At 44.0% G+C, this 144,179-nt stretch overlaps 1 protein-coding gene and 1 pseudogene across 5 annotated transcripts; one reads left to right on the plus strand and one right to left on the minus strand.

Annotated features, from left to right (window-relative positions):
• The first annotated feature begins 18,739 nt into the window (after positions 1–18,739).
• Positions 18,740–72,469, plus strand: SLC26A2 (solute carrier family 26 member 2). 5 transcript variants are annotated; one of them, XM_083182025.1, is made up of 4 exons: positions 18,740–18,886; positions 36,768–36,865; positions 58,890–59,519; positions 68,328–72,469. In XM_083182025.1, exons 3-4 carry the CDS (start codon positions 58,905–58,907, stop codon positions 69,852–69,854), a joined length of 2,142 nt encoding a protein of 713 aa, XP_083038151.1. In that variant the 5' UTR covers positions 18,740–18,886; positions 36,768–36,865; positions 58,890–58,904; the 3' UTR covers positions 69,855–72,469. The 5 variants fall into 5 exon arrangements, with proteins under 5 accessions (XP_083038151.1, XP_083038152.1, XP_083038154.1 ...); XM_083182027.1 differs by lacking the exon at positions 18,740–18,886 and adding an exon at positions 19,158–19,262; XM_083182026.1 differs by lacking the exon at positions 36,768–36,865 and having other exon boundaries at positions 18,764–18,886.
• A 15,890-nt stretch (positions 72,470–88,359) lies between these two features.
• On the minus strand, positions 88,360–88,479 carry LOC146076139 (5S ribosomal RNA; annotated as a pseudogene).
• Between the last annotated feature and the right edge of the window lie 55,700 nt (positions 88,480–144,179).

The following is a 144,179-nucleotide window of genomic DNA, read 5'->3' on the forward strand; positions in this document are numbered from 1 at the left end:
AGGAATCATTTTAACATTGATTCCTATGGAAAAATCGGGTCATCGCATCCGATGGTCGCATGCGATGCGATGCGATGCGATGCGATATCGCATCGCATCGCATCTGATTGTATGCCTTAACTTAAGGCATACAATCAAAAAATCGGGCGTCCAGATAACTCACAAGTACCAAAAAAAAAAATTGAAGGGGTTAAAAAAAAAAAAAAAAAGGTCCTGCGCCAAAAATTGAGCACAGATGTTGGTCAGTAACGTCCGTCACTGAACAGCGCTCAAAGGCAACAGGAATTTGATCAAAAAAAAAAAAAAATAGATCAACCCTGTGCCGAAAAAGCTGATCAGTGATGTACGTCACTGATCAGCGCACAGTGGCCACAGGACACCCACAAAATCACAGTGTGTGTAAAAAAAAAATTAAAAAAAGACCCCACAGCACTCTCAAAAAAAAAAAAGGTGATCAGTGATGCGACACTGATTACCAGTGAGGGGCAGCAGGTGCACAACCTTTGGTGCAACTGACAGTGCAACTGGCAGCAACTGACAGGTATATATAAAAAAAAAAAAACCTGCGCCCCCAAAAAGTTGCTGATCAGCACAGATATACTGATCAGCACAAAAGGGGGGGTAGCAGACACAAAATATACACTCTCTATCACTCTCTGTCACTATCTCTCACTATCTATCACTATCTATCACTATCTATCACTCTAGGACACTGCAGCAGCAGCACTGACAGTTATATGTATAAAAAAAAACCTGCACCCCCAAAAAGGGGGGGTAGCAGACACAAAATATACACTCTCTATCACTCTCTGTCACTATCTCTCTCTATCTCTCTATCTCTCACTATCTATCACTATCTATCACTCTATGACACTGCAGCAGCAGCACTGACAGTTATATATATATAAAAAAAAAACTGCACCCCCAAAAAGGGGGGGTAGCAGACACAAATCTCTCTATCTCTCTATCTCTCACTATCTATCACTATCTATCACTATCTATCACTCTATGACACTGCAGCAGCAGCACTGACAGTTATTTATATATAAAAAAAACCTGCACCCCCAAAAAGGGGGGGTAGCAGACACAAAATATAGCTCTCTCTGTCACTATCTCTCTATCTCTCTCTATCTCTCTCTCTATCTCTCTCTATCTCTCTATCACACTGCAGCAGCAGCAGGAAGTCCCAAGAAGTCAGATCCAGGAAGCGTCCAGCACGCTACAAGCAGTGATCAGGTGATCAGGTAAGGTATTTGCAAGGATCAGGTAAGTATTAGCAAGGATCAGGTCAGTATCACGGCAGATAGGCACGGTGACCGCTCTGCACGCTATTCCAGACCGGAATGGCGTCTGCAGCGCAGTCACCGTTAGTTTAAATGTCGCGCCTTGGCTGTGATTGGCTGTCGGTCCGACGGACCAATCACAGCCTTGGGGGCAGGTGGGGTGAGGGTGGGGTGAGGTGTCATCGTCACCGATGACCCCCTCATGCCCCCTGACGCCCGGCGGTGATTGACACCTGTGTTACCGAGCGTCTGATTCGCTGGTAACACAGGAAACCGCTGTGAATGGCTGTTCACACTGAACAGCCAATCACAGCGATCGCCGACGGGGGGGTGGCATCGCAGCCCCCCCTGGGCATGCAGGGACATGTCTGCTGTCAGGGACAGCAGACATCGTCCCTCTGTCACTGCGTCTCTAGACGCAGTGACAGTTTAAAGTCATGACGTACATTTATGCCATGTGTCGGGAAGTACATCCCGGCCATGACGTAAATGTACGTCAAATGTCGGGAAGGGGTTAACAGAGAATATTAGAACATTCACATCATTCCCTGCCACAGTGGAGCTTACACTCTATATTCCTTACCACATACTGTACACACACATACATTTATTCTAGGGTTATTTTTTGGGGCTGGGAGCCAATTAACCTACCAGTATATTTTTGGAGTGTGGGAGGAAACCGGAGTACCCAGAGGAAACCCACGCAAGCACAGGGGAAATATACAAACTCCGCACAGTTAGGGCCATGTTGGGAATCGAACCCATGACCTCAGTGCTGTGAGGCAGTAATGCTAACCATTACAATATAGGAGATCTTATAAAAGTCTATTTATGCCTTTTTAGACATGGTTATGCTCCTTAAACACAGATATAGAAGCCACAATGACTATCTTACAGAGCAGATGAAAACACAGATTCTGACCTTGATAAATAGTGAATGGTCTGACAAAGATAAAGAACTGAAATCAGATTGTAACAAGGCCAGCTGTCACATGTCATCTGGAGAATAGAATAGCTCTCTTGTCTCAGTAACGGGCATTTAACAATTTACATCAATTACACTTTATTAAATGTAACCTGCACTTTCAAAAGCAGTATATATTCACACATCCCACAGGATGATAATGCCTGTAAGATGATTATCCATAGATTAGGTGACTCATTTAAGCTGCTTTCTCTCTATAATTAGCATGCTCTTGTTTGTGATTTTAATAAAAAACAGTTCTCATTAAGGGAACTACTGCATTTGTCATTTAATACTGTCGCATATCCCCCTGAAAACACCAGTTTTGGGGATATCTGCAAGTAAGGAGGGACTGCAGCAGATATTGGAGATACTGTATCTACTGTGTCTCCTCCGTTTCTGACAGCAGCCAACAACCCCCATACTGTAGGTTTTCTATGGGGTCTGTAAAGCTGCCAGATTGACTAAACTCATGAGTCTGATGGCGTTAGCTGCTGTAGCCTATGGCATACCTTTTACAAATAATACTTCCTTTCAGATCTCCTCCCCCTACATCAATGGGGGATTTTTCACTATGCATGTGAGGCACTTGCCTAGGGTACGCACTGCCTGAGGGGTAACACACCAGGCTGAGGGATAACACACCAGGCTGATGAGACCTGGTGATACATTGTTTTGTCATCACAACTTATTTTTTTTTTTCATATTTTACTTAGGATGTGGAACAATGGGCAGAATATAGTTTTATGGAAGGTGGTGGTGGGATGAGTCTTGAGATGTGGTAGAATGGGGGGGGGGGCATTAATTTGCCTAGGGGTGGCCTGCCCTACATGGGGTTTTAGGGATTTACGCAAATGTAAAATTTTTATTGCCATGAAAAGAATTGTAGGGCCTGAAATCTGATGATTGATACATTTGCCCCTGCCATGACATTTGAATCATTCATAATCACGTAATACATACAGGGGGTTATTCTGGTTGACTCACAAAGCTGCAAATTTCGCAGCTTTGCGTGTCATTTAAACACCGCCCGCATGAATGCCCATCCGATGCAAGCGCCGTGAATCTCCACACATGAATACGAATGGATGTTTTGCATAAACATCCATTTGCAGCTTGCATGCGGGGGCGAAATCATTTGACGGTCGCTGACCATCAAATGATTTCGCCAGCACTCGCAGATCTAATCAGTCTCTGCTGGCCTCAGATCTGGTGCGCCCTGTACGGGAAGAGAGCGGGAAGCTGACATCCGCTTATGTCAGCTGCCCGCCCCCTGCACCTGCGAATCTCCATGGGAATGCTCAGCGTTTTCATGGAACGCCCATGAAATGCTGAGCGTTCCCATGGGCGTGACCACAGCTCGCCGCCCCACGCCCCCCCACCCGCACTGCTGTTGGCGGCTGGTGAATGATCAATTCTCCATGCTCACTTGCACAAAAAGGCTTCACATGCACATAACTGCTTATGCACATGCACAGTCTCTAAAAATCGCTCCCTTGTGCGAACGAGCAGGGGAGCGAATCAGTTAAAATAACTTCCACAGTCCCTCTTCTTCCAAATACAATGCTCTTTCCAGTTTACCTTTGCTCTCAAATGTCTCATTTAAAATAGTACGTGTCATTACTCTATTAAATTCAGTGCAGGTTGAGGATAGGGTGGCCAATCCCAGGATCGGGATCGGTGGGATCCCGGAATTTGGCCCCCAAAAGGCCGGGATTTCAATCCCAGGATTGGAGTTTCCAATCCCGGGATTTCGGGATTAGGCTGCGCATGCGCAGTCTAATGCCAGGCAGCGTCCGAGCACCCGCTCAGACGCTGCCCGGCTTGTCCCGGCACCCGGCAGAGCATACTGTGCAGCATGACCTCTCAGCGTGACGAGGTCACGCTGCGCAGGCAGATCACTCACGTCACGCCCGGCAGTATGAAGAAGCCACATCGCGCTGCTCGCCCGCCCGCCCGCCCAACTAGCCAGCCAGCAGCAGCATTAACCACCCGTCCCCCAACCCGGCTCCTTAAGATGACCGCCCATTCACCCACCCACCTGGCAACCCATCCATCCACCCATTCGGGAACCCAGTTGCACCTGCATGTAAGTAAATGTGGGGCAGCTAGGGAGTTTTTCTATTAGAAAAGCCAATCCTGGGATCCTGGGAATGCCAGGATTGAGCATTTTTCAATCCCGGGATTGAAAAAATGCCCCGGGATTGGCTTCCCAAGTTGAGGACTAGCAGAATATTGGGTCTCTTGATGTTGGGCTGCAACTTATATTTTTTTAAGCAAATATGACTAAATTCCCTATGTATTATTGACTACATAAACACATACTGTATGTGCAGTATATTATTGTTAGCGCTGATAGCAAATGCCTTTCTGTTGTGTATACATATATGGCATCAATATTGCCCGGCAGCCAGTACCATGTGAATTACAGTAGTATGGGTGCACCTGAGTCTGGAAAATTCCTTTTCTGTTTTGTGTCAAAATATTTTGCCTAGTGCTATCGTGGCATGTTACAATTAAGACTATAAAAGGCCTAGTTGGGTGTGGCTTCCACACCAGCCCTGTATAGATGTTCCCCTCTGTAGCTGGAAGGTGAGTACATTTAACTGCAATGTAATAGTGTGCTGGGCATCTTTGCTAGGTCAGGGACTTGCAGAATATTGGGGTTCTTGAGCTGAATGCTTAATTGTTTTGATCAGAATGTTTAATAAGAATAATTTGCATCTTGAATACAAAGGATAAAAAAACATTAATTATTTTGGCATTCAGAGTAATTAATACTGGCTGCTTTTTCATGTTCAATAACCCACAAATGGTGGACAGCTTTATTGTTACAGCTACAACACATCCCTGCCAATTATAAATCTCACTATACTGTACATCTTAAATTAGCTTTTGCTACAAACTCTGGAACAGCCATAAACATCCTAGCATCTTACGTGTGACCCCTAACATGTATACATTTCACATTTCTTGCTTATATAACTAAACCTGAAATAACGACTCGGAGACATAGGTTTGGCAGAAATTGTTAGCTGATTTATTCAAAACGGTTAAGCTAGATTCATTTGTTAATAATTAATTAATGGGGGCCAAGAAAGAACCGCAATTAACTAAGCTCCACCCCACCAACTGCATACGTAATAAATCCTACCCTGTCAAGCGGTATTCACACAACCTGCTGCATTGACTACCCACCTGTCCGGATGGGGTCGCTGTCCCCGAGCGGGTGATCCAGTGAAGGCCTAAGTCAATGAGAAGCGAGTGCACCGAAAACAAACCATCTAGTACGTTGCATCATTATTCAAGAATAACTAAATCCATTAACCTGCCATTCTTTCCCGTCTATCAGCCAACGCACTTAACACCCACCCAAGCACCCACTAACCAAGGGGAGGGAGGGCGGTAAAATCCTCAGGAAAGATAGGAAGACTCCTCCCTTTCCTGTGACCATATTCCCAGCTAACACTGCCATTCCCCTCTCCTTATTGGGTCACCGAGTCACATGCTTTCCAAAGTACACACACAGCTTGGGATGTGTAACCCACTACACGCCGATTGCAGGCATTACATTAATCTAAAAGCTGCAGTTTTGGGGGCTCATGTAAAGATGGGTGTAAGCCTCCAACAAATGCACATAACATCAAAATGAAAAACTGAACTAAGCAGTAATATATATATATATATATATATAGAGAGAGAGAGAGAGAGAGAGAGAGAGAGAGAGAGAGAGAGAGAGCACCCTTCATTCTTGCAGGGGCTGGCTGTAGATTCGCCAGCCCCCGCCAGCTGCTGGAATACAGAGCCCCCCGCCAGTCCCCCCGCTTCGCTGCTGGTATCCACCACCCGATCCCACCTCCCCGCTCCAACCCCTAACCCTACCCATCTCACTGAAGCGGAGACGGGCAGGGTACGCGTCCCCCGCCGCCAGATAACTGGGACACACATACATGTGGGACGCTCACGTGTCCGAGTCAGATGGAGCGCTGGCTCGCCAGTGTGGTCATTCTGGCGAACCGCAGCGCTGGCTGAGAGGTGCTCCATCTGTGTATATATACAGTACATATATAAAGGGCTAATTACTCTTTCCATCTATGAGATGAAGTACTGTCCCTGACCACAAGAGGCGACTCAGCAGACAAAATTACTCCTTTATGTGCTAAGCAATGTCATAACAGAAAGTGAAAGCAATTTTCGCAGGGACACTGATCTGTTACAAACTTGCTAGATATGGAGAGAGGGAGCTGTGAAGAACAGATAGCGACTGGAGTGGGGTAGAGAGTTTGTGGGCTAAAAACAGTCACAGCTCAAAGTGAAAATACATTACAGAAGCCATCATTTTGACAGGCTTTTAACTAGTAAGATCAGTGGTGTAAGTTCATCGCAGTTGCCCGGAGGCAAGATATATATTGGTGCCCCCCACGCACACACACACAACCTCATATAATATGTGTCTGTTCTGAAATATATGTGTTTTGTATACACACACACACTCACATACATATATATAGAGAGAGTGAGAGAACACCTATATATTTCAGAACTCAGCTACAGAAGGGATATTGATGGCTTTCAATTAACTAATTTAAACTAGCAGGGGAGGAGAGGTGCCCCCTTGGGAGCAGGAGCCCGGAGGCAAATGACTCCATTGCCTCCCAGACTTCTGCCCCTGAGCAAGATATAAAATCACTCCTACCTCTCAAGCTCGCTGCCTAGGTGTTATCCTTGACTCTGAACTTTCCTTTGTACCCCACATCCAATCTGTCTCAAAATCATGCAAGACACTGCAAAAACTCCTTACACTACCTTACACAAGACACTGCAAAAACTCTAATCCATGCTCTCATCGTCTCACGCATCGATTATTGCAATAGTCTCCTTATGGGCCTTCCCCAATACAGACTCTCACCACTACAATCCATCATTAATGCTGCTGCAAGGCGAATCTTCCTAGCCAGACGTTCATCGTCTGCAAAGCTATTCTGTCACTCACTTCATTGGTTACCTGTATTCTACCATACTCAATACAAAATTCTTGTACTTACACACAAAGCCATAAACCAAACTACAGTAAACCAACATACATATCTTCTCTTATCTCAAATTATCTTCCAACACAACCTCTATGCTCCTCTCAAGATCTGCGTCTCTCATCCACACTCATTACTCGCTCCCATTCCCGACTGCAGGACTTTCTTCGGGCTACACCCACTCTGTGGAATGCCCTCCCAAGCACAATAAGACTCTCCTCCAGTCTCCAATCCTATAATCGTTCTCTAAAAACTCATCTCTTCAGGCAAGCTTATAAAATTCCAGAACCAGTCACAGAACCTTGCATTCTGGTGGAGTTGATGCAATAAAGAATACAGTATCTATCCTTGTGTATCAATGCCTATTTCCCTATAGATTGTAAGCTTGCGAGCAGGACCCTCCTACCTTTTGACTGTCTGTAAATACACCTGTTTTGCTTGCGCTCTCTAGTTTGACTATTTTTCTTGTGCAAGTGTAGAGATTTTAAGGAATCAGGGAGCCTTAATTGGGAGCAGCAGGCTACACATTTATTGAATTTTTGTTGATTTTTATATCAAATATAGTAGATTGGTGCGCCCGATTGTCCGGCTTTCCTTTCTCCTTCTCGGCTTTCCCCGACACCATGTGTTTAAACATATCACACGTTGCCAGAGGTTTGCCGTGTTGGGAGCGAGAGTGAGCCGGGCTTAAATACTGTTGTTTCTGTCTGTAAATACCCTGTTTGTTGTATCACTGTCTCCTTTGTAAAGCACAGTGGAAAATGCTGCGCTATATAAGAAACTGTTAATAAATAAATAATAAATTGGTAAGGAGCAATGCAATCAAAAACATTATTACCCAGAATGCTTCTAGATATAGCTTGGTGTAAAAAATGAAGTTTATTAGCTACAGATAAGTTGCATAAATTCCATCTAAAACTTACATTATATATGGTTATATTTCCTATGGTTGTATCCTAGTTACACATAAGTGAGCAAATGCAATTTCAGTTTGGTGTGGCAGAAAATCGGAAAACAAGAAAGTATTGATTAATGTGTAGCACAGATATTGGCAACTTCCACTAAGTATACCATAAAATTGATTGCCAATAATTTGTGAACTTGTAGACCAGTAGATAGTTAAGTGATGCTTTATATTCATAATAGATACAAAATTGGCAGTGTGCAGAAAATTGTGTTGGCAAATCTCACTTTTCTGGCAATTGCCAATTTAGTGATTTCTATTTCACTGCTCTAAAATTGCCAAAAGTCTGTCAATATACTCCCCCCAATCTAGAACATAGAATGTGTTCAGGTTATAGATTCTTGCTATCTAATAGTATGAAGTGTATCTTTATCTGTAATATTACTGCAGGTCGGGATTAAGGTCTGTGGGGGCCCTGGACAACAAACTTGTGGGGGCCCCTATCAATAAAAGTGATATGATAACTGTTTTGTTGGAACAAAATAGGGGGGGGGGGGGTTCATTGTCCAGATAAGACACTATACTATTGGATATGATGGAGGCAACACTGGGTGAATGGCATGTGCCAGCTGGCTGGGCATAGGGGCAGTGTTACCTGCCCCTATGCTGGTTACCTGGCTGATGGTGGTTGTTGTTCAGGCTCCGGCCTATGCAGGGCGTTGAGGTTGTGGCAGGCAGTGTGGGGCGAGGCCGACTGCTGCTACTGGGGGCCCACGCCCACGTCATCCCAGTGTGCTGGCTCCTGGTATATCTTGCGCGACTCTCCGCTGGAGCTGGCGCAGGGCTGCGCGATCCCAGGCTGGCTCCTGGGCTATCTCGCGAGGCTCGCTGAGTTGCCCGGCCTGGGCAGGCACAGAGCTGCGCGGCCGCGGGCACTGGACATACATGCAGCAGCTAGCTGCGTACTGGAGTGTGGGGCCCCTGATGTGTGGGGCCCCGGGGTGACCGCCCCTATCACCCCATGCTGGATCCACCACTGTATTACTGGCCTTTTTCAACATTCAGCAACTGCATATAGAACACTGCAACAGCTGCAACACATATGCTCCAATGGAAGTAAGGCTCTAGTAACGGTGCGATTCACACTCCATGCATCAGTAACCTGAGGAACACAACAGTGACAGGTCAACAGCTGCACAGCAATCCATATGCATAGACAGTAGGAACAGGTTACCTTTCTCCACCTACTAATACTTTTGAAACAGCAACAAGTGAAGCAAGATCAGACATCCCCAATTATGTACTGTGGCTTCCTAAGCAATGTGTGTTTCCTATTTAATCTATGATCACTGGCCATTGCCATCCCCTTCAGTACTATGATACAAGGACTTCTGTCTTTGTCACCATCTTCCTGTCACCCGATGTTTTTCCCTATCACGCTTTGCCTCCCCCTGCCACAGTTTTCCTCTCCCTGTCCCCCATTGCCATGTTGCATATTGTGAACATGAGTTGGAGTAGAGAAGGGGGGCCCAAATTATATTTTTGCACCTGGGCTCACCACCCACAAGTTCCACCACTGTGCCCAGATGTATATTTTTTTTTAATAAACTGCAGTTCTACTATCTGAGGAAAGTATTTCCAGCTGTTTTATTTGCACCCAATTCCCACCCTACCCATCTTCTTGTAGTACTAATAAATGCTTATCCCAATTATATCTTTTATACTAATGTTGCCATACTATCGATTCTAGCTATAGCTGCTTTCTTCATACATTTCATTTACCATCTGCTCATATTATATATTTAAGGGACAACCTCCATTTGTCCCTTAAAGAGGATTTTCACAATGGAAAATTGTTAAAATCCCCTTTAAGCATGTATGTAACTAAACCTGATAACCAGTGCTATTTTTCAGCAGGAACCAGCAGGAACTCAGTTTCGGAACCTCTAATTAAATATGGCATCATCAGGAACTGGGTTCCTGAACCTGTTCTTAGCCAAATGTACTTTCCATAAGATAATTTTGACTGTGAGTGCCTTAGTTTCATACAATACAGTACATACCTTTCTCTCTCTCTCTCTCTTGCTATATATTTGTATTTAATTGATCCACCCCCAGACCTGGAGTTCCTGGACCTATTTTTCCAGAAAAGTAGTACTGAAGATAACTGTCCCTTGATCAGTTAGGCGATTCTTGTCTCCTGTAAGCTTGGGACAATTGACAAGGTGGCCTTGCCTCCCCATAATACAGTTAAAGCTTGTTCCAGAAACTCCTTTCTGGCTCCTCGGGAGAGAGACTTGATTTGCATGGACTCTTTGGATGTCACAAAAGGTACTGAGAACTGGAATGTTTCCTTTCCTGAGCACTTCCCCTACGGCAAAATCCACTTAGATACAGAGGACGACTGCAACACTTTGGATGCTAATTGGTCCTTGAGGTTTTTTAGATTACCTCTACCAGAAGGTTGTGACAAAGGCCTTGTTAGTTCAGTCGAGCTCAGAAATGTCCGCTGATGGAATCCGCTGATGTGTATATACAGGTGGAGAAACGCGTTTTGGGATCTTTATAGCCCAGTCACAGCTTACCACTTGAAATACCGCTGAGTCCACAGCTATCTGGCGGTTCCTATAATTCCATTGTGGTTACAGATATACCCCTCTCCAGTATCCGGAGCGCATCTATGGTAACAGAGGGAGGATTTTTACCTGGACAGCACCTACACCGAAAAAAGACCCAGGATAAAACAACAGTATATAGCCACTGGAGAGATTACATTTAATTTCATTTGCGGTACTGGCAATTACAAGGATCATTGCCTCGAATACATTGAAAGTTTGATGCCTTAATAATTTGAGCCAATTCCAGCCTCTCACTAGCAATTATATATGCAAGTTATTCATGTTATATGCTGTTTGTCTTGTAATGTCTGATTAATGTATGAATTATTATGAAGTGCACTTCAAATGATAGTTATGGAGGCTGCAGATATCACTCATCCAGGCTCTTCGAAAAACTTTTTAAAGGCAACCAGAAAGTTCACACTATTGTGCATCAGAGGATCAAGTGAGAACAAAATAACCAAGGTTATTCTCAGGCGCTGCTGGTTTCTACAGAGGGTATAGGGTGTAGTCAATTCCCAATAGAAAATACAGATAACAAGAGAAATACAAGCAGCGCGCGAGAGAGTCCCAAACCCAGACGTTCCCCGACAGCAAAGAGATTATATATTTCACCTTTGTTCTTTCGGTAGTTATATGTTAGTTGGGCGCCCACTATAGTTAGTACGCTCATACCCCCACTATCCATGTCGGCGCAGAGTTGATTTTATACAATGTGGCGAGCGCAGTGAGCCACCGTGCCCCGCAAGAGTATGCAGAAAACTAAGTAAATAGCTTAGTGGGCGCCCAACTAACATATAAGTACCGTTCTTTCCAGTGAGTTAGTGACAACATGTATTTTAAATTGTAATAAACACTTGTTCATAAAACCCTGATGACATTTGGGGCACTTTCAAACTTTACCAGGGTTTAGTACTGTATCTACAAGTGAGATGAGGCTCCTACAGGATTTGGTGCAAGTTGCGTCTGAAGAAGCTGGACTGTATCAATCTGCTACACAAGGGTCTGTAGATACTTTTGGAGAGGAATTACCAGCAGCATCCATATATGGATCAGAGTATACTGTCAAACTCTTGCTGATGTGGTATATATTGTATATATGCTGAAAGTACAGTTAGGATTGATGTAGACTCAGTGCAGGGGCACAGAGTCTAATGAATTGCTGGCCCACAATTAGGTTTTGCCAATATGCAGGTTACAGCTCTGAGGTGTAAGAGCCAGGTTTTGGGCATTTATTTAATAAGATGGGAGTTCTATTGAAGATGGGATGTTGTTACAGGCAACCAATCAGATTATATCTATTATCTGCTAGAAGGTGCTAAATAAATAAGTAGATTCCGATTGGTGTGCTGTGCGAGCCAGCATGGAACACAGGGCCTGATGCAGATGTAGTTGGAGGAACTATCGCTGCTGCTTTCATGATAGCTTTAATGTAGTACTGCAGCAGGAGATGTGCATCTTATCATTGCAACACCATTGGCCCGTTGTGACCCATGGGGTCATGCAGGCCAGCCGCCGCGTCCACAACAAAGAGGCCGCATTCCTCCCCAATAACAGCAGTGGCACGCCTCCGTTTTGTGGAAATGGAAGCCATCGCCACTCATGGGCGTCATAATGTTGATCGCAGTCTGATGCCATACTGCATCCTATGTCATTTACTGCAGATGCACAGTGCAGGTCTGATGCATGTGTAAATGACCAAACCTGGGTACTGTGTGGCATGCGTCGCTAATGATAAGGCCCACTGATACAACACCATTCAGTGCTAATCATAAATGCGGTCACCAGCATGATATGTCAGTCTAACAAAAAATAATTAGCTTCAGTGAGTGTGTATAATAAAGATGAAGAAAAAAAGTTGAAATCTAATTTTAATCTCCGTTATATGAGAACCATAAGAGTCAGCTCTCATCCATCTTTTCTATGTATGGATTACATACTGTATATATAATATTTTAAACTATAAAAATATAAAAAGGTCACATGCTAATACCAAATGCTTAATCTGAACCCAACCTTGTTTTAAGGTCATCTTGAAAGTCAGATGTGTGATACAAGTATAGACTGCTTGGAAAGAAAGTGAACATAAATAACAATTATTCTAGGGAAGGTCTTTCTCTTCCCAAGGCCACAGCAGGTAACGTGGCAGCAATTTTTATGTCAGCAGTTACCTTCTTGTGTGAGATCGATGCATTAGCACAATGCTTAGTCCATGAACTGATTATTAAGTCAAATTGTATATATATATGTTATGAAACTGTAATCACACCATAACATATGTCATAGGGAATAATTTTCATTAAATAACATCCCTTTGACTGTAATTCCATTGTCCCAACCCACAACAGTGGTACTAACTGACGTTGTCTAGTGAGAAGGAATATGGAAAAGTAAAAGGAAGAGGGAAAAAAAAAAGACCAATGAGTGAAAGAGACTTGTGTACACTCTACATTCACTGTTCAATGCGCCTTATCATTCGACTGTGGAAAACGACATCACTGGGGCCCATTGCAAAATTGATGAGGGAGCTCATCTACTAGACCAGGGATTCCCAAACTGGGTAGACTTGTGTTTGTGGACAATCACCATATCAAATTATTCATGTACAATGGGATCTCCAAAACCAGTGCTGGTGGCTGCTCATTATAAATGATGTGAACGCACAGAAGCACAACACTGTTGAAGGAAGTCCTAGGGGCAACTACCAAGAGGCGTTATGCGACTTGTGGCATATTGCTGTGGGAGGTGAGGCCAGGGTGATGCATTTCACAGTAAGTTGTGTCATTACAGCCTCGTCCAGACCATTTACATATAGATGGAAAAATGAGTGAGGGTTGTCTACTATCCTGTGATCCCTGTTCTGATTTTTTTTAAATAATGTAATCTTAATGACTGCATGTGTACATGCATGCCAATGTGCGAATGCATCATGGCAAACTAGTCGCACTCGCTCCTAGTTGCAGACAGGATGAGCATGGCTATATGTTGGTATGTTCTGAATATGTGTATGCCTACCAGCTAACAGTAACATAATGCCCAACATTTCCTGGACTGCAAAGTAACAGGCTTCCTCTGTAACACTTTGCACATAGCAGCGCCAATATGCAATGCCCCTGTCATTTAGCGCACACCGGCTTTTTCTTACATGAGGGAAAAGTGGTATTATTGCACATAATGTGCACTGACACCTTTATCCCTCATAGCGCACTTTCATACATGAGGGAGAAGTGGTAGTATTGCACATAACGTGCACTGACACCTTTCTCCCTCATAGCGCACTTTCATACATTTGACACTGTCTTTACATTTACAGTTGACTTGTGTGTAACTATGAACTGGCCCCATTGTGTATAGTTTATAGCATGCTTACAGTATATAATTACACTAGTGAGAATCATATCCAATGCTGAAAATATATTTTTTTTAAATCCACGGGCATGTGCCCTAGATTAGTATTCTAGTTAATTGGTTGGTGAAATGAGTGCTACTATTCATTGGGTACAATGCCTTGGAATGTGCATAAGCTGTGCCCTGACCTACGAAGCATGGTGACATACACAAATGTGTATAAACACACATGGGTCAGGGTTATAAAAAGGGAAAGCAGGATGCAATAATTGTAGGAAACAGAGAAAAAAGGACAATACACCAAGCACATTATCCCAGACTCATATGACAGGAAGCCACATAGCTGCCGGAACAGATGCAATTCCAACAGAAAATAATATCAGCTGTGTAAAAAGAGCATAAAGAAACACTCATTATCTCATTAAAGGAAGAGGATATTTGCATTACATATTTTGTAAATCTTTGATACAACTTTATAGACACCAATGTGTGCACACTGTCAATACAGTGTGCATTTCCAGCTACATGACCTCGAACAAAACATGTTGAATACAAAACAAACTCTGCTGCCTTCCCTACACTCATGGTATGAGGGGTGTTTAACAGCAGGCGTCACTTTGGTCGAATGTAATGGGGGTTTACACACATAGCGAGGTGCTGAGCATTCTGAGCGATGCTAGCTCACTCAGAACGCTCAGTAAGATCGCTCAGCACCACAAAGGGCTGCACAGCGATGTGTCAGCGATGTGTGTTGAGCGATCTGTCAGGACCAATGTTCTCTTGGTGTGACCACTGGCCCTGACACCAGCTATTAAGTGATTAATATCCAGCTATCGCTATACCCCTACACACGGAGCGATGTACTGTAGGGGCATTTTCTAAGCAATCTAGTGAGATCAATTAAAAAACGCTCCTAAATCGCTATGTGTGTAGGCCCCATAACAGTACAGGTTTGCTACTATGTGATTGGCTATAAAAAGGATTGCATTTCTTGGCAGGTTGAGGGACAGGACATGTCGGAAGAAAAAAATGATATTGTCTCCCTAAGTGTAACCTGAGAGAAAGCACTGCAGAGTCAGGTGACCCACAGTTGTGCTGCAATCTGCTGCAACATTGCAACAAGCAGGGACAGAGGGGGATGTTCTGGTTGATTTGCAAGGCTGCAAGTCCACCAAACCCTGCCGCTGAATCTCGGGTCGCCCCCCCCTCGCAGCATGTGTTCCCACGCACAAGCTACGAATGGATGTTTAACATAAACATCCATTCGCATGCTGCGGGGAACATCCACATCATTTGATGGTCAGAGACCACTCAGATTTTACGAGTGGGTTAATGCCATTCAGTCTCCTTTTGAAGTCAACCACCATCTCAACCATTTTGAGGGGGTTGAGGTCAGTGTTGTTTCTGTCACACCATTGAGTTATCCGGTCCACTTCCCTTCTGTATGCAGACTCGTCTCTGTCCTTGATTGGGTGATGACAGTTGTGTCATCTGCAAATTTTATGATTCTTACTGACTGATCTGCCAAGGTGCAGTCGTTTGTGTATAGGTAGAAGAGCAGGGGGAGAGGACACATCCTTGAGGAGCACCGGTGCTGATCGTGCGCGTGTTTGATGTGAATGCACCTGCTTTCACCGCCTGTTTCCTTTCAGTCAGGAAATCAGTGATCCAGGACCATGTAGGTTCTGGGACTCCTAATGAACGGAGTTTATGCTCCAGGATGCGGGGGACAATTGTGTTGAATGCTGAGCTGAAGTCCATGAATAGGACCCTTGCATAGGTACCTGGACTGTCCAGGTGCTGTAGAATGTGCTGCAGCCCGAGGTTGACTGCATCCTCAATACTTCTGTTCACTCGGTAGGCAAACTGCAGCAGGTCAAGATGAGTGTTGTCGCAACTTTCAGGTGGTTCAGCACCAGCCATTCAAAAGCTTTCAGGGCCACTGATGATTGTGAAATCGGCCTGTAGTCATTTAGGTCTTTCGCAGTTGAGTTATTGGGAACCGGAACGATACATGAGACTTTGCAGCAGGAGGGGACCTTGCACATTTCCAGTGAGGTGTTAAAAATCCTGGTAAAGATAGGGGCGAGCTCTCTTGGTTTTTTATTTAACTTTATTACTCCTTTAAGGGTTCTATGTACTAAGCCTTGGAGAGAGATACAATGGACATACATTAAGTATCAGCCAAAAAGCTTCTAACTGACATTGCAAAATATAGTCCTTCAAATCGGGAGAGCAGCACCCACAATACATTGTAGGTGATAAAAAAGTAAACATGTAACATTTTACTTGGCTAGTCTTCCAGAACGTCCAGTAAAGTGAATTGAATTATAATTATAAATTTGTACACAATCACAATAAATAATAAAGTGCAAATCAGTAAACTGTAACTCAATTAGGAGGAGTGTGCAATACATTTTGGGATGTGTAGCGCTCCTTTTAAACTGCACACAACCAAGGAATCCATATAAAACAGATGAAACTCAATTTAACAGTTAAAAATCGAATTTTTTTGTGTCATTTTGAACAATTTTCAAATCCCCAGTTTTATTTAAACAATACCACATAAAATGTGCTGCCAAACTGACAACTATCTCGCTCACTATTCACAATGAGCTGCATTTGTGTAAAGATAGCCTTACTGTACTGCCTATGATATGAGACCCCTTCCCTCCCATTTCTTCAAGTGCAATCAAATGTCAGAACTGCACAAATCTGCATAAGCACATGCAGTGTGCTTGCTTTCTGAGCATGCACACAAGAAAATCATAAAATATATATACTACACAGTCAGACATAGTACTTATTAGTTTTTATCAGCCTCATTGTTCACAGTACAGAGTTCCATGTAATATTGGCAACTATGTACTGGGGCCAAGGACTAGCCCTGGCATCCTATGTGCAGCAGGGCTACCATCTGGGGGATTGCTGGTACTCCAGTACCGCGCTCTGACAGAAACTGGGCCCTGGATAGGAGTCTATCAAGTTTTATTTGTCCTAGTTTCTCTTGAAGCAATGTAGCAAACGAGTAGTGTGGCCAGTGCTGTGAACACTGGACGTCCCACCAGGCACGCTGGGGGGTTCGAAAAGGGGGTCCATGCCTATTTTGTCATGGACCCACATTTTCTGATGGCAGCTCTGCCTATATGCATGCACTATGGGTTCTGCCTAGGGATGCCAAGGCCGGAGCATTTTTTCAATCCTGGAATTTGGGATTGAAAGATGGAATCCCGGGATTGGCTTCCCTAATAAAAATAAATAAAAATGCCCCGCATATTTACCTTTATGGTGTGGGTGGGAGCAGCTGGGAAGCTGTGCGGGTGTGCAGCTTCGAGCCCGGCACTGGGGAGCTGAGAGTCTGGCTGGGTAGCTGTTCTGCTGGATGTACAGCCGGGAGCCAGGGAGCTCAGCACCGGGTAACTGGAGGTGCGTCTGGGAGCCAGGCTGGGGAGCAAAGGAGTGGGCCTCTGGGTGGGCAAAGTGGCTGTTCGGCATCAGGAACAGCGGGGCAGCGTCTGAGCGAGTGCTCAGACGCTGCCCGGGAAGTCTACACCCCAAATCCCGGGATTGGAAACTCGTTTTTGTGGCAAAATCCCAGGATCCCGTAGATCCCGGAATTGGCCACCCTACTTCTGCCTTCATGTGACAGGGGTATAGCACTACATAGGCCTACATGCTGCACAAACTACATATTAGTGGGTAAAATAATACAAGGTTTTCCCCCATGCTTTGTAGATAGGCCTGACTATTTAGCATGAAACAATTCAGAAACTCATAACAACCAAAAGGACTATATTGTAGGTACTCAATGTACCGAGTCGTGTAATTGTACCTGTTTTCTTCTGTATAATGTTTTTCTGCTAACTAGTTCCAGAAACAGGAGCCCGTGAAACTATTACATAAATTAATAATTAAAAAGTGATTGCAGAATATAAACCTGTACAACATATGGAAGCTGCTATAAACCTTCTATCCTGTGTAGGTGTTACTGAGTATGGATAACTTTTCTGAGTAGCAGAACTTTATGTCATTGAAAAAAGCTCTGGTGTTCCTGAAAGCGAAGTGGTCTGGTTGCTATGGCTTCTTCACATAGTCATTGTCTCACATAACAAAAGACAGCTAGAGTATAATCATTTCTAATTTATAGTGACACCCATATGTGAAAGGAGTAACAGCCAGACAGGGTGTTTAGCAAATTATTTAAGTAAAATGTGAATTGTCAGAACCTAAACGTTTTTCACATTGCTAAAGACATGATCATTTTTTTTATAGGATCCACATAAAATAGATCCCCGCAGACACTAACCACAGCTCCTTCTCAGCCTGTGTAAGCACTGTGTGTAAGCTGACAAGTTATAATTAAATGACAGAAGAGAGTTATGACGCCGGATCCTACCCACCCCTGTGCCCCTGCCGGCACTCAGCTGTGTGGGACAGTGTTGGGGAAGCAGCACAGAGGGCCCCTGTTCTGCATTTGGCCTGAACACACTGTCAGCAGCACAAGCAGGCACCAGCAGCGCACACGTACACAGCTCCTGCCCCAGCTCCGAGCACACTGACTGAGCTGAGCGGCGCTGCTGTGTGACAGCGCCTCCCCTGAGTGGGTGTTGCTGCAGCACATCACTTGTTGAGCCTCCGCCCCCTGAGTGCGGGATATCCCCGTGACAGCTGCTGCTGCCCCTCTCACCGGGGCCCCAGCAGCACCCCGCTCTGATCATCACTGCACGGCGGGGAGCCCGGTGAGTACCAGGAGATGCGCTGCACTTTTACAATGCGCCGTATGCTGGCTGGGCAATGTGCTCTGCAACTTCTACTCACTGCTGCCCAGTGTTTGCTGCTCGTGTGCCCAACAGATGGGCAGGGAGATAATAAGTTGCCAACTGCTCCTCCTACTGCTCTGCGCTGTGCAGCGCTCACCAGGGGGCTCTGTGTTTGCTGCACCCGCTGACTGTGCCACTTCCCTGGTCTCATTTGCTGTGTAACTGACTTATGGGGGTGAGGAGGAGGAGGGGGGTGAGGGGGTATGATGCATCATGCTACAACTGTCAGTGTACTTCCCAAGCGGCAGAACATACCAGCCCAGCTGCATACAGGTGGCAGTCACTGTGCCCCGAGGTAATGACAGCTTCATCTATTTGCCCTACAGTATCAGAGTGTGTACCTCTCATACATACAGTATATTATTATTACACAGGTTCAATTTATTAGATGCTTTACAGGCAGCTACAATGTGAGTATGTACTGTAGGTGTAGATACTTGTATTTAGATTTATAAAGATACTATAATGGCTAAATATTACTAATACTATGTTGCATTGTTTACATGTTTATTATTTCTATTACAATAATACATCTTTATTTATGCAGTGTGAGGGGGTATTACTTGCTTCTACAGTAAGTATCCATCCTACACCTTGCCCTCACTTTTTTTTTGTATTGTGGTAATCCTTTGTATTTTTGCAAAATGTATGCTATATTGGTTTGATTGGATGGTTCCAGAGACACCTAGTGGCGCCTTATTATTATTATTATTATTATAATAATATTAATAATAATAAAAATTGCTGTAGTTTATGCCCCTTTCCCACTGCATCTAAAAAACGGTAAATTGCCGATTTTCAGAGCAATTTACCGTTTTAAGGCTGCAGTGGGAAAGTGCCAGAGTTGAAATACCGTTTAAAGCTAAATGGTATTTCAACCCGTTTTTAAAGCAGAGTCCTATGCTGCTTTCCCACTGCCTACACAGGTAATGACCCGTTTTTTTTAAACGGGTCTTTAAACGGGTAAGAGCCATAAAGACCCTTTCCCACTGCAGCTTTTAAATGGTAAATTACCTTTAAAAAGCTGTTTTTGTCACATTCACACTTACCCGTTTAAAAACCCGTTTAAGCAGTGTAAAGATGGGGGGGGGATTTAAAATAAAAATGGCGTGGGGTCCCCCCCACTGCCGTAACCAGCACCAGACTGAAAGAGCCGGGGCTGGTAATAAAAAATCAGGAAACCCGGCAAATAGGGGTTCCCTGATTTTTTAAAACCAGCCCCAGGTTCCAGGTCAGGGGCTGGTTCCCAAAATACGGGGGACAAAATTAGTAGGGGTCCCCCGTATTTTAAGAACCAGCCCCAGGCCAAACCAGCCAGCAGGGTAATGCCACAGCCGGGGGACACTTATTATATAAGTTCCCGCGGCCAAAGCATTAACCCTACCGACCAGTCAGCCTGGCCAGGGGCCCTGGGGGAGTGGGGACCCCCCAATGAAGGGGTCCCCCCCCTCCAGGACTTACCTGACCAGGCAGAACCCTGGTGCTGTCCACGATGCCCCTGTGCGGTGGGCATCGGGCTGATGGAATGGTGTAAAAAAATAGAATAAAAACTATTGTCTTTTACTGTGGAACTATGAGTCCCAGCAAGCCTCCCCCGCAAGCTGGGACTTGGAGAACCACAAGTCCCAGCCTGCGGGGCATTAAAGGGCCCCACTGGAACTTGTAGTTCCACAGTAAAAGAAATAGTACAATAAACACACTGACACACGTGAAAAATAAAAGTTTAATACATCCACAGCCCATACATACTGATACTTACCTATCTTGAGCCTGTAGGTAGCCCTGGTCCTGATTGGCCACTAGGCCGCAAGGCGACCAATAGCGGCATTCGGGAGGCGGAGCCGCACGATGTAAACAAACACCGTGCGGCTCTCAGCTGTTCGCTTGGTTCGCGTGTCGGTTTTTTATTTTGCAAAGACCCCTTCCCTGGACTACGTCGCCCTGGGACAGGTGAGTATGGTTTCCTTCCATAGGTTCCCACATGGATTTCGTCGGACTCCGGACACCGACAGGGATGCCGACATGGATACTGACGCCGACACAGACCAGGACATCAGGACCAGGGCTACCTACGGGCTCAAGATAGGTAAGTATCAGTATGTATGGGCTGTGGATGTATTAAACTTTTATTATTCACGTGTGTCAGTGTGTGTTTATTGTACTATTTCTTTTACTGTGGAACTACAAGTTCCAGCGGGCCCTTTAATGCCCCGCAGGCTGGGACTTGTGGTTCTCCAAGTCCCAGCTTGCGGGGGAGGCTTGCTGGGACTCATAGTTCCACAGTAAAAGACAATAGTTTTTATTCTATTTTTTTTACACCATTCCATCAGCCCGGTGACCACAGCCCAGGGTCACCGGGGACAGCACCAGGCTTCAGCCTGGTCAGGTAAGTCCTGGAGGGGGGGACCCCTTCATTGGGGGGGTCCCCACTCCCCCAGGGCACCTGGGCAGGCTGACTGGTCAGTAGGGATGAATGCTTTGGCCACGGGAACTTATATAATAAGTGTCCCCCAGCTGTGGCATTACCCTGCTGGCTGGTTTGGCCTGGGGCTGGTTCTTAAAATACGGGGGACCCCTACTCATTTTGTCCCCCGTATTTTGGGAACCTGCTCCGGGCCTGGAGCCTGGGGCTGGTTGTAAAAAATCAGGGAACCCCTATTTGTCGGGTTTCCTGATTTTTTTTAATACCAGCCCCGGCTCCTTCAGCCTGGTGCTGGTTACGGCAGTGGAGGGGGGGGACCCCATGCCGTTTTTTTATTAACGGGTAAAAGGGCTACCCCTTTCCCACTGCCGAAAAAACGGCTTTTAAGCGGGTAAAACACTGCTTTTTACCCGTTTAAAAAAACACAGTATTTTTAAACGGGTACAGCAACCTGGAGCATTCCCACTGCAGCTGTACCCGTTTAAAAGGCCTAAAAAAACGGCAAATTACCGTGTAAAGGCTGCAGTGTGAAAGGGGTACTACACGTTAAAATAACGTTTAAGAGGCAGTGGGAATGCCTCTTAAACGTTATTTAGCCTCCAGGCAGTCCCAGTGCCAGATGAGACCTAGTAGTTCTCACTTTGTGCATGTGTAATGAGTGCACGTGCATAATAAAGAGCCACTCATTACATATGCGAATATGTAATGAGCGGCGCATTATTATGCACGTGCACTCATTACATATGCGCAAAGTGAGAACTACTAGTTCTCATCAGGCACTGGGACTGCCTGTACCCTGCATGGACCCCCACTGCCCTGCATCCCCGTGCAGGTAAGTACAAGGGGAGGGGAGGTGGGGGCACAGGGCAGGTACGGGGGGTTAGGCAATCTTTACACTTGGGGGGGGGGGGGGAGGGAGGGATTAGGCACTCTTTACACTGGGGGGGGGGGTTAGGCACTCTACATTTTACACGGTTCACTGCAATGGGAATGGTACTTAAATGGTATTTAAAACGGTAATCTGCTGCAGTGGGAATGCTAATACCGTTTTAAATACCATTTAAGATTACCAGTACTATAAACTGGTCTGCAGTGGGAAAGCAGCATTAGTTATATATTGTTTGTGTGTAGAACCATTTTTTGGGGGGATATGGTCATTAGTTCGACAAGCATTGGGTTGTTAGGTCGATATGCAGCAAGGTCGACATGGTACTAGGCCGAGATGGGTCTAGGTCGACAGGTCATTAGATCGACACAAGCATTAGGTCAACATGGGCAAGGAGGACAGTCAAAAGGTCGACATGGGATTTTTCACTGTTTTTTGAGCCAGCATTTGCCGACAGGTAGTATTTAATGCCCTAACATCCACTTTGGTGTGGTGGGAGAATAAAATACTGTGCCGATTGTAGCGACTCGAGGCACCATACCCAAACAATGGTGAGCGCAGCGATGGTGCTATGTTTCAGTGTCCAACACTGTCGAAATTCATGTAAAAAACGGTGAAAAATCCCATGTCGACCTTTTGACTGTCGACCTTGCCCAAGTCAACCTAATGCTTGTGTCGACCTAATGACCTGTCGCCCTAGACCCATGTCGTCCTAGACCCATGTCAACATACACCCATATCGACCTAGACCCATGTCGACCTTGATGTATGTCATGGGGTTTTTCACTGTTTTTTTAGCAAAAGTTTGCCAACAGGTGGTATTCCATGCCCTAACATCCACTAGGGCAGGGCTGGGCAACACCGGCCCTCCAGATGTTAGTGAACTACACATCCCAGGATGCTTTGCATTAGTTTTGCTATGTGGCCATGCTGAAACTGATGCACGGCATGCTGGGATGTGTAGTTCATCAATATCTGGAGGGCCGGTGTTGCCCAGCCCTGCACTAGGGTGTGGTGGGAGAAAAAAATTGTGTGACAAGCGTTCCAAGGCGAGGGGACGTGGTGCTACATTTCAGTGTCCATGCTGACTGTCGAAATTTGGGTAAAAAAACTGTGAAAACCCCCATGTCGACCTTTTGACTGTCAACCTTGCCCAAGTTGACCTAATGCTTGTTTTGATCTAATGACCTGTCGAACAAGACCAATGTCGCCCTAGACCCATGTAAACCTACACCAATATCGACCTAGACCCATGTTGACCTTGCTGCATGTTGACCTAATAGTGTCAACCCAATGCTTGTCGACCATTCTCTTGTAGACCTAATGATCCAAACCCTTTTTGTTACCACACTGACTTGACTATGTGAAGTGAATGTAATTGTGTGGTCACACAATAGTGTACATAACACAGTCACATGTGCCTGCACAACTAAAAATGGTTAATTTACTGATTTGTTACTGTGGGCAACATCCCATCTTCAATAGAACTTCCACCTTAGTAAATTTACCCTTAATTGTCCCACACTGTGTACATGTTGGCGGCTATGATTATGTCGAAAAAATATATATATATTATTGTTAAGAATGTTAATTACCTACTGCTAAGGATCCAAAATACCTCCCAAAGCAGCCACGTACAGTATCTCCAGGGCTGATCTTAATAATTTGGAAAATTACTGAAAGTTCTAAATTCATTTGCTCACAGTCAAACTTGGCTGTATTATATTTATTTGCTATAATTTTTAGTTGACAACTGTGGAAAGCTGCATGATGTCTGCTTAAGACAGGAGACTTTTCATACAGTAACAGGCGGTTTCTGCATCCATTTCCCACATTTTCTCTGAGGTAGAAATCATTATTAGCTTATAGCCCTTACTTCATACAGTACTTCTTTGTTCACTTTTTAATACTACATATTGTTGTTAAAGGAATACATGAGTTTTTCTCTGACAGGACTAGCTTGTACAGTACATCAGTGCTTTGTCATTGTGACTCTGACAGGACTGGCTTGTACAGTACATCAGTGCTTGTCATTGTGACTCCGTTATTGAGGATGTGAAGCTGACGCATAATGCATTTATGTTTTGTGTGCAAAAGCGGAATGACCCCATGTTCTTTACTTAGCATGTAGTAGTCCAGTGATGGCTAACCTTGACACTCCAGCTGTTGTTGAACTACACATCCCAGCATGCCCTGCTACAGATTTACTATTTGGCCAAGCTAAAACTGATACAGGGCATGCTGGGATGTGTAGTTCAACAACAGCTAGAATGTCAAGGTTAGCCATCACTGTAGTAGTCCATTCCTGGGTGGAGGGGAAAATTTAATGTTTACCAATCCAAGGGTCAATGCTTTTATATTGACAGTTGTAGATTAAGCTGCACTATGGCATAGGGAAATATTGCAGGGGTGCATGAAGCCTGTGGTGCAACCACAATTTGCCTCCCCTGCAATTCAGATAAAAAAAATAGTATTTTCTTTCTTTTGTTTTTCAAACCTGATTTTGTATTCCTTTTTATGAAAAAACTTTAAAGGAATATGCAAAGCAAAATGCTTTTATGACTACACAAATCATAGTGGAATTGTGCACTGAACAAGAAAACATACAACAAAGGAATGAAAAGTGAAGCACAGTAAAAAAAAAAATAAGCACAAGTAGCACATTCAGTGAGCATCACATTTTTCTTGAGATGTATCCCACCACTCATCATACCTATAGCGACATCTAGAAACATCATATGCTTGATAAAAATCACAAAGTACAGCTCTTGCAATAAAACAGGGTTGGGCAACCGTCCCGGAATCAGGGGGACCCCACTGAGCATTTAAATGCCGCAATCCGCGGGTCTCAGAGGAGGGGGCGGAGCTAAAATGGCACAGTCGTGTCATTTTAGCCCCGCCCCCTCCATGGAGATCAGATATTTTGGCTATTTGCCGTAATGGGGGCTGGGCATGAGCCGCAGTCGGAGCTAGGAGGGATCTGATTGGATCCCTTTCAGAAAGGAGGTGTCATAGTAGCCCATAAGCTTCTATAGGACATCGTCATTTAAGCATCCAAACCTCATAATCTATCGCATGGTACCGCTGCAAGCCATTGTACCAGCTAATATTAGCCAGTGCAAAACCAGGGAGGTATTCCAACAGTGGTGGAGGAGCGATGAAGACCTCATGAAGATAGAAAATGGCTTGTAAGTCCAGGATGTAAAAAAGCTTAGAGACCACTTCCCTCCAGGTGATGAAGGGTGCCTCACAGCTCTGAGGTTATGGGTTAGATTGCCACCATGGCCCTAACTGGCTGTAGTTTGTAACTTCTCTCTGTGCTTGCATGGTTTTCCTCTGGATACGCCGGCTTCCTCCCACAAACCCAAAATATACTGCTTAGGTTAATTGGAGGCTGAAAAAAAATCATCCTGATGTGTAAAGGTGCCCATACACTTATGTGAGGTACTGCACATGCTTCCCTTGCATGCGATATCCTGGCCACTGGGGATACGATACACTGTATGTGCTCCGTTTGTATACAATGTATAATATTTGATATGTTTATACAATGTATAATATGGCTGCGGGATCCAACAAATCCTACATGCAGCTCTTCAGCTCACGGCCTAACCTCCGATCAGAATCTGAGGTTAGGCACATAAGATTTGACACTTTTCACCTGATTTCTCTGGCCGATTTGTTGGAATTGGTGAAAACTGCCCAAATTGTGTAAGTGTATAGGCACCTTCAGTGTGTTTGTGTACTTGTCTTTAGGGCAGAATGGATGGTCCAACTGCATCTTATCTGCTGTCAAAGTTTATGTTTATATGTTTATCCCCTCAACACCCCAAATATTATATAAAAAAAAAATATTATATTTTATTTATAGTATAAGGTGCCACACATGTTTCGCAGCACCATACATAGTGCATACAATAGAACACTACAAGGAGACAAACCTTAACATTACAGTAAATAAGTAATAAAAATAGTGTACATGCAACAAAGAGTACCACAATTCAATACACACTACAGCTTAGATTTAAGTATTGAGGAAGTAATCAGTGTCATAGTTGCCGACATTTGTTTTCTCCTTTCTGGGAGAAGCCCGGAGAGGAGACCCGATGGTAGTATGGCAAGGGCACCGCAATTCACGGCTCTGCAGATTGGGGGAGGGGCTAAAATGACCTGAATTACGTGATTCGTGTCATTTTAGCCCTGTGTGTGTGTGTGGGGGGGGGGGGGGGGGGGGCTGCATTGCGAATGCGGGAGGATTGCCCACCTTCCCAGGGGGCTGGGAGAGGGACCCGATTTTCGTGAGCCTCAATGTTGTGTCTTTGTTGTGTCAGTGGATGTGAGAATTTATACATTCTGCTTCCTATCTCCGAAGAAGTAACTTTGGATCCACATCGTGACAACCATCAAACATCTAAGCATAATGTGTATTTTCATGAACCTTTCGTAGCATTGCTTTCACTTTGGCGCGGCGGCGAATATTTTTTTTTTCATTTAACATTTTTGCATTTGTAGGTGGTGAACTACTAACAATACATAGAATGTCATCTTGGGTTGAGCGTTCAGCTTTGTAGCTCTGACTGTATGGAACACTTTTGCCTCACAGTTTGCGATGCCCGCACACTACAATCCTTCTAAAAGTCTTAAGGTGCCCATACACGCTCTGATCCCGGCGTGCGTTCTGGGCTAAAATAGCATCCATTGCATCACATTGCATGCCTTGTGCATGCAATGCGATGCGATGAAAAGCAAGTACAAAAAGTATGTGCAGCACATACTTTTTGTACCGTGCGATGAGGTGCCGCAGGAGCGCGCACCTAAAAGCACACATCGCACCGCCGGGATCAGAGCGTGTATGGGCACCTTAAGGTATTCAATGTCGGGCGCTATTTACGTCAGGGAAAATAGCTCCCATCGCCTATTTAATGCTGCCATTTCTGACAGCATTGTAGGTGAATTTCGACAAGGTCCTAACTGTAATTTTTAAAAGCAGCTGTTAACATGGCAGCTGATTGGCTGCTACCTTATGTTAGCTTTTTCTCTCTCCAATTTTTAGTAAATTAACCCCTTAATGTTTATAAATGCTGGGAGTCTGGGAGTCTAGGGGTCTGGGAGTGTATGCCCAGAAACTTCAAGAACCAGTTTGATATTATTATTAGTCAAACCAGTTCCTCTGCTCTTACAAAAGTCTTTACAATTTGTATTCACACCAGCATGCATCTGATTACGCAACCCAAGGCTGTAGTAGTGTAATAAAATCTGCTCTCACTGCGTTTTAAGCAGTGTCACTCATCTCAGTGATGCTAGCAGAATCCTATCCTTCCTTCCTGGGGAATTGTGAAATATGGACAAATTATATTGCTACTTTAGGGGGTTGGGTACAAAATCCTCATTGATATGTCAGAAGACTGACAGCATGATTCACCCCTAATCCTTAATACCCCAGGGGCAAGCGCAGGATTTCCAAGAAGGGGTTTCTAGAGAAGGGTGGAGAGACGCATGGGGTTGAGACTGTGGTGAATCGTTATATACCTGGTCTATTAAACAAGTGTAAATAGATACAAAAATTATAAACATAGTGCTGGGCAACAAATACAATTTTTAAACGCTATTAATCGCATGATTTATCTGCGATTAATCGCATTGTTGATACTGCTTTCTTACATGCTCATTGCTAGGGGGATTACATGCGTGTTGCCAAGGGAGAGTACATGCTCATTTCCATAGAGGGTTCCATGCTCGTTGCCAGATGGGATTACATGCTTGCTGCCAAGGGATTCCATGCTCGTTGCCATAGGGGGTTACATGCTCATTGCCAGGGGTTCCATGCTTGTTACCATAGGGAATTTACATGCTCGTTGCCCAGAGGGAGTTTACATGTTTGTTGCCCAGGGGGAGTTTACATGCTCTTTGCCCAGGGTGAGGTAAATGTTCATTGCCCAGGGGGGGTTAAATGTTTTTATTGTGAGAAGCAACGCCGCGGAGGCGCAGAGTCTCTGACAGCATTAGAGACCCTGCACCCCTCCAAAAATGGTCACTGCCGCAAAGAGGTCCTCCTGCACCTCTAGTACCTCTAGCGTGTCTTCTCTGTCAGAGACACTGCACCTCTGCGGCGCCGCTCCCCCCCAGCTCGTTAACGTGTTCAAATTTTGACCCCCGTCGTTAAAGAGCTGCGGCGTTGACATGATAATAGCGCGTTATTCTACCCAGCACTCTTCCCTGCCTCCTGAATATTTATTCTAATTAAGAGATCTATGCAGGATATAAATTGTCCAAAACAGGGACCATCCCTATATCAAGTGTAGAATGTTGCACGTTGTTTTTTTTGTAGGATTTATCTTTTGTATCCCCGGATTATTTATTAATTAAGTTATGAGGTGACAGGAAGTGATGTCATTTTGAGCCAAAATAAATAATACCTCCAGCTAGTTTGTTTTCACCCCCTGATGAAGTCTGTAAGACGAAACATGTTGGGCCACTTCTGATCTACCTCACTAGCAGCTAAGCCATTTTTATTCTATTTATGCAAACGGTTCTGGTTCATTATGAATTCACCTATCTTTTATTAAGTAGTTATTTCTGTGGCGAAATCATTTTTACATATTCTCATTCATTCTAGAGTATTTGTAATAATTTTTTGCATATTTTTCCTTGTACTCTTTGTTGTTATCCCTTTCTCATTGTGTAAAATAAATATATTTTTTTTAATGTATACTTAATTTATAGCCTGCCCCGTTAAACCTAAGGGTCCAAACACCACAGGTCTCCAACGTCCAAATAATTACTATTGACCATTTAATTACCATATGCTATAGACAGCTCACCACTGCCTTATTATGGGCAGTGCTGATGCCCTTCTTATAGGGAGTGTTTATTTCCGAGACTTGATAGATACCTAGAAGGAAAGGTCTAGCGCTCTATATCGGATAGAATTGATTGGTCTAAACTTTGCCCACAATTTTTTTTTAAAATCATATGACCACCTGCTGCTGTTTTTTTAGGAGTTGCTCAGACTCCTTAAGGAAAAACAAGAAGAAGATAACAGTACAATGCAAAAACTGCGCAGAGGTCAAGATGATAATTAACACAGTTAAATTAAATATTTAAAAGTAAAAGATACAATTCATTTCTTTATAAAAAATATATATAAAACTAATATATAGACCATATATCATAGTGGTGATATACAGTATGGTCTATATATTATTTTTATAGATATTTTTTATAAAGAAATGAATTGTATCTTTTACTTTTAAAAATTAAATTTAACTGTGTTAATTATCATCTTGACCTCTGCGCAGTTTTTGCATTGTACTGTTGATAGATACCTACCTTCTGTTACTCATAACTTAGGCGCTGATAACTATCTCTTATATATATATATATATATATATATATATATATATATATATATATATATATATATAGAGGAAATGACTGGGCACTCGAGGACTCACAGATGCCGGTGAAAAAAAGACCGTATTTATTCCATAGAAGGTCTTACAGGCGTCGTCAACGTTTCGGGGGCCGGACCCCCGTCGTCAGGACAAAGTGCAGACAGTGTGAAGTACTTCACACTGTCTGCACTTTGTCCTGACGACGGGGGTCCGGCCCCCGAAACGTTGACGACGCCTGTAAGACCTTCTATGGAATAAATACGGTCTTTTTTTCACCGGCATCTGTGAGTCCTCGAGTGCCCAGTCATTTCCTCTCTATATTCTGTGGGCAGTGCAGTGTTGCTGCCCTCTGCAAGTTGGCACCGGGGCAAGCTACGGATACCAGCTCACTTCAGTCCAGAGTGACGGCCCTTCCGGATATATATATATATATATATATTTATAAGTAAATATATATATACACACAGATACTTATATACTGTATTTACATACATACATTGACTAGGCAGTGGGCAGCAGCAGTGTCAAGTACTTGGAGTGGAGGACAGGATAGAACTATGCAGGAATCACAGCAGCAGCCAGGGCCGCCACTAGAAATGTTTGGGCCCGGGACTGACCTACAGTCTGGGCCCCCAGCAGCACAGAGCCATACCCCTCCCCCCACGTACACAAGATGATCTGTGCAATATGACGTTGACAATATCATCGTGCATATCGGTAACAATAGTTTGTGTAGTGTGTTCCTAGCTAAAAAGCCAAAAAATATATATGTATACTGTACCACAAACAGCCAAGATTACCTTTTATATGTGTGTGCACATACACAGTATAAACATACAAAACCCAGGATGTACTCAATGCCTGCTTCCTGCCAATCACCTTGCAAATGGCTTGTGAACAGAAATAGCAAGATTTCATCACAGGACGGCCTTGCGCATGTGTACTGCAAATCGTACGCATGCACAGTGTATCGATAATCAGCCGCCATGTGAGTTCGCAGCCGTGCAATCAGGTCCGAAAGTGGCCCTTTACCTCTAGCCAAGTCAATAAGAACCTACTTTATTACTCTCCCTGAACTTCATGGAGTTTTCCCCCGCTCCTAGTAAAGTAGACCAGCCCCTATGATCACGCCCACTTTTCCAGTGATGTAGGCAGTCTCTGTGATGACATGATTTGCAGTTTGCATTCCATCATTGTGGCTTTGCCCCCCCCCCCCCCCATTACACAATGATGTGAATCATATCTCTTAGCACTTGAGTTAAGTGCAAACAGCTATTTAATTATATCCCTCTGGAACTTCGTGGCCCATTGATTTCTGGTTAAATGCCCAGAGCTATGCAGTTATCACGCACCACAGTAAGCATACGGCAAGCCCTATGGATCCAAGTAACACAAATTTCACACTCGCCTGAGATGCAAACAGAAATCAGGGCACCATCACGGCTAACTGTGGACAATAAGCATGCAGATCCAGGCACTTAACCGAGGAGATAAATGGGCACTTTTAGCCCATTCGCTATTTGAATATGCCCCTAAGAATTCTCTTCCCGCAATGTCATGTATAACCTGTATTTAAGTACAACAGTAGACCTTGGATATTTGTAACCTGTATAGGTGGCACACCCTGCTACAAAAAGCTCTGTATAATTGTACACTTATTCCCTAGTACAAATAGCAGGAATACATGGTTACCATTGAGATACAGTAGCTATTAGTTGATAAGATTTATATAATACATGGCATTTATATTAGCTAATTTGGTAGATTGTAGATGAGTTATGTAGATTTAATAACTTTGATGAAAGCTATCTTGAAGAGCAAATAAACCCACCTTTTGTAATTAATATACATCAAAGGTTGTATTTTATTAATTGGAATGTTTATTACTTAACTAAATATATAGAAGCTGGGTGGGGAATCACAGCTGCAGCTTCACATTAAGTAGGTACAGAAATCACGTATCCAGTGTATTTAATAGTGTTGTAGGAAAACCTCTAGCTGTAGAACTTTATATTCAATTAAAGACAAGGGTGTTTGTCACTCGCACAGGATTTTGTTTCTAAAGAAAGGAAAAATAGGCTACCCCCTTCTTTGGGGGGGTCCCCACTCCCCCAGAACCCCTGCCCATGCTGACCGGTCAGGGGGTGAATGCTTTGGCCGGGGGGACTTGTATAAAAAGTCACCCCCCCGGCTGTGGCATTACCCTGCTGGCTGGTTGGGCCCGGTGCTGGTTCTTGAAATACGGGGGACCCCTAGTAATTTTGTCCCCCCTATTTTGGGAACCAGGACCGGCCCTTGAGCTTGGTGCTGGTTTTGTAAAATCCAGGGGACCTCTATTTGTTCTGCCCCGTGATTTTATGAAACCAGGACCGGCCCGGGGCTGGTTATGCTCTGGAGGGGGGACCCCACGCAGTTTTTTTTCACTTTTTTGTTTTATCTCTTTTTTTTACACCAGAACCATGCATAGATCTCAATGATCTGTGTATGTTTCTGACAAATTCGCCAGTCAGAACCTGGTCTATTTATTTAGCGATTTTTAGTAACCTTTACTAAAAATGGCATCCCATTAAATAGCTGATTTGTATACTTTTTAATGGAAAAACACCTGGATGCGATTTTTAGTTTAACTAAAAATCGCACCTTTAAAATGTGCGAAATAGCGCGAAAAAATGACACCCTATAAAACCCTATAAAATATGCGATTTTCGGAAAATGGCTGAAAACGGATGTTTTTGCGAAAAAAATAGCCCCCTATTAAATTTCGCCCAGGGTTTTTACTTGAGATGAGCGGTTCGTATTGCGTGGAATCCGAACCACCCGAATATAGCCGGCCTGATGACCCTCGAGCGTTTCCGGCTTTGTTCGGAAACCCGAGTGCAGCCAAACGCGGGAATCTGGCGTAGGATTCTCACGAGATGCCCAGTCTATAAAAGCTCTGTGTCCCGAGAATTCGGCGCCATTTCACAGTCACGCTTCCAGCTGCACACAGCTCTGCGTAGCAGTGGGATCTGGGCATTGTGCAGGCTAGAGGGGTGTTGTGTCCTAGTGTGCAGAGATGTGCAGTGCAGTAAGTGCAGAGGGTTGCTGTGCAGTGCATACAGAGGGGTGTTGTGCTTGTGCAGTGCAGACTACAGACTTAAGAGGGGTTTGCGCTGTTGTGCAGACTCAGAGTGGTGTTGTGCAGTCAGTGCAGAGGGGTTTGTGCAGTACAGAGGGGTTTGCGCTGTGCAGACTGCAGATGGGTTTGTGTGCTAGGGTTTGTGTTAGTTGCATATTAATTATATATATATATATATATATATATATATATATTAAGTAAGTAAGTAAGTATGTAAGTTTAATTTATATGGCGCACCTTCTCCAACAGGACTCAATACACTTTACAGACATTATGACAATGCACATAATACAGAGGATGTAGGTGGTACAGTAACAGACAAGTCATAGACAAAATAAACCCTTGAGCACACAGTAAGCATAATGCAGGGTTGGTGCAGCATTTTGGGTAATAACTTCCATGGGTTGTGTACTCCACCCTAATAAGGTACCAGGTGCGGCAACCATTTTAGGTGCTCTGCGTAGGATTACCCTGGGTGGAATAGATTACTGCTAAAAGAAATTACCCAAAATGGGTGATTTTAATTTATACTCAGGTCCATGTATTTTTCATCCCATCCACAAGTGTACCAGATGAGGCAACCATGGTGCACTACGAAGGTTACACTGTAGGAGGCAAGCCATACAAGGACCCAATGCATACATTGGAAAGCAAATACTTGTGTAGTAGTATGATAAACCCTGCACAGAAACATCCACATGACCCACATCCTGCCCGCAGAGAAACCATCTGAGGCAACCAGCTTGGTGCACTGCATAGATCAGCGCTGGCAGGGTGTGCAATCTGCGGAGGTACACATTACAGGAAAAGCACATGGTAGTCCCTGCTAGGATCGCATACGATACATTTTATGCAAAAGGACCGCATACAGACCCTCATTCTGATTGACCAGCAAAGCTGAAAAATTTGCAGCTTTGCAGGTTATCTAAACACTGCCCGCACGAAGGTCCGCCCGCTGCACACACCGCTAATCTCCCCGTATGTATACGAATGGATGTTTTACCGAGAGTGTCTTAGATCTACGGGTCCCTGAACGGGGAGAGGGTTGTCAGCTGACATCCGGCGACATCAGCTGCCGCTCCCGGCACCTGCGCCAGCGCCGTATTCCATGGGAAGCCCAGCGTTTTCATGGGAATAGCCAAGAAACGCTGGCTGTTCCCATGGCCGATACCCATGGCCGCCACCCCACTTCCCCGGACCGCACTGTTACGTTTGAACGGGCCGGCCACTAATCAATTCTCTGCGCCCACTCGCATAAAGTGGCTGCATATGCACATAAAAGTTTATGCGCATGTGCAGTAGCTAAACATCAAAGCAGAATCAGGGCCACAATGTATTGTATACGATCCTGTCCCTCAGGAGCCTCAGTGTGAGATGGCTGGGTATCGCATGCGAGGTATCACATGAAATACCTCACCCTAGTGGATGGGGGCCTTAAGTTTAGTTGCTATTCACCAATATTGTTAATGTTACAGAGTCCTGCCATGTCCATTAGAGTTATTTCTATTATTACTGTTTTGGTACTGACTTACAGTGTTTGACACAGCAGCCCTGAGCTATCTTACTGACACAGATTAATACAGGGAACACCCACTTAACTGGCAAGGTTGATAGCACAAAACTTGGCTATAAGAAATATACAGACATTTCGTATAAAAAATAACTTTGGCCGAGTACTAATGTAACTACCATTTGTTCTTTGTACCATGGAAATCATTTTGGGGCTAATTCTTAGTTGGGCGCCCTAAATGTCTCTGAGACTTTGGACCTTATTCTAGTCTACATGCAACACATTGCGAATTTTGCAGCATTGCGTGTGGATTTAACGATGCCCAATGCTCACACGGCTGCTCCCCTCGCTCAATGATTTCTCCGCACAGCTGCGAATGGATGTTTTGCGTAAACATCCATTCGCAGCCTTAAGTGCGGGGCCAAATAATTTGATGGTCGCCATCTTAGTTTTGTGAGTTTCCAGTACGGGAAGAGGGCTGGCAGTCGCGTCACTGCCTAATTTCCATGGGAACGTCTAGCATTTCATGGGAACAATCATGAAATGCTGGGTGTTCCCATGGGCGCAACCTGTCGCCCCACTGCATTGTATAAGCAATGGAATGTCTACTTTGAGTGGCTACAGGATCAACCTTCAGAAGAAGAATCAGGGCTTGCACCATGCTGCTCTAGGTGCAGAGTATGGCCTCCTATATACACTCTATAGCATCTAGGTGTATGTAAGAAGTGCAATTATAGGGGAGACGCAGTATCAGCATGCGTTATGTATTAGGGAGATGGCGCCACTGTCTTTATCAGCAATTCTGTCTACAAGATAGCATGCTGATATGTGCAGTGGGGGGTAGGGACAGCCTAGTGCCCATGCGCTGTGTGCTTTAGTAGGGATCGCCAGTGGGAGAAGTTTTCACTCCCATTTTGGCATCTGTTCATACATCTCACTGCTTCTGATTCAGGAAAGGTTATACCCGCATGATAGATGTGGGTATAATACATATACTGCTAAAGGTCCATACACACTGGGCGATTATGGACAGCGATGACGCTGTAATCACTGGGGGAAAGCCGCTCAGTGCAAAGGCTTCTATTGGTTAATGCCACACAAAGATGTATTACCCACCCATTGGTAGCGTCTACATTTTGCATGTTGACCTATTGATTGTCTACGTAGACACTGTAGATCTTTCCATCCACACCCACCCGTGACCTGCTACCGATATATCATTCATCATTCAAACAAACAATCTCTTTCTAGTCTAGTGTGGACCCAGTTTTTGTCAGATCACCACGCCATCTGGTCTCATATTACTACTGTTTGTTACTAATAATTAGATAACAAATGAATCTTCTATGATGATTTTTAATGACCATATTTCAGTTAGAGGCCTTTCCATTCCAATGTGCCTGTAACAGTGCAGCCTGGTAACAGCGATTATCATTAATGGTTACCAAATATTGACACAGTATTTCTCATACTCACTAGCACAGGCTAATATGTATGCCCATGGGTTTTTCCTTTTGTGGTGTTGACACTATGGGCCCAATTCAGACCCACACCCTGGTCTCCGAATTCACAGTATTTATTAAATGACCGCTAATATGCATGGTACACTGTGTGCATGCGCAAGCCGTCTGCCCGATGGCTGCTCACAGGGTGATTAGCACCCTGCAGGTGTTTGGGGGCATGCTGCCAGCGTTTTCTGGGCATTCCCCGACCATTCGGAGGGAGGGCCGCTGACATCACCAGCTCATATCCTGGCTCACCCAGCAATGCGAACAGGGGAAAAATCATTTAATGGTTAATGATTCCCCCCGCCACCCCCCCTTCCCCCCCCCGTGTGCACGGCTGCATATGCCTTCGCAGCAGTGCACAGGTGCGGTAAAGTGTTGTGGTTGCCGTGCTTTTGGTGAGGCAGTGGCTACCTGCTGGCAGAGTTCCGATGACTTGCATACCAGCGAGCAGTCTGATTCTCACCCTTTGTGATAGTTTACTGCAGGATGACCTAGCATAGTATGAGTGAAGCACTTATAGTGTAATATATATATATATACATATTAATAATTCACTTATGCAACTCAGAAGAAGGTTTTTTTTAATAGTTTTTCTGTTAACTGAAGGCTTTTGTCTAGCTGCTTTTCAGACCAGTGATACAGCTGGCATGTGCCAAACAACATGACAAACAACTGATTGCAGTAGTAGATTTTAATGTTTCTCAGTTTCTCATGATAATTCATAACATAACAGAGTGAATGTTGGTTGCTACAGCCATTTTAGACCCATTTTTACAGTTTTAACATTTTCACTTACCCTAGTAACAAAAATGGATTTAGTGCCAATGGTATTGAAGGAGCATGGTTATGACAAAGAAGATAGTAAGATCAAAAAGATTATCTCACCACCAGTTAGGTGCATGTGACGCTGTAGAGTAAATGACTGTAAACAGCCTTTTCTTTTCTTTTATATATCGCAACAGCATCGCCGTCAAGTCAGGACACAGCAGGCAATATGCAGAGTTGAGCAAGTATTTAATAGCATACCAGCAGCAAACAAACATCACATGGAAAGCAAAAGGTACAAACTTTCAAACGGTGCTCCATATCTGCGATGTCTCAGTGCCGGAATTGACCTGGCGATATGGTACTGGGCCTACGAACTGGCCATTTTTGGCATCAACGCACAGAGCAGTAGACTGAACAGGGTGTAACCAGGGCTGGATTTAAATGTTGTGCGTGAGAGAGATAGGGGCACTTAAAGGTGTGTGTGAGTGTGAGGTGGGGGAATTAAAGGCATGTGTGTGAGGAGGAGGTATTAGTGCAGGGTGAGTGTGAGGTGGAAATTAATTCAGCGTGAATAATAGGGGCTTTCAGAGCCGGCCCTAAGCAATTTGATGCCCTAAGCAAGACTTTGGCTGGAGCCCCCTAGCCCACACCACTGGTTGCACCTCTGAATAAGCACTATGGTATAAAATAGTGGAGCTAAAAGGGGGCGTCTCAGTCCATGTACATTTAATCACATGGATAGACACTAGGGAAGGAGAGTAGCGGCATTAGCAGGTGGCTGGCAATATACGGTGCATTTGACTCAAAATTGGGCCCTAAGATATGTTATGCCACTTTGAAGTGTCCCAGGTACATATTATACCGCAGCACCTTAGGGGTGGGGGGATGTTAGGGATAGGCTGCGGGGAGGAGGAGTTTAGGTGGCAGGTTACAGGGAGTATTCCAGTAGTGGGAAGGGTTAGGCTGCGGAAACGGATGGTAAGACGGGGTAACAGTGGGAAGGTAACTACACTTACCTGACACATGTTTATATTTTCTGCATTAGGATACTGGCATTGGTATTCTAACCACCGCGCCCCCATTGCCGTTCACTCACTTATGTATTCCCATGAATATATATATATATATATACACACTATACATACCTCTCCATTCCCGATGACTATAATCAGATAAGCTTATGTTTTTATGTCAAATGTACGGGTCCATCCACTGTTTCTGTTTTTATTCATTATGCGTATTGTTTTGAAATAAATGTGTTTTATAAAAACAATATTACGCTATCAGTTTTCCCCTTTGTTGGGAGTTCTTTGGTTTTAAGGGCCTTTATATCAAGCCTGATGGGAACTACACCTGGACAGAGCTAATCCCAGTGTGAGTCCATCTCTTTTAAACCCTCTTTTTTATCACAGGGTGATTACACGTGTGATAATAATAATAGCCACAAGGTGGCGTTGTTCACCTTTTTAAGTATTTTCTCATGCACTAAGCACTTTAGAGAAAAACAGCACTTTTGCACAGATTTATATAATTTTTCACTGAAACCCTGATATCATCCTTTCATACAAACGCATGAACATCTCCACGCCTTCAGCGGATTCTGGAAGGAGAATAAGGATGAATATCTGGGAGTGAAAGACACCACTACACGTGAAATTGCATATTATTTGCGGTACGCACATAGAGAATTTATTAAGGATTGTCACAGATTTATTCCTTGTCAACACTGAAGGCGCAGAAGTTTTACCACCAAATAGATATATATATACACAAACATACAGTGGGGGCAGAAAAGAGGCATGACAGGATTGGACTTAGGTAGGGTGGGGAGGCCATGATAGGGGTATTAGGACAGACACAGGGAAGTGTGCGTGTCTGTCATCCCCAGCGTGCAACGGTGACTGAGCGCAGCGGGGGGGGGGGGGGGGCACATGCGGGGAGGGCCCTGTTGGTGCCGGGCACAGCTGAGCTGCCCGATCAGCATGCGGCGCTGTTGGTGCCGGTCCTGTTGGTGCTGGGGACAGCTGCCTGCCTGGTTGGCAGGGTGCTTCTTCTCACTCCATGCTGACTGAGATGCCCGATGCCGGCCCTAGACTAGGCTTGGTATGTGCCCTTAGGCATTCCAGATGCCCTAAGCATTTGCCTAGTCTGCCTATGCCTAGGGATGGCTCTGGGGGCTTTAATGCAGGTGAGTGTGAGTGTGAGGAGGAAATGAATACAGGGTGAATAAGAGGGGCATTGATGCAGGGTGTGTGAGGAGGAAATTAATTCATGGTAAATAAGAGGGGCATTAATGCAGGTTAAGGGTGAGTAGAGGGGGGGCATTAATGCAGAATGGGTAAGAGGAGATGGGATATGGATTCTGACTAGTAAAACAAGCTGGTGGCACGGAGAGAACACACTATACAGCTTTGGAAAAAGCAAAAGCACACTTGCAGCTTACTGTAGAAAACCAAGTGTGACAGGGTGTATTCTGAATTGTTATTCGGCTCCCAGTGCACTGTGCAGCAGCATGTAGAAGGGGAGGTCCCAGTAATCATAATGCAGGGGAAACGTTCCCTGCATCATAGCAGAAAGCGTGCTGCCTGTACTTTCTGTCAGCCTGTGCGGATGGACATTCGGAGCAGGCTATGTGTGCAGAAAGTGAAACCAGTCTCCAGCCTGTGCTTCTGGTAGGGGGTAGGGAGGGAAGGACATGAGAAATGCTGTGGGACAGGGCTTCAGACTGCCTGGCGCTGTAATGCTCGATCCGACCCTGCATGAGGGGGGTGGATGCCTTGCCGCCCGCAGAAGGTGCCGCCCATAGGCCTAGCGCAAAATCCGACCCTGGGTTTCACCCTTTGAGTGCCATGTGAAAATTGACAAACATTTTTATTCATCATAATGACCTGTAATATTTACTTTATATAGGAAATATAATATTTTTTTACACAATATTTTTCATTTGAATTTATATAACAAATGTGAGTGATGCTGGCATTTTTAGTGGATATTTTGTACATCTCTCACAGAGATATTGACACTCTAAGGGTTAAACCTGGACCGAAGCCATGTGGTTGATAGCCCACCCTTCTCTCCGTTAACCTCACCTCAGAGCCTCTGTCCAGGCTTTTCCCTGACCCAGGCTCTCTTACCTGGCTACAAAGCACTTTCTCTAAGGCTGGATGGCTTTTCTTTAACCCTCTACAGTGAAGTTGTGACGGAGGAAATACTACACTCCCTGGTGAAACTAACACTGTATAGCAACTATCTATCTATCTATCTATCTATCTATCTATCTATCTATCTATCTATCTATCTATCTATCTATCTATATTCTTTGAGTAGCTGGCACTTTCATATCTTCAATGTTTAATAGCTGGGGTGTCACTCCATAGAGGGCCAAACGGTTAGTCCAATAGCAATATATAAACTGAGTTGGAGACACTCACCAGAGTGTCTCCAACTCAAATTATTATGACCACCCCCTCAGTACAATGTTGGGCCACCTTTTGCCCTTACTACTGCATGGATTCTTCTTGGCATGGACCCTGAGATGTTGGTAGGTGGTATGAGGATTTTGAGACCATATATTCGGTGAACTGCACTTTCCAATTCTTTAAGATTTGATGGTACTGGATCCATCTGCCTGATGGCCTGTTCGATCTCATCCCACAGATTCTCAATTGGATAGAAATCTGGTGATTGTACAGGCCAACTAAGCAAGGTAAAGTCTCTGTCATGCTCTTTGAACCATCTGCGGACAATGCCAGCTTTATAACAGGGAGCATTGTCCTGCTGGAAGTATCCATCCCGGCAGGGTACAACATATAATATAACATAACAGGATGTACTTGATCAAATACCCTTGGCCATTCAGACGTTTTTTTACAGAAATCAAAGGACCCATACAATGCCAAGAAAACATCCCCCAAACCATAATATTGTCTACACCAGCTTGAAGTGTTGTGGCAGTGCAGTTGGGGTCCATGCTTTCATGCTGTTTTCTCCATATTTGCACCCTGCCATCTGCATGGTGTAATTGAAAACGCGATTCATCGGACCACATGACCCTTTTCCATTCATCTACTGTCCAATCCTTGTGCTTCTTTGTGAACTGGAGACATCTGTTCTTGTTCAAGGCAGACAGTAGAGTGTAATGTGCGGTGAACAGTTCCTTCAGAGACCTTCACAGTTGCTCCTTTATTAAAATTCCCAACAATTTGACATACTGTTGCTCATCTGTTGGACTGGACAACTCTTCTCTCACATCGAGCATTCAGTAGCCTGTGATGACCACAAGCCTGATGTTGAGACCCGGTTTTCTGCTTGAAAGTCCACTCTCTGTAAACATTAACATCTGCTGCTCTTGGAAACTTCACAAGTGCAGCCGTTTTGCTGATACTGGTTCCAACAGTTCGAGTGCCTGCAATCATCCCGCGTTCAAACTCAGTTAAATCACATTTTTACCCATTTATTCGCAAGCAACACAGTGCAATTGATGCTTAAATTGTCCTGCATTCCCTTTTTATAGCTATCTCGCCCTCTAACGGCAACAATGTGAAATTATGGCTGATCTGCATATAAGAGTCAAGTGATCATAATAATTTGGCCACACAGTGTAGACAGAGGACAAGTTAAAACTCAGCCTAATAAGGTAGAAACAGTCCTCAACCTGGTCTAAACCCAAATTTAAGCCACAATATTTCTCAGTCTGGTGGGATATTACTGCAGGTTCATACAGGATTTTGCTACTAGCGGGGCTCAACTAACTGAGGTGTAGGTGTATAAAGCAGTGATAAGGGAAGAGAAGTGATAAAGTGCTTGGTACTTTATCATCGGCCAACTGTCCCTTTTTAAACCCAGCCTGTAACTTAACAGTCAGAAGCTGATTAGCCGGTGATAAAGTACCAGGCACTTTATCACTACTCCTCACTTGTCACTGATTCATACATCTATCCCGAATGTCTTAAAAAACTACAGACAAAATAGCGTGGTCTAGACCAGTGCAAACTGCTTGGTGAGATTTAAAACAAGCTTTGTGTACAGATCCTGTCTTGCAGGCTCATGATTATAATTGAGCTAGTGCGGCCGTTCGATATCGGGATGCAGTCAATTTGCCGGCGGTCGGAATCCCGACACTGGAATCCGGACCGCCGAAATCCCGAAACTTTCTCCCTCCGTGGGTGTCCACGACACCCATAGAGGGAGAATAAAATAGCATGCCGAGCGTAGCGAGGCACCGGGCCCGCTGCGTGGCGAGCGCAGCGAGCCCGCAAGGGGGGGCGCTCCTCGTCCCCCCATGTCGGGATTTCGGCGGACGGGATTCCAGTGTCGGGATTCCAACCGCCGGGATTCCGACCGCCGGGATTCCGACCGCCGGGATTCCGACCGCCGGCATTACATATCGGATCCCGATAATCACCTGGGCTACGAATTCACAGCCCTGAGAATAGGCCTGAATCGGGCCCTTGAGCCTGGCTCTGGATTGTTCTCCTTTTTGAACATACTCCTTTTCATTTGTTTTCCTGGGACTTGTTTTGTCAGACATATGGGCTAGCATGGTTATTTAGCTATATTCCTCCTATTTCGGTAATACTAGTACAGTGTATATAACTTTAATACACTGATTTTTAATTTATATACAGTCTCTGGGTTCCTTTTTGGAATGATTGGGATACTGTGAGGTAAAAATGGAATATAAAGAACTTCACAGCTTGATATGGTTCATTATGAAGGACCTGTCCTGTACAGAAAGGCTTCTGCTTGTGTCAGCGTGCACACATTTGCCCAGTGCCGGCAGCCAGCCTGAGAGTCGGCTCCATGCCACTTTGCGGACTAAAATTATGCAACTCCTATTGCTTGGTGCAACTCCATAGCCCTTTAATGCTATCAGTGTCACAGGTTTATGACTGCTTATTTGACCACTTAAGTCATAGAATGAAAGTGGAGTTATTATCAAGTTTCAGATATTAATCTAATGCTTGTGTGAAAGGGTTTCTTTTGTCTAAGTGAGAAAACAGCTTACCATTGAAATCTATAAACGAGGCGTAAAACATGAACCTGAGCCTATTGCATTCATGCATTGACCTTTCTGATCTGCCATTGTATGGCCTATCCCTTGGAGCAATAGCAAGTCAGATAATCCAGGCAGGTACAGTAATGGTGTGTACTATATAGTCAAAATCGATCGGTATCGCATAAACATCGAATGGAGATAGAAATGTTTTTAAGCTTTCTATCCCGATTCGATGCCGATGCCCGCTCCAGTTCAGCTGAAATCGAAAAGCCAAATAGACAGTTCAGTAATGACTATATAGTTCAGATTAACTGTAGATAGCATGAATTGTATGTAATTAGTACGAGTTAGCAAAGATTGCATAGCAATAGAATCTTATACTGTGTACACACAGTACAATTTGACACTCAATTTTGACTATATAGTCAAAATCAAATCGGGGTCGCATATACATTGTATGGAAATAGAACATGTTTTTAAGCTTTCTATCTCAATGCCGATGCGCGCTCCTGTTCAGCTGAAATCGAAAAAGCCAAATAGACAGTGCAGCAATGACTATATAGTGCAAATCGAATGTAGATAGCATGAATTGTATGTAAATAGTACAGAGTTATCAAAGATTGCATAGCAATGAAATCTTGTCGAATAGCAAGGGAATCTCACCATCTGTACACACCATAAGTCAGTAACAGATAAGCACATTGTTACTACATCTACATTCTAAATGTACATTTGTCTTTGAGACATAAAGGAAATGTGTTCAATTATGCTGAAGAATTTTGGCATTAATTTGTTGTTACATAGTAACTAGTGGCTGAGGTTGAAAAGAGATATATGTACATCAAGTTCAACCTTTGACCTAGATTTGTCATCTCCTATTTGGGTACTTATGTAATATCTGGACTCCCGTTTTTCTTATGAGACCGCGTCCCCTCGCGGGGCTCGCTGCGCTCACCACGCTTCGGGCACGGTGGCTCGCTGCACTCGCCACACTATATAAAATCAACTCCATGCGTAGTTGGATAGTAGGGGTATGAAAAAATGGGGTGCATTTAACATGGGAGTCCAGATAATACATAAGTACCCCTATTTGAAATACATACTTTGTATAACATAACTAAAGAGTGGTAATAGGTTGTACCCCTAAATGTTTTTTTTTCCAATAAATGTATATCCAACTTAATTTTAAATGTGTTCAATGTTTCTGCCATCACCACCTATGCCGTAAAAACCCCGTAACGTTACAAAATGTACTTAAAAGAGGTTGCGCGATAGTTCAAAGTATTGTCCTCTGATATATTTGTGTTAAGCATGTCTTCTCTTAACCCACTCTTTTCCAGTGTAAACATTCTTAATTTGGCTAATCTATCCTTATAGGCTAAATACTCCATCCCTTATATTACCTTGGTTGCCCTTCTTTGAACTTTTTCCAGCTCTACCATGTCATTTTTGTATTGTGGAGCCCAGAATTGCACTCCAAATTCCAAATGCGGTCTAACCAGTGCCTTGTAGAGTGGTATACAGTAATTACATGTCTGTTCCTAATTTCCATACCCAATATCCCTATAGATTGTAAACTTGCAGCAGGGCCCTGTAACCCCCAATTCTGTCTGTTGTTACCCAGTTTGTTTTATCACTATCTACTATTGTAAAGCGCAACGGAATCTGCTGCGCTATATAAGAAACTGTAAATAAATAAATACCCATTTTAATACATAAAAAGGAAGAATGTGAACCAATCCTCAACTGAAGATTGGAACTGGGGGCGCTTGATAGGAGTGGCCTCTCAGCAGCTGCTTCAAACAGGTTAGTTACTCCTGTATATATGTATGCAAAAGAAAAAGAGACGGGGATGCAGTGCTAGAGTGTTTTTTTTATAGATATTAATAAAGAATATATTGGGTGATCTTTACATATTAATTATGGTAAAACTATTACACAATTAATAAATCAGATTAAAATACAAAGAAGAAAAGAAAGTATCCTGATGGGCTGGTCCGGACTGCGATCCAACAGTAGGTTGTGGAAGGAGGGTGTCAGCAACCTGACGCGTTATTGCTGCTCCTGGCAGCTTTTTCAAAGTTCCCCAACCTTCTATTGGATCGCAGTCCGGACCAGCCCATCAGGATACTTTATTTTTTTTATCCCCTAATTTGGGGTACTGCAAAATACAACAATTACCGCTCTCAAGGCATCACTTCCATTTGGAGACCAAGGAAACATTGCCAACTGTTTTCATGAATTCCATCCAGTGGATATCAGTTATTTGTGCCAACCTTTGGCCAACCACGTGGTCTTAATGGATACAAACATCCATCCATTCAGCCCTGGGCAGTAACTATGGTACTCTTTACCTAGAAGGGCGCCCGTCGTGGTGATCGCGGGTACATTTATGTCTGGCCGCGACGCGACCGACGCGATGCCCACGATTTCCCATTGAAACCCATGTTAAACATGGAAATCGCGTCGGTCGCGTCGCGGCCGGCCATAAATGTACCCGCGATGCCCACGACGCGATGCACCCAATTTCCCATAGGAATCAATGTTAAATGGCCCGACCGACGCGATTTTCATGTAAAATGCCTCAATGCCCGCGATTTGGCCATAGGAATCAATGTTAAATGGGCTACAGAGCCCAAATAGGCACAATTAACCCTTAAATGTCCCCCCCAATTTTTAACGCCACCCCACGATCCACGCCAACCCGAAGCGTGGCGAGCGCAGCGAGCCCGCGAGAGGCGGCGGTACGCGTCCTCCGACCTTTTCATGCCCTACTATCCACGTCGGCGTGGAGTTGAGGATAGAATAGTGTGGCGAGCGCAGCGAGCCACCGAGCCCGAAGCGTGGCGAGCGCAGCGAGCCCCGCGAGGGGACGCGGATACCTTCACAGGTAAACGCGTCCCCTCGCGGGCTTCACAGGTGTCCGTGGCCACGCGGACACCTGTGAAGTCCGCGAAGGGACGCGTTTACCTGTGAAGGTATCCGCGTCCCCTCGCGGGGCTCGCTGCGCTCGCCACGCTTCGGGCTCGGTGGCTCGCTGCGCTCGCCACACTATTCTATTCTCAACTCCACGCCGACGTGGATAGTAGGGCATGAAAAGGTCGGAGGACGCGTACCGCCGCCCCTCGCGGGCTCGCTGCGCTCACCACGCTTCGGGTTGCCGTGGATCGTGGAGTGGCGTTAAAAATTTGGGGGGACATTTAAGGGTTAATTGTGCCTATTTTGGCTCTGTAGCCCATTTAACATTGATTCCTATGGCCAAATCGCGGGCATTGAGGCATTTTACATGAAAATCGCGGTCAATCAGCCTTTTTAACATTGTTCCCTATGGGAAAATCGCGGTCATCGCGGGCAGCAGATTTTTATGTACCCGCGATTTACCCGCGATGCCCGCGATGACCGCGATTTTACCCCCGACACCCGCGATTCCAATCGCTGGCGCCGTTCTAGGTAAAGAGTACCGTAACTATTTAATTTCATTAACTGCTTTGGGTATCAATAGGAACGGACTCTCCTCAAATTGCTGCTATTATTGTGGAAGTGGGTACTCAGAATAAATTATTAATTATGTACCCTTTTAATACATGCTAGTATTCTATTGGCTTTACTGGCTGCTCCATGACACCGTGCACTGCACCCCAATTTGTTGTCAATTAGAACTCCTAGGTCCTTTTCCAATTCAGATTTTGTAATTGTACTCCATTAAGGTTATAATGTGTCCCCAGGTTATGCCTCCCGAGATGCATAATCTTACATTTATCTTTTTGAGCCACATTTTCCATTTGTCTGTCCACTTATTAAAATTTATTTAGGTTCATCTGTAGCATGGAGACAAACTCAACCGTTCTAATCACCCTGCACAGTTTTATGTTGTCTGCAAATATGGATATTCTGTGTAAAATTCCATCCTCTATGTCATTAATTAATATGTTAAACAGAAGAGGCCCTAGCATCAAACCGTGTGGTACCTTACAGAGTACTCATCAGGGCCGGACTGGGACCAGAAATTGGCCCTGGCATTTTGAGCACACAGGCCCACCTGCAGTAGGTAGGACTGTTTGCGCGGTGAAAAGGGGGTGTGGTCTTATGGAAAGGAGGCATGGCATCAGAAAAAGGAGGCATTACACATAATGGAACACACCGTAATGCCCATTACAGAATATGATACAATCTGGACCCCACAGGCTGCTCCCCCTGTATAATAACAGCACACAACAGGTTGCTCCCCCTGTATCATAATAATAATAACAGGACCGCACAGGCTGCTCCCCCGGACTAATAAAGCCAGATTCCATGGAACAAAAATATCTTTAGCAACAGTTATCTGTGCATCATTTCTGAGGCTCAGGATGAGAAATGATTCACATATAACTGTTGCTAAAGATATTTTTGGAGTTGACTGAGCAGATATTAAAAAGTGACAAAAGCCTGACGCTGTCAGGCTGACATCACACATCATATGCCGGGCGCCGGGCAGTCCCGCTCCTGCCAGGTTACTCCGCTTGTTGGGGACGGGTAAGCTGCCTTCACCTTGCACTCTCTGCTCTGCAGCAGCTGCCCCCAACGCGCTGTGTGATCACAAGCGGTGGAGGGAGGTTGGCTCAGGCGCCCAGTGGGTGAGCGTGAAGATGTGCAAGAGTGCGCGCTGCGCGTGGCATGGACTGCAGGCATGGCGGAAATGTCCTTACAGTATAGCATCTGCAGGTATGATGGCCGCTCGCACAGGACAAATTCGGCCTACCTGCCCATCGGCCCTTCTGGCATTTGCCAGAAGTGCCAGATGGCCAGTCCGGCCCTGGTACTCGTATCCAGCGTGAGAATGCACCATTTACAACCAACCTCTGTTCTCTATCCTGCAGCCAGTTTCTTAACCAGTTACACATTTTAACCCCTAGCCCAGTGGTTCCCAAACTGTGCGCCTAGGTTCCCTGGGGTGCCTCAGAGCATTTGCAGGGGTGCCTCGGTTTGGTGGTCCAGAACCGTTTCAAATTATTTATGGTCAATGTAATAGGCAAAACCAGAGATTGTGGCTTCAAGGTTTAAAATATGTGGATAAACAGAAGAGAATACTGTCCCTCACCACATAACTGGAACTAAGGATGACATATAAGCACAACTTATTTAATTTAATATTGTTTTCTGAAATTCTCGGTAGCAAACTTTGAACCTAGGGGTGCCGTGACAAATATTCTGATAATCTAGGGTGCCGTGATGCAAAAAAGTATGAGAACCACTGCCCTAGCCCCAAGTCCTCCATTTTGTTAATCAGTCTGTTATGTGGCACAGTATCAAACACCTTTGCAAAATCCAGGTACACCACATCTACAGCATTGCCAATATCCAGGTGTGCGCCCAAGGGGGAAAGGAGGTGTGGCATTCACAATAAACATTTTCTGTAGGTTAGCTCTGTCTCTCCCACATACCCCCTCCCAGTAGCGCACGCAGGGGGGGTTTCTGAGTACCCAGAAACCCCCCCAGGAGTCTAAGGGACTTAGGCTGATAGCTGAGGGTCCCCTCTTTCCATGGGTATAAGAATTTTGAAAATCGGCCCTTGGGAACCGGAGATATCTGACTTCAAAGCAGTGGTCCCCATCCAAGCCTGTTTATTGCTCTTCCCAGTCAGATATTTCAGGTTATGTCTGATTTAGAGTTTTTCTGAGGGTATATTCCAAAATCTGGGACTCTCCCTCTTTGGGGGACACTAGTAGCTTGTCTCTACTGTTCCCAGAACCAGAGATATCAGCCTTCCAGCAGCTGGTTACTGCTCCAGCTCCACACACCTGGTATGTAGTTTTATATACTCGTTGGCGGATTGCTCTGCCTCCTGAACTCTGATCCCCTAGTTCCTAATACCATTTGGTAGGTGGGATTCTCTAGTTTTTAATTCCATTACAATCTAAGAAATCTATTTCTGGGAACTGGAGATATCTGCAGTCAAGCAAGCTGTCCTCCAACCAGAAAATTATGAATAACAAAACCACTCCACTATACATCCCTCCTCTGCATATTACACATCCTCTACCACCCTGGAAATTATGTATCAGGGCCCCTTCATTCAGCCCAATGCCCCCTTCTCCCACGCCATCTCCCACCATCTGTGCAGTAAAGGGGTAATTAGTGGAAATTACTGATCCATGCCCTACATGCTGAGTGGTTGATATAATACCCCCTACCACCCGTGGGACATCAAAGCTTCCCCCACCCCTACCGCTGGAGGATCGGTAGGTGCCCCAATACATTGCTATGCCCAGGGGTCTACACTGCTGTTGACGCCCCTGTGTGTGTGTGTGTGTGTGTGTGTGTATATATGCGTGTGTGTGTGTGTGTGTGTATATATATATATATATATATTATTATTATTATTATTATTATTATTTATATACATTTGGTCTATCTATAATACTTTAACTGACCCGGCATATACTGGGTCACCTAAGTGTCCATCTCCGTGCTTTGCTCCGCCCCTCTGGAAACCCCCTTCTGAAAATCCTGCGTTTGCCACTGCCTCCCTCCTCCTCGCTACTGCCGTGTATGTTAATGTACAGCAGAACTCTGTGCTCAGAGAGGAGCCCCTATTTACTGTAGAATCACAGTGGGCCTCCTGCCTTTGCTCCGAGTCCTGCTATACATTCCAGGCTCCAGCAGCAGTGAGGGGGTACAGGGGAGAGACAGGGTTGCAATTTGGGGCCGGGGACCAGAGGCAGAGTCGTGAGCCGTCACTCACAAACTCCACAAAGAACCATGGGAGGATCTGCGTGCAGCTGTGCACAGCATCCCTCGCAGCTGCCGCAGACTGTGGCACGGCGGCAATAGTAGTCGGCGGATGAGCTGTGCATTCACATGGAGGTGTGGCACCCCATGCGAATGCATAGCTCATCCACCTGTTGAAATGGAACTGCTCTTGGGGAACCCATAAAACACAGACATAATAGTATTTAAATGCCTCCCTGGCCACCCTACACTCCAGCACACAGCAGCATGTGCTGGGTTGAGGAAGGAACTGATGCAGCTCCTGCTCCCAGGTAATGGAGGGAGGACCATGGCCCCATTGAGTCCCTCTATCAGACCTAGGCCTGGGTAATCAGTACCCCCCCTTCCTCTTGGCACCACTGGTTATGTGTGCTAGGGGTAAGGGGGGGGGGGGTCATTGTAATGGTTGCCTGGGGGTTCATATTAATGTGTGCTGGGCAGGTGGCATAGTTATGTGTGCAGGGAGGGAACGGCATATTAATGTCATTGCTCTAAAGAACCCAACATATTTAGCTGTGTGCATTTCCAGGTGGCCCAGACACTGCCCAGGTATGACCCTACAGCATTGTGACAAAATAGGTCACGTAGCCAAAGGGCCTTATTCTGGTTGGAGCGGCCAAACGTGCGTACGTTCGCTAATAACGTACGCTATCCGCACGCGGCCGTTGGGGTTAAGTCCACCCACAACTCAGCCGCATACGTACGGCCAGAAACAACGTCGAAGGGGAGTGGCGTACAAATGTGCGTACGCCAACGTACACGGACGGGCCAGCCCTTACACTCCGACAACTGGCGTACAATTGAGCGTACACCACCGTTTACGGACGTCTCTCGTCCGTCTTCCCACCGACTTCTTGCGGCTATCTGAGCGTACGCCAGCTTGCACGGACGGGTCCCTATAGTTTTCAATAGAAAAGTCAGCTTATGTCACCGCTCGTGAGAGTGAGCGTACGTCCGTGTACGCTGACATACCCTTCACATATATGGACCTGCAAATCTTGCCTTTCAACTATAATTATGAAAATTAATTAATTGATTGAATTAATTAATGTGCAAAATAGTGGGCATGGGCTTAAAACATTGCTGAAACATCCTTTGTAGGTGTTAGATGTGGTTTATGTTATTGTATCATAAATACAAAACCTATGTTTGTATTAGAGTGAACACGTTGACACATGTCGACTTTTGTAGATTGAGTGTGCTACTGTGTAAAGTCTATGAAAGCACGTAGTGAATGTGTCTAACTGTTTAACAAATACCTACCTTAGCATATATAAGCAGGTCTTAAAAAGATTCTTACCTTAAATTAAACAAACCTTTAAATGTAGAGAAGTATGGAAAGATAAGCTTCCAATGTGTTTGAGTGCTGTGTGTGGCTTGCAGGTAGTGAAATCATGGTTTGGACTTAATAGACTGCAGCATTGCTTATTACATTCAGGTGTATGGGTTTGAGTAGTAAGCAGCGTAAATTAGCAAACCCAGGCCCACGCTGGCATGCGGTATCTGTAGGGGTGGTTTGAGATGGCGGTTGGCGGCCGCCTGTTTTGTGTCCGAAATGAACGGTGCTGTAGGCGATCGTGCGGTAGTAGCACCGCTCATTTTTGGTGCACACCCCCGTGTACGCCCATATTTACGCCCATTTTCCCTCATTATTTCGGCCGCTCCCCTCATCACGCCCCTATGCCGCCCCCAATGCCCGTACACTCGCGTATAGGTTTTTTCGCACGTAGAGACCCGTCCGTAAGCGTTGTGGAGTGGTCGCGCCTGCGCATTAGCGAATGTACGCATGCGCAGATCATAAAAAACACCGGGACGTCCGCGTACGGCCCGGCCGCTCCAACCAGAATAAGGCCCATAGTCCTCATCCTTCTAATTATCCCCAGACCACACACCCTGGTCTAAGTCTGTAGGGTATTTGATAGGTTTGATAGGTAGGCTATGTGAAGCAGCCCATGAAACACTGGACGTTCCCAAGTCAAAGTTCCGCCACTGTGCGAGCTCCATACCAACACTGCATTGTTACACTTCTGTCCCGGACCGGCCGGGACAGACAGTGTAGACGAGTGCCGGGGGAGACGTTAGCGGCGTCGCACAGCAACGCCCCTGGCTTCCGTCCCCACGGCATCGTCAGCAGGCATCGGGGCGTTGCCGGGCAACGTCCCCGAGCGTCTCCGTCGGCGTGCCGGCGCGCTGAGGTCATGCGCCCGGCAGTGCGGCGCACGTCAGCGTCAGCGGGGATTTTGAATAAAGAGCCGGCGTCTGCCCAGGACAGACGCCGGTTATAGCTTTTGCACCTCAGGGTCTCAAGTGTTCCTGGTTCCCGCTTACCCACTGCTCCTGGTTCCTGTGTCCAGTCGTCCTGTGTCCTGTCGTTCATTCCCAGCCGTGTCCTCCGTTCTGCCTCTTGTCCTCCTGGTGTCCGTGCGTTGTCCTAGCTGTCCGTACCCTGGTTCCCGCTGCCGTTGTCTCCTCGGAGCACAGATAAGTGGGGTTTATCCCCAGACTGCCCCTTACTTGTATCTTGATTCTTATGAAACACCTCTGTGTATTGTTACACCTGTTTGGTATAGGTTTGTGTTACATCTCTACGTATTGTTACGTTTACCCAGTTTGCTATAGAGCTAGGGTGACCTCGCCTTCTTGGGTTAGTTAGTCATCCCCTTGTTCATCTTTGACATTGGTGGCAGCGTTGTCAACTCTCAAGACCTGGTGGCATCGGGGGCGGAGCCTGACTAACGGGCTCTGTCGAACGCGGCTATTATAGGCGAAGCCTAGCACTAGCACGCAGCCATCAATCCCATTCGATGACAACGGAGTTAGGGTTGGCGAGGACTCCCGGATATCATAACATTATAACCGGCCAGACCATACTCTGAGACTGTTGTTGCCCCTACAGCTCAGAGGTTCGGTAGTCGTGGGGAAACCCAATCATGGATCCGTCACAGCAGGCTGCTGCCCACTCTCTTGCAGGACAGATGCACACACTGACGCAGAAATTGCAAGAGCTCACCCTACGGGTAAACTCACACGAGCAACGGTCTCAGTCTAGCTCCTCCTCCGGTGGGAGTCTGGAGCCCAGGTTAAATCTCCCTGACCGTTTTTCAGGTGACCGGTCTTTGTTTTTTAATTTTAAACAGTCATGTAGGCTTTATTTCAAATTGCGCCCAGGATCTTCTGGTTCTGAGGCTCAACGGGTTGGAATGGTTATTTCACTCCTGCAGGGAGATCCTCAGTCTTGGGCCTTCGGCCTTCCAGATGGTGCTGAGGCTCTCTCTTCTGTGGATGCATTCTTCTCAGCAATGGGGTTATTATATGATGACCCGGACCGGGCGGCCTCGGCCGAGTCAAATCTTAGGGCCCTGCGTCAGGGGCAGGACACAGCTGAGGCATACTGTACTAAGTTCAGACGTTGGGCTATTGATTCAGGCTGGAACGACCCAGCGCTTCGTAGTCAGTTTCGGATTGGGTTATCCGAATCCCTTAAGGATGCATTAGTACAGTACCCCACTCCCAAAGACATTGATGGGATCATGCAGTTAGCCATTAAAGTGGATAGGAGATTTCGGGAGCGGCAGAGAGAAAGACGGTCTGGAGTGTTGCCTTCCTCATCTGTAGACGAGTCTACCGAGGTACCCGGAGACGAGCCTATGCAGTTGGGGGCCACTCGACTATCTTCATCCGAAAAAAACCGCCGACGTCTCAAGGGCCTCTGTTTGTATTGTGGGGGTCCCGGTCATCTTGCTGTTGCTTGTCCGCTGAAGGCGGGAAAAGACAGGGCCTAAGTGATACTTGGGGGGTTCACTTGGGCCTGTCGAGCTTTTCTCCCTCAGATTCTGTATTAATTCAGGTATCAGTCTCTGTTACCGACCGTTCTTGGAACGGATCTGCCTTTGTGGATTGTGGGGCAGCCGGTAACTTTATAGATGAAGGCCTGGTGCAACAATTGGGCCTTATGCCCATACCCCTGGAAAATCCCGTTTCTGTTTGTGGGTTGGATGGCTGTCCACTGTCTAAAGGCGGTATATCTTTTAGGACTCCCTCCCTTCGGCTGTCGGTGGGGGCCCTTCACTCCGAAGATATCACCTTTCTTATTTTTCACTGTCCTCTCACTCCTATAGTCCTGGGGCTGCCCTGGTTGAAAAAACACAACCCTGAATTTAATTGGGAAACTGGTGAGATCACTCGGTGGGGAGGGTCCTGTTCGGATGTTTGTCTCACTCTCCCTCTCCGTGTGATGCACCCCGATTTTCAAGCTCTCCCTCCTCAGTACCGTGATTTTTCAGATGTTTTTTCTAAAAAAGAAGCCAACACCTTGCCTCCTCATCGCCCCTTTGATTGTGCCATTGATTTAGTGCCTAATGCCAGACTTCCTAAGGGTCGTTTATATGCGTTATCCGCACCTGAGTCCCAAGCCGTGGACCTCTACATTAAAGAAAGCCTTGAAAAGGGGTTCATTCGGCCCTCTAAATCACCGGTGGGGGCGGGGTTTTTCTTTGTTGAGAAGAAAGATGGGTCTTTACGGCCCTGTATTGATTACAGAGCCCTTAACAAAATTACGGTAAAAAATTCCTACCCATTACCCCTCATCTCCGTATTATTTGACCAGATTCGGGAGGCAGTGATTTTTTCCAAAATAGACCTCAGGGGGGCCTACAACTTAATCAGAATTAAAAGTGGTGATGAATGGAAGACCGCGTTTAATACCCACTCGGGGCATTTTGAGTATCTTGTGATGCCTTTTGGTCTAGCTAACGCCCCGGCAGTCTTCCAAGACTTTATCAACGAAGTCCTTCGACCGTTTTTAGGGGGTTTTGCCGTAGTTTACTTGGACGACATTCTCATTTTTTCCAAATCTCTTCCTGAGCATCGGCAGCACGTCCGCCTGGTGTTGCAGAAGCTACGGGAGAATCATCTATATGCCAAGTTGGAAAAATGTGAATTCGAAGTGTCACAAGTGACTTTTTTAGGGTATATTATTTCCCCTCAAGGTTTCTCCATGGATCCATCGAAGGTTCAGGCCATTCAATCCTGGGCTCGCCCAACCACGCTCAAGGCCATTCAGCGATTTCTTGGTTTTTCTAACTACTATCGCAAATTTATCCGCTCCTTTTCGGACATCGTGGCACCCATAGTGGACTTGACTCGGAAAGGGGCTGACCCAGGACAATGGTCTCAACGGGCGATGGATTCTTTCATAAAATTAAAGAAAGCGTTTTGCTCAGCTCCAATTCTGCACCACCCAGATCCCAGGCTTCCCTTTTTAATCGAAGTCGACGCCTCTGATGTGGGGGCTGGAGCAGTCCTGTCTCAGAAGGGTCCACTGGATCTAAAGATTCATCCATGTGCTTACTTCTCCCGCAAATTCTCTCCAGCCGAGAGAAATTATGATGTAGGCAATCGTGAGTTATTGGCCATCAAATGGGCGTTTGAGGAGTGGCGTCACTGGCTTGAGGGAGCTCAGCATACCATCACCGTGATCACCGATCACAAGAATCTCTCTTATATTGAGTCCGCCAAACGCCTTAACCCACGACAGGCTCGGTGGGCACTGTTCTTCACCAGATTCCGGTTTATCATAACCTTTAGGCCGGGATCTAAGAACGTGAAGGCGGATGCCCTCTCCCGCAGTTTTCAGACTTTCCAGGGGTCTGAGGTGAAAGCATCTCCCATTGTCCCTTGCTCAGTAATCATGGCGGGCCTGACCCAAGATTTAGCCACCTTAGTCATTGCTGCCCAAGCGTCGGCTCCTCAACAGACCCCACAGGACCGTTTATTTATTCCCCAGAAATTACGGCAGGCGGTTCTCAGGGACTTTCACTCGGCAAAAAGCTCCGGGCATCCAGGTATTGCCAAAACTTTTGAACAGTTAGCCAGGACTGTTTGGTGGCCCTCTATGAGGCAAGATGTCGACAAATTTGTGGCCTCATGTCTGGTCTGTGCGCGACACAAATCGTCTCGACAGTCTCCTATTGGGCCGCTGTTCCCCTTGTCCATTCCCAAGAAACCATGGTCCCATATTTCTATGGACTTTATAGTTGACCTGCCTCCGTCTAGCAAGTTCACCACCATCTGGGTTACTGTGGATAGATTTTCCAAAATGGCTCACTTTACTCCATTACATGGAGCTTCCTACTGCAAAGATCCTAGCAAATTTATTCATCACCAACATCTTTAGGCTTCACGGACTCCCGGTCGATATTGTCTCAGATAGAGGTTCCCAGTTCGTGGCCAGGTTTTGGAGACAGTTTTGTGCAGCCTTAGGGATTCAGGTCAGTCTCTCCTCTGGCTATCACCCGCAGTCGAATGGACAGACCGAGAGGGTCAACCAGGCTTTGGAACAATACCTCCGCTGTTTCGTTTCAAAGTGCCAGGACAATTGGGCTGAGCTTATTCCATTAGCAGAGTTCGCATACAACAACTCTTATCATTCAGCCATCAAGAGCTCTCCTTTTTTCTGCAACTCAGGTTTGCACCCCAAATGTAGTTCATTCATGCCCCCGGTTGATCCGTCAAGATCCTCGTCCACTGTCTCGTTTTTTAGGAAAGCCTGGAAGAATGTACACATAGCCCTTAGACAATCCTCAGCCCGGTCTAAGATTTTCTTTGATAGGCACAGGAGACCGTGTCTCTTTAAAGTGGGTCAGAGAGTATGGTTATCCACACGTCATATTAGACTTCGACAGCAATGTCCCAAGTTGGGTCCCAGGTTTATCGGTCCATTTCCGATTATCGGACAAATTAACCCTGTGGCATTCAGACTTAAGCTTCCCAGGTCTCTGCGCATCAATAATGTCTTTCATTGTTCCCTGCTCAAACCTGTCATCGGAACCCTTCCATCCAGCTCTACACGTACTCAAAGACCTGTCTTGGTTCGAGGGCATAAGGAGTATGTGGTGGAACATATCTTGGATTTCAAGGTAGTCAGGGGTCAGCTCAAGTTTCTTGTCCACTGGAAGGGGTTTGGAGATGAGGAAAGATCTTGGGTCCCAGAAAAGTTTTTGCATGCGCCCCGACTAAGAGCGGAGTTCTTTAGAAAATTTCCCTGGAAACCGGGTTCTAAGGGTTCGGTGACCCCTCCTCAAGGGGGGGGTACTGTTACACTTCTGTCCCGGACCGGCCGGGACAGACAGTGTAGACGAGTGCCGGGGGAGACGTTAGCGGCGTCGCACAGCAACGCCCCTGGCTTCCGTCCCCACGGCATCGTCAGCAGGCATCGGGGCGTTGCCGGGCAACGTCCCCGAGCGTCTCCGTCGGCGTGCCGGCGCGCTGAGGTCATGCGCCCGGCAGTGCGGCGCACGTCAGCGTCAGCGGGGATTTTGAATAAAGAGCCGGCGTCTGCCCAGGACAGACGCCGGTTATAGCTTTTGCACCTCAGGGTCTCAAGTGTTCCTGGTTCCCGCTTACCCACTGCTCCTGGTTCCTGTGTCCAGTCATCCTGTGTCCTGTCGTTCATTCCCAGCCGTGTCCTCCGTTCTGCCTCTTGTCCTCCTGGTGTCCGTGCGTTGTCCTAGCTGTCCGTACCCTGGTTCCCGCTGCCGTTGTCTCCTCAGGGCACAGATAAGTGGGGTTTATCCCCAGACTGCCCCTTACTTGTATCTTGATTCTTATGAAACACCTCTGTGTATTGTTACACCTGTTTGGTATAGGTTTGTGTTACATCTCTACGTATTGTTACGTTTACCCAGTTTGCTATAGAGCTAGGGTGACCTCGCCTTCTTGGGTTAGTTAGTCATCCCCTTGTTCATCTTTGACATTGGTGGCAGCGTTGTCAACTCTCAAGACCTGGTGGCATCGGGGGCGGAGCCTGACTAACGGGCTCTGTCGAACGCGGCTATTATAGGCGAAGCCTAGCACTAGCACGCAGCCATCAATCCCATTCGATGACAACGGAGTTAGGGTTGGCGAGGACTCCCGGATATCATAACATGCATGTCAGGAAGAGATATTGATGAGTCAATGGTTCATCAGAAACACAATGTGTGCACATAGGGCACTGCCTAAAGGTGAGCATAATGGTGACATATATTCATGTACGGTGTGATGTGATTGGTGATCCATAAAGATACCTTTACAGGCATATTGGGCCTGTTATACAGGTCAGTGAGATGGAGAACCAGTGTTTTTACATTGTGTTTCTGATGAACCATTGACTCATCAATATCTCTTATTTCTTTATTGCTTGAATAAGCAAATCACCAGTGGAGAAACATCACTACAACAAAGAGGAGTGAACAAACACACCTTTATTATAGAGACAGCGCATCTTTGTCCACCACTGTTGTGTTTTATGTGTATTGGAGGTGGGGTTGGTATCCCAAGGTGGGACACGGTGCTGCAGTCAGGTTTGGCGTAGATATATCTTTACTAAAAATCTCTGTCTTGTTCATTTATATGATTCCTTTAGTGGCCAAGAATTTATCCAGTTTTGATTTGAATTCATTAACAGTAGGTGCCATAACTACCCCCACCGGCAAATGATGATGGTGTAAATGGTTAGCTTTATGGCCTCACAGCACTGAGGTTATGGGTTTGATTCCCACCATGGCCCTAACTGTGCAGAGTTTTTATATTTTAGCCATACTTGCGTGGATTTCCTCCCACAATCCAAAAATATACTGGTAAGCTAATTGGCTACCATCAAATTAACCCTATAATGTCTGTGTGTATGTGTGTACATGTGGTAGGGAATATAGATTGTAAGCTACACTGGGGCAGGGACTGATGTGAATGTTCAAATAAACTGTAAAGCTCTGCAGAATTGGTGTGTGCTATATAAGAAACTTAATAATAATAATAATAATAATAATAAATTCTTAATTCAGTACAGAATTTCTCCCATGTGTCCTAAGTATAGCCCTGTTAGTAAACAAATCTCCCAATTCCTTATGATTCCCTATTTGAACATACTAATCATACAGATGGGGCCGGTTTTATCTTTGCTGGCGTCACGGCGCTCCATCTGACTGAGACGCGCGTGCGTCCCCCACGCACGCGCGTCTCAGTATCCGACCGAGAGCAGCACCGTCGGAAGGGGACGCGCGCGCACCTCGTGCGCGCGCGTCCCCTTCCGGCATACAGATGGCGGGGATGCAGGTGATGGCGATGGCGACAAACTTAATGAAATATTTCCACTTTCTCTTTTCCTTCTATTACCAGGGTACACTGCTTATTTGTTAGTGGGCCAATATTTTCCTTCCTTAACTGTTTCCCGTTTATATATCTGTAGAGTTTTTTGGGAATCTGCTGCTATTATTTGTTCTGTCTCTAATTTAGCCATATTGTATTGTATTGTATTGTATTTTTACATTTCTTATTACATTCTTTGTAAGTGGTAAATTATTTGGGTGTACCATCTTGTTTCAACACTTTGAATGCCCTCCTTTTTTTAGCCATTTCAAATTTGTCTTTGCTATTAAGCCACATTAATACCTCTTAATAATTCCTTCCAGTTTATATCATTTAAGGACCTAATTGCTCCTAATACATACATTTATTTATAATTCAAACTAATGTATAAGCGTTGTTTTATTTATATTATACTAATCATTGTTTTCTTTTTGTTAATTAGGCCAAGTAATTCAATATGAAAAGCGATGATAATGGCAATACCAAAGCAACGCACAGATGCCCCCAGCCTCCGGGGACCATTCTTCTGGAAGAAAAGGAAAATAAAAGTATCTCCGTACAAACCCATGTAGCTGAGCAATTAAAGAAAACATGTCATTGTTCCTCAAATAAAGCTAAAGACATGCTCTTCAGTTTCCTACCTGTGCTGCAATGGCTGCCCCAATACAAACTAAAAGAATATCTATTGGGCGATGCCATGTCTGGCCTTATTGTGGGCATTCTGTTGGTTCCGCAGTCTATTGCCTATTCACTTTTGGCGGGCCAGGAACCCATCTATGGCCTTTACACTTCCTTCTTTGCCTGCATTATTTATTTCCTAATGGGAACCTCTAAACATATTCATGTTGGAATATTCGGGGTACTGTGTTTAATGATAGGTGAAGTTGTAGACCGGGAACTACAAGCTGCAGGGTACGACACAATGGAGAACCAAGAAAGCAAGTCTTCACTAGATGCCTTATTGGGCAACCAAACACTTGATGTTAACCAGACTTTAAGAATGATGTGTGATAAAAGCTGCTATGCAATTACAGTAGGAGCCACAGTTACGTTCATGGCCGGAGTTTATCAGGTATGTTTTGGGATGAGTAAAATAAAAATGTTATGGTAACTTTTATTCAGGAGAAGCATTATAATAGAAAAGTGTGTGCGTTCTCTGACCTTCCAGCCTGCAGAAGTCACAAAACTATAACCTGCTGCTCTCCATTTACTCTAAACGCATTGATAAACTGGGATACGGTCATTGGGTCGACACCACTAGGTCAACATGCAGTTAGGTCGACATGAGTTTAGGTCAACAGGGTCATTATGTCGACATGGGTTAGGTCGACAGGGTCATTAGGTTGCCATGGGTTAGGTCGACAGGGTCATTCGGTCGACATGGGTCATTAGGTCGACATGGTTATTAAGGCGACAGGATTTTTTTGAAACTTTTTTTTTTGAGCCGAAATGTGCCGACATGCGGTACTTCATGCCCTACCATCCATTAGGGAGTGGTGGGAGAATAAAATAGTGTGCCCGAAGCATGGCGAGCAGACGTGGTAGTACATTTCGGTGTCCATGTCGACACGACATGTGCCGACAGGCGGTATTTCATGCCTTACTATCCCCTAGGGCAGGCTTTCCCAACCACGGTCCTCAAGGCACACCAACAGTGCAGGTTTTAGTGATATCCAGGCGTGAGCACAGGAGACTTAATTAGCACCTGATTAAACCATCTGTGCTGAAGCCTGGATATCACTAAAACCTAAACTGTTGGTGTGCCTTGAGGACCATGGTTGGGAATGCCTGCTCTAGGGTGTGGTGGGAGAATAGAATAGTGTGCCGAGCGCAGCGAGGCATCGTGCCCGAAGCACGGAGAGTGCAGAAAGAGGACCTGGTGGTACGTTTTAGTGTTTATATTGACTGTATAGACATAAGGGTAAATAAATAAATAAAAATAATAATAATGGTTTTTTTTACTTTTTCACTGTTGACGTTACCCCTGTCGACCTAATGACCCCGTCGACCTAGACTCATGTCGACCTTCCTGCATGTCGACATAGACACATGTCGACCTAAATGCATGTTGACCTAATGGTGTCGACCTAATGACTGTCTAACAACTTGCTGGTGACCAACTGATTATAAACTCATAGACAGTGTTACTGCCAAGGTACTTCTCTCACCAATACCTATTATATGTAAATGTCTTGTTTTTTCATGTGGAAGTCTGAAGTTTTAAATCCTATATATTTAAAAAGCCATCCTTTGTCCTCTATGTGTTTTAATTGGGATGACTAGATTGAACTCAACAGTTTATCGACAGGCGGAATTCTATGTTTCACCTGTCGAGTGGCGAAACGGTGGCATGCCACGAAAACGGCTGTGGATCGTGGCGATTCGATCGCGAACTCGACAATCCACAGCTGTTTCCGACAAAATAGATCCGACTGGTTTTAAAGTCTGATATGCTTTGACGAGTTCCACCTTCAACACTGCTGGAAGCTACAGCATTGAATAGGCAGCCCCGCTATTTTCCCTTTCAGAAATAGCGTCAGGGATCGAATACCGCCCTAAGGGCGGGATGTATTAAAATACATTGCCTCCCTTCGCGGCATATGTACTAACATATGCGGCTGGCATCGCGATGCGTGATGGAGGCCCCCCGCGATACCTGGAATGTGGTGTGCGGGGGGTCTCCGTCACCTCCCAGCCGTCACCTCCCAGCCGGCTCCTACATCCCTCACGCCGCTAAGCAAGCTGTCCCCGGCGCCTCCTCCTCCCCCCTGCAGCCGGAAGGACGTCCGGCTGCGTCACTAGGGGGAGGAGGGGTTTACCTTCCAGGGTCCAGGAGGACCCTTCAGGAAGGTAAGCGAGAGGGGGGGTCGGCGAGGCGGCGGGTTTGCGTCGGCGGGCGGCGAAAAGAAGCCCATAGGCTTCTAAAGGGTATCGCCACCCAAAGGTGGCGATACCCTACACTGCAGTATCAATTTTGATACATTGGAAAATGCTGTAAAACCGGGGTTTTACCGCATTTTCCATTTGATACATCTCGCCCTTAATCATTACCAATGCATGATCCCGTATTAACAATGTCCTCTGTCGTCTGAACATGCAGTCAAATTTTTACTATAACGTCAATGACTGCATGTTCTGAGCGGGGGCAAGGTGAATGAATTATATCATTATCGTTCAGTGTGTATGTAGAGTTCAGGATACACCGATAACAATATTTCTCAAGGAGTATATCGCACATCATAAACACTTGCATAAACTGCATATTCTTGAAATATTTCCTTATTCCACAAGGTGGAGCCAAAGTAGTAAAAAACAGTAATACTGACTGGTTTTCCGTATCAAATATGCAGAACATGACTAAATCGGATGAAAAAACACCTAAATGGAGAACTTTATCTGTTCTATTAACACCTTTGTACATTTAAGTTAAACACGATGTGTTTGCTAAACCACGATCAAACTTATTTTTTAATTATGTACCAATCTACAGTAAATCCACAAAACAGTTATCAGAGGTCCTGCTGCAATCTATCTGTAGGTGTTTTTATATACTAGAGAGTTCACATACTTGCCTACACTCCATAAATGCCCAAGTGGCTCCAGGAAATTAGGTGGCCATCCCAGCAACCTGGAAAGGTGCTGTCAATTTACAGAGCCCAAGTGGCTAATCCAAGGGAGACCCGATGACATGTTATTGTCAAATCGCGTCATCATAGCCCCATCCTTCCTATATATATACATATATATATATATATATATATATATATATAATGCCTGTTTTATGGTGCTGTGTAGTTAGGGGGCGGTGCCCTGCTAACTCTATCGTATCTCCACACATTCTGCAAAGCGCATCTTCCCACTAGCCATGCCCACCTACACAGACTACACTGCCCCCTCCCGGAGGACTGGGCAAACGAAGTGGGTAAGTATGATCCAGAAACATACTCCGCTTTTGGGAATGTCACATATTTTACTGCAGCCTAGACTCAGTCCTTTTCATTGCTCTATTTCTGCAAGCACATTTATGGGGGAACTGAGGGCCTGATTCAGAAATATTCTGTTGTGTAAATAGATGCCTCCTGCTGGCACTGGTTTGCTGCATGCAAAGACACTACATCAGATCATCTGTATGACCATCGCTCACTTGAGTAACCCTCAGATTGGCCCCCAGAAAAGAGGGCAGACAGGTCCCTGTTTTTTGCAATGGTACCTGTCTCTGTCCTCAAATCATACTTGCCTACTTTTGAAAACTAGTATCAGGGAGATTATAGTTGGTAATATAATTTTTCAAAGCACCCCATTGGGGGGGGGGCAAGTGTCATGCTCCTCCCAAAGGGCATGTCTAGTTCCATATATGGAGAGATTGTAAAAAAAGAGATTGTGAATGTGGCACCTAGACATGTGGGCGTGTACTGCTGCATCTGAGAGTAAGTGACTTATATACAAATGTAGATGACCCCCAAAGCAGTTAGTAAGAGATACTATACTTGCTAAAGTGCTGGGAAATGGTGCTGAGAAGTCAATGTAATTGTATCTATCTCTCATTCCTTTTTTCCCCAAAAATGTAACAATGTAATGTGGGCTAGGTATAATGAGGGAGATTGCTAGACTAATGAGGGAGAGAGGGAGATTGCTGCTATATCAGGGAGTCTCCTGCAGAATGCAGGAGGGTAGGCAGCTATGCCAGCAGCATGCCATTCATGCTGCAATGTTTGGGGCACTACAAGCGACATCGCAGCCTGGGATGTACAGTTTGCCCCTCAGACAGTGTGGAGTAATCACACACATGCCCCTACTAACAGCAATTACCAAACAAATGATTTTCCCATTTCTACATCAGCCATGGCATGTTTTATGATACAGCACATGACACACACAGTGTCCTGTTATATAGTATACTCCACAAACACCTGGCGATACTGCTGTAATCTCTTTCTAGCCCCAGATTGACCTTCTAATAAAAGCCAAACAGCTCAGACCCAGCATCCCCTCCTACTAACAGATGAAAATCCTCTGCTTTTTCAATCCAAGTAGAACTTTAATCTGCATAATCCACTAATTACAAAACTGGTCCTTGGGACAGAGACAGAAGGGAATCACTGTTACGTCACTGGATGTACAATATGCAGTACAACCAGTCATCAGCAGCTTCTGCTTCATTCATTTGTAATAACATATTATTTATTATTCATGAAGAGGTAATATTACAAAAGCATTCATCAGCAACTGCTATATAGTCAGTAAATGGCCAGTCTCCTGCTCCCTACTGTACCTTCACAAGCTCCAATCTTGTATGGAGAGAGGCCTGCTGGAGGCGGAGCAATGGGGTGGGGTTGCAGGACCCAAGACCAGGACCAGAGATCACTGTTGAGCAGTGGCAGAATTTTGCTGGAGGGGCTACAGTCCTCCAGTCATCACTGCACTGCACCTGCTGCACCAATGGTAGTTTCAACTCTATTTAAGTGCATTTCAGAGCTATCTTTAGGTAACAGTGCATAGATTATATTACAATGTATATATTACTGGCACCACTGCCACCAATGTTATTAGTTATTAGCCAGTAATATATACATAGCTGGCACATGCCAGCAACGTATATATTACTGGCATTTCTGCCCACCATGGGTTAAATTGAGCTGGAACGTCCGCTCACCTTGCCCTGCTGTCTATCCCTGCCTACATCATTAAAGGAGACAGCTGGCAGAGTGGTGGTAAACCCGGCTGTCTCAGAGCAGGTTCAACCATCTGCTGTGCGGCTATTTCAAATGACACGCCGTCCTGCAACTCGCGAGCCACCGTTGCCTGATTGGCTGCGAGTTGCGGACAGATGGACTCTGAGACAGTCGGATTTCCTCACCGCTCTGCCCGGCGGTCTGCTTTAGTGATGCAGGCAGGGACAGACAGCAGGGCACTGTGAGCGGAAGGAGGCAGAGCCGCACAGTGCAGTGCACATAGCATGTTACCCCGTGCATGAAAACCCTAGCGATGAGCATGTAGGTAAGTGGCACCTATGTGGCATTCTATATAATGGGCATTACGGTGTGTGGCATATGTGTAATGGGCATTATGGTGTGTGGCATATGTGTAATGGGCATTACAGTGTGCATAGTCCCCTGTCCCACAAAGCCATGCCTTAAATTTTTCGCAGGCCAGCAATGTATATGTTGCCGCCACCACTGCCCCCCCCCCCCCCCCCCCAATGTATATTTTGTTATGGCGTAACACAGTGGTAGCCAACTACAGTCCTCGAGAGCTACCAACAGTTTACATTTTCAAGACAACCTAGCTGTTGCACAGGTACATTCAGTTGGCTACCCTAGGCGTAACATATACATTGCTATCGCAAGTGAATGGATTTCTCCCTACGTGCTCAGCTGCAAATAAAATGTTTGCCATGCACATAGGTGGGATTTTGCCTGGTCAGGGCGGTGCAGGGTGGAATTTACCTGATTGCTGGGCTCCAAATATATGCAGCCCAGCAATCACTTCTGAATCAGGCACCAAGAACAGGAATGCACTGAATAAAATGGCCTCTGCTCCCACCCTTGGAATTCAAACCCCGTCCATTATGTAAATAACCTTTAGTACGAAAGATTTTCAGCAGTCTTTCGCCTCCTGAAAATCTCTTGCTCCAAGGAAAATATCTCAGTGTGTACTCACTACTTTGGGGAAAGATATATCTATCAAAGATTTTGGCAAAGTCTTTTGAAATGAAAAAGTGAGAGATTTTGGGAGATTTTTCCCATTCTTTTAAAGCAGCAGTCAATTACATGGCAAAATCAACCTGTTTTTTTGTTTTGTTTTTTTTTTCAGTGTAAATGATTGCTGCTTTAAAAAAAATGGGAGGACTCTCTCACATCCTATTACATTTGGCCCATAATTGTTTTATTTTAATCTTACATTTTAAAACATTTAAAAAGATATGTACTGCAAGGACTATCAGACAAAATAATTTACTACTCTTTATTAACTTATTATTATTATTTGATAACCAAAATGTGGTGATTTATAAAAATGTGCTTTAAAATGTAAAATTATGTTGATCTACAGACTGATGAATTATAGACCATTCTGTGTTTTATATGAGGATCGGGTAAAGAACAAGGCAACTTTGCTTGACAATACAGTAATCTGTCTAGGTTAGTTTGATCTTCTATGTATAGCCCATAGTTGCCTACCCTCCTGTATTCTGCAGGAGACTCCCTGAATTAGCAGCAATCTCCCTCTCTCCCTCATTAGTCTAGCAATCTCCCTCATTTCACCTAGCCCACATTACACTGTTAAATTTTTTGGGGAAAAAAGGAATGAGAGACAGATACATTTACATTTAATCATCAGCACCATTTTCCAGCACTTTACCAAGTATAGTAGCTCTTACTAACTGCTTGGGGCTCATCTACATTTGGTTATAATTTATTTTAAGAGATTCCTCTCAGATGTAGCAGTACACACCCATGCTTCTAGGTGCCAAGTTCACAATCTCTTTTCACAATCTCTCCATATATGGAACTAGACACGCTCTTTAAGTGGAGCATGACACGCCCCCTCAATGGGGAACTGTGCTAAATTTTGCTAACAAATATAATCTCCCTGAAACTAGTTTTCAAAAGTAGGCAAGTATGGTATAGCCCACAAATCATTTAATCAACAATGTATCGTCCAGCCTCAGCAGTTTGTGTGTATCTGGAGTTCTTGATTGAAGACTATGAGGCACAGTGACTATACTTTCATGTGAAACCGCTCATTTATTTGCATGCATATTGCTGTTTCAATTAAAATTTAATTAGAAAAATATCCACAGCTTGTGTGATTTAATAGCAATTTAAGGCATGTATCAGCAACAACAATGGAATGCATTCTGTATAAGAGCCTGCTCTTATTTAGCAGTGTGAAACTTCTCAGCAGTAAAAAGATTAAGCTCCCAAAAAGAAATTGGTTATTGAGTAAGTCCCCATCTATAATTCATTTAAGATTACAATTTGTATTTATAGATAATTTGTTTCCTAAGTATGTTCATTAACAACTGTTTTTTTTATCACCACCACACACACTAGTAGCTTTGTTTACTTCTAATTATTTATTTGACTTGTATCTTAGGCAGAATAAAAGCACAGTAGGTTTCTGCTTTTGGGAGGAAATGACAGACATTTTGAAAACATCATAATATAGTAAAACCAGATATAAACATCCAACATATTGGGCCCGATTCATACCTGTACACAGCATTGACGATTATCGGACAACTGGGCATGCAAGCGGTACACTGTACCATCTGTACGAATAGATCTAGTGATGGCTAGCCTTTGCTGTCCGCCCGCAGGGTGATTGACACCCTGCAGCTGTTTTGGGCGGTAACGCAGCATTATCCTTCTTCGCAGCACCAATTGAGTCTAGACTTACTCTACACTGTGGAACAGAGGTAAAAACCCACAGGGAAGCGAATGAAGCAGAATGACCCCATATATCTGTATCTGAATAGATCAGCATAGCTGCCACAAACAGGCAACAATTATTATGGATTGTATCAAGTACAGTATACAAAACGGTACTTGTTTCCTAGAACGGCCACAATCGCGGGCATCGTGTACCTTAAAGTTAAGGTACACGATGCCCGCGATGGACCCGATTTCCTTTGAAATCAGGTCCATTTTGCCGGCAAAGGCAAAATCGGGGGCATCGCGTCGGTCACGTGCATTAACATTGCCCCCGACGCGACCGAAGCGATGCCCACGATTTTGCCATAGGCTTCAATGTTAAATAATTTTTAACATTGAAATCGGGAGCATCGCGTCGGTCTTGTGCCATTATAATGGCACAAGATGAGATGGACTTGATTAAGTCCATCTCACATAGGAAACAATGTGAAATGGGCCAATATGATCCATTTCACATTGTATATGGGCCCGTCGTCACCCCACGATTGACGCCAACCAGAAGCGTGTCGAGCGCAGCGAGCACGCGAGGGGCGGCGGTACGCGTCCTCCGACCTTTTCATACCCCTACTATCCATGTTGGCGTGGAGTTGAGAATATAAAGTGTGGCGAGCGCAGCGAGCCACCGAGCCCAAAGCGTGGCAAGCGCAGCGAGCCCTGTGAGGGGACGCGTATACCTGTGAAGTTATACGCGTCCCCTCGCGGGGCTCACTGCGCTTGCCACGCTTCGGGCTCGGTGGCTCGCTGCGCTCGCCACACTTTATATTCTCAACTCCACGCCGACGAGGATAGTAGGGGTATGAAAAGGTCGGAGGACGCGCACCGCCGCCCCTCGCGGGCTCGCTGCGCTCGCCACGCTTCGGGTTGGCGTCAATCATGGGGTGGCGTTAATGGGGTAAAATTGGGGGTCTGGGGAATATTTCACATTTAATCCAATGTAAAATAGGGTCCCAGGGACCCTATTCACATTTAATTCAATGTAAAAATCGCGTCGATCGCGTCGGTCGCATCGCATGTGATTTGGTCGCATGCGATGCGACCGAAGCAATTTTTCTGACACGACCACCCCGATGCAAATCGGGGTGGCCGTGCTAGGAAACAAGTACCTACAAAACAAATATGTTTTACAGTAGTTAGAATGGAATTAGAATGAAGTAAACCCTTGGGTAGTGACTGAAGGATGACATACTGTATCAGTGCTATATAATTAAGGATAAAACCAATATAAACATGTTGAAAAAATGTATCAATATGTTTGCTAATGTATTTCTGTATTATACTGCTTTTGATAGACAGCATGTATATACTGTTTTTGATTAATGTGGTTCCTACAGTATGTCTGATAATCATCATATAATCGCTTCTTCATGTGCAATGAACCTTGTTAAATTGGTATAACATTTTATATTGTTGTCTATGATAATGTTATGTTTGTTTTTAATCTACAGGTGTTAATGGGATTCTTACAAGTTGGCTTTGTTTCCGTATACCTCTCTGACTCTTTGCTCAGTGGATTTGCAACAGGTGTGTCTTTCACAATCCTCACATCCCAAGTGAAATATCTTTTAGGTCTAAGTATACCACGGGCCAATGGCATTTGCTCTTCCATCTACACATGGTTCTATATCTTTCAGAACATTCACTTGACCAACATTTGTGATCTTGTTACCAGCATCGTATGCCTCCTAGTACTGATTCCAACCAAAGAACTCAATGAATGTTTCAAGTCTAAGCTTAAGGCACCAATACCTGTTGAACTGTTTGTAGTGGTTGGTGCAACCCTTGCTTCTCACTTTGGCCATCTCAAAGAGAAATATGGCTCCAGCATTGCAGGGGAAATTCCTACTGGCTTTTTGATGCCAAAACCACCAGATTGGAGCCTAATTCCCAATATTGCCTTGGGGGCTTTATCCATTGCCATTATAGGATTTGCCATCACTGTCTCCCTTTCTGAGATGTTTGCCAAGAAACATGGGTATGAGGTAAAGGCCAATCAGGAAATGTATGCCATTGGATTTTGCAATATCATCCCATCATTTTTCCATTGCTTCACCACAAGTGCTGCCCTGGCAAAAACACTTGTAAAGGAATGCACAGGGTGCAAAACTCAAATCTCAGGAATTGTAACCTCTCTAGTCATTCTGTTAGTTCTGCTGGTCATCGCGCCTCTCTTTTACTCTCTTCAGAAATGTGTTCTTGGTGTTATAACCATAGTGAATTTAAGAGGGGCCCTCAGAAAATTTTCAGATCTTCCCAGGATGTGGAGAGTAAATAAAGTGGACACTACTATTTGGTTGGTTACTATGTTTTCATCAGCATTGATTAGTACAGAACTTGGACTTCTGTCTGGCATTGCTTTTTCTATGTTCTGCGTCATTGTAAGATCTCAAAGACCTGGGTCAACACTTTTAGGTAGAGTGGAGGCCTCAGAGGTGTATGAGTCCATTAATATATATAAGGATCTAAATACAACAAAAGGCATCAAGGTTTTTCGGTTTGAAGCCCCTATCTACTATGTAAATAAGCAATCCTTTAAATCAACCTTATATAAAGTGTCGGGTGTGGATCCAGTATCGGTGGCAGCAGCAAAACGAAAGGCATCAAAGAAGAAAGAGATGCTGCAGAAAAAAGAAGGCATCACAGAAACCGATATTATTGAGCTGGAAACTGTACAGTGGATGTATCAGGAGCCAGTGTCTCTGCATTCCATCGTCATCGACTTCAGTGCTATTCAGTTTATAGATACAGCAGGGCTAATAACCTTGAAAGAGGTCTTGAAGGATTATAATGACATCGGTATTCGTGTCTTGCTGGCTCAGTGCAATAGTTCTGTGAGGAATTCCCTCAGAAATGGGGACTATTTTAAGGAGGAAGAAGAAGGCACTATGGTGTTTTATAGCATCCACCAAGCTGTGCAGTTTGCACTATATGAGCAGGAGCAAGAAAACGCTTGTGTTAATGGGTCTGCAGTTTAGAAGGATGGAAGTTACAGTGACATGATTATAAGTATACAATTATACAAATGCACTATAGAAGTGTGCAGTCTGGAATTGCTCACAATCTTATAAAAACAGATATTTATGTATTAAATAGGATAAAATAAATCTATAATGGAAACTTATTTTCTCAACAGTGTAGCACAAAACATTGTATTCTTAGCAGGAAGAGTTTATATAAAATGATGATAGATTCAATGATGTGATTTACTGCTGATTTTATCAGTTAATTTACCAAAAAATTTAATCTTACATGATTGATTTCCCCAAATACTCTACTGTTTGATCCTCCTGCCAAATTGCTGAATTTCCAGGTATGGGGAAGCTTCCATAGTGATAAAATGGAGAGTGATAAACAGCCAGCCAATCAGCTCCTACCTGCCATGACACAGACTGTGTTTGAAAAATGTCAGGCAGGAGCTGATTGGCTGGTTGTTTATCACTCTCCATTTTATCACTTTTGAAGCTTAGTGCATCTGGCCCACAGTATGTGGCCAATTAGCAACATTTCCAAATTGTTTTGGTTAGGCAAAACTATCATTTGTGGGCAACAAATGTTATAATATTTGGTTTACCAGATAGTAGTGTATATGGTCATATTTATTTTAGCTATTTACTCAGGATTTTATAGATGACAATATTTTTTAATATCACTTTATTTTTTATTTATATTATAAAGTGCACTTAAATTGATTGAATTTTCACTAATATTTATATTATGGAAAAATTGTTGTACAGTACATTATTGTGGGGATTTTCAAAGAGGCCAGACATTTAATTTTATATTCTAGTATAGGAAGAATATACTAACCATGTTATTTCAGTACAGCAGCTGCTATAACACAATTTGTATAGTAAGTTCAGCTCAGGAAAGATCACACAAGTGAGGGGTAGATGCATTGTTATTATTAGATGTGCCAGCCAATGTATAAATGGTCACTGACTGTTCTGACAAGTGCAGCTATCGATTTCCACAGCTGCAGCTGTCATTGCCCTCGCACAGCGCTGTCCCTGGCTACCACTGGGGGATTTATGACCAACACACAATCTGTGCAATCACTGGTCATAGCAGCCACAGCAGGGAGAGTGCACTTTAGAAAAGAGGTTAGTTACTAATCTCCCTTTTAGGCAAGACAGCCAATAATACATGGCGCTAATGTCCTGCTTCACTGTGCTAAATGGATGAAGCAGGTCCATACAAATAATGGGAGACGCGCTACTCATCATACATCTACCCTTGAGTGACTAGTACCGCAAGTAATATATATGGACATATTTATTATCAGAGGAGGCTCCAAAAGAGGGGCTACAGCTAAGATCAAAATTCAAATAGGGACGCCACACCAGCTGCCAGGGAGTCAGTGTGGAATGGGAGCTGGTGACAGTAGGTGCGGTTCCCTTATTTGAATTTTGAACTGTGCTGCAGCACCTCCTCTGGAGCTGCAACTGGTTATTACTGAGGGGTAGATTTAATAAGCTCGGTGAAGTAATAAAGTGTCTTTATCACTGGCCAATCAGCTCCTACCTGTAGTATTTCAAACCAAGCCTGTAACTTTATAGTTAGGAGCTGAGTGGTCGGTGTACCAGCCACATTATCACTTCACCGAACTTAATAAATCTGCCCCGCAGTCTCATAGGGCGTACACAGGATTTTGATTTTTGTCTATTTTTCTATTCAATTTTGCTTATATAAGCAAAATCGGATCAAAATCAAATGGAAATTGAATGAATTCAAATTTGATTCGATCCCGATGCACGGCCCTGTGGTATCGAAATTGAATGGAAAGATAGACTGTATCTAGAAGACTATATTGTACAGATCTGAACTATACTGTATAGTACAAATTGAATGTGTACATGCCGCTGTGTGATTCAATCCCGATTCGATTGAATAGAAAGTACATCACACCTTCTGTACACCCGTTGATAGACCTGATAATTATAATTTCTTATTAACTCTATTTGCAGCAGCAAGAAATTAGGATTTGTCCAATTACAGGACCGGGGCTTATACCTGCGGTCTGTTAGTAGTGAAGGGGTCACTTTATTAATTCCTTCACTTTTTCTTCAGGTGACACACACACACACTACTGCACATGTGCAGTCTGCTGACCACATGAGCCTTACAAAGCCCTCTCCTGGTACTCAAAAACCAGTCTAATGCAATCTTCAGATGGCGTTAACTACCGAGGGCCGTGTATCACATTCCTAAACATGGTACCCATATAGACTAAATGGGTCTACTTTTGCAAGCAACAATAGTGTACTGCAGCAGATATCACCAATATCTGTTGTGGTCCTCAGTGGTATCCCATGAAAATAGCCCACAAATAATAACTGATAAATATGCCCCAAAAACACTACAAATAGTGTTATAGATAATCTAAACATATCTTACAGCTATCCCAATTTAGACAAGATGGCCACATTCTGGGTGGCTGACATCCCTATGATAAGGATATTTGTTCTGTTGGATTGTTAGGATGTATTTCCAGGTAACTAGAATTACTGTACAGGAAATAATATATGGGGTGAATTGTAATAGGATGAGAGATTCAGAAAGTGAGAGAATTAGTAAGAAATCTCCAGGTTTTTTTTAAAGTGGCAATCATTTATACAGCAAAACCAGTTTGGTTTTGCAGTGTAAATGATTGCCGCTTTACATATAACCTGGAGATTTCTTACTAAATCTCTCACTTTCTGAATCTCTCATCCTATTAAATTTCATTGAAGGTCTTTCAGGAAAGGGAAGAATGGGCAGGCTAGCACTTCAGAATCTTAAGGCATACCCACAGGTAGGTGTGGCATGGTATCCCCTTTTTCCGAGCTGTCCCAATTCCAGGACATGATTTTGTGAGGTATGATTAAAGACATTCCGTGAAAAAGTAAGACTGCAGTGTGTTTATGAACATTACCACCTTTTGTGCCTTAAATAATGGAAGTAAATACATTTTATTGGTACATTTCTTAAATATATATTGTATAGTTGTGCCTTGTATATATAGTGTTATAGTTTATTACAAACAATGTAAGTAAAGCAATTATTCTGGTTGCCATTTTCAGGCTGATTAATAATTATTGCTAAAAAGATTATATTTACAAGATCTGGGTTGTGATTAGGAAGACTGGTCAGGTGGCATTTGTAGTGGTAAGGATGATGCCTGCCATATCATATGTAAGGTAAGTGGTAATAGACCACACACTTTTCATGTGACATTTGCCTGCTTGGCCTCGAAAGACATTGGGCCAGATTCTCTAAGCTTCAAAAGTGATAAAATGGAGAGTGATAAACAGCTAGCCAATCAGCTCCTGTCTGACATTTTTCAAACACAGTCTGTGACATGGCATGTAGGAGCTGATTGGCTGGCTGTTTACCACTCTCCATTTTATCACTTTTGAAGCTTAGAGAATCTGGCCCATTATCTTTCTTTTCTGTGAGGTAATTTGCTACCTTATAGAAAGTTAGGGGCGGATTTATTAAGCTTGGAGAAGAGATAAACTGGAGATAAAGCGGAGAAAAGGTAAAAGGAGATAAAGCACCAGCCAATCAACTCCCAACTGTCTTTTTCAAACACAGCTGATTGGCTGCTGCTTTATCTCCTTTTACCTTTTCTCTGCTTTAACTCCAGTTTATCTCTTCTCCAAGCTTAATAAATCTGCTCCTGTGTCCCTGGATTTATGCACAAGTTAATTATATGTGTCTCAGTGGGAATCATTGTAAATAAATGGCAGATCTCTTGTTCTAAGCCTGCAATTGTCAGTTATGACAGCACTGTATCTTTACATGATTAATAGGAATTTAAGAATTCCCTCAGTTTCAATTAATATGTTCTCAGTAGAACTCTGTCAAATACTGGTGGGACCAGAAGTATTTACATGCCCCTTAGTCCAATATGAGATATTAAAGCAAAACGAAGCCTGGACAATAAACTAGGTTTCAACCCATGTTGATATCCCTTTGAAACATGAGACAAGGACTAAGGGGGTTATTCTAATTTAACCGGACCCCCGCGCACAGGGACCGTTTTTTTGCGTCTGCACAGGCACATTTCTGCACATGTGCAGATGCTGGGTGCAAGCGGGCATGGCGAACTACATGTTTGCCGTCCCATTCACACCTGGCAGAACGGGCAGTGGGCGTAGGGTGGCGGTGGGTGGGCATTCCCATTCAAATTGGCCGGTGATGTGGGCGTGGGGGGAGGGCAACTGATGTCAGCGGATGTCAACTGCCCGCCCGCTTCCCGCACAGGGCACTCGCAGATCAGAGACACCACGGAGGTGTCTCAGATTTGCGAGCGCTGGAGAAATCATTTGATGGTCACCGACTATCAAATTATTTCTCCCCCGCACCCAAGGCTGCGAAAGGATGATTATGCAAATGATCCATTTGCAGCCGTGCAGGGATTTACGGCGTGAGAGGGTGGGATGGCGGCATTCCATGTGGGCGGCGGGCTGCGTTTAGTCCACATGCAACGCAGTGGTGAGCGACCATCGAATGATATTTCCTCTGTGTGGCTGCATGTGAGCGGATTCGTAAGTGTACACAACCACTCGCATGGCAGCCCGGGGATTCGGGTGGCGGGGAACCTGCTGCATTCGGCGGGTTAGTGCTTACCTGCTAGCTAGGCAGCGAATATACGTAGCCTAGAGAGCAGGACTGAATTACACCCATAGACACCTTCTATATATAGCACTTCTATATAGCTACACAAATCCAGTGGCTGCTTAGCACTTCAAATGCCATGAGTCTGTATTCATATGTAAATGGGGGTAGAATTTCACTGGTTTCTGCTGCAGAATCGGGCATTGAGTGTGACACCCTTATCGTTTTAGAATAAGTGTACCTTTATTTCACCCAGAATTCCACTATGGTTTGTGTTCCCTTAATGTAACCCAACAAGGCAAAATAAAGTAACACTGGATTATAAATTGCAGACTGAACAAATAAAGTGCACAATACTATTTCACCACAATGGCAAAATTAAAGGTGCTTGAAAATTGTATTGAACCAAAACTTTTTATAATTACCTAAATGTGCTCATCTGTATTGTACAATAAGTGATATTTGTTAGTTTGCATTTCAGTTGTGCCTTAAAAATAATAAAGATCTTTTACCAATACCTACGTGTATTTTTTTCTATTTGTTATGTTGTGGAATGAGAATAGATATGTTGAAAATGTTAAGTTTCCATTACCTACCATTTTGTCCCAACAGACAGAAAATCAAAGCAACCTGCTGCTACTCTGTTAGACCTGGCAGCTGCAGGGTCATAGATTGGCTTACCTTAGAGTCTAGAATGGGTACACCCTTACCCAACAGATTGGCTGCCCAGCCGATCCACCAAAGAAGCAGTTGGTAAGGTGTATATGTAGAACCTAACCCCTATTGGTACTGATAGTTTATTAAACTGGATGTGTGGGGGGTTTGCAATAAGGCTTAGCCTCATTTCCTCAATTCTTTGACTCCTTTCAGAAAGGCAAGTTCCCCTACTAACCTTAACTGTACCTGGGAGGTTCTTGTCTATTAGGAATTATACCACTGGGAATGAATCTGTTCTGTATGAGATACACCTTCTTACGCCAGGCTTTATACTGACCCACAGACAGTATTTATGGTAATACCCTACTAGTGTGATATCCATAAAAGAAGGGCATCAAAGCCACTAACGTAATTGGTCCTGGTGGTGAACCTGTGCAAGGCAACAAGACCTATTATTGGTGCAATCGGTGTCAAAGAGATTGTCCAAGCAATTGTCATCAGGATCACAGATATAATTGAGGTAGAGAGGAACTGGAAGTAGGGATGGCCATTGACCATTAATGATTCAAAAATCATCGATGGTTTATGGCCGATGTCAAATACTTTTACTATCGATGATGGAGAACCAGATGGTTTGCCTCCATTGATGGGACAGCAAAACTGATGTTTAGCTTTATTTTTTTCAGTGCCATGACACAGAGCCTAGCTCCACCCCTGACACCTGTGAAGCCCTGCCCCCTTTTTTGATTGGCCCATAGACCAATCAGTCAAAAAAATGGATGACCATTGATAGGTAAAATTATCGATGGTCATTTATTGCATAGTTTAACACTATCGATGGCCAGTTGCACTATTGCCATCACTGAAAACAATGCCATCCCTAACTGGAGGAAAATGCTAACCTGGAGGAGTAGCTTTGAGGCAGGGAAGATGAAAGAGCTTTGAGGAGACAAATGGATGAAGGGACCCATATTTAAAAAATAACAAATTGTAAAGAGTAGATGAAAATAACGATTACATTTGCATTGTGATTCTCCTTTAAATCTCAAGGATTTATCATTATTCACATGCCACGACAGGGCTTGCGAAAAAGCCCTGCCTTGACGAATCTAGCTCCCTGCACTTCCCCCTGTGCTTATCACAATGCGATAGCCCATTTTCCCTCTGCGCATGTAATGCTATTAGAAAGGTAATCATCAAGTTTACTTTCACTTTCCCCCCATATACAGTATGTCTTGCATATGCAGTTGCTCCTTACTAGCATGTAAGCAGAAGGAGCTGTGGCAGCTGCTTGGAGGTGAGAACGTGCTTCCCTGTATATTTTTTATAAACCGGCATAAATTACACTAAGCATACATTTGGAGCGGGTCAACTCCGTCTCTCCCCCGTCCTCTCTCCCTCCCCCACGCTGCTGCCATGGATATCAATACTGTATATAGCAGGACTCGGAGCACATACAGATGTCCCCATTTATTGTAAAATCACTCTGCCTGTGCTCCGAGTCCTGCTGTACATGCCAGTCCCTGGCGGCAGCGATGAGGGGAGTGAGGATGGACAGGGGAGAGACGGAGCTGGAGGGATCTCTCCCCCGTACTGTCACTCACTAATCTAATAAAAAGTCTCTATTCCTGTGGGTATTGTAAACACAAAAGGGGAGAGAGGAGGGGGAGGTAGCTGCTAAAAGAGGCTGTTAAGAAAGCATTATAGCAAATTAAACCTGGATAAAGCCTCTAAGAAGTGGCGCTTTTTTTTCCTTCAAAATGTGTTTATTTGCGAATCACAATACAATATAGAAATAGCTCCATAACATAGAGACAATAAAGTCCACACTTAGAATGGAAAAATCAGTTGTAGTGCAATAAGAAAACAAAAACATGATTCTTTTTAACAGTTTTAATGAGAGATAAGAAAAAATTGTGAGAAGAGGATAAGTGAGAAAGGGAAGAGAAAGAAACCAAGAGGTAGAGAGGGAAGCGAATGGAGGTAGAAAGGGAAGGAAAAGGAAAGGTTGGTTCCTCGGTGGCATATGATGGTAGCAGTAGTATATGAGGGGTCAGTCAGCAAGGCTCGGTATCATATAATGAAAGGGGAGGTGGTCTGCTGGAGGGAAGCCCAAGGAGTCCAAACAGAGTTGAATTTTTTGGAGGAGTGTTTAAGGATGCTTGTCATATACTCCATGGGGTACACATGCCATAAGCGGGATATTATGGAGTGCATGGAGGGAGCCACCAGCTTTTTCCAATCCATCGCGATCTGGCAGGTGGCTGCAGAGACCACATGACGCATCAATTGGTTTTGTGGCCTGGATAGGGTTGGAACATCCAATGGTAGGAGAAAATATTTGGGGTAGAAGAGGCTTTATTATCACTAGGCTGCCTTTCAAATTGTTTTTACAATTGGAGGTAAGTTAATTTGAGCAGATCACATTTCCCATTACAATGATGGGAAATGGTATATGCTTCCTAAAAATATGCGATAATTGGGTTTTGGAAGAGAATTTTGAAAATTCTCCTCCAATTCCTCTTTAGTACATTTAAGTGAAACTAAAATCATATTTTTATTTCTAGAAGATGATTTTTGGTGAAGCTCCCTTTTTCTCCCTTCATACTTAACCAACATCAATAAATGAGGTATTATTTGAAAGATTACGTTCTCCGCTTCTGATGAATTCTTAATTTACAATTGTACATTGTATTGTTTGTTTACAAATCAAAGTAAAACATTTACTTTGGCACAGTAAGCTCCACCCCTCCATCTTCCCACTGCCCTGGATATGTACAACAGTAACATTAAACATTTCTATCACTTACACTTTCTTGCAAAACTATTGTACAAATAAAACATTTGTTACATAATCATATATGTATTATTTCTAGATGGTGATTTTTGGTGATGCTCCCTTTTTCTCCCTTCATACTTTTTTTTTAAAATTCAATATTTTTTATTAGAATTTAATTTTGCATAACAACAACAAAACAACAACCCACAAATATAGTATAGGTCAGGGCTAGGCAACACCGGCCCTCCAGATGTTGATGAACTACACATCCCAGCATGCCTTGCATCAGTTTCAGCATGGCCACATAGCAAAACTAATGCAAAGCATCCTAGGATGTGTAGTTCACTAACATCTGGAGGGCCGGTGTTGCCCAGCCCTGGTTTAGGTGGACAAAATAACTGACATATATCTGTAGTGAAACATGTACATTATGATGATGTTCGAGATCATAGATGCTAAACAGGATGATTTATAAGAAGTCGGATAGCTTTAAATCAGTGCAGGATGTTTTGAAACCCGAAGGCGCCAATCGTGTAACAGTATATGAGAATCATTGGAGTATGATCAATAAAATGGTACATAAAACAGAAAAACACCATTCTACCACGTGGTGTACAATCTAGTAATCGAGTAGCAATAGTAACTATGATAAAATATTTCTTTCCTACAAATTGCATATTAAGCCACCAATTAAGGAAGTAAAAAAAAAAAATAATAATTTATATATATATTATAATCCCCAAAGCAACCCTACCCTATAACCCCCCACCCTGTATAACCGCCCCAACTACGGTATACTTGGATCCCTTAACTTCTATTCTATCCCACTAAGTACCCAAACCCACTCCTCTCAGGAATGGAGGGAACTAACTATCTATAGTAGGGAGTAAATTAGTGGCTGTTAGCTATCAGCTAACCTATGCCTAAAAAAACTAATACACCCCTACCTCCCACCCACCCCACAAAATAATCTACCACCTAAGTCTATAGGGAATCTGCTGTGCAATATGAGAAACTGTAAATAAATAAATACACAGGACCTGATACATCCTTCCGTGTCTCTGCAGACAGGTCACCCAGAGACCCAGACCCATGAGGCTCCAAAGTTGTATGGCATTATGACTGGTGACACATTCATCATAGGTGCAACTCCCTGAATTGGTCCCTCTCATTAGCATGAGACTGCTTTGGATGGCATTTGAAAGACATTGCTTCGATCCTGTTTGTGATGCGGCACATTCAATCAGTTTGTTTCGTCATAGCTCTCTCACTATCTCTGCCTTCCCACTCTCTAAGCTCCTTCCCCAGGTTCAGGGATGACCAGTAGGTAAGTCTGTGGGTACCTTTGGTCTCAACTGGTCATCTTGTAGGTAACAACACCTCTGGTAAGGACGGTAAAGGTTAGCACTTTCTCCCAGTTACTCTCCACCTCCACTGCGTGTAGATCTCTGTGATGCAGATTGTACCAGTACTGATTGGGATCTATGCCAATCTTATTGCCTTGCACCGGGACACCACCGGAACTAGTTATGTTAATGGCTTTTGTGAGGTTAGCAAACTGACCGTAAGACTGTAATTATGATATTTTATTAGGTGTAGTAATTAATGTACTATTTTAGTCCATCTGTACCCTCTTATTCTCCATAGATGTTTCTATCCCCCAAATCTGTGTGTATTCCCAGATCATATAGTATTAGGCTGTAGAACTCCACAGTAATTAATGTACATTTTAGGTCTCTTGTTCACTGCAGATGTTTCTATCCCCCATATCTGTGTGTACCATAGTATTAGATGCTGTTAAGCAAATATGGTCGGACAGGAAATACCCATACTTTTGTTCCTGCTATCACAGGAGGGTGGTAGCTGAGGGACAATCTTCACAGGGGGTGATCCAATTCCCCTGCTATCTACAGGAAATGTCCACAGGGGGTGATCCAATTCCCCTGCTATCAACAGGAAGGTTGTTCACAGTGGGTAATCAGGACATAATGTAATCAGACTGTGTTTGTGTCTCTATCTTCAGTTCCTGTGTGTCAATACCAGACTTAGTGGAACCGGGCACCACAGGGGGTGATCAAATTCCCCTGCTATCAACAGGAAGGTTGTCCACAGGGGGTGACCACCACACAACGTAATCAGCTGGTTATTGTTCGTTGTATTGATACTCCCTTGCATATCACTGGTCACTAGCAGACTTACTGGAACCGACCCAGCAGGGGGGCTGCAGCAGATGGCCAGCTGGATATTACCTGGGGGGATGTGTCTGACTCTGGGGTCCACCAATCCGAACCAAGTACTGGCCCACTGGCAGTTTAAGCCCCGTGGGAAATTGGAAGTTTTTAAAATGACTGGCACACAAGCCAGGAGAGAGATTTGATGGACTGTCCTGGACTAAGAGGTTATGCTCTGTCTAGGTATCGTGTGGACTTACCTGCTATCACTGCTGTGTGGAATAAGTGATAGTTTCGTTATTTGGACTGTGATGCTACAAGGACTTTGCTACCCGGATGTTTTTATGCTACCATTTGAATCTTTTTCCTATCTTCATCTACATGTGTGTGCTGAGATAAAAATAAACCATATTTTGGTTTCATCTGCTCGGTGTCTGAGTGATTGAAGAATCCCGTATCCTCACAGCTTTAATGCCCTTCTTTTAGGTGTATTGCACTAGTTATAATTACATTGCAATACAATATTTACATTAATACACATTGCTTACCAAAGAACAGTTATGTAGGTATGTTACATGCCAAAACACAATGGAATGGTAAATGCATTGAAAGAGTGCAGCATAGACAATATATATATATAAATATAATAATAAATATATAATAGTTTGTAGGTAGACTGGCACTCCTCGTGGAGCTGAAATGGAAAAAACTGCCCTGGTGCCTTCCGGGGTCCGGGTAGGGACAATAGATATACAGTAGCTGGCGGCGGCACTCGCAGGCGTAATGATGCACAGAGGCAAAAGTTTAGCCAATAACGTTTCGGTCTTTAATGACCTTCGTCAGATTGAACAACAAACATACAGATAAATCTTACCTAAATACCCCCGCCACCAACGTGATCCGGTCCCGGGACGCGCCTTTCATCTGGATCTCTGACGTCACTGCTGGGCGACGTGCGGCGTCCGTCGCACACAGACGTCAGACACATCACCATGGAGACCTTACAAAACAATAATAAACAAGCTGAATGTATATACAAAGGTAGGAATATGCAATTAAACAACAGAAGCACTTATAAATCAATAACAAAGCAGATGCATGCTATTAAACAAGGCATGAGAGTACTCTACAAAAAGCATGTCAGGCTGTGGAATTCATTCAGGCTGTGTGGAGACACCATATTCAGCCGATGTATCCAGCGAGCCTCTCTCTGCAAAAGTAATTTAGAACGGTCTCCCCCCCTCAGATTAAAGGGAATGTGGTCTATTATTTTATATTTGATAGTCGACACCCCGTGTCGACACTCCCGGAAATGTCTGGGCACCGGTTGTTCAGGTGTACCAGGCTTTCCTTCCACTGACAGGCACACTGTGGATCTGTGTACCGCAGCTCTCTCTTTGAATGGTCGGTCAGTTTTTCCTACGTATAATAAACCGCAGGGACATCTAATAATATAACAAAAGCACTACTACATGTAACTATATGTTTAAAGGGGATGCGAACCCCTGTGTGCGGATGGGCAAACGTGTTCCCTGTTTCTAGGAAACTACACATAGCACAACCCAGACACCTGTAGCATCCAGGTTTTTTTACCAAAAAGGTGGTGGATTTGGTGATTTGGTGTGCAGAAATATCATTTTGACTAACCAGTCCTTAAGACTACGCTCCCTTTTATAGCTGGGTAAAAGCTTAACATTATTAAACATTTTTAACTCAGGGTCCTGCTTCAGCATGGGCCAGAGGTCCCTCACAGTTTTGGTGACCTGTGTACTGGCTTGACCGTAGTACTGCACTAATGGGATCATCTCTGGTACATTATTCTGTTTACTGACCAGCTCAAGGGTGTTACTCCGAGCCACCGATAATGCTTTTTGTTTAGCTTGTAGTAGCTCTTTATGGTTATGTCCTCTAACCAGGAATTTAAGAATCATCCTATCGATTTCTTTCTCGCAATCCTCAGGATCACAACAAATGCGGCGTAATTTCAAGAATTGCGAGTATGGCAACCCTTTTTTTGTAGCAACAGGATGCTGACTGGCAAAGTGTAGGGTGGTGTTTTTATCTGTTTTTTTGGTATGGATTTTGCCCTCACGTACTGAGATTAGTACATCTAAATAGTGTACACTTTCTCGGCTGATATCATAAGTGAATTTAATTGAGGGATGTGCCTGGTTGATGTTCACCATGGCCTCCTCAAATTCTTGTTTGCTCCCGGACCACATTAGCAATAAGTCATCTATATATCTCACTAGGAAGAAAATGTTATGACACACTGCCTCGTTAGTGAAAAACAGATCCTTCTCTACATCATACATATAGGTATTGGCAAATGCCGGGGCCACACAGGACCCCATGGCACAGCCTTGTTGTTGTAAATACCAGCCCTTGTCAAACAAAAAATAGTTCCTGGTCAATGTAAGGGATAATAACTCAAGAAAAAAATATAATGCTGGACCCTTGTATAAGGGGTTGGAAGTAAGCAATCTTCTTGTAGCCTCAACACCCTCCTCCTGGGGGATGTTGGTGTATAGGCTTACAATGTCTAAAGTGTAGAGGTAGCAGCCTTCTGGGAGTGGGGGTAGTTCCTGTAATTTGTTGATAAGCGCCATGGTGTCCTTCAAATAGGTCTGTTGGGTCTGGATCACTGGTTGTAAAAACATATCTAAATACTTGGAGATGTTGTAATAAATTGAATCACGAGCAGCGATGATAGGTCGCCCCGGAGGGGACGTAGCATTCTTATGCATTTTGGGGATGGTGTATAATACAGGGGCAACAGGTTTTTCTTGTAATAAACTTTTGTGGATTGTGTTAGTGATGATGCCGTCCATCTCTGCTTTGCCCAGAATCATTTTAATCTCCTTCAGAAATTCTTGAGTCGGATCCTACTGTAGTTTTTTATAGACCCTCTGATCGGCTAACTGGCGATAAATTTCAGCTCTGTATTGGTCTATATCTTGGATCACCAGACCTCCGCTTTTATCGGCCGGTCGTATTACAATAGACTTGCCCTCACTTAAATTTTTCAAACACTTCACCTCTGCCTTAGAAAGGTTTGGATGTTGAATTTGCTCTTCTTTGCCTATTTGGCAGGCTTTGTAATCCAATGTTTTTTCAAAGCATTTAAGCGTGAGGTTGTTGGTTGTCGGGTCATAAGTGGTTCTTTTTTTCAATTTGGCTGTCTGGTCTATCACATTAGCAGGTTCCTTGGGTTCTTTGCCAAAATGTTCCTTCAGACGCAACTTTCTATTAAATTTGTAGGAATCTACTTTCCACTTAAATTGATCAAATTGAGTGGTGGGCACAGAGGACAAACCCCTCTGTTGAAATAGGACGTGTGGATAGATTGAATACTATGGTTTCTTTTTTGATGCTTTCACTCTTGATTAGTCGGAGCCACTGGTGCCCTCTTCTGGTGCGTCTGTGTTTTTCCCGGTAAGTTGAGCCCGGGTCTTTACCCCTAAAGGGGGCTTCTTGTGGGATCTGCCGTCAGTATCGCTTTGTGTGGTAGCCCCTCCGCTTGAGGTGTCGGTGTCACCTGGGAATTTTCTATACTGTCTTGGACGTCTTCTGTTAGGGTACCTCGGGGTGGTATTGTATACCCAAGAGTATACTTTACACTCCGCGTAATTTTTTTGTACCACTTCCAATTTCTTACGCTTGAAGCTGACTAGTTCTTTTTTATAATTTGCTACCTGTAGGGTTAATTTGTCAAGCCAAGTGGTCTCGACGTCCGATTTCAAGGTATCCAGGTGTGTAGCCTCAAAGGCTTCTATTTTGGTTTTTATAGTTTCCAGTTCTTTAGCAGATTCAGCGATAACCAACAAAATCAGATCCAGACTACATTTGTTTAGGATAGCGATCCACTTGCGGCAAAAGTCCTGATTGAACTTGCCTATTGTGGGGGCATTCCTGATCCTAAATCCGCGGGGTATCTGGCCAGTTCTGTGGTAGTCAGATAACGTGACTCCGTGTAGGAGAAAGTCCAACTCCTTCTTGCGTAACCTTAATAACTGTATGTATAATTGCTCATTGGTGACCTCTCCTTCAGTGAGTGTGAGGTTCTGCTTGAATCTAATTGCCTCTGCATCGGAGAAACTCCATGTCTCTCCAGTCGGTAGAAGCGTGCTTTTAAACCCTGCTGTTTCTTGCATTATCCAGTGCACTGGGGAATCACTGGGGAGTGCAACAAAGGGACAGTGTGGTGCAGCGGTTCAAACGTAGTCCTGGGTGCCACATCAGTCAGTCTGTCAATGTCAACAGGACCGATGATAATAGTTTGTAGGTAGACTGGCACTCCTCTTGGAGCTTAAATGGAAAAAACTGCCCTGGTGCCTTCCGGGGTCAGGGTAGGGACAATAGATATACAGTAGCTGGCGGCGGCACTCGCTGGACTTAGTAGGCGTAATGATGCACAGAGGCAAAAGTTTAGCCAATAACGTTTCGGTCTTTAATGACCCTTGTCAGATTGAACAACAAACATACAGATAAATCTTACCTAAATACCCCCGCCACCAACGTGATCCGGTCCCGGGACGCGCCTTCCATCTGGATCTCTGACGTCACTGCTGGGCGACGTGCGGCGTCCGTCGCACACAGACGTCAGACGCATCACCATGGAGACCTTACAAAACAATAATAAACTATAAAATATAAAATAATAGACCACATTCCCTTTAATCTGAGGGGGGGAGACCGTTCTAAATTACTTTTGCAGAGAGAGGCTCGCTGGATACACCGGCTGAATACGGTGTCTCCACACGGCCTGAATGAATTCCACAGCCTGACATGCTTTTTGTAGAGTACTCTCATGCCTTGTTTAATAGAATGCATCTGCTTTGTTATTGATTTATAAGTGCTTCTGTTGTTTAATTGCATATTCCTACCTTTGTATATACATTCAGCTTGTTTATTATTGTTTTGTAAGGTCTCCATGGTGATGCGTCTGACGTCTGTGTGCGACGGACGCCGCACGTCGCCCTGCAGTGACGTCAGAGATCCAGACGGAAGGCGCGTCCCGGGACCGGATCACGTTGGTGGCGGGGGTATTTAGGTAAGATTTATCTGTATGTTTGTTGTTCAGTCTGACGAAGGTCATTAAAGACCGAAACGTTATTGGCTAAACTTTTGCCTCTGTGCATCATTACGCCTGCCGCCGCCAGCTACTGTATATATATATATATATATATATATATATATATATATATATATATATACTTCGCAGATGGCCGCACTCCCAATAAACACACACACACACACATACACAGATATGATGAATTTCTTGCACTTTACAACTCATCAATCAACAATCAAAATATAACTATAAACCAAGTTAACCATTAACCCATTTACCCATTAACTGCTATAGCTATGTTTATACTGCAGTATAAAATCTCGGAATTTACTATTTGTCTCTTAGGCCAGGTACACAAGAGAGTAATTTAGTCCCAATATGATGTTTCTGGCCAAATCAGAATGAAAATATAGGCCGGATTGTTTAGTGCATACCCCCATTCTGCCCGCTTCTATGATCGTTAGTGATACAGTATCTTCCGGTTGACCCTGTATCATTTGGGTGCACAGTTCGAAACCTGACCCCTAGAGGAAGAAGTGAGGGATTTCCCTGTATCCCTGTTGGCCAGTCCAGACAAGCATTGTTAAAATAGAGACTATTGTGAAAAAGATAATATGACACTGATGTGGTCCTTGAAGAGAAAGAAGTTTTTTTTGTGTTGCATAAAAATGTGTGATTTTTCAGCTCGAAGTGGAAACCTTAAAAAAACGTATAAAGGGCCTGATTCAGTTTTCTAGGCTGCGTATGTTCACAGCCTAACGAAAAGGTAAACACTGCCCCGCCAAATGCATGCTCCCCCTGCTGATTGTATCCCCTCTCTAACATGCGAGGGGATGTGTATGCTAACACATCCCCTCAAATGCGACTGCACAGGTGAAAAATCATTTGATGGTCGCTCACCAATGAATGATTTTTCACCCGTTCGCTAAATCTAGACCAAATTTTATTATGACCACAGATTGCAGAATTTGGGGTGAGTGCTGATGTTATGTGACATCAGCCACCCATGCCAAGCAGGCATAGACATGCCTGCATCTGCAGGGGCATGCCCAGTGTTGTCTTGGGCACGCCCATAAAAGGTTGGCGTTCCCATGCTTCTGCCTCCTTTCTGTCCCTCCTGGAGCGAGTGGCCTGGCGAGTGTGAAACTCAACATGCACAAACCCCTCTGGACTAAAATGAAGGTCCAGTGCAGCAGTGAGGAGGATGTGTGGCGGAAAGAAGAAAGGTTTATTTTCCACCAGTAGCCTGTGATATCCATTTATCTAATTCCGCACCAAATAATATGCAACCGGTGAATGGAAGAGCCTTCACTGCTTTTTAGATTCGGAATCTTCCTGCTGCTTTAAAACCATAAGGTTCTACATGCAGAAACTGACAAGGCCAATGACAGGGACGTGCAGTCAGGGGAGGCAGGGGAGGCAGAGCCTCCCCTGTCATAATGATGAAAATAATAAAAAGAAGATATTTATATATCTTCAAGGAAAGAAAAGATGTATGGCGCCACTTGTGTCCTCAGACTGTCTAGATGCTCTGGTATGCAGTTAGTGTACACTAGGTAACCCTTTTTAGGAAAAAAGGGGATGTCAGCTAGCCTCTAAAAATGGACACCTTGGTAAGGGGTGTCACGAAAGGAATTTACAAGTGGTTGGAATAGAGGAAACAGCGACAATAAATACCTATGTACTGCACGAAAAACTCTTTATAATAAAAAAGTTTTATTTCATATACAAAAAAGGTGCACAATAGCACTAAAAAAGGGGGGAGAACAGACAATAATACAATTTATATAGAAAAAACAGTAGTAAAAAAGTAGTAAAAAAATGCGAGAATGTTACTAAAAAAGGCCTACAAGTGACGTCGCTAAAAAATTGGAGGAGGGAAATATGGTCTAGATTTAGTGAACGGGTGAAAAATCATTCACTAAAAAAGTAGTATATGCTCTAAAAAAGTCTAAAAAGTGAATGACTTATCTTAGTGGAGGAGTCAGCAGGCACTACCCAACGCGTTTCGTCTAGGAGACTTCTTCAAGGGGTGAGGGGGAGATGTGTCTGGTGCTCTATTTATACTAGTATGCCTAGTGCACATAGTTATGAGGTCACATCCTGTGGGATGTGGCCTCCGTTTTCATATTTAAGGGTTTCATGCAGAATTTTAATCTGCTACTATAGTGGCTAGGGAGATTAACTGCCCACTCACTTTGTGAGCACAGAAAGCGCGGAAAAAACATAAGTATAATAGGAGAAATAGAACATAGTGCTTAATTGGGGGATGCGCGTCCCCACTTCCGGTGGGTGGACGTCACTTCCGCCCCGTTCCCTGTGTAAGTATAGTTCATTGCGCTAAACGGCTTCCGCCCTTCTTCAGCGGATGTGCTGTTCTGCCACACTTCCGAGCTGCAGCGCTGTGCACGGATTGGTTGCGGCGGCTGTCATTCAGATTCACATTTGCGATGCAGGCTGTCTTGGCTCTGATGTAGTTTTTTGTCTCCGTTCAGCGGCCATTTTTTCGGGGACCTTTGGGGACTTTTGCATTGAGAAGCAGCCATCTTAGTGGATTATTACTGCGTACATTGGAGTTTGCTGTGTTTTGTTCATACTTTCATTTATAGCGATTTCGTATGGGACATGTAAATATAAGATATATTAAATTAGTACTTGCACTTTGTACATTTGCACAGGTTAATTTTATGTGACTTGGTAGCGATATTTTACATACTGTATACATACATCTAAGTGACAATAATATATAGCAGCAATAATATACAGGGATAAAAACAATTTTTTAAATACATAATTATATGACAGTATTCATGATACAGATAAATACAAAGAAAAGGTGTATTAAAAAATATATAAATATATAGCAGCGGAAGTTAATAATTATAATATAACAAAGTGTTTAATAAAGTGTTTAAATATAGTGAGCGATGGATAGAATATTTATATGATTAATAGAAGGTGCTTATAAAGACTCTGGTGTGAGTGAACCAAGTGATTATACTTAGTTTTATTTTGATAAGTGTCTATATAAGACATTTTATTCGTGAGAGATTAAGGTAATGAGTGACAGGCATAAAGGCATAAAGGTGGGATATATGAAGAGGTGAGCAAGAGGATGAGTGTGCCCAAGGGGTAAAAATGTGTGTGAACTGAGCCTTGGTATTTTCGTATTGTCCTTATCCCGAGGTTCCTTGTTTCATTTATTACAGTACCCATTCTTCTCAGGTAGTCTCCTGTCCTGATACTGGACAGGCCCAAACACTGCTTGGCTGCCAAGATCGGACGAGATTGGGCATTGCCAGTGTGGTATGACTGTAATGTTTTTCGGTTCTGGAATCCTCTTGGACTTGAATACCTATTTGCTCAGAGAGTAGCCATGGTGTATAAAAGGGGGAAGGGATGAAGAAGAGAAGGGAATACAAAGAGGGTGGAGTGGGGAGGGGTGTGCGTGTGTGGAGGGAGTACAGAGGGATAAGGTTCATCTCATGGGAGGGTTACAGGACCTTTACAGGAACGGAGCAATTTCGTATCCCTCATTTAGACCATTAGGGTGTAGTGTCTGCAGCTGAAATATCCAATACATCTCCCTTTGGGAAAGTTTCTTCGCCAGATCGCCTCCCCTTTCTCCCAGCTGGACATGTTCGATAGCTTTGAATGTCAAATCTTCCGGGTTGGATTTGTGGGTTGCTGAGAAATGTCTGGGAACTGCATGATTGTCCAGTTTGTTTTTGATACTCCTTACGTGCTCTTGAATCCTAATTTTTAATGGACGCTTGGTTTTCCCTACATATTTCTTTCCACATGTACATTCCAGTAGGTATATAACAGAAGTAGAGTTGCAGTTCATGAAGTCCTTAATCTGGAATTCATTCTTGTCCCCGGTGTCTGTAAAATGTTTTCTATTTGGATGGAGGTACTTGCAAATCACACATTTTCCGCATTTATAGGATCCTTTGCATTTGGGTAATTTTGAGGAGGGCTTAGACGTTTTCAGCATACTAGGTGCTAATAGGTCCTTTAGGTTTTTCGATTTCCTGTAAACGATGTCCGGTCTTGAGGGTAGGATTTCTTTAAGGATTGGGTCCATCAGTAAGATCCCCCAGTGATTTTGTATGGATTTTTTAATTGTGTTTTCGTGTCGATTGTAGGTAGTAATGAATGCTACCGATTCTCTCTTATCCTCTTCCTTCGTTTTATATGTTAATAGTGACGTACGGCTCGTGTTTCTTGTCTTTTCTGCTGCTTTTTCGATAAGGCCCGCTGGGTATTCTTTTTCCATGAATCGCTGACCATACAGGGTGAGTTGTTCTTCTAGATCTTCCTGTTTACTACAGTTGCGTTTAATTCTGTGGAATTGAGAATATGGGATGTTTTCTTTCCATTTCTTCAGATGATTACTTTTGTGGTGTAGGTAACTATTTTTGTCCACGCTTTTTACGAAATTCTTGGTTATCACTTTGTTATTCTCGTGCGTCAGGATCAGGTCCAGGAATTCTATGTATTCTTGCTGTATATTGGAAGTGAATTTAAGGTTCAAATCGTTACTGTCCAGGCCTTTAAAAAATTCTTCGAATTGTGCGTTTGTTCCATCCCAGATAATTAAAATATCGTCTATATATCGTTTATATAGTATTATAGCACTCTTAAAAACTTGGTTATTGTAAATATAAAGGTTCTTCCAGTGTCCCATAAAAAGATTTGCGAAACTGGGCGCAAATATAGTCCCCATTGCAGTTCCGCATTGTTGTAAGTGAAATTGGTCTTGAAATTTAAAATAGTTGTGGTGTAGAATAAAAAACATTACATTGCAGATAAAATTTGTATGTTCTGGTGAAAGTGAGGCATCTTCTTCTAAGTATCTTTTGCAGGCTTCTACTCCTTTATGATGTTCAATACAAGTGTACAGTGACTGAACATCTATAGTTACCCATTTGTAGGTCTCTTTCCATTCAAAATCTTCTATAGTGTTCAGTACTGCTGTCGTGTCCTTTAGATACGAGGGTAGGCATTTTACATATTTATTTAGGAAAATGTCCACATACTGGGACAGATTGGAGGTTAATGAGTCGATACCAGCCACAATGGGTCTTCCGGGTGGGTTGGTCATGCACTTGTGGACCTTGGGTAAAAAGTAAAATATTGGGGTAATGGGGTCTGATCTTAATAAATATTGATATTCGTCTTTTGTTAAAATATTGGTTCTGAGTCCTTGTAGCAGAAGAGTGCGTAGTTCTTCTATGTATGTGTCCTTTGGATCATTCGTGAGTCTACTGTATGATTTCTCATCTGCCAGGAGCCTCTCTGCCTCTCTTACATAGGCTTCTCGGTCCATTAAGACCATACCCCCCCTTTGTCAGCAGGTTTTAATACTACTTCTTTGTCTTTCTGTAGTTTATATATCTTCTTTTATTATTTTCATAATTTCTCCCTCTCCGGCTGCCTCCCACCCTCTTACACTGCTGCATGTGAGGGTAGGAGGCAGCGGGAGAGGTGCCTCCCGCTGTTAACATTGAGATTCCGGGCAGCGTGGGGCGGGAAGGGGTGGGCAGGGTGCAGCAATGGGCTGTAAAAGCCCATTGAATATGAATGGGGAAGCGGCATTCATACTGGTGCCGCAATGACAGCGGCACCAGTATAAACGCACGCCCCCAGATGTGATTGGACAGCGGATCCAGCACTGGATCTGCTGGCCCAATCACACATGCAGGAACGTGAGAGGATGCAGCAGCAGCAGCACGGAGTCCGGCGCCTGCTGGGAGACTGCCGTTGTCACTCACCCGGACCGGCCGCCGTCACCGCCGAGAAGATGACAGGCGAGTCCGCCGGGTGGTGGGAGGGCAGGTGGGGCGCGCATGTACCGGCGGCGGGCGGCCGCTGCATACCTATGTATGTATGCAGTGACGTGCGGTGAGGTCAATGCCTCCCCAGGCAATGACCTCACCGCACGTCACTGGCCAATGATCTGGTGACCAGGGAGCAAACATCCTTTGAAGCTTCCCCCAGATAATCTGCTGTTTCCTGAATATGCTCCGCTAGAGAAATAATCTCGTCAATTGGTTTAGTCAGGAAGATGGGGTCAAACTTGTCTGCGCAAAGAAGCTGCCTGTTTTTCTTAATGGATAGAGGGGACCACCTGGACAACCTTAGATAGACTATATAGAGAAAAAGGTTATCCTGATATATGAAATATGGACGCTTTCAATAAAGAGAGGCTAATACTGTACTTCCCTGTTTGTGTGTTCAATCCTGATGACTTCCTTCGTTATTCTTGTTCCATATAAGTACATGAAATGACAAGAGAAGGGAGATAGAGGGCAATATCCCTCGTGTAATACTGTTTGACTTGGTGGTCAGTTAAAATACGTCACATGTCACAATGGAAAAACAATATTTTGTGTGACTGAAGTATGGGGGTTATTTCCCCCTTTAATAGAACACTAACAGAGTCTATACTTTCATTAGCATCTATCACACCTTATGTGGTGTATTTGGAACTGTAGTCAAGGTAAGTGTGATGGGGTAAATCCCCCTAATCGAATTACTCACTCAGAAATGGAGTTTTGATTGCATATAGGATGGATCTTTCTCCTGGCGTCCTCTTTTCCAAGGGAATATGGAGGATGCAAGAAATTAGAAAGAAGATGCAAGAAATTAAATACACTATGGATACTGTATATAATAAAAACAGATATCCTTTATTTGTTACAAATTAAAAACAAAGAGAACCACGCTGGATCCACTTAACTTTCTAAGACCGGTATGACCTGGAACCTGAGTTGTTAAGTTGGTGGACGGGGTCAATGGGGCCCTGTATTTCCCGTCCACTTCAAGTCCAGTTTTTTTTCGTCCTATTAGCAGTTGGTCTCCGTGGGTATGTAAACAGAGAGAGTCTCCACCGACGCGTTTCAATCCTAAGTGGATCTTTATCAAGGGTTTGCCTACCTTTAAACCCTCTATGATCTGAGCTGCCCAGGAATCCACTGAATTATTCATCCCAGCAGCCCACTATGGCTGGTCGCAGCATAATTCCACAGAGTAAAGTGTCTTGAGTGATGCATCCAGCTTCAACCATGAAAGTACTTAAAATTGGAGGTGCCTGGAAACGTATTCTTAGACAGCTTCGACACCGAAGGATCAATAATGGGAGGGCCTTTGTAGGCTTTTCTACTCTCTGCAGAGAAAGGGTAAATAGTTAACATTCTTTAAGTGACCTGGAAGCACTTGTCTGGATGCAGCCAAGTTTACTTCAGGATCTCATCTAATTCCTCAGTATTAGGAAAAATGGTGTTGAATTTTTTGCACAAAACTTGGTTTTGATGGAAATTGCGTCTCATTCTCTATCTGTAATACCTGTCTAACAGCTAAGATCAATGCTTCCACACCTTGAGGAACAGCCTCAGAATTCTCTGCGTCTAATTCCTCATCTGAGGACTGAGCAAATTCACCCTCCTCCAGAATAGGAGGATCCTCATCCTCAGATGCATCAGAGTGTAGAACAGTCAGTAACAGTCTATTTTTGAAAGCTGAGGTGGGGATTTAGCAGAAACCAAAGCCTGACAAACCAGCTACAGAAGTGGCTAGCGCTTGAGCCCAGGCTGGTTCGGAAGTATTAAAAACAGACTGTCTTGCATCTTCCCTTTCCCTACAGGATGCGCAAAGTTCAGCTGACAGACCTGACGTGACAACCTTTAGGGTTATTCTGCTGACTCACCTGATCTAGGGTCCACAGGAGTCGCTGTCGGCAGTGATGGAGGACAGCTGGCTTTTAGTGTCCTTGTGCATGCCAGAGTCACAAGTAGTGGCAGAGATAGGTGCACAGACTCCTTAGGTCACAAGCATCAGTTCCTGATATTTTTATGTGTGTTTCTGCTCTGCTCTATGCTGCTATTCAGCCCTGTGTTAGTCCGAACATTGCAGGCTGATTGCAGCACCTGGGTGAGACCATGCTCAGTTCTCCTTGATTAGGAACCTGTTAGGCTCTAGCCCAGTGTATGAAAGCTGTAGCTCATTAGCTCTCTATAAAAGGCACTTCTTGCCAAACAGACTCTGCTAGAGTATAGATTCACACCAGCTCCAGAATGCCTGTGCCTTGTCCATTACATTGAGATTCCTAACTATCGTATTTGACCTTGGTTTGTTTCCTGACCACTCTCCTGCTTGATCCTTCGCTACCTGACCTGTGTTATGAAATGTATGACCTCGGCTTGCCTAGTGACCATTCTTCAGCTTCATCCTAGTTTACTGCGAACTGTGCTTTCCCGTGTATGACCCAGCCTGACCTTGTACTCCCTTTGCCATATCTTTTGCTACCTGCTTTGTCCATTCTGATCTCGACCCGGCTAGATGACTTCGATTCTCCATATCCTGTCCCAGTATATACTAGATCAAGAAGGGGAACCTCACCAAGGGGCAGCGACCGCAGGTACGTGCATTGAGGTAAATGGCCAGATTTGCACACAATATATGAGCCATGGGGTACATGCCGGCATTATACACATGTGCAGCAGTATACACTGCTGGAGATTCGCTGAGTTTTACTAAGAGATGTGCAGAAAAGGTCGCCAGGTGAGGCACTGCCTCACCTGCCATAGACTTTTTACTCCAGAGTTTTCACTATAAAAAAAAAAAAAAAGAATTTTTTAATATATTCTTTTTATTTTTTACATACTTTATAAATTCAAACCGCCGGCATATACGCTAGTATGACAGGAAAGGCTGTGCCCCATCTGCCTCACCCCACCGGCACGCTACTAGCAACCGGAGTGTTGGGTGCTGCAAAAGCCCAAATCCCGCTTGGACTGGTCACTGGCAGAAAACCCCAAGCATGGTAAGACTCCGCACCCTTGTATCAGGTCACACCAATCCATGAGCTGGTAGGCTTTGTTATCATAGTTTGTGACACCTGACATTACTGCAGAAAGCTGAGATGCACATGCTGCGGAAGTTTGGCCCTGACAGGAATCCTGCTTCTCAGTCAGGCATGTGTAATAATGCTGTGAAGCAAAGGAGCCCTGTGTAAATTTACCTGCACTCTTAGGGCCTGATTCAGGTTGGCTCATAAAAGCAAAATCTCTCCAATGGGCAAAACCATGTGAACCGCAGGTGGGGAAGATGTAACGTGAAGAGAGAGTTACATTTTGGTGGGGTGCATTCAAACTGAAAACTAAATAGCAGTGTAAAAATAAAGCAGCCAGTATTTACCCTGCACAGAAACAAATTGACGAACCCAAATGTAACTCTCTGCAAATGTTACATCAGCCCCACCTGCAGTGCACATGGTTTTGTCCATTAAAGAAGGAGTTTGCTTTTGCAAACCAAGCTGAATCACTCCCTTAGTGCATGTGGCCATTTTTTGGGGAGCGTTGGCACCCTTTCCAGCCAGGGGCGTAACTAGATATTCGTAGGCCCCATAGCAAAAATTTGTAAGGGCCCCCTATTTAGCAAGTGATGATGATAAATGTATGTAAAATATATTACTTAGACAGTAAAGATGGGCCCCCTTCAGCTCTGGGCCCCATAGCAGCTGCACCCCCTGCACCTATGGTAGTTACGCACTTGTTTCCAGCCATAGTGTGATACACAAACCAGTAACACAATAGTAATACCATTAAGAAAGATACAGGGACAGTGTACAGGGCAGCACCAGAGAATGGACAAGAGAGAGGGGTAGAGGGGAGAAGCAGCCAGCACTTGTCCCCTACCAGCATACAGGCAATACCTGATAAACACCGGGAACACATCTACTGTACACATCGCACACCATTACTTACCATTATTTGTTATAACATAATAACTTTCTAGCAGAGAGGAGCAGGTGTAACAAAGTGGCATTCTAACAGAGAGGTACAGGGAATTGTAGCAAAATAGCTTTCTGATAAAAAGGGCAAATGTTTCAGGTATGACTGGTTCTTCTTCATAAGCAGGGAGGATCATATTAGAGTTTAGGACTGAATATTTATATTACAATGTGAGAACAGCGCCCACTAGTGTGGAGATATTATAGCATCAAAGAGGTTCTTTTATACATCCCTCAGGTGGTCAGGAGGCCTGCTTGTTTCAGTCACCAGTCAGGTGCCCGCTGGTCAGAGTCACGTCTGGTTTGTCTCACGATTGTTGTCATGTGGATACAGAGGCAAACACTCTCATAGTATTGGCTTATGGAATTTTATTTGCACAACATATCACAAAACAAGGACTTACAATAAATAAAAGAATAAGATTTCCTAACATTAGAAGGTGAGTTGGAGAGAGTGCTGGTTCAGTGAATTGTTACCCTCAACACGTTTACTTTCATCACAAATGCCCACCGCAGTAAGGCTGGACTTCATCAGGAGGTAGGGTTGGACTATCAAAAAATGTTATTTATAGCACCAGTGCTAATTACAATGCCCATCTATGGTGTTTCTGGGCTGTGTGGATGGGTCCGCCATTTTGGGCACTTGTGCACATGAGTGAGAATTGTCTAATCTTGCGATATTACTATTGTTGATCACTTCACATGTGCAAGTATGCCGAATCGTCGCTATGCGATTTTCGCTATTCTCTCTTTTCTTTTGTTATGGGCATGATTAACAGTCAACACAGCTTTGTGTGGGTTGCGCTTATGTCTCATAAGAGTTTGATTATTTTACTATGTGTTTTCGAGCGGGGGCCATTTTCTTGTAGAGTGCTGGCTGGCGCCATTTTGGCATAGAGTGGAGATTCATTCAGCAGAGCACCACAATGTTGTGGCGGTTATCTTTTTGGTGAATGGACTGTTTTAAACAAGAGGAATATCGGCTTTCTATGGACATAAATGTTTTCTTTCTAGGTATATAAGCCTTTGGAGGATATTAACACAGATAAAGGCAACTAAACTTCAGGAATTACATTAGCATCTCCATTTAGTTTTTCAATTTTTAAGGTACTAAATAGCACTTTGTGTACTTATAGCTGTAGTTGTTATAGTGGCGTAACTATCGTCCCGCAGCCCCCGCGATTGCGGGGAGGCGCTGAGGGTATGTGGGCGCCGGGGGGGGGGCTGCGGGATGATAGTTGCCTTCTGCCGCCGGACCGGTGGTTTTATTTGCACCACCGGGTCCCAGCTCTCCCGAGTCCCGGCAGCCGCAGCGCTATTCTAATACAAAAAGGTGACACTTGGAAAATGGCTGCCCCCATACCGCAGACAGTTTTTCGTCTGCAGTATGGGGGCAGCCATTTTCCAAGTGTCACTTTTTTATTAGCAGCAGTAACGGGAGAGCCGCCCGGGACCCGGCGCAGACGGATGCGGCCAGCCGGCCACGCCGGCCAGAGGTAACAAACACACACACACACACACATACACACAAACACGTCACACATACATACAAACACACACACACACACAAAAACACAACCCCCCCTCCCCACCGCCGTACCACGCCTCCCCTCCGCTCCGTTTTTTTTTTTACCGGGGGGCGCCTCCTGCATTGTCGGCAGGGGGGCGCCGAAAATCTAGTTACGCCGCTGAGCTGTTACATGACAGTACAAGAAAAGTTGTTTGTGTTAGTTAGTATGCAAATTGCTGCTTAGTACACAAGTACTACTTAGCACTCAAATAGGAAAAACTGTATGGAGATGCTAAGCACAGTGTTTTGGCATATAGAAACTTTTTTTCATATTTTATAAACTCAAAACTCCGACGTATATGTAAGTATGACAGGAAAGGCTCTGCCTCACCTGCCTCACCTGCCTCTCCTGCCTCACCCCACCGCACGCCACTGTTATTCATGCTACTTAGTATGCAAGTGTCTATGGGGAAAATATGTCCATTTTGCACCCTGGTGCTCTAGTTCTAGGTGTCCTAGAGACTCAAGGCTGGTACCATATGATAGAGAAGATCCTTGGCTTTCAAGACACACTACAAGTTTGGGTATTTACAGATGGAGCCAACCTTAACTTAGCAGGGCTGTCATTTCTATCGCCAGCCCCGCCAGCTCCCACCAGGGGTGCACGTGCGCACGAAACGCTCGCGCGGCCCGTGGCAACGGACCTTGTCCCGGGTCCCCGCCGCCTCCCCCGGTGCCCCTCGCTGCCCCCTTAACCCTGCCCATGTCCCTGAAGCGGAGATGGGCAGGGACCCGCATCGCCACCGTCAAGAGACTGGGAAGCGTGTGCGTGTGATATGCACGCGCATCCCAGTCTCTCTCGCCGGCGCTCGCCAGCGCAAGGGGTCTGGCGAGCACCAGCCAAAGATGAAAGATGCTCCATCTGTATATGTTAGTTGGGCACCCTCTATAGTTAGTATGCTCATACCCCCACTATCCATGTCAGAATGGAGTTTATGTTATATAGTGTGGCGAGCGCAGCGAGCCACCGAGCTCGAAGCGTGGCGAGCATAGCGAACCCCGCGAGGGGACACAGAAAACTAAGAAAATAGCTTAGTGGGCACCCAATTAACATATAAATACCCAAGTTTGTGTTACACCAGCAAGGGTTAGCAGCAAGCAACCGCATGTGAAGTCCCCTTCAATTTTCCGCCAGCTTGCAAGGGTTTCTGACTTCCTCTGCAGTCAGGGCTGGACTGCAGGTAGGTGACAGTGAGCAACCTTGCTCTCTGGTGGGTCAGCTTCTGCCAGGTGCTCAGCTTCCTGTTTCACAGCAGATGTGCGCAAACCTGGACAACAGTGCGGGTAGGGGACCGGAGCTGTAGTTTGATCATTGCAGCGTCTGTGCCTTTATCAGCAACCCCGTGTGTGTTTAAGTAGTGTATTGAGATGCACCTTCAGCATTCCCCTTAGACATGTAAAACCTATGCCGCTGCTCGTTCCATAGATGTGGGTGATGGTTCACGCTGTGTAGCCATTTTGTTAACCTGCTTGGTGCACGAGTCTGGCCTGCTCATACTGTCTGACATTCCTACTGTAGCATAAACCTGTTTAACCAGTGTAGTGTAATAAGATGCACGAACAGCACAGTGCCCTTACACAAGTGGAACCTACATATGTCATCAATAGCTCCATAGATGTGGGCTCCCATGACACCCATAGAGCCATTTTAACCCTCTTGATGCTAAAGTCTGACCTGCTCATACTGTATGACATTCCTACTGTAGAGTAAATCTGTGTTTAACCAGTGTAGCATAATTAAAAGACAGCAGTTCTTGTACACAAGTGGAACCTACAGTATGGATCCATGGTTGTCTTTGCTGCTTTCGTGCCGCAGCAACCCATCTAGGAGCACTGTTTGCCACGAATGGGACACACGAGCGTCTTCCATGCACGTGCACCTCATTCTCGGTGAAAGTACGGTATACACACTCACTTATCCCCATAGTCCACTATATATAGCATAATGAGACGCAAGTTTATGCTATAGTATTTTTGTATAAATATTTTTATTTTGCAATTGACAAATTATGCAAAATTAAGAAGTACAATGACAAAATCATTAAGAAGAACAATTGCATTGTACAATGTACCATTTTCAACAAAATATTTTTAAAACAATACATATAAACAACGTTTATATGTATTGTATTCAAAATATTTTGTTGAAAATACAAAGGATGATAGTCTTGTCTTGTCTTTTCCCCTACCTAATACTCCCTTCCCCTTTTCCCCTTTTATGTTTATTAAACATAAAGGGGTAAAAAGGGGAAGGGAGTATTAGGTAGGGGAAAAGACAAGACAAAACTACCATCCTTTGTATTTAGGGTCTAAGTATACTTATCATACAGTATACTTATTATATTTTATTATTTAATAAAACATTTTAAATAGATAAAATACAGTCTAATGGAAAAACAATCTCTTAGGTAACTCTTAGGTTCTTGACAATTGGCGAATAGAAAACCATGCAGTTGACTCAAAAAGTTTATAAATGATGGTTCTGGGGGCGACTCAAGGGGGGGAGTGGTATATTGTGAGCGACTTGTCCACTCTGAGAAAATGCTCTAGTGCAGTGGTTCCCAAACTTTTTTTAATCACTGCACCCTAGAGCATCAAAATGTTTTCAAGGCACCCCTAGGCCAAATGTTTCTTATTGAAAAATTTAGAAAAAAAATATATTAAATTAAGTACATTGTGTGCATATGTCACAGTTATGTGGTGAGGGACAGGATTTGCTTCTGTTTGTCCACATATATTATGATTGGCAGCCACCAGCACTAGTTTTGCCTGTTACATTGACCATAAATAATATGAATTGATACTGGTCCACCAACCCAAGGCACCCCTGCAAGTGTCCTGAGGCACCTCAGGGAGCCTAGGCACACAGTTTGGAAACCACTGCTCTAGTGTATGGGGGCCTTTAGTGTGAGAGGTTGCACTTGAATCTGTATTCTTCCCTCTAGTAGGGGTGTTCTGGCTAATCCACGGATGGACACAGATGGATCTACAGTAGGGAATGTGCAATGTATGAGCCATGTGCAATGTATTGGCCGCATAATTAACATCAAGAAAACCTCCTGCTGCTCCCTCTGGCAACAAAAGCTGAAAGGGCGATGGAAATACCCTTATATTGGAGACTAGCCAGAAGTAAGAAGGCATTATTGGGAGAGATTAAATGAATACCCAAGCAGACCTCCCCTCTCTCGCTTGAATTCTGAAATTTCCCGAGTCCAGCTGACAGCAGACAGCTATGTGAACCTAATAAAGGCCCCCACACACTAGATCGATTTTTTGGCGGATTGACCAATTTCCGACCGATCGGTGTGATTTTTACCGATAATCGGCAATATTCGACCGATTATTGCCGATTATCGATGAAAATCGTTCGAGTTATCGGACGAACGGTCGGAAATCGGACAATCGGCCAAAAAAATCGTTCTAGTGTGTGGGGGCCTTTACCACCATAAAACAAACACAGTCCCAACCAGTGGGGGCTCCTGTCTTTAGACTTAAGGGGGGCTGCAATTTCCTTGGTACTGCTCATTGCAAACAGTCATTAATTATTTGCAGGTTATTAGTTTGATTTGCACTGTACAAGTGTTTGTATGCAATTACTGTAAATAAATGATTTACTCATATGCACATAAACACAGATACAGAGTAAAATACACACTTTTAAAGTACACAAAATGATACTCTTAATAAAGATCTACACACATAATACATATTATTAAAATAAAATAAACTTCCATGCACCTCTCTGGTGCAATGCATACCTTTCTTCAGCTGTATCACACTGACTCACTGAAGTCTGGGCATGCTCACTGCAGAGGAGAAAGCCGGTTCAGCCCGCTGTCCGTGCGGGGTGAACCGGCTGTGGAGCAGGGAGCCAGTGCTGGATCCTGGATTGGTAAGTATGTTGGTGTAAAAGTGAGGTGTGTGTATGTGTGTATAATAAAGTTATACTATACTTTTCTGTGTGTGTGTGTCTTTTCTTTTAACATTCTTTTTACAGGTGGACTACAAGTCCCAGCGGGCCCATTAATGCCCAGCATGCTGGGACTTGCGGTTCTCCAAGTCCCAGCATGTGGGGGAGGTCTGCTGGCACTTGTAGTTCTCCTGCATAAAGCAATGTTACGTATGTGAGATTTAACCCTATCAGGCCAGCGTCCACTGGCCACGGACGTCGGTGACAGCCCCAGGCTTCAGCCCTGGACGGGTGAAGCCTTGTGGGGGGGGACCCTTTATTGGGGGGTCCCCTCTCCTCCAGGTACCCCGTCCAAGGCTGACCAGCCACGATGCTCATGTTTCGGCAGGGGGACCTTATGTAAAAACTGTCCCCCGGCTGTGGCATGACACCGCGGGCTGTTGGAGCCCCGTGCTGGTTCCAAAATACGGGGGACCCCCAGATTTTTTTTCCCCGTCCCCAGGACCAGTCCAAGAGTCCGGGCTGCTTTCAGAAATACGGGTGACCCCTATGCTTTTTGTCCCCCGTATTTTTGGAACCAGGTCCAGCTCAATGAGCCCGAGGCTGGTTATGCTCAGGAGGGGGACCCGAACGCCATTTTTCCCCCCAAAAAACACTTTAACACATTTTTTAACACAGGACCATGCACAGATCTCAATGATGTGCGCAGGGTTCTGGCCAATTTGCATATCAGAACCTGGTCTAAATTTTAGGCGATTTTTAGACACATTTTCCCGAATACGCATCTCATTAAATATGCGAATTGTATACTTTTCAATGGGAAAACATCTGGATGCGAGTTCCGGCGCGAGTAAAAATCGTACTTTCAGAAAGTGCAACTTTAAGGCAAAATCTGCAGTTTTTGCCGTTTTTCGCATCTCATTAAATATGCGAATTCAGGAAAAAGTGCGATTTCGGCAGTTTTTGGTGAAAATATAGCAAAAGTCACATTTTTCACATCTCATTAAATGTCACCCATTATGTGTGCGGCCCTCGAATATTTACTGGTTTTGTTAAGAGGCCCCCCAGCCAAAATAGCCCACCCCTGAGCTAGGTCATAGGTCAAACGGCCGTTTCGCTGGGAGAAGCTTCATCAGTGCCTGTGAATGTTTAGAATGATAAATTCCATATCTGAGTTAATCTTGACCTTGGGAATGATATTTGCATTTTTGCACTTGCTGACTTATGTTATTACTGTCTCTGAAAAATCTTAAATATGACAATATGTACAGTAACTCTTGCGTAAGGAATATTTTGTTGTTCAGTGACTTTCAGCTGACTGTCATACTGTATCTTCAAATACCAATTTTACTGTTTTGTGATTGCTTTAACCATACCACTTGAATGTGATGTGTAATCACACTGATCCATTCAATGCTGCCACTCCAAGTATTAAGTGGGCCAAATATTTATATGACCTGTTACGAATACGAATGGCTACGACATTGGAAAATACGAATAAGAAGAAATCGACAGCTTTGTAATTTGTCGTATTCTTCATTCGTATATTCAGAGTGGGATATGACCGATCCCATTCATACCCGTTCGTAAATTTCCCCCTAGGATTCTTGTTGCCAGGGGCTTCTTGTTTGTTGCCAGGGTATTACATGTTTGTTGCTATCAGTTACATTCCAGGGGTTTCTTGTTCGTTGCCAGGGGTTTCTTGTTCATTGCCAGGAGTAACTGTACATGCTCATTGTCAGGTGCTTTTTATCAGGGGTTTCTTGCTCATTGCCAGGGGTGTTTCAAAGTAGAGAAAAATAATTCCTACAAGGGGCACCAATTCCTACAAGGGGCACTCTAAGCTGACTTGTTGGTTCATTCAACAATCTTATACCAACATATTGTGTCCCAAGAAAAGTTTGTTAAAATGTAACTTTTATTGATTGCATCTTAAAAATGCTGCAAAATATGATAAAACATTGCGATAAAGTGACAAAAATTAAAATGGATCTGACCGTCGTGTGCGTGTATTTTAATTACAGTTCAATGACTGTCTTGCATCTGCGTGATGATATTATGTAGTAATGTTATTATGTCCAGTTAGCAACAATGATGTCATTAGAGCCGGCCCTAGGCATAGGCATTCTAGGCAATTGCCTAGGGCAGCAGCCTATGCCTGGGGCAGCAGCAGGGATGCATATGTAATGAGCGGGTACACGTGTGGCTCATTTAATATGCACTGCTCTCATTACATATGCATATGCCGCCCGAGTGCCAATCACACTACAGAACTCATGTTGGGTGCATTGTCCCTACCATGTTACTGTCATGTAGGGTTGGGTGACGTCCTGCAGAAGGTTCCACAGCTGCAGGAGAATATGCACAGTCTGAGACAGCAGCAGCCAATCAGCAGCGCTGTCCCTGCAGTGCCAGCAGGAGCTTGCTGTGTAGTCAGAGGATGCTTCTGAGTTCTCTCCCTCCTTCAGCCCCGCCTCCTCCTCCTCCTGCTGCTTCCTGGGGATTGAGATGCTGCCGACCCAGCACTGACCCACTGACCACTGACAAGCAGCACATGCCATGTAAGTTTTTTTTAGCTGTAAGGTGAATGTGTGAAAGGGAAGGAGGGGCACTATAGACAGTGTGTGTGTGTGTGTGTGTGTGTAGACATTATGAAGTGGAGCACTATAGATATTATAAGGTTAATGTTAGGTTGGGGACACACAATAGACATAAGGTGAATGTGGGCAAGTAAGGGGGTGTCTTATACATTATAAGGTTAATTGTGCAGTAATCTGCAGTGGGGTGGGGTTGTATACACATTATTGAGTGAATGTGGGGAAGTCTGAGGATGGATGTCTGGTGGGCACCATAATGGTATTTTATTAATATATAGTGAGATGGGACACTAGACCTGTTGTTGTTATATTAGTATAAAGACCATGCACCACAGACCAACTCATTTCTTTCTCATGGCTTGGTGTGTGGATGGTTTGCACCTACTGCCCTGAAAGATGTCGCAGTCAGCAGGCAGGGAGCTAGAATATGCAAGGACTCACAATGCCCCAGGCCAAGGGATGTAGTTAGCATCGAGATCAGTATGAAATCCCGGCAGTCGGAATCCCGGCGGTTAAAATACAGACACCGGAATCCCAACTGCCGCAATGCCGATAAGGGAGTGCCGTGGATCCCCCCCTTGCGGGCTTGCTGCACTCGCCACGCAGCGGGCCAGTACCAGGGAGAGGTTAGGATCAGGCTGCAGGGAGGGATAAGGCTGCGGGGAGGGAGAATTAGGGTTATACTGTGGGGAGGGATAATTAGGGTTATACTGTGGGGAGGGATAATTAGGGTAATAATGCGGGGAGGGAGAATTAGGGTTATACTGTGGGGAGGGAGAATTAGGGTAATAATGCAGGGAGGGAGAATTAGGGTTATACTGTGGGGAGGGAGAATTAGGGTTATACTGTGGGGAGGGAGAATTAGGGTTATACTGTGGGGAGGGAGAATTAGGGTAATAATGCAGGGAGGGAGAATTAGGGTTATACTGTGGGGAGGGAGAATTAGGGTAATAATGCAGGGAGGGAGAATTAGGGTTATACTGTGGGGAGGGAGAATTAGGGTTATACTGTGGGGAGGGAGAATTAGGGTTATACTGTGGGGAGGGAGAATTAGGGTAATAATGCAGGGAGGGAGAATTAGGGTTATACTGTGGGGAGGGAGAATTAGGGTAATAATGCGGGGAGGGAGAATTAGGGTTATACTGTGGGGAGGGAGAATTAGGGTAATAATGCGGGGAGTGGAGAGTTAGGATTAGGCTTTGGGGAGGGAGATTTAGGATGTAGGTTTGTGTAATTGTGTGTGGGTGTAGGGGCATGAATTTTTGGGTTTGTGAAATCTGTGGCCTGATTTTAAACAAAGAGGTCAGGTCAGATCTGGCATATGAATTTTAATGAGCAAAGAAAGGCAGTCAGATTTCATGTCTGTCTTTAAAGGTATTTATTGAGGATACTATTGTATGACCAAGCCCCTCCTCAGTCAGATATACCCCTTTTTTTTGCATACACTGTCTCTATTTAAAATATGGGGCGTGGGTTCGCCAATGTTCTTAACTCTGTAGATTAGGTGTGCTATGGGTGAGGGATGATGGTGTTGCTGGCCGCAGCTGTGATCTTTGCTGCTAGGTGAGGTACTGTGCTGTGAGAGTGGTGCTCGATCAGAGGCAGAACTGGCAGGGGGCACCAGCCAAAATCTTGCCTAGGGCATCAAATTGGTTAAGGCCGGCTCTGGATGTCATGTGTTGTTAAACAGACTTGGAGAACAGTTTATAGATTGTTGCACTTTGTACGATGTTGCAGCTACAATGTGTGTGGAAAAAAGATTTTTTGATCACTGGAGTCAGGTATAAAATCTTTTCTCCAGATTACAAAAAAAAAGACCTGGCGCTTCAATGTAGATAAAATTAGATTTCAATATATAACAACAAACCAAATCTCTAATACCGCGCTAATAGTAATGATTGCCAATCGGTCACCAGCAATACTCAGCCCCCTACTAGTGGGGCTCACCAATCCAAATATACTCCATATAGTATTGCCAGGCGCCCTATGGTGTTTCAATGGTGATTCCTGTCTCTCTCAGCTATATAATTCATACACAATAGGTTTTAAACATAAAACATTTATTAAAATAAAATATTTAAAACACTTTTTCCATATCCAGTTCTTTATCAGAGGTGAAATTTTCACAAGATTAGGGATGGAACATAAACCCAACGCGTTTCGTCTCATTAAGAGACTTCATCAGGGGTATACATGTTTTAAACCAATCTTTAATAGGTCTATTAATGGTTCTTTCCCAGTTGTACAGAGAGTAATATATATTGGCCCTCTGGTGGAATAAATGGTTCCTCCTGTGTTAGGTGGAACGCTTATTTTGGTGCACACCCTTTTATATGGGATATTTTGCTAAACAGGGGCTCTCCTATAATCCAATATTGGAATCCAATTCAAACTACCATGAAATAATGACCTCTGTTGGTCCTCCTAATAATTAGGAAAATTGGTCCTCTAGAATATTATTATTCGGGAAAACAATCAGGCTGCTTCTGTGAAGTAGGTGCATGTGCTCACATCAAGACTCAGCCTGTTACGTCACTACTCCTGGACGTTTGGGTCTCCTGTTGGTATCTCTCCTGATTCTCCGTACACCGCAGCTGCGTCTATCACCCTCTGACGCTCCATCTCTAACTCCCGCCGGCGTGGACATTCACAGCCGCCTCTCTGGATAGCTTTGCCGCACGTGGGGAAGCAGAGGCTGCCGGCTTATGCTGGGGGGCACCCCGCTCGGGATTAGCACCGACTAACATCAACGGAGCTGCGGCGGCTCAGCAAACGGCACTGGCCGTCATCGAAGGGGTGAGATAATTACACTATCACCTCCACTAATATTCCAGAGATAAAAATATCAGTGAACGTTCTAAGTGAACAAAAAGGATATCTGAACATACTACTGCATATCTTCTATTTCTGCACTTTTACCACTATGGCTGAACATTCTTAAATTGCGTGTTAGCTCACATGCTAAAGGACTGCCATTTACTGTGCATATATTGCAGTTCACCTGTTATCGGACTTTGTTGCCCTATATACACTAACAGAGTGTGGATACGTGTATCAATTATACACACAAATATTAATTGGATACAAAAAATCAAGCTTTATTCAATTTCCATTTCAGGAGACCCCCCAAAAATGTCCATCGCTACCAATTAAGTTTTTATAACTTACCTTTTAAAAATTATGTCTTTATATTTACTTATGTCTTTTGTTTTATAAATGTATTATTTTAGATTATATGTTACATTCTTATAAATTGCTACTAAATATAAACAGTGTGTCCGGCTTTCATTCTGTATCAGCAGTATAATTTGGAGTTTAAACAGATACAATTTACCCAGCAGCGCATGATTCACCATTGTTGTTAGCTATAATATGTGTAGCTAATTGCTGCAACAATATTGCTTTTTATGGTTTTGTGCTTCTATCATGAAACTGTTAGGATCGTTTGTGTCAAACCAAACCTTAAGCCATCACTGATAGTTTCTAAATATTCCAAACAGTGGGGGGTCGGTGAATCTATTGGTTAAATATCATACCTGCTCATATGGGTTATTGTTCACCTGTGGGATCCCATATAATTGCTGTTGCTATAAGATCACAGACAAACTGCAGCGTTACTGGTGATAGGTATTTGCTGTTAGCCTACATAGAATTATGGATGCAATTATTTATCCACCTGGCACAAAATTGGCTAAGCATTTTAAACCTATTGGCTAGCACTCAGACAGATCTCTGCATTGCTGTGTCTTATAAATCACGCACATTCAGCAGACATAAATTAACAGCCTCCTCGATTTGACTGTAGTACCTGGACATATATAACAGTATGACAGTGTCATGTAGTACAGTGAGATACTGATCTACTATTGAGCCCGCGAGTGCCGGCTAAATCTCAGCGAGTGTGGATGGTTTCAGGGTGCGTTACATGATACACCCCAGAATCCTGTCACTCGCACACTGAAAAGCGGGAGGTGTGGCGTCCAGCTGTTAGATCAGTCCAATTGCGTTCAAGTACTTATTGCATTTCAAACTGTAATAGTTGCGCTATTATGTTTTAGTACTTCATGCATATTGACCTGTGATAGCTGGATGTTTAATCTCCACAAGTAGCGTAGCGCTAAACCGCTATAGAGCCCGCCGTGCAAGTAAAAGTGCCGGCGATGTCTCAACGTGTTTGGGCGATAGCGGGGTGCAATGAATATTGCACTCTGAGTACCCGTTACCCACACATTAATAAGCAGACAAGGTAGCGCCTAACAATTAAATCAACACACAGTGCTATACATCTACACGCTCCACGTGGTCAGCTGCCAGGCGGTGGGATCGGTCACATTAGCAATGTGCACCACATCCCCCGGATTGCCAGGGGTTACATGCTCATTGCCAGGGGATTAGACACTCAATGCCAGCCATTATTTACTTGTTGCCAGGGGTTTCTTGCTCATTGTCAGGAGTTTCTTGCTCATTGCCAGGGGTTACATGCTCATTGCCCGGAATTTTTTTTCCCCTTACAAGGGTTTATATGCTTATTACCAGGGGTTACATACTTGTTTCCAGGGGGTTACATGCTTGTTGCCAGTGTTTACATCCTTGTTACCAGGAGTTACATGCTCGTTGACAGGCTTGTTGCTAGGGGTTTAATGCTCTTTTCCAGGGCTTTCCTGCTTCAGGCGCGCAAGCATTTCTGGAATCTCTCCCTTGACAGATGCTAGGTTCATTAGGATCTCTAGAATCTGTCTTTTCCATAAATTTACTAGAAATGTGATGCTACGTCGATAGTAAGTACAGTATTTATACAAGGATATGACCATCTGAGGTAATATAACAGGATGCCAAATTAGTGAATAACTCATTGTTTGTTATAACCAATCATAAACAAGGTAAATTTGTAGATATGATTCCACCCACAAACAGCCGCCAGCTGTCAATTACCTTTCGTTCGCCGGGGGACCATACGCATGCAGACATGCGCGATAATCCAGCTGCAAATTCTTTGACCAGCGATCGGGTCTGTATCAGGCCCAACTGTATTTTTCCATTTGTCTCTGGTCATGCTGACACTTACATAAAATGTCTTACCTGCATGCACATAAAGGTTTCTTTATATCACAGGCGCACTGCTCATTCAGATAGCTTGTCCTGAAGTATAGCACTTAGATTGGATTTCTTTGACACATTCACATAAAGATATTTTTGCTCTGTGTCCACTCCCCTCCGTACTATTCTCATTCCAGGCAGCCTGTCATCTACATGTATAAGCCAGGATCCATATAAAAAGGAACATTTATTGGGCCACACAAACAGACATAAAACAATTAAAATCCATAAAACAAGTATACTGTACATAAAAGGTGGAAAGTTTAAGGTGGAGATATCATAAATTGTAAGTAGATGAAATTGCTGAGTTTTCCTTTGTGCTGTAGTTTACGTCAAGAGCAGAATAATATAAATAGATCATCCTAACTTCTATTGCTTAACATTTCTTTTTCTTTTTTGATACCTTAGAACCCAACGTCAATAAAGGTTTAACCATTTTGGCCGATCAGCAACTTGTCCCTGGCCCTTGGGTCCCCACTCCCCAAGGACCTGTTAAAGTCGAGTTACACACACGCCATTTTAGGATAGTATGGCCGCCATTTTGGTTCGCAGAGTTGCGCAAATAAAGTATTATACACAGGTTCTGTGTAACTAAGCAAACCTTAAGAGCCGCCATACTAATGCACATAAATTCATATCCCACAGTAGCACGGAATAAAGTATATTTAATTAAAGGTTTAGTGCACTACACATAGTTTAACCCATAATACACGATTGTTTCTGTACATGTTTGGTATCTTTATGTTCCGTGTCCCGTGCGCAGCATTCCGGTCGCAGATAAATATTCGCAAGTCCTATGGTCTGATAACTACGGACAAAATGCTTATTATATGTACTTTTGCCATGTGTCCTGGGGAGATAAAGGAATCAGGATGTAGCCAGCTCTTTCTGTTGATTTACGACCCTGATGACGATGCCAACAAACAAAGGACACTGAAGTACACCCCCCCTCCTGCACCAATCCTTATTGGGTGCAGTATTTTGCTACTTGATATTTGAACCTGTGACCAATGGAAACGGCCTTTGACCCCCCTTTGTTTGTAAACTTTAAAGATAGCTATCCCTGAGCTGGCTGACTCTCTCTCTTTTTGGCACTGCATCTCTCCCCTCATCCTGAGTTCAATTTGAACATAGCGAGCTCCGACCGGACTGCGCTGCGATATTTCTACAAGTATATGACGGTAACATTTGTATTCCTGTTTATGTAATGTGGCTGATTATATTCTGTATCTGTTTCTGTTCCCCTGTTAGTTTAAAGTGTACTTAGTATTGTTAATTTAACTGTGTCACGTGTTATACTGTACTCTTTCTGTAACCCCCTGATTGTCCGCTAGGGACTAAAATACACTATTTGGAGAATCTATCTCCTAACTTTGAGTTATATCCTGGTCGCGTCTATTATTCGCATCTAGCGATAAGGTGTATTACGGACATTGTCCTTAAAAGGTATTCGCAGTTTAGGTACTAAGTACTGCTAAGGGATACTCAATTACTGGTGTCGATTAAGCGTGTATAACACACGGAAAAGGTCCGCTATGCTGCGCTACGATTTGTTCGCATGTAGCTAGGTTTAAAGGGTAAGCAGGTTACGGAAAGAGTACGTAAACTGCGCACTTCACTTATTGTCCTTCTGGTTACTTTTATTATAAGTATTGACAATTGGGGGCTTCAACCGAGATTTTCATACTCTAGAACAGTGGTTCCCAACCTGTGGTACTAGTACCCCTGGGGGTACTCTGCAGACCAGTTGGGGGTACTTGAAAATAATATTGGTAATGGCGGACGATGAAAAGGTCTTTTGATGGCTGAAGTTAACCCATTGCCATGGAGACAAACCATGTGTCATATGCCTGACCAGCAATCCACTGGGAGCTTCCCACATCTGCCCAGCAGTGACAAAGGTGGAGGAAGCAGCGGCATTAATCCTACTGGTGTTAGTGGGAATCCTGGAGATAATACACAACCAGTGTCTAGACACAGAAGGGCATGATTCCTTGCTGCATACTACTCCTCCACTCCTCCTTAATATAAGGACATGCATAAGGATCCGCATACCGCTAAGTACTGTCCATATTTCATGAGAGGAGGGGGTACTTATCAATGAAAAGCCTAATCAAGGGGTACGGGAGAGAAAAAAGGTTGGGAACCACTGCTCTAGAACACTGTACCAAGCGCACGACTTGAGCCTATACCAGCAAAAGGGTGGAAGTGATCATTTAACCATTGCTGGAGAGGCCAAGTCCGCGGCGGTACATGGTTTGAGAGGTGCTAGCGTATGAACCCGAGGCATAATAAGTGAAATCCAAAGAGAAATTACGTTACGTGTTCAATGTATATAAAGTGTTTAGTAAGCTGTACTTCTGCCTGCCACAAGTAGTTTACCGGGGTATAGTGTCTTGAATTGCTTGTTTATTATAGTATATGGGCCGCGTGCAATAAAGTTTCGCACACGTGAAGGCAAAGGCCCGTGTTTTATTATAGTACATAGAGGATCCCTTCTGTGCAAAACTATAATCTTTTATTGTAAGTTACTGCAGGGCCAAGGACTCCGCCACGTAGTGACAAGTTCTGGGCCTTTACAGTAACGTAAAGCATCTGCAGTGTATTACGTAGGGTACGCACACATGTGGTTACGTTAAGTATATTCTCGCATCTTTGTACGTAACTTACAGATTTGTTTCGGGATTATCTTCTCATTTCAGCGAAATTGCTGTGTTTAGCGGAACCCGATCGCGACCTTACAAATACACTGTAGAACACGTGGGTGGCCGATTCATCGGCGGCCTGTGAACAGGTTTTAACAAACACACGTGCACACGTGGCTGTTCACGGGCACTGCACATGCAGCACACATAGGAGCCCAGAGGTGGCTAGTATTAATCGCAAGCTCTATTTTAACGGTATATTAACATACTGTTGATAGGGCGGTAATTAATACAAAAAAGTGTAGTGTTTTAAAAGTCACTTTTCTTTCTTTTCAAAAGCAAGCAATTCAAGCATTATTTTAATAGATTCCTATAGCCATTTTTAAGGGGTTTATACTCGCGTAAGCATCTGGTGAGAAACTACCAACCAGGGAAAATTTTCTGTACAGAAATATTTCAAGTTTAAGCGTAAGGCCAAGGTGTAAATAGCATCCAGTGTGAAAATCATTGGGTGAACGGGCATGTGACGATGCGACCCATAGCGCAGTCCAGATCAGGATAGTATTTGTGTGTTGAAATAGGACATATAGGTGTGCGTGACGACGTGCCCATAGGAACTGCCCCTTTCATAGATCTACCTATTTTGATCCACCGGAAGGGTATAAGAAGCTAAATAGGAACCCAGTGATCTGATTAGCCACTTTAGAAAACCAGTTTTGAAGGATACAGAAAAAACATTTTTTGGTACTTATGTATTATCTGGGCTCCCATGTTAAATGCACCCCATTTTTTCATACCCCTACTATCCAACTACGCATGGAGTTGATTTTATATAGTGTGGTGAGCGCAGCGAGCCACCGTGCCTGAAGCGTGGCGAGGGGACGCGGTCTCATAAGAAAAACGGGAGCCCAGATTTTACATAAGTACCCAGTTTTTTTGTGTTCTGCAAAATTTGGCCGCACCCTGCAAGTCGACAAGCAATTCGTTGCTAGCCGAAAGCGAGCGGTGATTGAGTACACATCCTCGTAGACTGAGTGTCACGCTTGAGTGCGGAAACGCTTCAGGATATTGAGAAGGAGTGTTTTGGGTACTGCTCACTGATAAATTACCCACCGGCCTCTCTTAGCGTGAACCTATCATTCCCATAATGGGGAACAGTAGATCACACCAGGGGGCCGTGCTACATAGGGAAGAATTACGCCGACCACAAGGATCGGCGGCATTCATAATGTGCAGGTAGCACGGTGAACGAGCAGTTGTTTACCAAGATAAATGGAAAAAGATGACACAAGGCAGCAAGTTAGAATTTCCCAGTGTTGGTAGTTTCGATCCAGAAGTCTTATCAGCAGTTAGAGATAAGATATGTCTGCTCTTGCCACTCAAGGATAGAGTTGAACAAAATGAATGTCTAAACTTGTGGCAGAAGAAAAGTAAAATTCAAAGGGATTATGGTTATTTGTCAGATGCAAGTATAGTCAGCCACAGGAATACGAATGTTTCTATCTCCCAATATGTAAAAAAGGGAACGATTCCCGTCCAAAGTGAAACCAACAAAAACATGAAAATGAATAACCTGTATAATGTCTTTACCCCTATAAGCAAGCTTCAGATGGAGACTGGGAGTTCCTGACACCAGCCATCCCTTGCGAAGCTAGCGGAAATGAGAGAAAGGGTAAGACAGTCCAAGCTGCTGCTGCCATTCTAACCGAGGAGATGGCTGATGCCAGGAACACACTCGGAGACACAGGTAAGCACACACAACACAGCACAGAGATAGTTATTCCTGGAGTATTGTCGATTGGTGCGGAGAGGATACAAACCTACCCTCTGCACACAGTGGAAACTCCTTGTGGAAGGGGAGACAGAGATGAGGTAATGCCTGTAAGGGTTAGCGACTTGCACAATACGTGGACACGATTGGAACGTCGTTCAATCATCTTAAATTTCCCTGATCCCAGGAAAAATCTGGCAAAGTGTCAGAAATTTGTAAGGGAGCTGGGACATTCAGATGAATGCCAATAAGGATTGGCATTCTGCCCCTCTCTGCCCATGTCACTCTCCCCTATCTGCCCATGACTCTCTGCCATTCTACCCCTCTCTGCCCATGTCACTCTACCGCTCTCTGCCCATGTCACTCTGCCATTCTGCCCCTCTTTGCCCATGTCACTCTCCCCTCTCTGCCCATGTCACTCTGCCATTCTGCCCCTCTCTGCCCATGTCACTCTCCCCTCTCTGCCCATGACTCTCTGCCATTCTACCCCTCTCTGCCCATGTCAATCTGCCCCTCTCTGCCCATGTCAATCTGCCCCTCTCTGCCATTTTACCCCTCTCTGCCCATGGTTCTCTTTCCAATCTCTGCCTCACTTCCTAAGTCTCTCTTCCTCTGTCTGCCTCTCTCCCCATGTCTCTTTGCCTCTCTCCCCATGTCTCTCTGCCTCTCTCCCCATGTCCTCTCTGTCCTGCTCTCATCATGTCTCTCTGTCCCAATGTATAGAACTCTTGCTCAGTAAGAGTTGGCAAAGGGGGGTTTGCAGTGCCAACAATTATCTTGTTTTCGGGCAGCTAGGATAAAGTTCCGCCACTGCCTCCAATGGCTTCTTGCAGGGTGATTGATGCCCTGCGTTCATAACCATGCATTTTCTGGGATTTCCCCAAAAACCGCAGGTGTTCCCCAGCCATTGGGAGGGAGGGCAGCTGACATCAGGTCGGCGGCCTCCTCCCCATGGCCTTTGCAGTGCTTGCAGACAGGGGGAAAATCATTTGATGGTTAGTAATTTTCCCCCTGTGTGCATGGCTGCAAACGCATTCGCACCCATGCACAGGGGCAGCGTTTACCTGCTGCAGGTCTGAATCAGTCCTTCAGGTGACCAGGGTGCCTTGAAAAAGTCATGGGGACCCAAAGGGTGCCTTGGACTGAAAAAGTTTGGGAACCACTGCAATAGACTACTGCTATCTGGAGATGCATCGTATTCTGGATATTGGTAAATCTGGAAGCATCACATCCCCCCTTAGAAAATTAGGGTGGATGTGGCTCGGGGCAAAAATGGAGGGATTGCAGCTGCCGCATCTTTCATTCATCTAGGTGGCACCCAATATTTGTTTAGGGGGAAATAGCTGGAAATATTGATTGATAAATTGTCCTCTATCTCTTTTATAAAGATTTATCAGTGATTCTCTGGTGGTCTGTCACATAATTCACTGAAGCCAATCAGGCTATCTAAAAAATTGGCTTTATTCCGTCTTGCTGTAGATATTTCACAATGTGAACTGTGTACTGTATTTATTTTCCTAGCTCCAGAAGTGTCATATACCATATGTATGTCATGTACAGCCCCCATACTAATAAAGCAATTGGTAATTCAGAATTAATACTGAGGATGTGTCTGTTCTTCTCTCTCCCCCCCCTCACCCTTAACCCTCCCTTCCCACAACCTAACCCTAACCCTTACCCCATAGCCTACCCTAACCCCTCTTTTAGTGCCTAACCCAGGGGTGGGGAACCTTTTTTGTGGCAAGGGCTGTTTGTATGGGGAAAAAATCATTCGGGGGCCATAAGTAAAAATTTGTCTTACAAATTGTCGCGCTGCAGCCGTCCCACACTCCGGTGGCTGCCGCTCAATAGGACTGACAGTCTCCAGCTGTTGTTGATTAAGAGGAATCTCGCGAGAACTACCGACCTCTTGCAAGAATTCCCCTGTACTTGACTCCCGACAAAGCTGCCGGATGGGTGGGAGGGCCACTCAGACCGGCGACGAGGGCCACATACGCCCCCCGGGCCTGAGGTTCCCCACCCCTGGCCTAACCTAACCATAACCCCCCTCTTTCCACAGCCTAAACCTAACCTACCCCCCTCCCGTTCCCTAACCCACAACCAATAGTGCCTAAACCTACTTCCCTCAGCGGCCTCACCCAAAACGGCCTTGGCATACTCACAATCAGGATGGCAGCAGTTGGGATTCCAGTGTAGGCATCTTCAGGGATGTTGTTATTCTGACACTGCTCTTCTGTCCACAAGTCTGTATTCCGATGTCAATATTTTGACTGCTGGTTTCCTGACTGCTGTAAAACCATTTGGTTTTCTGACTGCTGGAAAATCATTGGTAATTCATCGGGACATCAGCAAGGGTGTTTTAGGAGAAGAGGAAGCCTCTCCACCTGTGCCCCCTCCATTCTGTCAGGAGCAGTGCAATGTGTAGTAGAGTCAGAACACTAGGGCACTCAGACCCTACTGCACATGTGCAGATCTTCCCAAAAATGGGGTGGCAGTCATTTTTCCAGAGACTTTTGCATCACTGCTACTGCTGGAGTTGTAGAGTCTGAGCACCAGAGCATTCAGTAACAACTGCGCATGCACAGATCGCTGGAAAAATGAAATTTTTACAGCAATGAAAGCAGCATTCCTGCCGCTGATGTTGGACTCTGGAGGTTAAGTATCAACAAAATGGGTACAGCATGTGCAGCATGGGCCCCCCTGGGACTCAGGGGCCCATGAGCACAGCGCACACTGAACCCATTATAAATACGCTACTGGACATCAGCACATGTGCAAGTGGTAGCCATTGGGGGAAGCATCATTTCCAATCTTGCCTTCAGGCACCTGGCATGAATTGACTCCCCTTTGTGTGTCTAAAGTAAAATCCTGATTTGTTCTTTGGAGGAACGGGATTTGTACGCTGGAATCCCGACCGCCGAAATCCCGCTCGGTCCGGCTTCCAGGCAGCGCAGCAGCACTCCAGACTCCTCCCAGAGTCACCTGTCACTCCGTCAGATTCCGTTAGTGTCTTATATAGCGCAGCAGATTCCGTCAGTGTCTTATATAGCGCAGCAGATTCTGTTACAGCATCTTATATAGCGCAGCCGATTCTGTTACAGCGTCTTATATAGCACAGCAGATTCCATTACAGCATCTTATATAGTGCGGCAGATTCAGTTACAGCGTCTTATATAGAGCAGAAGATTCCGTTACAGCGTCTTACAGCAGCAATCAGGTCTTAATTGCGCCCAGTATTAGCAACTAGGTTTGCATTGCAGAATGCAATCACTTCGGGTAAATGAACCAGGCAGGGACAGGGGCTGAGTGTGATGGTCCCCACTGACTGCAATGTGCCATTTCTGGAAGAGGCTTCCTGGGGGACCCTGCAGTAACTACACCAGCGATGTGTAGCTCATAGGCTACAATATAATAGAGCACAGCAGATTCCATTACAGCATCTTATATAGTGCGGCAGATTCAGTTACAGCGTCTTATATAGAGAAGAAGATTCCGTTACAGCGTCTTATATAGCACAGCAGATTCCGTCACAGTGTCTTATATATAGCGCAGCAGATTCTGTTACAGTGTCTTTTATAGCTCAGCAGATTCGGTTACTGTGTCTTATATATAGCGCAGCAGATTCCATTACAGCTTCTTATATAGCGCAGCAGATTCCGTTACAGCTTCTTATATAGCGCAGCAGATTCCGTTAGCAACGCCCTTAATTCATTACCGGGCACCATGGCACCTAGCTACACCGCTGAAAGTAGACTCAAGTCGTAATCTATTTACTCATGTGTTTCACTAATGTCCACTGTTAAACTTTTGTGCTGTACGGGCAAATGTAAAGCACTTTTATTCCTATTAGGAGAAAAGTGTTATATTAATAACATTATTATTATTATTATTATCATCATTATTGCTACTGTCAGTTTTCTATTTCTTTTAGCGAATAGAACTCTGTGACCTCTCTGTTCACAGATACCGATGGCTAGATATGTTCCCATCCCTGGTACATAAAGCATGTCTTGGAATTCTGAAAGTTCTGTTCTTGATCCAATTTCCCAAAGTGAGTTTATTGCAGCTGAAATGCCTTTTTGCCACTAAATCGATATTCCAGAAAATTGATATTGCAGCGATCTTTCTGCTGCTATCTCTGGCTGTGGCCAGAGGGAGAGAAAGAACTCCAGACATCCAGGGGACATATACATAAAAATTACAACAATAAAAATAAATATTAGTTTTAAGGGAGGTGGATAGGGAGGGGGGGATTTAAATAAGTTGTACATGTACATACTCCCAATGCAATGATGGGGTGTTATACCTTTAGATGGGGGATCATAGTAATAATGAAGTTAATGTCATCAGTAATATCACATATACTGTATAAAAAAATGATTTTTTAAATATATATTTTCATTTATATTTATTATTGTTGTTTCTATCTTTATTTTTATTTTCATACTTGTATTTATCATTTTTTTTATTGTATGCATTTTTTGTATTTTATTGGTAAATTATTCTGTTATTGATTATAAAATATGAACGATAAATCTGGGCAAATTATGGTGTGATCTTCATGATAATGTATCTATATTTGTGAACTTAATAAATATGATATTGATAAAATAAATAATAGATTAGAAAAGATTAGGCAATAGGAGGCTTTGGCCATAATAATATGGTTCGAGGCATAGATTCATATATGTATAAGGAACTGGTGATCGGTATCTGCACAGAGAGGCAATAAAAACCTATATTGTTGCATATGAGATCAAGGTCGGTGCAAGGCCCCCCCCCCCCCATGCCCCAGGCATATCCCCCCCCCCACACACACCCCCATTGCCACCAGCCCCCCCCCCCGCCCTTGGGGGGGGGGGGGGATGATGCGACTGAAACGGGGTGTGTGGTTGCCGCTGGTTACCCCAGGTGGTGTGTGTGTGTGTGTGTGTGTGTGCGGGGGGGGGGGGGGTGTTGGGGAAGGTTGTATCACTCAACTGCTCCCCGCTCCTGCACCCTGCTGGGATGTACTGCTGCTGTCCTTGGCAGCTTTCTACGGCACATGTTCTCCTTGGCGGCTCAGTACCGCCCTCCAGTGGCCCGCATCCTAGGCAAATGCCTAAAGCTATGTGCAAAAAAGGGGGAGGATGAGCAGCGCTACTAGTGTTAGTTAAAAAGCCCAGGACCAGGAAGTGCCGTTGTTACTATATTATGTTGCTCTTATGCCCTCCTACCGAGAGAGGAGAAAAAGAGGTAATCCAATCCCTGTGCACTAAATAAGACTACAATACAAGGTACTTGTGGACTTTCACGGCTCCCATCGCATGCCATTGCATGCCATATGTAGATGGCATGCGATGGCATGCGATTTTTGCAGGTTTTAGGCATTTTTTAAATCGCATGCAATCGCATCGCACGGGATTTGATCACATGCGATCGCATGCGATTTTTAACAGAAATGCATCCAAATGCATTGATATTTGTATCAAACATGTTCAATGGCCCCCAAATGTCATTTTTCATGCTGTACCACCCCCACTATCAACGCGAACCCGAAGCGTGGCGAGCGCAGCGAGCCCGCGAGGGGCAGCGGTACGCGTCCTACGACCTTTTCATACCCCCACTATCCACGTCAGCGCGGAGTTGAGAATAGAAAGTGTGGCGAGCGTAGCGAGCCACCGAGCCCGAAGCGTGGCGAGCGCAGCGAGCCTCGCGAGGGGACGCGGACACCTGTGAAGCCCGCGAGGGGACGCGTATACCTCTGAAGGTATCCGTGGCCGCTCGCCGCGCTTCGGGCTTGGTGGCTCGCTGCGCTCGCCACACTTTCTCTCTCAACTCCACGCCGACGTGGATAGTGGGGGTATGAAATGGTCGTAGGACGCGTACCGCCGCCCCTCGCGGGCTCGCTGCACTCGCCACGCTTCGGATTCGCGTTGCGATTTTTTGCTATACGATGCACATCGTGGGAGCCGTGATTGTCCACAAGTAGCCAATACAATATATTAACTTTTATTAGTTTATTTTAAAATGCTTATCAGACTTCAGCAAAATATATTAAGAATAAAGATAAGTGTATGAAAATAAAGTGTGAATCAAAAATAAGGCTGTGTGTTGTCGCCTCAATGTGTGTACAATTTCTCTGGTGTGCGGTTTCTAATAATTAATTATATTATTTTCTAATCAGACAATATGTATTCCATCGGATCACTTGACTTATTTATACAATCTATACATATAGTGAGTTGTTATATAAATACAGAGTAAATCAATTTGGAAGTTATAATTATTCAATTTGTTAATGTAGTGAATTGTTTCACAGTTGTTGGCTGGGATGCAGTCATTTGGTCTACAGCATTATGGTAGACAGTCATTAGGACAATAAAGAGATGCCCATCTCGAAACGCGTCAGCAGGAGGACTTGAGATTTTTTGGACAACACTCACTGTTGAAGGCTTTTGACAGCCCACCGCCCTCCAAGGAACAAGGTAGAATAGCAGTGTTTTTTCATCATACAGAGTCTGCAGCCCTGTATGTGCATCCTGCTTGACCCAAGAGGACGGAACTGTCTTACCACCAGCAGACAGCACTTTTTTAATGTTTTATATTTGTTTTTGAAAAATCTTAAAAAAAAAAAATGTACTCATTGAAAAACGCCATTGAGGGCGTGGCCAAGCAGCCATGAGAGGAAGACGTGTCTGACCGGAGCTCCCGGTTCCCTGAGTATTTCTCTATACCTGAACTCTCCCAGCCTTACCTTTTCGTTGCCTAAATAGGATTTTAGGTGGCCCCTATCACCCACTCACTCAACAGTAGAAAGCAGTCGCAGAATCGGGAGAAGCACTAGGCTTCTCTGCGGGTTGCGACCTGTCTCTGAATCACAGGCCGGGACCTCAATTAGTGAGGCCGACCCGAAGCAGCGCCGCATAAGTCGAGTCGCCGCCCATCGCGACTGTCCCTGGCTGCCGTTGACTCTTCTAGAGGAGTGGGGAACTCGGGCACTGACGCAGAACACCCAGAGAGGAGACTGACTACCGCTGGGCTGGTGAGCTGCTTACCTTTCCCCTTGGAGCTGCTACACCCGCCATCTTGCTTCCATAGCCGACTCTGTTCCCCCTAGATAAGGACAGCTGCAAGTAATACCCTGGGCGAAACAGACATCAAGGCGCAATATGAGGAGATAGATGCCCACAAATGTCCCTCAGTTCAGCTCAGCCCAACCTAACTTTCAAACAGTGACACACTTATTACTGCCACTGGAAGCTTTGAAGTGCTGTTGCGCCCGCCATTTTATCTCCACTGCTAGCCAAATATAAAACTGGCTAGTTTCATCCCCCTCATACTTCAGTACAGCTGCAGGGACCAAATAAAGTACATCTGTTACAAGAAAAATATCAAAGAGGATAATCGCTTGCTGGGATCTCTCTATTAAACTGCATTATCATCAAAATAAAGCTTTTAATATCTTGTGACGCAGTTAGGTCTGGCTGTTAGATACAGTTACAGCGGCCATTTTGGGTGAACTCTGAATATTTACAGCATAGCTTGGTTATTTGTTTAGCTATTTGGCAAAAGGAAACTACTAAACTAGATAACAGAGTTACTGTCATCTAGCAGGATAAAAACTACATGCATCTAAATTAATTCCTCAAATTTAATACTGTACAAACATATCGTTCAGTAACAGCAGGAATATGAGAAACAAAATACATCAGTAGCAAAGAAAAGGTGGTTTGGAAACTTAAAAAGCGTAAAAATTCAGTTTTAGGAGAAAATGTGCTGAATTATTTGCCCTCTATTAACAGAATTCAATATATACATGGATAAAGAACACCACCTAGTGACCAAAAATAAGTATAAAAGCTGATTTGTTGCTGCTATGTAATAAGTCATTCAGAATTGCTCTTGTAAGCACACAGAACTGTGCATAAACACAGAAATAAGACTGTCAGATATTAAAGTTCAAAAGCAGCTCATCCGAGGAATATTGTACAAGTAAATGGCTATGCTCGCCCAGCATAACTATAAGTATTAGTGTGTGAAACTTAAGTATTGCATATACCAAAAAGTCAGATATATAGGTGCAAAGAGAGAAATATTAAAACTGTAACTTGACTATTGCACATAAGACTGGTCGAATTGGCTCAGCAGAATTACTGGAAGGTAATAAAAATTTGAACTGTCCAATTGGCAGAACAATTCGATTGCACATTTATTTAAATGAGGGGAAGAAATCTATAAGAGATATATTATTAGCCAAAAAATGAGCTAAAACTGTCTCCAAAAAGGCCCTCATTCATACATACATAGCTCTAAAGTGAAGCAGTGTTGGACTACAACAGTCCAAGGAGATGACTTGATTATGCCCAATAGATCCAGGAAAGTCTCAGTAGCATTAGACTCAGATATGTCCATCAAAAAAAAAAAAAATTCCCACTCAGATGTCGGGTAGACGTATCTCTCCTTCACCAGACTCTGCTCACATTCGAGACATTGATCCATCTTTACATGCAGTGCTGGAGACCCTGGTTGAAGGTATTAAATCAACTTTTCACCTTGAGCTTAAAAAAGCTGTTGAAGATTTTAAAACAGAGATAAGCTCCATAGGGAAGCGCACTGAAGTCCTTGAGTCAAAAACGTATGATCTGTATAGATACCAAGGTTCTTTGGAAAAGGAGATCTCAATTTTATATTTGGAAATAAGTGATCTAAAAGAAAAACAAGAGGACATGGAAAACAGATTGAGGAGAAATAACGTAAGAATTAGGAATGTACCAGAAAATATCATCCCGTCTGAACTGCCGAACTTTCTCCGAGATCTGTTTAAACATGTCCTTCCAGATATTCGAGATGAAGATTTGCTTTTAGATAGAGCACATCAAGCCCTGAGATCAAAACCATTACAAGGTCAACCACCTAGAGACATAGTGACAAGGCTACACTACTATCGGACAAAAGAAAAATTCATGGCGGCATCTAGAGATTCACCTTACATCACATTTAAAGGCACAGATATACAAATCTACCAAGACCTTGCACCATCTACTATACAAAAAAGGAGGGATCTCCAACCCGTTACTAGAATTCTGCATCAACATGGAGTGAAATACCATTGGAACTTTCCTTTTCAATTACAAGTGCAGAAAGATAATTTCAACCTTACAGCAAAAAATCTGGATCAAGGTCAGAAAATTCTAGAGGACCTAAAAATTGCACCAGAGCCACCAGCTCATGATCCGCTCCAAGAAAACCATTTCCAGGGTCAACCGTTAGCCTCACTGCCCAAAAAGTCTATGGCTAGACAAGACGGAAACGAGAACTCATCTCCCAACAGAAATATAAGCTAGATAAATAGTTCACCGTCAAAATGTTTAATTGAGTAAATGTTAAAAAGTGAAGGAGAATAGTCACACAGGTGTGGGTGACCTTTGTCACTCATAAAAGGTATGGTTCATATTCACCTTTTTTTTTCTTTCTTTTTTTAAATCTGTCCTTATAATAAGGTTTTTTTTTGAAGGTTGAAAAAATAGCAAGATTGAATGGTTTTCTTCTTTCTATTATTACTAATAGGTTTGCAAATCTAGAGAGAAAATGTTATACTGTAAGTCACTTTAAAAAAATCTGTATATATTAAGGATTAGGAGGAGAAAATGTTAGAAAGTGGGGTGGATTAGTCATGCAGGTGTGGGTGACCTTTGTCACTCATAAAAAGTATGGTTCATATTCACTTCGTTTTCTATAGTTCTATATTTTCTATAGCATTCTCTAGAGTTAAGTTGCTTAAAACCTATGAAGAACTTGGGAAACTTCATAGCAAATTGGCGAATTTTTGATATTTAATATTAAAAATGTTCAAGGAGAATCATTAAATATCATAATCTTATTAAAAAATGATTTAGGAATATCTTTGTCCGTTACACTGTTTCTCCATTCATAATATTTCGGACAATAATCTTCTAGTTCTAGAAGAAAGGTTCAATGAGGGCCTCTAATTCAAAATAAAAAACTCTTAGAGGTCTGCTTTTACGCGCCCCATATTTTAGTTTATATATGTGTATGTGCAAACATAGACATATATATACGGCCCCTAAATTCTTATGAGATTTCAATTTATTATTTAATTGTTTAGGCCCTTTGTAAAGGGTCTTCATTATTTAGGGTTTTGAAGATTGTAAGACTACTTTTTCTTTAAAATTTTATTTTTATTAATTTTTGAATTAATCTCCCAATTTTATTTTTCCATACTTCTTTCCTAAAACCCTTTAACCAACCCCCCCCTCCCTTTTCCTTAAACTTTTTTTGTGTGACATATATAACAGTTCAAAAAATGGGACTAAAAATACTTTCTATAAATGTAAATGGACTAAAATTCGCCCAAATGTCGTAGTCTAGTTTTAAGTGCATGCAGAAGTGAAAAGGCAGAAATAGCGCTGCTACAAGAAACACATTTCACGGGAGATCATAGCCAATTAAAAGGTAAATACTTCCAACAAACATATTTTGCATCAGCATCATGTAAAAAAAGAGGAGTAGCTATTTTGTTTGCTAAAAATGTCCCTTTCATTCTTGGAAAAAAATTTGAGGATTCTGAAGGTAGATTTTTAATATTAACAGGCTCAATAGGGTTAGAGAAAATCACTCTAATTAATCTGTACGCCCCTAATGACAACCAGAAAGTTTTTTTCACAAAATTAGAAAAAGTATCTCAAGGACATCTTTTGATTGGAGGTGATTTTAACTCAGTCTTAGAACCAAACATTGATAAAAAATCAGCACTTCTGCTAAAACATTCTCATGAAGTAGCTCGCCTTTCCGATTACCTAAATACTAGTCTGGCCAAGCTATCTGTTTTAGACACATGGCGTCTTAAAAATTCGATGGCCAGAGATTATACTCACTACTCTGGCCCACATCAAATATATTCAAGAATAGATATGATTCTGATCTCTAGATCTATAGCATCGTCGGTAACAAGAGCGGGGATTACCCCTTTTTCATGGACTGATCATGCTGGTCCCTATGTTCTTTTAGACTCTCTAACTTTTGAGCATAAATCAAGATCGTGGAGGCTAGATGATAACCTACTCTTAGATCCCTCCGTATTGGAAGATATAAAAGCAGCAATTGAAGAATTTTTTAAGCTAAATACCACTGAGAATATGTCAAAAGGGATAATCTGGGAAGCACACAAAGCAACTATTAGGGGCTCATTGATAAGTAAAGCATCATTCAGAAGAAAACAGTCGCAAAAATAAATTTTATATTTAGAACAGGAAATTTCAACGCACCTAAACCAACATAAAAAAGTTCCTAGACCAGAATTACTATTAGAAATTAATACTTTAAAGGGTAGACTTAACACAATTCTATCCCGTAGATCTGCTAATCTCCTTAAAAAACTACAGCAGAAATTTTATGAAAAGTCAGATAAGTCAGATTCAGTTTTAGCGAATAAACGTAGGCAGAAAAAAATGTGGTACTTATGTAGTAACTGGGCTGCCGATTTCTAAATCGGGTCGGATCGGGAGATCGCATCGCATCGCATGCGACCATGCGATTCGATGCGATGCGATGCGATGCGATGACCCGATTTTTCCATAGGAATCAATGTTAAAATGGACTGAGTCCATTTTAACATGGAATTCAATGGGAAAAATGGGTCCTTTTCATACCCCTACTATCCAAGTGGGCATGGAGTTGGATATAAACCTGTGGCGAGCGTAGCGAGCCACCGAGCCCGAAGCGTGGCGAGCGAAGCGAGCCCCGCGAGGGGACGAATACCGTCCCCTCGCGGGGCTCGCTTCGCTCGCCACGCTTCGGGCTCGGTGGCTCGCTACGCTCGCCACAGGTTTATATCCAACTCCATGCCCACTTGGATAGTAGGGGTATGAAAAGGACCCATTTTTCCATAGGAATCATTTTAACATTGATTCCTATGGAAAAATCGGGTCATCGCATCCGATATCGCATCCGATATCGGATGCGATGCGATGCGATATCGCATCGCATCGCATCTGATTGTATGCCTTAACTTAAGGCATACAATCAAAAAATCGGCAGCCCAGATACTACATAAGTACCAAAAATGTCAAATTTGATCACTAGAATCAAAAAACTTGACTCAAATGAAATTATTTATGACCCTGAAAAAACAATAAATGAGTTCCACACTTATTATGAGAAACTATATAATCAGAATGGATATCCCAATATGCCAAATAATTCAGTATTGGGTAATCCAACTCTCACAGAATTTTTTAACAGAGGGTTACTTCCTTCAATAAATAAGGAAAAGATTTTAGAACTAAATGCAGATATCACAGAGGACGAAATCCAAGCTGCCATCAAAGGTCTGAAAACCTCTTCGGCACGGGGACCGGATGGATTTACAGCTCAATATTATAAAAAATGTGCATCTGTTCTTATTCCTTTCCTAGTAGTTTTTTTTAATGATTTATTAAACGAAGGTTCTTTTGACGCCCTGACCACATTGGCCAATATAGTAGTGATTCCGAAGCCGGAAAAGGATCCACTCTTAGTAACCAATTATAGACCAATATCTTTACTAAATGTAGATATTAAAATATATGCGAAGGTCTTAGCAAACAGATTGGGTCCTTTACTTCCAGATCTAATCCACCCAGATCAGGTAGGTTTCATAACGGGACGACAGGCATTTGATAATACACGACGAATCACTGATCTAATCCATGAAATTTATAAGCAAAAGACACCAGCATTGGTACTAAGGGTCTTATTCTGATTGGTGCGGCCGGATCCGATTATGCGGCCAGGACCGTGCGTGCGAAACCCCGCCTTCCATACGGATCGCCAACTCCGTCCGTACGTGGTAAGAAGCTGGCCGAACGGACCGCATGTGTATTTTTTACGGAATACGCCTCCTCCATCTAAGGGAACCTCCCCCATCATTCGATGGTCGCAGACCATCGAATGCAGGACCGAGTGCTCCACCAGCTCCCGCAACCTCAGACCACACAGACATTTTTCCGTGCAAAAGCAGGGATCTGGGCGGGCAGCTGACATCCGGCGATGTCATATGTCCGCCCCCTACACGTGCGTCACGGCTGCATTACCATACGTACGCCCAGCGTTTTCATGGGAACGCCCATGAAACGCGGGGCGTATGCATATGGTAATGAGCCCAAATAGCCCTTCACGCTCCTCTCCACCCCCTGTTTGGAGTGTTAACATATCATGCGGGATTTGGCCGTACGCCCCGCTCGCACATGCGCAGAGATGCCTCTGCACATGCGCAAATACAAAACATCGGCGGCCCGAACGCACGCGGATATATCCGCACCGACCAGAATAAGGCCCTAAGTCTTGATGCTGAAAAAGCCTTTGATCAGGTACAATGGCCTCTCATGTTTAAGACCCTACAATCGGTGGGTTTAACTGATCGATTTCTGAAAGGAATCTCCTCCCTTTATGATAAACCAAAGGCAAATATATTGGCCAATGGAGTCAGGTCGCCACAATTTTTAATCTCTAATGGTACACGCCAGGGATGTCCCCTTTTCACCATTAATTTTTGCCCTATCGATAGAGCCATTAGCAGCACGTATAAGAGCCAATCCAAATATTAAAGGAATTAAGATTGGGAATTCAGAGTACAAAATTTCTTTGTATGCAGATGATGTTCTGTTAACAATTTCAGACCCAATACAGTCCCTTCCACATTTGTTCAAAGAAATTGAAGAGTTTGGAATTATTTCTGGATATAAAATAAATAAACAAAAAACAGAAAATTTGGATTTTTATATCTCGCAAAAAGATAAAGACATATTGGGACTTACTTTTAAATGGCAAAAACAACGTATTTCCTATTTAGGTATCTCCATTACTAAAAATTATTGGAAACTTTATGATACTAATTATCCCAAACTAATTGCTCAGATACAAAACGATTTTAAAATCTGGGGAGGATATTCTGGCCCTTATTCTGATCTCGGCGGTACGGCCCGCGTGCGGCCGTACCGCCGATGTTTTCACTCTGCACATGCGCAGAGGTCACTCTGCGCATGTGCAGGCGAAATCGCCGCACAAAAATTTTATACGCCGCAAAGGGGGCGTATAGGGGCGTGAGGGGCTTAATACCCTCATTTCCCTATGCATACGCCCCGTGTTTCATGGGCGTTCCCATGCAAACGCGGGGCGTATGCATGGTAATGAGGCTATGACGCCAGTGATGGGGGCGGAAAGCTGACATCGCCGGATGTCAGCTCTCCGCCCCCATACAAGCTTTCACACGGACGATTGTCCGTGTGGTCTAAGCTTGCGTGAGCTGGTGGAGCGTGCGGCCCTGCCTTCGATGGTCGTCGACCATCGAATGCAGGGGGCAGCTCCCACCATGGTGGAGGCGTACGCCCCACCATTTTCATGCGGATCGCCAGCCGTCCGCGTACGGACGGCCGTGGCGATCCGTCTTGTAGGCGGGGATTGGTTTGTGCGGCCGGAGCAACGTATGCGGCTCCGGCCGCACAGATCAGAATAAGGGCCTATATCTCATGGATAGGTCGGGTTAATGCAATTAAAATGAATGTTCTCCCTCGTTTACTTTATTATTTTCAAACTTTACCAGTCAGGGTTCCGACGTGTGTTTTTAAATTTTTGCAACGCAATCCCTCCAATCCGGGTTCCGCCCTTTACATTCCACTGAAACTGCCCTGACCAAAGTCACTAACGATCTACTATCGGCTAAATCCAAAGGCCTCTTCTCTATCCTCATCCAGCTTGATCTGTCGGCTGCCTTTGACACTGTTGACCATCCTCTCTTGCTCAACGCCCTCCGCTCCTTTGGCATCACTGGCACGGTCTTCTCCTGGTTCACCTCATACCTCTCCGATCGCTCCTTCTCCGTCTCCACTCCGAGCTCCTCCTCTCCTACTACCCCCCAGCCAGTCGGTGTTCCCCAAGGGTCAGTCCTTGGCCCTCTCCTCTTCTCCCTCTACACCACCTCTCTGGGCACCCTCATCAGCTCCTATGGTTTCCATTACCACCTTTATGCTGATGATACCCTAATCTATCTCTCCTCCCCCGACTTATCCCCATCACTTCTGTCCAAGGTCTCCGAATGCCTCACGGCCATCTCAGCCTGGATGACCCAACGCTTCCTGAAACTAAACATGGCTAAAACTGAACTTCTAATCTTCCATCCCCCGAACATCCCCTCTTCTCCCACTATCTCCATCAGCATTGGTGAAACCGAGATCACGTCCACCGACCAAACGCGCTGCCTCGGTGTCATCATTGACTCCTCCCTCTCTTTCACCCCCCACATTCGTGCTCTCTCACAGTCTTGCCGCTTTCACCTACGCAACATCTCACGCATCAGACCATTCCTCTCCACTGACGCGACCAAAATTCTCATTCACTCTCTTGTCATCTCCCGCCTTGACTACTGCAACATCCTTCTCTCTGGGCTACCTCTCACCCGCCTCGCACCTCTCCAATCCATTCTTAACGCTGCTGCTAGGCTCATCTTCCTCTCCCGCCGCTCTACCTCCGCCTCCCCCCTCTGTTTATCTCTTCACTGGCTCCCCATTCCTTTCCGAGTTCTCTTTAAACTCCTCACCACCACCTACAAGGCTCTCTCCTCCTCCACAGCTCCCTACCTCTCTTCACTGATCTCTATCCACACTCCCTCCCGTCCTCTTCGCTCCATCGCTGACCGCCGACTGACCTCTCACCTAATCACCTCCTCCCACTCCCGTGTCCAAGATTTCTCTCGCGCTGCCCCCCTGCACTGGAACAACCTCCCGCCACCCATCAGGCTATCTGATTCCCTTACCACCTTCAAGCGCTCCCTCAAAACCCACTTTTTTCGACTAGCCTATCCCTCCTCCTAACCTCTTTTGATCCTCCTATCCTGCCTCCGTTCCTACTTATCCTATTGTATTTCGTTCATCCACCCACCTATTTTTAGTATGTTAACTCTTATGAGCAGGGCCCTCCTTCCTCACGTACTCACCCTACCTCATTACCTCACCTGTGCTCCTGTCCTGTTCTTCCCTTCCTCTACTTCATCTTCGGTCTCCTTGACTATTTTGACACCTACTTCTGAACTGATGCTGATTTTAGTTCTACCAGCTATACCCCTATTTATACTGTATCTTTCTACACACCCTGTACGTTACCTTGTAATTTGTTTTTTTTTTGTTTGCTATGTACGGCGCTGCGGACACTTTGTGGCGCCTTATAAATAAACGTACTACTACTACTACTTTATCTGGTCTATGAAAAAAACGAATGTAAATTATTCAATACTTCAGAAGCGTCCACCAGAGGGAGGCCTAGGGGTCCCTAACGTTAGATCGTATTATTTGGCAGCAAAATTGTCACAATGCATCCTTTGGAACAGACCGAAAATAGAAAGAGTTTGGGTTGAAATCGAATCTAATGTTCTAAACCTGCACTCTATTTCTTCATTGTTATGGCTGCCAAAAAAAACATGACCAAAAACTTTTAAAAATCATCCAATAATTTCTTTTAGTTTAGATATATGGGATATATGTAATAGACAATACAACATTGCTCCTCTGCCTAGTCCATTGATTCCATTGTTTGACAATCCCAGCTTCAAACCAGGAATTAAGACAAAATCTTATGAGTACTGGTGAAAGAGTGGAATTCGATTTCTTAATGATATTTCCAAAAATAGTATTTTTCCAACTTTTACAGATATTCAAACTCTACATTCAATTCCTCACAAAAATTTTTTTCAATATCTCCAGATAAGATACTTTCATTTATCGACAAAACATCAAATCACTGCTAGAAACATGACTCCAATTAAAAATTTAGTTTATTGCAGAACAAACACTAAGGGTCTTATTTCAACATTATATCCTTTATTATTAAAACAAGGTCCAAATATAAGAGATTTGCATGAATTGGCATGGGAAAAAGACCTGGGAGAGCCTTTAGACGATGAAGAATGGTCAGAAATTTACAAAAATGTTTCTTCTAGCTCAATATGTGTAAAACTAAAAGAAAATGCGTACAAATTATTATACAGATGGTACTATGTCCCAGTTAAACTTAATAAAATGAACTCAGAATTTTCCTCTATTTGTTGGAGATGTAATTGTATGGAGGGCACATTTATTTATATATGGTGGGATTGTCCAGTTTTAATTGCACTTTGGAAAGAAATTAACGTGTTAACTAGCTCAATTTTAGGAATTCAGGTATCCTTGAAAGCTGGATGTTTTCTCCTTTCCATGAACATCCCAGAGGCCAGTCATGCTCAGAACAAATTATTCATGCATATAGTTCTAGCGACTAGAACTTGTATTGCTAGTCATTGGAAATCATCAGAATTGCCAACTTTGAATGAGATAATTAATAAAATATGGCATATTTATTCAATGGAGTATATAACTAGCATTTTAAATGGCTCTTCTGCTAAATTTATTAGAGTCTGGAACCCATGGAGTTCATATTTCAATATTCCTCAAGCATTTCATTAATATAATATATATACGAATATATATAATTTATTTATTAATTTTTTATTCTTTTTTCCCCTTCTTTTCCTCTTCTCTCAAGCATCAGCCGGGTTGGTTCCCCTTTCTTTTCCATTCCACTTCTTTACTATTCTTTTCGTCTTAACCCCTTCCCGACATTTGACGTATATATACGTCATGGCCGGGATGTACTTCCCGACACATGACGTATATATACGTCATGACTTTAAACTGTCACCGCGTCTATAGACGCGGTGACAGTTTAAACATGTCTGCTGTCCCTGACAGCAGACATGTCCCTGCATGCCCAGGGGGGGCGGCGATACCTCCCCCCCGTCGGCGATCGCTGTGATTGGCTGTTCAATGTGAACAGCCAGTCGCAGCGTTTTCCTGTGTTACCGGCGAATCAGACGCTCGGTAACACAGGGATCAATCACCGCCGGGTGGGAGGGGGCGTGAGGGGGTCACCGGTGATGACCACACCTCACCCCACCTGCCCCCAAGGCTGTGATTGGTCCGTCGGACCGACGGACCAATCACAGCCATGGCGCGTGATTTAAACTAACGGTGACTGCGCTGCAGACGCCATTCCGGTCTGGAATTGCGTGCAGAGCGGTCACCGTGCCAATCTGTCGTGATATACTGACCTGATCCTTGCCTGATACTTACCTGATCACCGCTGGTAGCGTGCTGCCAGCAGCTGGATGCTTCCTGGATCTTGTGACTTCCTGTGTGCTGCTGCTGCAGTGTCATAGAGTCACAGATAGTGAGAGATAGTGAGAGATAGTGAGAGATAGTGACAGAGAGTGATAGAGAGTGCTATATTTTGTGTCTGCTGCCCCCCCTTTTGTGCTGATCAGTATATCTGTGCTGATCAGCAACTTTTTGGGGGTGCAGGTTTTTTTTTTATATATACTGTATATATATACCTGTCAGTTGCACCAAAGGTTGTGCTGCCTGTGCAACTGACTGCTGCCCCCCCTGCTGCCCCCCCTTTTGTGCTGATCAGTATAAACTAAGTGATCAGCACCTTTTTTGGGGTCCAGGGTTTTTTTTTTTTTATATATACCCTGTCAGGTTGCACCCACAGTTGTGTGCCTGCTGCCCCTCACTGCTAATCAGTGTTGCATCACTGCATCACTGATCTGCAGTTTTTTTTTTTTTGGAGAGTGCAGTGGGGTTTTGTTTTTACACCCACGTTGCTTTTGTGGGTGTCCTGTGGCCGCTGAGCGCTGATCAGTGACATACATCACTGAACAGCATTTTTGGCACAGGGTTGATATAATTTTTTTTCTGCAGTTTTTTTAAATTGTTTTTTTTTTTGGAGAGTGCTGTGGTTTATTTTTTTTAAATTGTTTTTACACCCACGTTGCTTTTGTGGGTGTCCTGTGGCCGCTGAGCGCTGATCAGTGACGTACATCACTGAACAGCATTTTTGGCACAGGGTTGATATAATTTTTTTTCTGCAGTTTTTTTAAATTGTTTTTTTTTTGGAGAGTGCTGTGGTTTATTTTTTTTAAATTGTTTTTACACCCACGTTGCTTTTGTGGGTGTCCTGTGGCCGCTAAGCGCTGATCAGTGACGTACATCACTGAACAGCATTTTTGGCACAGGGTTGATATAATTTTTTTTCTGCAGTTTTTTTAAATTGTTTTTTTTTTGGAGAGTGCTGTGGTTTATTTTTTTTAAATTGTTTTTACACCCACGTTGCTTTTGTGGGTGTCCTGTGGCCGCTGAGCGCTGATCAGTGACATACATCACTGAACAGCATTTTCGGCACAGGGTTGATATAATTTTTTTTTTTTTTATTGGGATCAAATTCCTGTATAAAGTATTTTTTTTCTGCACTACATACACACTACACACTACATACCCCCCGTGTTGAAATAAAGTTTGTACCCCCCCTACACTATACACGTGTTGAAACATTACACTTACAGAAACACAAAAATAAAAATGGCATCCCAAATGTCATCCCAAATGTCATCCCAGTCATCCAGAAGAATGTATTCAGCGGACGAGGCATATGCCATGCTTGCCTCTGACTCTGACACAGCCAGTGATGCAAGCGGGGAATTTGAAGGATTCGTCTTAACCTCATCTTCCTCCTCTAGTGATGAGGGACCCCCTCAAAGACGCCCCCGTAGAGCAGCTGAGACCCCCCCCCAAATGATTGATCCCGTATGGACCCCACCACCAGACAATTTAGAGCCCCAGGTTCCTGAGTTTTTGGCCATCCCAGGAATCCAATTTGATTCAACAGGTCTCAGAGAAATTGACTTTTTCAAATTATTTTTCTCTGATGATTTTATAAATTTAATGGTGGACCAAAGTAATTTATATGCCCAGCAGTTTATTGCTCAAAACCCCACGTCATCATTTGCTAGGTGGACCCCTGTAGATGCAGTAGAGATGATGACGTTTTGGGGTCTGGTGTTACATATGGGCATAGTAAAAAAGCCAGAAATTAGGCAATATGGAGTACAGATGTTCTGTACAGCACCCCACTTTACCGTATGGCCATGACTCGGACTCGTTTTGAGACAATCCTTAAATTTTTACATTACACCGATAATGCACAGTGCCCACCCAGAGATGATCCCACCTTTGACCGGCTATTCAAAGTCAGGCCGGTCATTGATCATTTCAGTGCCAAATTTGCAGAGTTGTACATCCCTGAAAAATGTATTTGTATCGACGAGTCCCTTATACATTTTAAAGGAAGGGTTAAATTCCGCCAGTACCTTCCCAGTAAGAGGGCAAGGTATGGCATAAAAATGTATAAACTGTGTGAAAGCACCTCAGGGTACACCCACAGGTTTAGGGTATATGAAGGGAAGGATTCAAGAATTGAACCGCCAGAATGCCCCCCCTCCCTCGTAGGTGTTAGTGGAAAAATTGTCTGGGATTTAGTGCACCCCTTCCTGGATAAAGGTTATCACCTCTATGTGGATAACTTTTACACTAGCATCCCCCTGTTTAAGGCCCTTGGTTCAAGAGGTACAGCAGCTTGCGGTACTGTGCGCAAGAACCAAAGAGGCCTCCCAAAAACGCACATTGCCCAAGTACTGAGAAGGGGTGAAAGCAGGGGAATATGCACCAAAAATATGTTGTTGGTCAAATATAAGGACAAGAGGGATGTCCTTATACTGACAACAATTCACGGAGACAGTACCACCTCCGTCCCTGTACGAGGTACCAGTACCCACACCTCAAAACCTAATTGTATCCTAGATTACAATAAGTACATGGGCGGAGTGGATCTTTCAGATCAGGTACTGAAGCCGTACAGTGCCCTGCGGAAAACAAAAATCTGGTACAAGAAGCTGGCCGTGTATATCATCCAGATGGCACTGTATAATGCTTACGTGCTATTCCGTTCTACCAGCCAGAGGGGGACATTTATGCACTTTCAAGAGGAAGTCATAAAGGGCCTAATATTTGGGAACCAACAGGCAGAGGGCCCCAGTACTTCTAGTACTGGCCCCCGTATTGTACCAGGGCAGCATTTTCCTAACGAAATCCCCTCCACTGCAAAAAAGGGCAGGACACAAAAAAGGTGCAAAGTTTGCTATAAAAAGGGAATAAGAAAGGATACTATTTTCCACTGTGAAACTTGCCCCGACAAACCCGGCCTATGTATAAAGGAGTGTTTTAAAATATACCACACATCTATGGATTATTAGGTTCATCATTTCACCGTGCTTCGGGGGTCTTGCTAATGCCACATAGCACCCACCATTCATTCCACCAGAATCTGAGCTGCAAAATCCAAAAATCACTTCTTCCCTTCTGAGTCCTGCCATGCACCCAACTGGTATTTTTTGGTCACATATGAGGCATTGCCATACTCGGGAGAAATTGGGGCACAGATTTTGTGGTGCTTTGTCTCCTTCATTCCTTGTGAAAATGAAAATTTTTGAGCCAGAACTGCATTTTTGTGTAAAAAATTTAATTTTTAATTTTCACTGCCCAGTTGTACCACAATTGGTAAAACCCCTGGGGGTTTGAAATGTACACTATAGCCCTAGATGAATTCCCTGAGGGGTGTAGTTTGCAAAATGGGGTCACTTGTGGGGGGGTTCCACTGTATTGGTGCTTTGGGGGTCTTGCTAATGCGACATAGCACCCACCAACATTCCACCAGAATCTGTGCTGCAAAATCCAAATATCACTCCTTCCCTTCTGAGTCCTGCCATTTTTTGGTCACACATGAGGCATTGCCGTACTCGGGAGAAATTGGGGCACAGATTTTGGGGTGCTTTGTCTCCTTCATTCCTTGTGAAAATGAAAAATTTTGAGCCAGAACTGCATTTTTGTGTACAAAATTTAATTTTTCATTTTCACTGCCCAGTTGTACCACAATTGGTGAAACCCCTGGGGGTTTGAAATGTACACTATAGCCCTAGATGAATTCCCTGAGGGGTGTAGTTTGCAAAATGGGGTCACTTGTGGGGGGGTTCCACTGTATTGGTGCTTTGGGGGTCTTGCTAATGCGACATAGCACCCACCAACATTCCACCAGAATCTGTGCTGCAAAATCCAAATATCACTCCTTCCCTTCTGAGTCCTGCCATTTTTTGGTCACACATGAGGCATTGCCGTACTCGGGAGAAATTGGGGCACAGATTTTGGGGTGCTTTGTCTCCTTCATTCCTTGTGAAAATGAAAAATTTTGAGCCAGAACTGCATTTTTGTGTAAAAAATTTAATTTTTCATTTTCACTGCCCAGTTGTACCACAATTGGTGAAACCCCTGGGGGTTTGAAATGTACACTATAGCCTTAGATGAATTCCCTGAGGGGTGTAGTTTGCAAAATGGGGTCACTTGTGGGGGGGTTCCACTGTATTGGTGCTTTGGGGGTCTTGCTAATGCGACATAGCACCCACCAACATTCCACCAGAATCTGTGCTGCAAAATCCAAATATCACTCCTTCCCTTCTGAGTCCTGCCATGCACCCAAATGGTATTTTTTGGTCACATGTGAGGCATTGCCGTACTCGGAAGAAATTGGGGCACAGATTTTGGGGTGCTTTGTCTCCTTCATACCTTGTGAAAATGAAATTTTTTTAGACAGAACTGCATTTTTGTGTAAAAAATTTAATTTTTCATTTTCACTGCCCAGTTGTACCACAATTGGTGAAACCCCTGGGGGTTTGAAATGTACACTATGCCCCTAGATGAATTCCCTGAGGGGTGTAGTTTGCAAAATGGGGTCACTTGTGGGGGGGTTCCACTGTATTGGTGCTTCGGGGGTCTTGCTAATGCGACATAGCACCCACCAACATTCCACCAGAATCTGTGCTGCAAAATCCAAATATCACTCCTTCCCTTCTGAGTCCTGCCATGCACCCAAATGGAATTTTTTGGTCACATGTGAGGCATTGCCGTACTCGGGAGAAATTGGGGCACAGATTTTGGGGTGCTTTGTCTCCTTCATTCCTTGTGAAAATGAAAAATTTTGAGCCAGAACTGCATTTTTGTGTAAAAAATGTAATTTTTCATTTTCACAGCCCAGTTGTACAACAATTGGTGAAACCCCTGGGGGTTTGAAATGTACACTATAGCCCTAGATGAATTCCCTGAGGGGTGTAGTTTGCAAAATGGGGTCACTTGTGGGGGGTTCCTAACTTTTAGCATCTTATGGTGCCTAGAAACCTACATGGTGCCTAAAAAATATTCTCATAAAAAGGAGGCTCCAAAATCAAGTAGGTGCTCCTTCTATTATGAAGCCTGTGGTTTGGTCAACGTGCACACTAGGGCCACATATAGGATATTTATGAAAACAAAAGAATTGGGGGAATCAATTTTTAGTCACATCTCTCTAGTAAAATCTACTGTGTTCCTTAGAAAAATGTATTAAAATTGAAAATCTGCTAAAAAAATGAAATTTTGAAATTTCACCTACACTTTGTTTTAATTCCTGTGAAACACCTAAAGGGTTAACAAACTTCCAAAATGCTGTTTTGAATACTGTGAGGGGTGCAGTTTTTGAAATGGCATCATTTATGTGGGTGTCTCACATACAAGTCCCTCAAAGTCACATCAGAACTGAACTGGTCCCTAAAAAAATCAGTGTTTGAAATTTTCTTGAAAATTTGAGAATTTGCTATTCATATTTTAAGCCTCCGTGTGTCCAAAAAAATTAAAAGGAGGTTGTAATAATGATGGAAACATAAAGTAGACATATGGTCTATGTTAGTTATTAACTATTTTGAGTGGTATGATTATTTGTCTCACAAGCAGAAAATTTAACATTTTGCAAATTGCTAAATTTTCCATTTTTTTACGACATTTTGGTATTTTTCACAAAAAAACACAGACTGTATCGACCCAAATTTACCACTAACTTGAAGTACAATGTGTCACGAGAAAACAATCAAAATCACTGGGATAAGTAAAAGCAAAAAAAAGTTATCCCCACTTAAGTGATACATGTCAGATTTGAAAAAAAAGGGCTCTGTCAGGAAGGCAAAAACAGGCTGCGGCGGGAAGGGGTTAATATAATTTTAATTAAAAATCTAATGAATTGTTTATTTGATATGTATGAAGATAATATGTCTTTTTTAAAAAAAAAAAAGCAAACTGTTATTTTCAGAAATGCTTTAGATGTTTTGATGTGATATTTAACAGAATGCCCTCAATATTTCTATTGAATTTAAGCTTACAAGAAATTTGTACTACATACTTGTATTCAATGACTTTTCATTAATAAAATTTATATATAAAAAAAAGAAAAACGCCATTGAGTGAGAAAGAAATGTTTATGAACGTGACTACGCACACTGAACCGTGAGTACTGGTACGCATTCTTTGAAAAGATACAGTACCTTTATAAAAGTGAAAAATAACCTTTCCATTCTTTCCTTGTTTTTTTTTTTTTACCTAGACATTGTCGAACTAATGACCTGTCGGACTAACGGCCTGTCGAACTAATGACCTTTCGACCTAGAACCATGTAGACCTTTTCCCATGTCGACCTAGACCCATGTCGACATTTTCACATGTCGACCTAATGGTATCGACTTAATGCCTGTCGATCATTATGATGTAGACCAAATGATCCCAATACTGTTGGCTATATGCCCATAATTGATTCACTTTCAAGATCCTTTGTTGTCACTGTTATCATCATAGGTGTGCACACATTGAGTGTTAGGGGTGCACAGGCACCCCCTAATGCTGTGCCCACTCTTATGAACTCCACCCTGCTGCTAGCAATACTTTTTAGCAAATACTTTTTGAAATGTATTCCAGAAGCGCCCGTAAATCAATCATGTGTGTTTTGCATTATTACTTGTACTAGACCATTGTCATATCACTACATACCTGTGCCATCCATATATGTTTTTGAGTCTTTTGCATGTACCATTGCACAGAGTAATTAGAAGACTAAAACTGAAATAGCCAGAAGATTATGTGTGGCTGAGAGATGTTTTATATTGTAGTGAGTGCCAATAGATGATGGTAGACACGCCTTATTGGCGGTGTTAGACATGCCCAATAAGTTGTACTATACACACCCCTTTTATGGTGCACCCCCCCTAATAAAATGTGCTGTGCACGCCTATGGTTATCATGTGGTGATTTTGGGATAAATGTCAATTAAGTACGTGTCATTAGGATTGTTTAAGTTAAATATTACTTATATCAGCGAATGGTCAGTGCTATTTATTGCAATTATCTTGTATATTTCTGGATATTCTATTCAGGTCTAGTATCATGCAGCCAAAGAAATGTACATCAAACTAGTCTCACAGTTGCTGATTAATATCAGAGTGATCACATGCATCAATAACAAGTTGTATTAGTCTATAGGACATACACCCCAGGGGCCACTCAGCCATGCCACTTAGTAACCACCAAGGATCACCACTCCTATACAGATACAGGCAAAAAAAGAGTAGTAACCAAGCACAAATCTAAATGATGACAACTTTATGTATGTACTGTATCACCAAGGATGACAGAGGGGAGGTTAGTGGAGAAGTGTGGAAGTCAGACAGCAAAGTTGTTGAGGACTTGGAGGAGGAGCCCGGAGGATGGTAGATGACCACAACACAGAGATGAATATGAATGGGGTGGAAGAAACAGATAAAATAGACGAAGGTGGATACAGAAAAGGAGAGCTCAGCTGGCATGATGTTTAAGGTGCAATTGAGTGAAAAAAGGATACCCACTCATGTGTGATGGAGTGGGTGAAGAAAAAGCCTCCATGGCAGAGGGCAACATGGGAGACAGTGTTAGAGGAGGAGAGCCAGGTTTCAGTGATGGAGGTAAGGTTATTGCAGATTGATCTGGTATTCCAAAGGGCACAGAAAAATGGGAAGGGGGTATCAGGAAGATGTGGATTAGATTGACTGGGTTGCAGGGGAGGGGGTGGGGACAAATCTAAGGCGGAAGGTGAGAACTGGTGGAGAGGATTTATTATGGGACAGGGTGTGAAGCCATAATGGGTAAGGTACAGTAGGAAGTGTGAGTAGGAGTGAGAGGGAGAAGGTAGGCAAGTGTACAAATAGGTGGTGGGCAGGAGATCTTGGCAGAAGGAACAGTTATTTAGTGGAAAGGCAGGGGAAAAGCATACTATGAGTCCGTGCAAATCAGAGTTGTAAATAGAGGATTAGAAAATAAAATGGTTCAGGACAAAACAGCACAAACAGTTGTTATAGTCTGCAGTGGTGACCTGAATATGATTACTTGTTGATAAGAAGGAGAGTGGAGGAGATAATTAAGAATAAACATAAGTTGAAGATTTAAAAATAGAGTACAGATAAAGTAGAGATTGATAAAGAGTGATAAAGTACCAACCAATCATCTCCTAGCCAGGGCCGGACTAGCCATCTGGCACATCTGTCAAATGCCAGAAAGGGCCGATTTTTACCATCCGTTTACATGTATTTTCAGCACCGCCTCCTGGGCATCACTGTGCTGAACTGACAGCCACCTCATTTGCAGCTGGTCTGAGTGGCGCAGGTGTAGGGGGCAGGGTGGTGGAGCAAAGCAGCATATGAGAGAGGCAGAGGGAGCTGAGCGGCATTTTCATAGGAGTCATGACGCAACTGACCTGCCGCCCACCTCCCAAGTCCCGAACTGCACAAGCTGGAGTGAGCTGAGTGGCCGCATCTTATCACGCAATGAGGCGAGCGCAGATGAGAGAGACACACCGGGACTGGACAAGTGAAACTTAAGCCGGCAGTGGCACCTCTGACCTTCCTCTCGGCTGACTGTGGCTGCTGTAGCCTGCACTGCAGACTGCAAAGGACTCAGAGTGACTGCTGTGAGTCGACTCTGCGAGCAGCACATAAGGAATGATTGCCAAATTTGCTATTAGTTAACTTATTTAGTTAAAACACGGTACCAGACTGTTTCTTCTTGTTCTAGGGATCTTTTACATTGTTAGCCAGACTCTGGCCCTGCTGATGGGACATGTGGTTCTGCAGTGGAAAAAAAAAACCTGTTACATTTTATAGAGTGACACAGTGACTGTGGATGTAGTATGCACTATACCCACAATGCCCCATCCACGTGCCACAATATAAGTGCCACAGAAGGTGGGCCGGTATGCTCACAATGTCAGACCCGCTTTTTGGTCCCAGTCCGGCCCTGTTACTAGCTGTCATTTATCACGCTCATTTGTATGTTTGTTATCCATATTTTGAACTGTATTCTCCTGCTCATATGCCCCATATAAGCCTTAGTGCGTTTTTAATGTTATTTGCCTTAATTGTGTATCACATGTGCCAATTGGGTCTATAATTGACATAGATAGATGGGTATATAAACCCTGCAGTACCAACACTGTATACACCTTGACAAAGCCAGGCAACTGGCGAAACGCGTTGGTAGACTAGAGACTAGAGGACAACCAATATCCAGCTCCATATACCTCCATATACCTTGCCACTACTCCATTAAATTGGATCCGGACCAGTCTCCATATTCAGAGTTTTCTGATCAGCAGTCACTTTCTGGCTTCATCTATTCGGGTCCCAGTTATGCCCTAACCCGGACGGAGGTGACAAAACAAGAGAGTGTTACTCTATGAGAAGTACCTACCGCGGACCTCTCCACGTCAGCCTGTCGCTCCTCCGGAGTGCTGCTCTCCATTCAGCATCATCTGAGTGCAGTCCGTACACAATTTATCTGCCTCCCATCAGCCGCTCACCCACTTTTGTCTGTCCCGCGCAAGCAGCACGCGATGCACACCGCCATCAAAGGGGTTGAGCCCAACAAACACTGCACTCCTCCTTCAACTTGCCTATTTGAACCGAGAGACCGATGGTGAGACATTACAATTTCTCCTATTGCTTTAAGCTTGACAGCTTACCCCAATAATGCTACAACTGCCTACTAAATGTAAATTGCGTGTTTTGCTTACATGCTAATTGGCTTCATTATTGATAACGGTTTATTAACCTTCAACTCTCTGGACATGAGCTTTTACTATCACTGACATCAACAAGAGAATGCAACTAACCACATATTGATCGCACTGTGTATAGCTATATATGGAGATTCTCTAAATGTGATTTTATTTTTTATGAAATACCGCCTGTCGGCACATATTGGGTATAAAAACTGTAAAAACACCCATGTCGACCTAATGACCCTGTTGACCTAACCCATGTCGACCTTAAGTCAAGTTGACCTTCCTGCATGTTGACCTTAAGTCATGTTGACCTAAATGCATGTCGACCTAATGGTGTCGACCTAATGGTGTCGACCATCATGCTGGTGACCCAATGACCGTATCCCTTGTGCAGTAGGGGTCACTGAGAGCAGCGCTTTGTGTTAAAACTTTATTTTACATCCTGTAACATAGCGGTTAGGAGCTAATTTGGCTGGTACTTTATCTATCTTGATAACTCCACTGTACCACTGTTTTTAAGGCTTAATATTGTAGATTTGGCCCACAATGCAGTAATGGTATTTCAGTGTGGAAAACTCTTGGTTTGGTGCAAGTGAGAAATTACAACAGTTCATCATCAGTGCGTTATACATAGAGCGTATTTATCTACCACCCGCCTTGTTAGATTTAAAAGTCGCACTAACGCCCTATGCCCAAAATGCAACATTTATGAAGGTACCTTTTTTCATCTTCTTTGGCAATGTCAGTCAGTGAATGACTTTTGGGAGGGAATAATACAAATATTGGTTGATACAGGCATTCCGAGGGAATCCTTGACAGATAGAAACTGCCTCCTCAATATCTCTGATATTAGACAAACAGGAATAGGAGATCGACAATATGTCAAGAATTTGTGCTCACTGGCAAAGGTCATAATAGCCAGAAATTGGCTGGCAAAAAAAGCCCCCAATTTGATATGCTGGAAGCAGCTAGTAAACTATACTGCGAGGCAGGAAAAACAGCTCCACCTTAATAGAAATACCCTGCATAAGTATGAAAAAATTTGGCACCGTTGGATAGAACATTTTGGAGAGGATTCGTAGACCCTTCCCTTTCCCCTCTTGTCCCCTACTCCCTCCGATGTGTGGACCCCCTCCTCTCCCCCCTCGTCCCCCGCTCCCCCCCCTTCTCCCCATTCTCACCTTTTAATACCCCTCTTCAATATGCCCTTTATCTATGAGGTAGGGCAAAAAAAGACATGCACGTAATGACATTTTTCCGACTTTTTAGTAGACTCACTAATATTAATTTGAAAGCTGGAAACAGAAGGGAAGGTATGCACAGATAATGGTTTGGAAAGCACAGATGTAAACCAAGACACTGTCAATATAATAATAATAATTAAAAAAAAAAAAAAAAGGTACAAAAAAAATAGTAATACACTGACACACAATTTAAATATTGGGCTACAGCAGCATTGGGAACAGATTAAATCACTGAACTTGGAATACTCTGTGGTAATATTGTTTTATTTAATATAGATGAAATAGAAAACTTATCTCTCTGCACTTTACTGGGGGGGGGGGGTCCGGGGGTGGGGGGGGGGGGGTGGGGGGGCTGCAGGGGGGGATAAAACACACACTGTAGCCGAGGGAGTTTCAGGATGTTACCGCTGGGCCGGAAGAATACTGTACTAATAAAGCCCATAATGGTTGCCTTAAAAGGGGAAGATCAACAAAACGTAGATTACAGTGTAGATAATCAGGTAGTTACTGCAGGCGGGGGAGGTGAGGGGTGGGGATATATGTATTGTACTGTATGTATCTGTATTTATTATTTATTCATGTAATGGAAAACATTTGTAGAGAAGTATGTAATGAAATGTAAATTAATTCCAAGACATGAATTTCTATGTTCTTTTCTTTTTTTTTTTTTATGTGCAAAATTAAATAAAGAATATATTTAAAAAAAAAAAAAAAAAATCAGTGCGTTGTTTGTCCTGGAGGTGACCACTTCAGTCTGAATGGAGATGTCTATATACTGTAAAGATCTTTTGCACTTCTATTGTTGTAATTGGGTCTGGCTTTGTAACGGAAGTGGGTGGAAACTATTTTTTGATGTGACTATTGTGTTCTTGCAGTCCTTGTAGAATTTGATGCATTGGGTGTTCTCTAGTTCTAGTATTGTTAGTTGTCTGGATGGACATGAAAAGTTCAAGAATCGTGAGACTAAGAGGATTCCACAGGAGCCCTCATCAGCAGGCTGCGCATCAGCCCAGTCCCCATTGAGTGCAGAGTAGAAGCAGTCATGTGCACCACATACTCCTACCCCATCAAACAAATGGAAATCATCCATTCTAATAATAAATCATTCTATTTTGAGAAATACATTATTATTGTCATACCATGTCATTAATATACTGTACAGTAGGAGGCAGCGATGTGTAATGAAGGTTAGTCCACACAGAAGAAAACTTCACCAGAAGTTCACCAGAAGATAAAAAAGGCTTAATGTGTAATAGGTACACAATGCTGATATTATGTAGGTTCCAGGTCCAGTCAGGGATATCTAGGGGAGTGCAGGTTGTGTATGACAGGTGGGCACACATCTGTGTAAGTACATACAGTGGTAACAGAAGACTATGTACACTGGCTGTATACATACAACACTATAGTGCAGTGGAACTAGCAGAGGAAACTGGTCTCTGTGACGCCATCATTATTTATGTGTAATGCTGGAGAGTCAAGTGGTGGCTCCAGAGGAGTGGCTGCAGCGCAGTCCAAGGTTCATATAAGGGAGCCACACCCACTGATAGTGAGTCTGTTTTGGATGACAGTTGATGGCAGTTGGTATGGCTCACCTATTTGAACTGGACTGTGCTGCATCCCCTCCTCTGGAGCCACCACTTGACTCTCCAGCATTACACATAAATAATGATGGCGTCACAGAGACCAGTTTCCTGCATCCCCTCTGCTGGATACTGTCAAGTGAATGTCTTTCTATAAAAATAAATGTCTCTCCGAGAAAATACACAGACAAAAAGGTGGTGGCTGGTGCATCAGCCAAAATACCAATAGATTATCAAAATAGTACATTTTGCCTGATGTGTGCAGCACCACCCACAACCTTGCATATCCTTCTAGCATGGAGGACGGAGCTGAAGATGCGAAATATGGCTAAATATGAACAGTAGTTCAAAAAGTTGTCTGTTGCAACTCCACGGCTCTAGTGACAGACAGAGAGAGTGGTGTAAGCGTTAACAGAGAGTGCTGGTCTCTCTAATGCCATCTCTATTTGAGTGTAAGACTCGAGGCCCTCAAAGACATATCCTTATAGCATGGAGAGCTAAGGATCCCCATATGGCCAAGCATGCACATTAGTACACAGCGCATGGAGGTTGGAGGCTGTGCTTTTAGCATTCCAGGGTCCTAGAGCCAGACAGAGAAAGTTCAGTGACCTTTCTCCAACCCCCCCCCCCCTCCTCCCCCCTTTGCTTATGGCTGCCCATGTTATACTTACAATGCATGACATAGCACATTTTGGATGCTTCATATGTACTGTAACTAAAAACACAGGAGGGTGGAAAAAAACATAATACATCAACACTTCAAATACATTCCTGCTGACATTCTTCTAGAAAGTCAAACAGTACTTGTGACATCAAACCTCTGGCTTACATCAGCAACATTCTCCTCATACTCTACAAATCTCACACTGACCAAAGTACTATATACTCACTCTTCTATGAAATGGAGTATGCTTACAGTGCCCATGGTGTGTGGTACATTAGGAAAAGACCATTGCACCTTTATTGTCAC

This window comes from Crinia signifera, chromosome 4 (genome assembly GCF_055691185.1).
Source record: "Crinia signifera chromosome 4, ASM5569118v1, whole genome shotgun sequence".
Classification (NCBI taxonomy): domain Eukaryota; kingdom Metazoa; phylum Chordata; class Amphibia; order Anura; family Myobatrachidae; genus Crinia; species Crinia signifera.

What these genes read in the sequence shown, in the direction of transcription:
- SLC26A2 (XM_083182025.1), top strand. Translation starts at nt 58,905, where the DNA reads ATGAAAAGCGATGATAATGGCAATACCAAAGCAACGCACAGATGCCCC. An exon ending in TCATGGCCGGAGTTTATCAG is followed by an intron (nt 59,520 to 68,327) that starts GTATGTTTTGGG and finishes TTTAATCTACAG; the next exon opens with GTGTTAATGGGATTCTTACA.